Genomic DNA, 144179 nt, shown 5'->3' on the forward strand with positions numbered 1-144179 from the left:
TTACTATTCCCACTCCATCATAACCACAGTGGGAAAAGTACAGGACTTAGGAGGGGTTATATTTATTATTGGCATCCCAACTTCAAGAACTGTAGATAAAGTTGTAGTCCTAGTAGGGGGTCATATTTCTTTAGAGAAAGTGCTGGACCCTTAAGGGGTTAGATTTACTATTCCCACTTTGACGTAAGCAGCAGAAGGGAAAGTGTTTGACTGTGGAGAGGTCAGATTTACTATTCCACTCCAACATAAGCAACAGTGGGTGAAGGTATTGGACTTTGGGGATGTCAGATTTACTATTTCCACTCCAACTTGAGCAACAGTGGAAAAAGTGTTGGACTTCGAAGGGGTCAGATTTACTATTCCCTCTCCAACATAAGCCACAGCAGGGACAATAATGGACTTTGGCAGGGTAGGTTTACTATCAAATTCAAAGTGAGCAGTAACAGTAAGGACATTTTTTAAATTTGGAGGGGTCAGATTTAATTTTTCCTGTCCTAAATTAATAGAAAATAAATGGCACATACATATCTAATATGTAAACATAAAATACATTTCTATGACTATATAAAAATGTTTTAGCCATGCCTAATTTATATAACTTATTTAAAATTAAAAACACAAAATTAACATATAAAATGATCTAGATAATTATATCTAAAATATGTTAATTACTTTTTGTTCAAAAATAGAAGTAAAATACTTGCCACCCTATTCCACGTATTACCCTAAAATTCCAACGAACACAAAACAAATTAAATTAAGAACAGAAAAAATAACAATTCACGTTAGTTAGAAAATACCATTATAAAATGCATTGTTGGACAATAATTTTCTATATATTATAATTAAATAATTTCCAAATTAATAAAAATAATTAAATAATTTACACAACCAAATTCAATCAACCTATTAACAAATACAACATAATATCACATTTGTAAAGTCATCTATTACATAACGAAAAAAGTACATCATTGCCAATCTAATCAACAAATTAAAATGTATAAAATAAAATAAAATCAATTACAAATCAGTATTTAAAAAAAAGACGCCCCATTCTCTTACAAACTCAACAACCTGGAAAACACTGATATAAATGAAAAGGAAACATCACTAAAATATATGAGCAAGTAAAACAAAACACACTGAAAATAATTAGACATACTTAACTATAAAATAATATCTTAAAATGCTAAAACTAAAGTCTTACTCTGTATATAGGATATTAGGTAAACCTTTATTTTAAAAAAAGATATAAAACACTTAGAAAAACTATATTCTTAACTTCTATATTTTGTCCCTCGACATTTTTGACATGCATTATTTTTGACACAATATGTGTGTCTCATGATATTTTTGAAATTATATTTTGGCTGACTGCCCATTTTCCACATCTTAAAACAATACTCTATCCTCAAGCTTCCTATTAATCTAGAGAAATGTAATGCTAACCTGGGATGTTCCTTATAAATACCAATCAAAAAATACTACTTCATCTTTTGGACATCCTACTTGTACAAAATATCACCCCACTTATATGTAAAGTGATCTACTGAAGTATGTGTGCAGCACCCAAATACCCTTTGGCTTAGGAGCACCACAATACCACTAAATACGTTATTTTTTATTTTTGTTTTTGGAGACATTTTTAAAGGAATTCGTTTATGTTGACAACAGTTTGTTCTGCTTGCTTTTGCCACTTATCTCGGTGGGTGGTCACCCCATAGGAGCAATGCTGAAGCGCACATCTAAAGTGTTTGTCCTCCCAGCTGGTCATCGTGTTTTTGAGAGGCCATCCAGAAAATGACAGGAGGGCAGCTGTATTGCAAAATGCCCCCAGCTCGTTATCCCACATGAAATAGCTTTCATCATTCAATCCTGTTAGCAAAGCTTAAAATAGACACATTTTCATCTTTTGGTATTGATCAGTGAAGTGGAAATAACTGAATATTTACTCATTCAGCATCTCTCCTAAAACTTTCAAGGTGATTCCTGCTTTACTTTGGATAAGTACTTAAGGAAGATGACCTCTTACAACAGAAAAGACATTAACAATGGATTTGGGGCCAAATGTACAATGCTTTTTAGCGTGCGCAAACAGGTCTTAGATCTGTTTGCGCACGCTAAAAAGCATGGGCCTATGTACAAACAGTATTTTGCGAGTCGCAAATAAATTGTGACTCGCAAAATACTGTTTTGCGACTCGCTATTAGGAAGGGCCGTTCCCTTCCTAATAGCGACTGCAAAGCTATGTAGCAATGTTTTGCGACCGCAATTATGGTCACAAAACACTTGCAAATTACCACCTACTTCAAGTAGTTGGTAATGCATTCGCAAATGGGAAGGGGTCCCCAGGGGACCCCTTCCCCTTTGCAAATGCATGCAATTTATTTTTTAAGGGCAGGCAGTGGCCCCAACCACTGCCTGCCCTCAAAAAATGAAACGAAAATGTTTCATTGTTTTTTTAAATGCATTCTGTTTTCCTTAAAGGAAAACGGGCTACATTTAAAAAAAAAAAACAGCTGCTTTATTGAAAAGCAGTCCCAGACATGGTGGTCTGCTGAGCCCAGCAGGCCACCATCCCTGGGAGGGCCTGTGATTCCCAATGCGCTGGCAAATTGCGAGAGGCTCATTAATATTCATGATCCTTGCAATTTGCGACCCCATTGGGAATCGCAAACAGTGTTTAACACACTGTTGTACATGCCAAATAGTGCCTCGCAAATTGTGAGTCGCAAATGCAACGCAATTTGCGAGGCGCTATCTGGCATGTCGTACATCTGGCCCTTGGCTTCCGCCTTACGTTTTCTTCATGCAACAAATTGTTCATTTTACTGCCACTTTTTAAAGCTATAGATAACCAGGCTCACTGTCACAAATCATGAATTGGATGGAAATTGAACAATGTAATAGACAATGCTACACAAATATCATTTTTGTGAACACATGTGTTGCAGAAGCTGTAAGGTGATTTGAGTACCAATATTTATCCTATGGATATGCCTCACTCTTTTGCCAAGGGAAGGAAAGGATGGCTGGTGCTGCCAGGCCACGAAAAGCAAAGCCCAAATCGGGAAGCAACAGGCACAGTGGAAAAGTAAAGTTGAGGAGTGGTCAAATATCACATGATAGTAAGTGTTGTCTCCAGTCCTTTAGCAGCTGGTGAGCCGGGTGGAGAATTAATATTAAGATCATGCTTGTCTTCTTACCGCTTGTGCAATGGGCGCTGACCAACTGTAAGGAAGATGTTAGAGAGGATAAATAACAACTTTCAGGATGCTCTCTCTTCTGTCCTGCTTGTGCCCCCAATGGTTTGGCATCTGTGGGATGATGCCAATTGTCTTAGTCAGTGTTTATTTAGGTGGTTCTTCACAGTGAGTGTAGCATTGTATCTTCCTTATTATGTCATGAAGGGAGTGTCCTTTCTCTCACACTTGGCCTGTGCTTGAGCCAGTGGCATAGCAAGGTCAGATGGTACCCGGTGCAGAACATTTCTTGTCACCCCCAACTTGACAAAATGGCAAAAATATGTATTTAAAACACATATTTTTGCCATTACATCACCCCCTCAATGATTTCTTGTCACCCCCAACTTGACAAAATGGCAAAAATATGTATTTAAAACACATATTTTTGCCATTATGTCACCCCCCTCAATGATTTCTTGTCACCCCCCTGCTTGACAAAATGGCAAAAATATGTATTTAAAACATATTTTTGCCATTTCGTCACTCCCTCAATGATGACACCTGGGACTGCCCACACCCACACCCACCGCACCCCCCTTTCTACGTCACTGACTCTAGCCTGTCAGCTTGTTATTTTCGTCTCAAACTGTTCAACTATAGATACCAAATGGTAAGTGGAAAAGGTCTTGTTGCAGCGCGGAACGTCAAATTCCCCCTTCGGCACAGACCAACTACCTCGGCATTCCAATTCACTCAAATACATTCATTGGCGGGGTCCATAACACCAATATACTTACACTCCGTTGATCTGTTTTCTGAGGGAAAATACGCTTCCCAACGCTGACCTGAGAGGAATACCTTTACCTTACCCTTAAACACATTGCCCTCAGACTCCTAAGATATCCCTCTCATAAGGAGATGGATCATTTTGTTGATATTTATGATTTTAATGAATAATGCTCGTCTATCTACATATGACTTCTTTACCACATTTCTCTTATTCGAATAATAGACACCACATTTGTCAATTAATCAGATATTCTTTATCTAAATTAATTGCAAGAAAATTAGAAATCATCATCAGCATTTCAGAGCATCATATTTACCTATTCTGGCTAAAGTTGTCCTCTAAGTCAGTCAGTCAAGAAGAATTTTATTCTGCAAAGTTAGGCCGCAATTCAGTCTCTCAAAGATTCAGGATAACAGCTGTCCAGCAGTGTCACTGTCCTCTCCGTCAGCATAATGTCAGGAAATCGAGTTTGTCAAAGAAGAGCAAGACCGGTGACAGTTAATTTCCCTACCTACTTTTATAATGAAAATAATATAAAAAAGTATCAAGATCGGGGTTTAGAGAGTCCGGATTGGTCAACTTGGGGTCGCGAGGTGAAGTTCTCACATAGTCCGCAATATGAAGTCATCGCACTTGCTGGTTCCGGTTTTTAAATCAAGCATTGTCTTTTGTCTCCCGGGGTCAGGTCCAGGCCACTGCTGCTGGCGGTGACGCCTGCGCACTTCATCCAGAACCTCGTGTTGTCAGGGCAGTCACGTTTAACGTCTCGTTCAGCCATCTTGTTTAGGTCGAAATGGTCAACTTAAGCAGAAGAAACACAAAAACGTAATTAAAACATAGAAATGACTAATAAAATGTTATCCCCTTGCTAATACCCATATGTGTGTGTATTTATCTAGCAGAAGCAACACTCAGAGCGGTTTATACTCACTGAATAAAGCACAAATCACAAAAACATCACCAAAGCAACATATAACATGCAATATTCTTGTTTTTGTACTATTAATATGCGTACTCAAGTTAATTCACAATTAATATAGCCATGCTAAGTGCAATTCTCACGTGTAATTCTTTTGTTAATATAGTTGGTGAGTTATCACTTCAAACAAATTAATAATATTACAATTAATTGATTATTCAGATTAATATAAACATGCAGAATGGGGGGTATACAAAATGTTGTACTACCCGCTCCAGCAATCCCCCCTTTAGTGATTATATCACCACACTAATTTAAAATTTTGTATCCCTTTTACGGAAATTTCTAATTGATTTCTTGTTTCGTTCATATTTCAGTTTCCCATGTTTCTTCTCTTTTTGCTGTTTTATACATGTTATCTTTTAACTCTTCTAGTTCTATTTCTTCAAATTCTCTTTCTTGTTTCTTATCTCTTCTCCTTAAGTTTTCTCTTTTTATTCTTTTCTGATTTTTATTCTTTCTACAACAAATACACCCTAGTCTAAGTATTAATACTAACGAAATCACACAAGTTAATGGAAATAATATCTTACCTATAAATGTACTACCTAGTTTTACTACAAAGCCTTTAATAGCTGATATTTTCTTACCAATCTTCTCCCAAACACCTTCAACCTCCAGTGGTACAATTTCGTCATGCAATTCTGTAATATTCTTAATATAAATTTTCAAATCTCTACTTTCGTCAGGAATGTAAGTACAACAATGTTGAACTTTCAACATTCTACAGACTCCACCCTCTTTTGCCAATAAAATATCAAGGGTGAGTCGATTTTGCATTACCATAGCACGCATGGCAACCATTTCAGTAAGAATCCTCGAGCGGTGCTTGTTGACAAGCGATCCACTACTGTTGAAAGTTTTCTAATTTTGTTTGCATTCAGAGATATTCCCACTGCGGGTATAAGTGCTCCAAAAATGTCACCCACAATTTCAGTCCAAGATTCTCTCTTACTACGTGCTAAATAACTACCTAAACTATGTACACCATCTTCTCCTCTCTCCATGTGAAAAATCTTTGGAAAAACCAGGCCAACATAACATGTGCCATACCAATGGTCTGGCAAACGATAATATGCCTGTTCCCACAGATAAAATACTGTCCTGGAAAGACTGGATCTCTTCCACCTTTAAATCCCCATCCTCCCATGATTCGGTATGTATCATGGCACTCACTATTCCCTAGAAAATGATTGTCATACGCCGTCTGATTCCTTCTTATACACAATTTCCCTTTCTGAGGCCAATCTAAAGCCATAGTTGGACTCGTTTCTCCCCTTAAATGTTTCTCCGTTTCTACATCCCAAACCGTTTCCTCCACTTTCCCTTCTGAAACCTTCCTTTGCATTTTCAACCTCCTTTCTTTAACCATATGCAAAAATGTCTTCTCCTCTTTCTTTAACCTGCAAGTCAGGTTATTTTTAAATAAATATTCTAAGGTTAGTTCATTTGTCTCTAAATAAAATTCACCTAATACCTTTGCAGGTTTTACCTTGTTTAGATTGTTAATTGCTGGTACTTGTGAAAATATAGTATCTACATCTGAAAAATAATACTCTAATTTACCTGTTTGATAAAATAAACTAGCTATTACACTACATGTTATTCCATATGTTACAGGAAGGTGATGATAAGTCACTCCTTCAGATACAGATGCAGGTAATTGCATACATACGTAGCAATCTCTTACGTCCATCGTTTTTACATATTCATACAACAATTTTGAAAACACATTGTTAGAAAAATCTGTTATTGACCTGTCTTTATGTAAACAGTTTTTATCTATTCTAGTTGGAACTACCTTTTGAACTTTCCCTATATTAGTTATGTTATCACTATGTCCTTCTAATGTATCTACAGTAACTTTAAATGAAATTAGTAGAGCAAGAATACTCCAAAGAAGCATTAATAATCCTGTACAACAACAACACATGTTGCACCATCTTCTAAGGAAGGTACATCTACTTTTGCTACTTTCTATTTTGCCATCTTTCTAAAATGAGCCATGTCTTTTGACTTAGCCTCTTCTACTTCACAACTAGTTTCTACCCCAATGCTTCTAAGCACCTACGTTGTTCTACCTATTTTTGTCTTTTTCACTATTTTATTGTTTTTCCATCAGTAACTTCCTTGTCTCGTTCAGTTTGGCATCTCATCATATTTCACCTTCCCTTCGTTTTCAACATACAGGTTGACCTGAATATCCGCTTCTTCTCAAATATTGGACAAGATAACTCTCAGGATTTCCTATTCTTCATCTTCCTCAACCACTTCCGGTACAACCACCTCTGGATTTCCTTGGCTATCCGCCTCTTCCTTCACTTCATGCAGGGCCACCTATGTCCATTCCGGTGATTTATACTTCTGGTTAGGTTTCCTTGTTCTTTTGCTTTCTTTGACTACTATTTGTTCTTCTTCCTTCGATTTTTCCTGACTCGTTACTTTATTCACCTGTTCAGCTCTTGGCAAATTTACACGTGCCAGTCGATATCTCAGTCTCTGTATTTTGTTTGGCCACACCTCGTCTTTGGCCGCTCTTTTCAGTTTACTCCCTTTATCGTGCTTTTCAGTTCTCCAAGCTCTCTTTCTCAGAACTCGTCCTTCTAGTATTTCATCTTCGCTTTCCTCAGATTCTGTTTCAACTTGCTTTTTACCTTCAATGAGTTCTTTTTCCACCTCTTTTGTTTTCCCTACTTCTGTCCCTCCTTGAATCTCCGTCACGCAATCTTCCTGCTGACTACTTGTCCCTGCTTCTAAGTGGACGTTGGAGTTCCCTACACCTCCTCGGGGTCTTCCGCAATAATCTTTCCCTCTCTCTGTATCTGGCACCTGTCCATCTAAAGGTGTTGTTTCAGGTGGAATTTCTCTCAATCTTTCATCTGGCACTTTCTTCTCACTGATTTCTTTTATTGTCTCTCCACTGTCCTTTTCTTTGTTCTTCCTCTCTTCTTTCTTGGACGAATGGGCTCTTGGTTCTGTCTCTGAGTCTGAACTGGATTCAGAAATCTGTAATCTTTTCCTCAGGGAGTTACTTCAGGGGACCAAAGTTAACCTTGGATCTGTCTCCCCCTTTCAGAGTTTTCTCCTTCTTTATCGTTTGGCTCTCCGTCATCTGACTCAGTACTGGTTTCTGACTCATCAAAATACTCCTTTTCTTTACAATCAACTGGATTTGGAATTCTCAAAGTATGACTTGCATGGATCTAGTTCTTCAATCCAGCACACTTCACAGCTGTTGTTGTAGTCAAGATGACTTGCCTTGGTTTTCCCCACCTGGGAACCAAACAGTTTCTTCTTCTGTGTACTTTTATCCTTACCCAGTCCCCTGGGCTCAGATCATGAGCTGGCTTCTTTTCAAGAGTGGTGGCATCCGCTCCAACCTGATGAAACACAGAATGAACTGCGTCAGCCAGGCTTTTACAGTATTCCAATACCATGTCATCAGTTATTGTCATCAGCTTGTTGACTGGTATATATAAATGTCTCATTGCGCGTCCCATGAGGATCTCATTAGGACTCAAACCAGTAGTTCTGTCTGGTATTGATCTAATAGTCATGAGTATCAGAGGCAAGACATTGGGCCATTTCATACCTGTGGCTAAACACATTTTCCCTATTCTGTTTTTGATAGTACCATTGATTTGTTCTACTACACCAGAAGCCTCTGGTCAGTAGGCACAATGCAGTTTTTGTCGTACATTCAATGCTTCACAAATCAGTTTTATGATCTCATTATGAAAATGTCCTCCTCTGTCTGATTCAATTGTTACTGGGAACCCAAACCTAGGTATAAATTCCCTCAACAATAATTTTGCCACTGTCATTCCATCATTTCTTCTTGTTGGGAACGCCTCTACCCACCTGGAGAATAGGCACACCATCACCACAACATACCTCAACCTGTTACAAGGAGGCATCTCAATGAAATCTACTTGCATTCTGGTGAAAGGCCCTCCCTCTCGACCTATTGTTCCTAGGCTCACCACTGTCTTTCTTCCTGGATTGTATTGTTGACAAATTAGACATCTTGGACAAATACTTTCCGCTACAAGTCTGAACTTGGCATTACACCAAGTTTGTTTAAAGGACCTAATCATGGCGTCTCTCCCTATATGTCCCTGTCCATGATACATCCGTGCCATGGCAGACATCATGCTATCAGGCATAACTGGTCTTCCATCTCGATAGACCCACACATGATCTTTCTCTCTTGGTGCACATCCTGCTTTTACCCACTGTTTTACTTCTTCCTCTCCTGCTTCTTCCTGCAATTGTCTTACCTCATCCCATGTTCCCACAGTGTTAGTAAACATTGGGAAACAAGAAACCAATTCTTTTTCCTTTGCCCGATTGATTGAATTCTGATTTCGTGCACAATACTGTGCCATGTCATTGCCGAATTTATTTCCAGTGGCAATGTAATCACCACTGCGACTATGAGCAGCACATTTTACCACAGCCAATTACCTAGGCAGCTGTATTGCCTCAAGCAACTTTCCCACCACTTCAGAATTCTTAATGGGAGTCCCACTTGAGGTCAGGAAACCTCTTTGCAGCCAAATTTGGCTGAAATCATGGACTACCCCGTAGCCATACTGGCTATAAGTTATTACAGTCACTCTCACACTTTTCCCGATCTTACAGGCTCTGGTCAGGGCAATAAGTTCAGCTACTTGGGCCGACCTTACTCCTTTCAAATATGATGCTTCCATCACAGCTGCAACTGTACATACCGCATATGCTGCACTCAGCACTCCATCATCTGTTCTCAAACAAGATCCATCAACAAACAGGACATAATCACTTTCTGGCAAAGGGTCATCTCTTATGTCAGGTCTTGGTTTTGTACAAAAATCAAGTATATCCAAACAATCATGATCTGCTTCATCTCTTACTTCCACATGCTCTACATCAGGCAACAATGTTGAAGGATTCACATTCATGCATCTCACAAGACTCACATTTGTTGCACCCAAAATGACCTTTTCATACTTAGTCAGTCTGCTGTGCGTCATATACTGTATACGACTCCTTGTTAACCCCTTCGGTGCTCATGACGGAATGGTTCCGTCATGACCCACGGTTGAGCTGTGCTCATGACGGAACCATTCCGTCATGACCACACCCGCGCAAGATTCCGTCAGCACAGCGGCGGAATCTGCGCAGCATCGAAGGGGTTAAAAGAATTGCCACATCATGAGGCACAAACACTTTCACAGGGTATCCCATCAAAATTCCTTCACTCTGTTCCAAACTTCGACATGTAGCAGCTACTGCTTTCAGACACCCAGGAAGGGCTGCAGCTACTGATTCCAACATGGATGAAAAGTAAGCAATTGGTTTCCTCAGTTTTCCATGCTTCTGTACTAGAACAGAGAGTGCACATCCATTCCTCTAAATGCAATGCAACTCGAACTCCTTATCATAGTCAGGCATTCCTAATGCTGGCACTTCACACAATCCTTCTCTCAACTTTTTGAATGCTGCCAACTCCTCTTTGTTCAAATCAATTGGATCTCTCACATCACTTCTTGTCAGTCGTACCAAAGGTTTTGCAATCAATGAAAAATTGCCTATCCACTGGCGACAATATCCAACCATTCCCAAAAACATTCTCACTTCTCTTTGGGTCATTGGTGTACTCATTCTTTTTATGATCCTGATTATGTCTATGGTTATTTTCCTGTGTCCTTTCTCAATGCTGTGTCCTAAATATTGGACTTCTTTCTTACAAAATTGTAATTTTGATGGTGACACTTTTAGTCCTCAATCTGCCAAATGATTCAACAAAGCTACCGTGTCTACCTCACAAGCTTCACGAGTTTTCGATGCCACAAGTAGGTCATCGATATACTGGACCAGTACTACATTTTCAGGCATTTCCACACTCTCCAAAGACTTTTTCAATAGGTGATTAAATATTGAGGGGCTTTCTGTATACCCTTGTGGAATTCGGCCCCACGCCAAAGTACGCTCACCGAAACGAAATGCTATAATTTGCTGACTGTCATGATGCAATGGGATGGAAAAGAAAGCATGGCACAAATCAATCACTGTGTACCATTCTGCGTCATGAGGGATCTGATATAAAATCACAGATGGATTTGGTACAATGGGACAACAGGGTACAACAATTTTGTTTATCTTTCTCAGATCTTGCACTATTCTGAACTTCCCACTAGGCTTTTTCAGTCCCATTATTGGTGAATTACATGGGCTACTCATTATTTCTCTCAAAATTCCTTGTTTTATCATTTTCTCAATCACAGGAGTAACTCCTTCGATTATTTCAGGGGTCAATTTATATTGTGGGACATTTGGATAACATACTCCTTCTTTTACAGTTATCTGTACTGGATCTACATTCCTCATAAATCCTACATCTTCTCCTGAGAAGTCCCAAACTTCTGCTTTTACTGATTGTTTCAATTCTTTTGTTAATTCGTCAGGGTTTAATACAGCATAGGTTCCTGTAACCTCTTTCTCTCTATTTGCCAATGTCATTTTATACAACACATCATCATCTGGTGTTTCAAAGGCTATTTCTTCCGGAGTACAGAATATAGTGCAATTCATCTTGCACAATAAATCTCTACCTAACAAGTTTACAGGACTGGTATCGCACACTAGGAATCTGTGCATTTCAGAAAATGTCCCTATACTAACTTTCACTGGTTCTGTAAGGTAAGTTTTAATCTGTCTGTTGAAGACCCCAACTACTTGGATCATTTCATCCGAAAGAGGAAGATTCTTAACATCAGCTGATCTAACAGTTGATCGAGTAGCACCAGTATCATCTAGGAAAGTAATATTTTCATTATTAACTTTTCCATCTACAAATGGGCCTGTCTGGTCTACTTCTAGAGTTGCGCCAAGTACGCACTCTTCTTCCTCTCTTCGGCACCGTCAATAACCCTCTTCTGAATCGCTTTCATCGCGTTGCAGCCAATACTGCGAAGCAGCGCTAGCGCGTTGCGACTTATTTACCTGTTCTTTGTTGTAGAATCCATTCTCCTTACTATACTTCTGGCCATATTTGTTCTGTGGAAAAGGTGGTTTTAGCACCTGATTCTGTTGTGTTACACCCTGCTGTTGTCGTTGCTGTTGACCACTCACCTCATTCTGCACCTGTGGAGTCAAGGATGAATTTTCATTATTAGTACTTGGTGGATTCTTACACTCGGATTTCCAATGCCCTATCCTACCGCAATTATGACACGGAAATTTCTTTTTAGCTTCCTCAATATTCCCTTTATTTTTCCCAGGATTAAATCTTTGTTTTGACCCAGCTTGTTCATCTAATTGTGCTTCCTGTATCTCTGCTACTTTTACCTGTGCCCACATTGTCTTCTCTTTTAGTTTTCGCTGTTTTGCCTCAATTTCATCCGTGAAATATTTAGCATGTCTCAATACTTCGTCTGTTTTCTTATTTTGCCAATCTACCGTGTGCTGTTTTATCATTTCACTTATTTCTGGACAAAGACCATATACAAATCTGTATACGAAATGACTCAAATCCTTGTCACTCAAATTTTCATCTCCACTAAATTGTTTAATGGCTAAGATTAACCTCTCATAATAGGCATGAACTGATTCTTTGCTTTCCTGACGTGTTCTGTCAATTTTCACCCAATCTGTCTCTTTAGGGGGTACCATGTTCTTCAGGAATGCCATAACCTGTTCGTATTTCTTCATTACCTCAGGGTCTGGAGCTCCTGTCTTAGGATCCCTTGGGTATTCCTGTCTTGGCCAATCTTTTACTATTTTACATTCTGTCCATAGATCTGCTGGTACAATTATGTCAAACAGGCTATTCAGATCAATCCACAATACTTTGGATAATTTCACAAATCTGTGCACCTGTTTATACCACTCGACGGGTTTTTCACGCAGTCGAGGGAAGTCATTCATAAATGACAAAATATCCTGTCTAGTCCATGGGACATGCACATATCCTCCTCCTGGAATCTCTCTCATAGGGTATTCTGTCACAACCTTCTCTTTCTCTCTCACAGGATAAGCTGAAAATGTTTTGTCTGAAACTTCGTCTCGCTTACGATACCATCTGCTCTTCCATTTGTCTACATCTCCCCATTTTCTCAATAAAATAATTATGTCCTTAATCTGACCTATTCGTCCTGTGGTATTCATGTTTTCAATGTCTTTTTTGGTGAAATCTACTCGATAGGGTTTCTGTAAGGCTTTTACCTTTTCTATATCAATACCCATCTCATTTGCCACTTCCTCTAATCTTTCATGAAGACTTTTCGCTCTCCATGTTACGCTTTTGCACAGAAATAACAACTCTTCATCTTGGTAGGTTTTTAACTTCTCTGTCGGGATAGTTCCTACTTTTAATTCTTCCAGTACCATTTGTAATTTAGCTACATCTATTGACTGAGATTCCTTGTCTTTCTTTTGCAAGCTTCTCAACCATTCACTCAACTCCTCTGTAGATGGTCCCACTGGCTTCTCTACATTTCCTTGTCCAACATCTTTTTGTGTTTCTGACATCGTCTCTATCATTGACATACGTTTATCTGCACAGTTCTGACCTACAAATGGGTTATTTAAAAAATTTGGTTCAATCATACTCATAGTCTGTCTCCATGGATTCTCACTCTGACTCATTCTTGGTTGTTCAACCGTTTTATTACTTTTATAAGGGACTGTCAAACAATGTTCGCTATCTTTCTGTTTGTCAAAAATAGGTATTACTGGACCTATTGTTACTGGTACAGTTACCGCTTCCAAATTTTAAGTCAATTCTCTTATTTTCTCCGTTAATTCTAGGGTTGTTTTTGCTAATTCTGCTGAATTTTCTCCATCCAATTTTCCTCCAGACTTCTTTTCTACCTCTCTAATGGGATTGTTTCTTCCTAAATCTTGGAACTCTGGTTCCGATTTTATAATTCGTACTGTTTCTTTTATTGGGGCACTTGGAGTTATTATTTCTGGTTCTGGTCGGTTTGGTGGTGGATTCTTATAGAACATCATCAAGAACATCATCCTCGGACTCATTCACTCCATACCCTCTGGACTCCACATTATGCCTCTTTTCTACACATTTTCGTCCTTCATTCTCTCCTGCAGTTCTTATGGGAAACAAACCCTCAGTCATACTCGCATTCCGACACCTTCTCATTCGGTCATCATGCGTCTCATGTCCGTACGATCTGCCAAACAGGTACCTATATCCTCTACCATTTCCCTGTCTTTCTCGGTCATGCTTTTCGTCTTCCCACTCCGTCAAATCCTCAAATTGAGTCGGTGTAGGTCTCGGTTCTAAATTCATCATTTTCTCTCTCAAATTTCTCAAAACAGCCAAGTTAAATGAACCATGTTCTGGAAAAGCTAACACTCCGTCCTTCTCAGAGTATTTAACCCAGTTGTCTAACCAAATACAGGTATGATACCCATATTTCGCAATCATTAAGGATGCAGGGGTTTTCGGTGGAGGAAGTAACTGTCCTTCCCTAGTTATGATCGGTTTGTCCTTCTTAAACCACTTCTTAATTTTACCAAACCATGACTTTTTCTCCTTTTCTGGTGGATCGTAATACATTTTCCTTTCTTTCGTGTCTCACTAGTTTCTCCTTCGACTGTACCACTACTCTGTCCTATCGCAGCGCTACTCACACTTACGCACCAATCCGGAGCATCTACGTCACTGTCACAATCCTCAAATCCCAGCGCGACTCACACTAACGCACCAATCCGAAGCGTTTTACGTTTCTGACCGACTGTCAAATCCCAGCGCGGTCGATCTGACGTCAGCAGCCGCAGCGGCAGCTCCTGCTCCTGTCTACCCCTCCTTTACAAATCTGCTCAGTAACTTTTTGTTTGAATTGCTACAATTCTGTTAGTAACAACATAAAAACATCTCCATTGTCCGCTTCGCTAACCAAAGAATAGCAATAGACCTTTCTCACGAGAATTCCATCTTTCCCGAGAGTAGCGCTTACCTCTGCCCTACTACGGAATCGTTACTTCCGTTGATAAAGTAGCACATCCCCCTACTTCACCCTTCTAACAAGCATTAGCTAACCGTTTCTCTAGTATTTAAGACACATAGTTGGAGACCCAATGCTCCTGGGAAATTAACCCAGAGTTTCACAATTAACCTGAATGCTATTTCGTTCACGCACTTTCACACTAGAAAATGTGGTACATTCACACAGAATCCTGTCTTTCCCGAGAACAGCGAACAATCTGTTCTACTACAGAATTATAACACATGTTAACAAAGCAGCGCTTACCTCTCCTTTGTCCTTCTAACAAGCTCAGAGAGTACCTATTACCTTTCCAGTGATAAGCGTTATCAGAATGCCAGTTGGATCCCTGGTAACTAAGACCAGAATTTCACAGGTAACCTTTGCTATCATACACACTTCTCTCACACAGAAAATGTCTCTAATGGCAACACACGGAGATGTCACCGAATCGAACACAGACAATGCGTCGTGCAACTTCAATCGTCACACGTTTTCTCCTGTGTACCTACAGGATAACAACAATTCCGTCTTTCCCGAGAACCGCGCTTACCTCTGCTCTACTACGGAACCGTTACAAATTTCCGACTTCCTACATCCCAGAAGCCGTGCAAACAACATAAAACTCAACACAACTCAAAATAGAATGTTAGTACATAAACCAATATCAATAACCAATAGTCAATAAGCTATTTACAAGCAATAATCACCAAACCAAAACAATAAAAACCATCGTCTTGCTACCAGAAAACTGTTGCAGCACGGAACGTCAAATTCCCCCTTCGGCACAGACCAACTACCTCGGCATTCCAATTCACTCAAATACATTCATTGGGGGGGCCCATAACACCAATATACTTACACTCCGTTGATCTGTTTTCTGAGGGAAAATATGCTTCCCAACGCTGACCTGAGAGGAATACCTTTACCTTACCCTTAAACACATTGCCCTCAGACTCCCAAGATATCCCTCTCATAAGGAGATGGATCATTTAGTTGTTATTTATGATTTTAATGAATAATGCTCGTCTATCTACATATTACTTCTTTACCACATTTCTCTTATTCAAATAATCGACACAACACAATTGTCAATTAATCAAATATTCTTTATCTAAATTAATTGCAAGAAAATTAGAAATCATTATCAGCATTTCAGAGCATCATATTTACCTATTCTGGATAAAGTCGTCCTCTAAGTCAGTCAGTCAAGAAGAATTTTATTCTGCAAAGTTAGGCCACAATTCAGTCTCTCAAAGATTCAGGATAACAGCTGTCCAGCAGTGTCACTGTCCTCTCCGTCAGCATAATGTCAGGAAATCGAGTTCGTCAAAGAAGAGCAAGACCGGTGACAGTTCATTTCCCTACCTACTTTTATAATGAAAAGAATATCAAAAAGTATCAAGATCAGGGTTTAGAGAGTCCGGATTGGTCAACTTGGGGTCGCGAGGTGAAGTTCTCATATAGTCCGCAATATGAAGTCATCCCGACTTGCTGGTTCTGGTTTTTAAATCAAGCATTGTCTTTTGTCTTGGATGGGTTCCCTAAGCATCCTTGGAGGGTACATGTTCTCCCGGGGTCAGGTCCAGGCCTCTGCTGCTGGTGGTGACGCCTGCGCACTTCACCCAGAACCTCGTGTTGCTAGGGCAGTCACGTTTGACGTCTCGTTCAGCCATCTTTTTTAGGCCGAAATGGTCAACTTAAGCAAAAGAAAAACAAAAACGTAATTAAAACATAGAAATGACTAATAAAATGGTATCCCCTTGCTAATACCCATATGTGTGTGTATTTATCTAGCAGAAGCAACACTCAGAGTGGTTTATACTCATTGAATAAAGCACAAATCACAAATACATCACCAAAGCAACATATAACATGCAATATTCTTGCTTTTCTACTATTAATATGCGTACTCAAGTTAATTCACAATTAATATAGCCATGCAAAGTGCAATTCCCACGTGTAATTTTTTTGTTAATATAGTTGGTGAGTTATCACTTCAAACAAATTAATAATATTACAATTAATTGATTATTCAGATTAATATAAACATGCAGAATGGGGGGTATACAAAATGTTGTACTACCCGCTCCAGCAGTCTCACTCACTGAACAGGAGGAGGGTCAGCATTCTAATTTCCGGAAGGACCACTTTTTCTATGTCAGCAATGTCTGTATTCATAGAAATTACCCAAAAAATACTTCTCACCAATTCTAACTACCTCATGTTGAACAATGATCCTTCATAGTTGTCAATGAGGTCTCTTCTAAGAACTTCTCAACCTTAGATTCCTCATAACTTTCATGAGAGAGCTATAGTGCACTGTGAAAGCAACACATCTGTTTCCTACTTCAGGTGTATGTGTTACTGATTTAAGACACTGGTTTCAGGCTCCAGACAAACATTGCAGAGGAGATTAAGCATATACTTCCTCTTATTTACATTGCATTGTCGTTTTTCATTCACTTTGGCGGGCTACAGAAGAAACTGTAGGATGTTTCTATTGATTTGGGTTTGTGCATATAACCATGCAACCCACGTACATTTTTATTTCTCTGGACCTACTCTCAGCGTCTCAGGGAGAAATACACTGATGGCCTAATTTAAATAGAGGCTGGCGGACTGCTTCTCTGCCAAGACAACAGAGTAAATTACTATGTCGCCCTGATGTAGTTGCTGTCCCCAAATTTATAAATGACTGCCAAGCTGGCGGTCATTTCTAAAGCTTTGGCAAGAACCAATGGCAGTTCCTCTGAAGGCTTATCGCAGTTTGGAGTAGCATTCCATCATCATGACAGACCCCTGTAGCAAACTGTTTTGTTTTTGAAAAAAAACAGAAAATGCTCCCCTTGGGAATCCTCTCCAATGGCGAGGGGGGCGTATAGCAGTTTTCAGTGCCCCTTACCGCCAGGATTTTCCTGACGGTAACAGGCAGTGAGAAATGATCTCTAATTTCGACAATCTAAATTTGGTAGGTGGAATTACAGGTCAACCTCTGTCGGCCCTTACACCGCAGGGCCATCGGAGGGGTTTAATCACGGTGGAAGTGGAATAGTCTGCGTCATGATAAACCTATGGTCCTCCGTCATTTGATTAGGGCGGGCAGACCACTATGTTGACAGGGAGGGAACACCACTCCTGTTGAGACAGAGTTCTCTATTTGCCAACACATAAATTAGGCCCTGCGTTTTGTACAGTGCAACCTTTTGTGATCAAAGGGTCTGTTTTGTACAGTGCAACCTTTTGTGCATAAAGGCTCTGTCTTCTTCTGTTTGTCACAGTGCTCCCTTGTGCAGGTAAATTATTTGATGGTGTCTATGTACAGGATCGTCTCTTTCTGTATGCCTTTATGCAGGTATGTATTCTCAAACTCTACTAAACCATTTGATCTTCTATATATGCAAACGTGGCTATGTTTGTGCTGGAGTATCATTTGTCACACTTCCCCCAACACTAGCTGCTGGCTCAAGCATGCACACTACGCTAAACAGCTAGATTAAGTGTCACCCCCACAGACTCCTTCACTTCACTGTCCTGAGTTGAATGTAACTAATAGACAGGTTGTTGAGTGTCAGGGTTTTTTTCAGAAATTGAACTAACCAAGACTTTTCTTAAAACAGCTTTTAAAATGGGGAGGTTTGTGAATCCCCCTAAAAGTTGTAATTGTATGTACTTTGAAAATGTCCATACGCACACCTGCTCCCCTACACTCACTCTTGCACAGAGTCCATTTCATGTCCCAGTGCTGGATTGTTGCTCATCTACATGACATCTGCGTCATTTTAGAGGTGGCGTAGTATTCGGCTAGGTGTTTGATGTGTTCGGCCTGTTGGTCTATGCACACTTGGTGGGTGAGCTCTTTCCGTTATGGATAGAAAAGGGCTGGTCTGCAATCAGCTTATGTAGTGGAAGGTTTTGGTAAAATAATTATTTAACACTATCTTGAATCTGTGATTGTTTGGGATCTGAGTCCCTTTTTATGTTTCGCCTGAGCCAGCGCTTTAGCGCTGCTCTCGCGAGAGCTTTTGTAAATGGGGGATCTGGAAGTGCAAACGAGTGCTTTCAGGCCTCCAAATACAGTGCATTAGCGCCGGGCACGCGCACCATTTGGCAGCCTGCACACCATTTGCTTTCACTTTCGCGGCCGCTTTGATGTTTGATCGTGATTGCGTTCACTTTCACTTTCGCACGGCCGCTTGTTTGTATTGTCCACTCTCCCAGGCAAAATCTGGAATTCACTCTGCACCTTATGCATCAATGCAACGCATATTACAGTGTGACAGCACAAGCATCTTTGGCCCCTTGATTATGGAAGTGCGCCCAAAGCACAGAAAGCAGGAGCAAACCCCAGAGGCACTAGACGACACTTCTGTAATACGGCGAATACTGTCTTGTCTACATCACCATTGCAGCCATTACAGCCCAATACAGCCATTTGAAGAAAATTCCCAGTGTCATTAGAGACGCTGCCATCTCCAGCATCACTTGAAACTCTAAACCTCTCCCTTTCACTTTACAACAATGTTTACCCTGCGACTAGCCTTGTATTCTGATCCCTTAAATAATGCACTGTCGTCACTGTGCTGGCATTAACTTGACCCCGTGTTTAGCGGGCCGGGCCAGGTTTCACCGGCGCGCGCCGCCTCACGTTGCATTCTGGTAACTTGGAGGCTAGCAGCATCCTCGGGGAGTCAGACCGCAAGCCAGCTTGTCTCTTCCTACCTCACTATGGTTCTCCCGCAGCCACTCCTTCACGACGTCCAAGGCTATTTTTTTGCTGCTGGCTCATTTGGGAGACCTAAGTTGAAAGAGAAAAACAAGCATTTGCAATGCAATAGGTCTCGCATTTATACGAGTTTGAGCTATTGGCATTGTAAATGCCAATGCTTTTTATTTAAGTTTGGTTTTTAAAAACATAAATAAAAGGCACTGTCATTTACAATGCCAATAGCTCAAACTCGTATAACTGCGAGACCTATTGCATTGCAAATGCTTGTTAGTTTTGTTTTCTATGTGATCTCCATGGGTTCTGAATGGCCTTGCACGATGTTTACTTTGAAGCGTGTTCTGTTTATGGATCAAAGACAAATGTGGTAAAACATTAGGCTCTAGCAAGGGCAAACTGGGCCATCACCTTCTGGTGGCAGTTGGGCCTATGGGCCCCAGAAGATCTTGAACAGATGCATTTTGGTTTACAGGGTCACCAGGCATGTCACAAAAAATAAATCCACAATCATTACAATTTGGAGACTTGTAATATGGGGCCTGGATAGCTCATTGTTTAACCACAAGCACTTTTCTACCTCTGACTACAATTGACAGCCAATGGGAGTAGTGCATAAGGCATAGTTGCCCGTCTGAGCAGTGAGTCCCTAAGTCATAAGGCTCTTCATGCAGGGCTTATGCATTCATGTGGTAAACTCATTTGCTAAATCAAGAGACTGGAAATAACTTACTTATTCCATGAAACCACACCATTCCTCATTTTACCTTCACCTATGTTCCCCATCTATCCAACTAGTATATATCCATCCATCATTCTATCTATATTTACGAGTCCATGCCTTCAAGCATTTCTCTCAACATCCACAGACATTCAGACCTCCCTCCCGCCCATATGCTAACACCCGTCGCTATGTGTTCATCATCATCCACCCTCATTTACGCATATATTCAACCAACCTCACCCATTCACTCATCCATCAAACCAAAACAATTCATCCAGCCACACACACCGTACCCATCCACCATTCTATGTGCAGGCAGCCCTACTCATTTCTATTCATCCTTGCATACCAGTAGACAGGCTTCAATCATCCATCCATGCATCCAAAGGCATCCACCTCTGTTTGCTTCTTGCTCATTTGTGTGTTGTAACCAGATGTCTATGTGCGCTGCATTTGTGTGCATAATTTTATACTGTCAGTGTGTAAATTGGCAGCTGTATGTACGTTATCTGTTTGTGTATCAATAGATATCAAACAACGACATACACATATCATAAAAAAGAACACATACGGAAAACAAGCCAGAAATAAAAATGTTACGCTACATAATGCAAATTAATATTACAATTATTTACATTACAAATACTTACAAAACCCAATATTATGTTTTTTATAAGCACAAATGATCAGAAGAAAATTTAAGAAGAGCTTTTTGGGAATAAATATGCATGAAATTGCACACACCATTTAGTTATATTTACAGCTCTGCAACATAAGATGTTTAAACTTCACATACTTTACTTCAAACAAGTTGATACTTCTGACCACACACTATATATATAAATAGAGTGCCCACGCTGCAAAGGTGCATTAGAAACCAGGCTACACAAGCAGAATAAATAGAGTAAGATGTTAGTAGTTCATATCAAGCATCAAAAATAGCCGCTCTGAACACCATGCTTTCAAATATTATGCCCTTTGATGAACAATGTTTATTCAGTCTAGTAACAACTTGCAAGATTCACATTATGGTGCTATTGATCAGAAAATATATCTATATCCTAGGGGAGGGAAGACTTGCAAAGCCATGCCGCATGAACAAACTGACCAATGTTACAATGGAAATGAGCATTCAGTTATTTTAATTGCATTTTAAGTGGCTTATTTATGAGGATCGGTAATAGCAGATAACTGCCCATTGGAATGAAGAGCTCCAGGGTAGCACTGAAAGATCTCTTCAGTTTCACCTAGAGATTTTAGGTTCTAAAAGAAGCCAAAATCTCTGGGCGAACCATTGTGGAAAATGAGGAATTACTGGACGAAGAATTACTGATTCCCTCAGTGATTCCTCATTTCTCACGGAAACCTCAGGGTACCATCTCTAAATTAGCCTGACATCCATGGTGTTGGTGATTTGAGAGTATGCAGGCTTACTGAGGTCCTAAGAATCTCACCTGCTTGACGTCTCATATTTCTTGATCAGTATCAGTACCAGTCCTCCATTGAACATATTTATTATTCATTTCTGTATTTTATCGCAGCCTGAAAAACGTGACTAACGTTGTAAATGATAGTTCTGCAAGATGACAGACAGGTTCTGCTCCTATCAAGAGGCCAACTTTTAACGAAGTGGAGGGCGCAGTTTCAACAAAGCAGATATCAGCACATTTTATTAGTTTGCTGGGCTATTTCAAGTCATTTATTAGTTTTGGCACATTTTATTACTGAGAGTGCTTTATTGGGGACTTGCACATTTAGTGCACACTGCTCACACCTGTTTTTAATACCACCGATGACAATTATGTATGGGCATAAAAGAGCTAAGCCCGGGCGTAGTGCTCCGCTCCGCCCACGGAGTGTACGTAGCACTGCCTGCTTCGCGGTTTACGAAGTAGGCGTAGCGTAGCAGGCAGCGCTACGCACACGCCAGGGTGAAGCAGAGCTGCCCGCCGCCCGCCCGCCCGCCCTCATTTTAAAATAATTTAAAGAATTTTAAACTAAGTAAAATGCCTTACCTGCGGTGCGGCATCCCAGGACACCCTCTTCATGGTTGACGGCAACTTCTTCTCACAAATGCGCATGCACGGATGCCCGCGCATGGGCATTTCTCGTGAGAAATGCGCATGCGCGGGTGTCCACGCATGCGCATTTGTGAGAAGAAGTTGCCGTCAACCAGGAAGAGGGAGCCCCGGGAAGCCGCACCGCAGGTAAGAAATTTTCTCTTATTTTTAAAATACTTTAACTTATTTTAAAATGAGGGCAGGCGGGAGGCGGGCGGCGAGTAGTGGGGCTACGCAGAGCGCGTGGGTGTGCGTAGATTTGGCCTCACTACGTGATGCTCCACATAGCCCCACTATGCCCACTACGCCCAGGGTTAAAAAAAGACCAGTCTTCTTTGCTGGTTCCCGCTGCTGTTGTTCATCTGCCCTTGATCCCCTAGTTAGGTGACTGCACAAGAGCCCCTGGAACCCTGGTTCAATCCTTCTGTGGGGACAAAGCCTTGCCGCAAAATAATTTTTTTTAACATTATTGCTTTGTTTTTGCCTTGCCCTTATATTCTATATACTTTTACTTTATTTGTTGTGTAGTGCTGTTGCTTCAGGCTCTCACATGGTTTTCAGGAGTTTCCCCATTGTTTTGAATTGGCCATCAATTTTCTCTCCAGATCTCCTGCTTCCCGCTCCCGCCTTCCCGCCTTCCTACCAGCAACTCCCAGTACTACTAATTGAGACTGCTGTGTGGCTGCGCTGCTGGTGCACTGAAGGCATGCCAAAGGCAAGCCCTTCTGTTCCCAGACTGCTCCCAGCGTCAGTTCCCCTGGCTCTTCCACCCTACAAAGCTACATCATGGCAGACCTCCGAGCCCTGAACTCCCGGTGCACCAACACCAACTGCTGCTGCACATCCCCCCGCACCACCAGAGGATCATTCTCCTGCCACCACTGCTGTCTCCCCTTCAGCACCAAGACAACCAACAACACCAGAGACACTGCAAATGTGACCAATCCACCACACTGTCCAAGACCACCACAACAGATATCCAGTGCATACTACTCAGCGCACAGTCACTCAACAAACATGCCACAGAGATCTGGGACACAATGTCATCCCTCACTTGGACATCCTCTTCCTCACAGATACCTGGCTGAACTCCACCTCTGCTCCTGACATTGTCACTCCGATCCCAGATGGCTGCAAAATAACCTACTGGGACCGAACCAACAAACAAGGAGGTGGAATCGGTATCATCTACAAGGACATTATCAGCTTCACCACATCCCAAGATGACCCAACCCTGACTATGGTACACCTCAACTCCCAACTCCACTCACACAGAAAAATGCACCCTTGTCTACAGACCACCAAGACCACACCCCATCTTCTGCAACGCCATTCTAGACTTCATCACCTCGATTGCAATTGAGTCCAAGTACTACATCTTCCTAAGAGACCTTAACTTCCGCCTAGATTAACCCAGTGACACAAACACCACTGACCTCTTGGAGAGCTTGAGTAACACCAGCCTCAAGCAGCTGGTCACAGATCCTACCGACTTTGCAGGTCGCATGCTCAACACCATCATTACCTCTAGCGACAGAGTCTAATACATCCACTCCACACAACTCACCTGGTCTGACAACTACAGCGTCCACTTCACCATTTCAGGACCGACCAGCTCTGGCTCCATGCCCTCCAGATTTGTGCGCAGAGACTGGAAAAAGATATCATAAGACTAGTGGAACAACGCTCTCCACTCACGCCTCCCAGACACTACACCCAACCCAGAAAATAGCAACAAAAATCTTCTCCTGGTGGATTACATAATATGTCTATATTATTGCTCCTGCAAAGACAGCCATGTCCAAAGGACCAACCAAGAGAGCCGGTTGGTTCACTGAGGAACTACAATCTACCAAGTGCAAGCGCCGGTAACTAGAAAAGAAGTGGCGAATCAGCAAAAAGACAGAAGACCATACTGCCTTCAGGACTGAAATAAACCACTACTACTGCCTGCGGAAAGAAACAAAGAAGAATGGCATAGCAGACTGCATCAATGCCAGCTAATACCACAGCAAGGAACTCTTCTGCATCTTTGGGAGTTCTCCAATCCCGCTGCCACTGAGAACAACATTACACACTCTGAGAAACTGTGCGACAACCTTGCTGCCTTCTTCCACGACAAGATCTCAACCATCTACGAAAACTTTAAACACCAACCCTCTGATGCCAACAGCATCAACCTGCTCACATTCACGAACACTAACCCTGAAGACCTGCTCACCCACTGGGACCTCCTCACCACGTAAGCCACCATTCCATCATGAACTCCGTGCACTCGGGAGCACCCATGGACCCCTGCTCCTACAACGTCTTCAACCTTAGAAGTAAAACAATCTGCGACAAGCTCAGGAAAGCCCTGAACACCTCCATCACTGCAGCCTCCTTCCGGGAGGACTGTAAACATTCAGAAGTGAAACCCCTCCTGAATAAAATATATGACAACCAAGCCAAACTGAAGAGCCTCTGGCCCATCTCTCATCCCCCATATGCAGCAAAGGTCATGGAGAAAGTGATCAAGCGCTGACTCACCCAACACCTGCAATGCCACAACCTCCTGGACCCCTCCCAATCTAGATTTTGAGCCAACCACAGCAGAGAGACAGTCCGGAGAGCAGCCACTGATGACATCAGGGCCGTCCTGGACTGCAGAAAAGCAGCAGTCCTCATACCCCTGACCCTGTCAGCAGCGTTCAACACCATTGACCACCACAAACTGATCAACAGACTCAAAAACATAGAGCGACATCATCAAATTGACCTTCTCATACCTCAATGTCAGAACCCAGAGGATCTGTCTCCGACATTCACCTCGGAGCCCAAGAAAATCATCTACGGTGTGCCCTAAGGATCATCCCTCAGCCCCACCCTCTTCAACACCTACATGACCCCCCAGCTGACACCGTCAGATCATCCTCCCATTGTCCAAAAACCTATCCACCACCAGGTCCAACTTCCACAGATGCTTGATGACCATCGCTGACTGGATAAGGATCGACTGCCTCAAAGTCAACACAAACAAGATGGAAGTCTGCATCTTCAAGAACAACATTTTACAATGGAATGATGCATGATGGCCCGTGTAACTCGGCCCGCCCCTACAGACCACGCCTGCAACCTTGGCATCATCCTGGAAAGCAAGCTATCTATGAAGAAACAACCCAACACAGTCTCAGCTGCCTGCTTCCATACCCTCGGCATGCTCCACAAGATCTTCCGGTGGCTCCCAGTCAATACTAGAAGGACTGTCACACAGGCCCTCATCACCAGCAGTCTGGATTATGAAAACACACCCTACGTAGGAACCACGACATGCCTACTGAAGAAACTCAAAACAATGAGGGACCAGCATACATCAACAAACACCTCACCTTCTATCAACCAACCAGACACCTTTGATCCGCTTCCCTCTGCCTCACCATCACCCCATGGATCCACCGAATGAACAGCTGCGAACGCTCCTTCTCACATCTGCCTGCCAAGATATGGAAGAACCCTCCCTTGCACCTCAGGACTGCACCACTGGTCCAACATTTCAGGAGAGACCTCAAGGCCTCGATGTTCAAATGAACAACCCACCATGCAGCAGTGTACTGCTCCAGTGCCTCGAGATCCTCACAGGTGATTTACTGCGCTCTAAAACATTGAGTGATTAAGACCATGATCAAAACTTTAAAGTTTTTTTGTTCAATATTTTTTGTGCACCCATGAAGAGTGGGGGTCTACAAGTAATTGTAAGTATTTGGCAGGCCTTTGACCTGAAGATGGAACTTACAACCTCTGAAAATGCTCTTTTGAATTGGATTTTAACCCATACTAGGTTTAGGGTTATGAGTGGTAAAAGAATGTAAAAGTTTCGCCGTGTGGGCAAGCACAATGTATGAAACACCCACAAACCAATTTGTTTGTGGGCATTCACAAAGATCTTGGGTTTGCATGTTTAGAATCTTGTAGGTAACAACACAAATGAATAGTCAATATGCAATATGAGTTACAAAATAAATTCCTTATAAAGGAGTGATACTATCCAAACCATAGTTACAAGATAGAGCAGGCTATCAATATAGATATACAAGGTGCTCAAAAGTCCATTTGTCTGTAAGATGTACGCTTGTGGTGTCAGCAGGAATAATGAAAAGAATCAATCAATGCATATTAATCAGGGCATCTAAGTAAGTTCATGGAGATCAATAAAAATGTAAGAAGTTTTCTAATTCAGGACAGGTAAATCAGATAATATTATTAAGAATTACTATAATACCAACTACCACGATAAGAATAATGCTAATACTAATATGCATCATTATCCCCGCACAGTCTACCCACTGGGTAGGTCCTACCAGATTGATGAGTGACAGGTAGGAGTCAAAGTGGTGCTTGATAAGGGACAGCTATACGTTTTGGTGCTCAGGTAAGGAAGGTACTCAGATATCATTGTATAACTGCACTTGATTATTCAGTCTATAAATCAGCTGTTCATGGGCTGACATTGTGGGCATGGCTTCCATCCAGTATGCATGTGTGGGAGGTGAGGGGAGGGAAACTTCTTAAGAGATACAGAATTTTGCAGCCGCCAGGGCTGAGTCTTCCCACTTTTGATTGTGGGTATTCAAAGTCAAACCAGGCATACTGCTGGTGTTGTGAACAATTGGCACTGCTGTTGAGCAGTGAAATGAGAGCCCACTTATGTCTTTAAGTGTTTGCCAAATATGCAACCAGTAGGTATGGATACTGGGGTGGAACTTCAAGGTGTGTGAAATAACACTGCCAGGCGTTTTGAAACACCAGCATTCATCAATGGCAGGCAGTCTGCCTTGATGGAGATCGTGTAGGGTCCATGCCAGTCATGCAGATTTTTTAAGAAGTTGCTTGTAGTGACCCCATTTTACTATAAATTTGTGGCATGTGGAGATGAGTTGATATATTGGCCCGTGGTATATTATGGTAATTATGCAATATACCGTGGAACATGTTAATAACAAAACACAAAATTATTGGTTGATGACAGCCCTTACAAAATAAAAAGGCAGTAATATTGCTTAGACCACACTAAGGGCCTGTGACGGTGCGGTGCCAGATCCGCCCCGCCACAACACTGCATGACCCATGATTGGACCACCCACCAGTTTACGAGTGTTTCTTGTGTCTGGTGGGCTTATTTTTGACATTCCCAATGAAGTATCTCAGATAATGGGCACTGCAAGGGGAACGCCAAAACAAGTTCCTGCATGGCATGACTATAAAGTCCATGCTGTACAGGAACTGGATTCATGCACACAGGGGGCACATATTGTTCCCTCCTGCATTCACCCCATGGCCCAGAGGCAACAGGGGGCCCTGTAGGGCCCCCTTTGTTTCCTCTCTGCACAGTTTTCATGGCGGAGGAACCGCCATGAAAACAGTTGCGGAGAGGAAACTCGTAATATGCTTGGCGGTACTATTGCAGCAATAGCGCATCAACAAGGTTTCAGAAGTAAAATCGGTGCATCGCATCGGAACCAGAGCTTTACCTATTGGAATTGAGCCATCAGACAGCGTATCACCACTGCTTCAGCTTGTAGAGATTGATGCATCCCCTTGACTGCATGGAGAATACCGGTGCATTGCTCTATGCCTGTCGACTCCAACACCTGTCTATGAAACACATTGCCATCAGCAGCATATGGAGAAAAGCGATGCATCCTTAACTTGCAGGTCTTTATTGTGCCACCCTAGGAACCTGAGTAAAAGTATGTCTGCAGGTCTGCCATTGCAGCCATACACGAACAGACTGTCAGCTTGAGACTGACTCTGCACTTACCATGTGCTGCAGAGCCATACCACTGCCTTTATAGAAGTAAGTCACTCTTAAGATTTCCCTCCACAGCCCAGGGGGGAGAGTGCATTATATTAAAGGTGTGGATATATATGTTTACACATATACATCTGTACAGTAACCCTGTAAAGCAAGGTTTTACTGTAAGTGACTGATTGTCCATAGAGTAACATATGCTGGCTACAGAGGAAACTCGAGATAGCAGGCTTCATTATGGAACAACTGAACTGTGGAGTGTTTGGTATTGAGCACTATGCTTTTTTGCCCCTAACTTGATTCTCATGTCAAGGTTGAGTTGGCATGCAGAGGAGTGCCACCCTATGTGGGTAACCCCCAAGATATAAAGCTCCAGTGTCTTTGCTGACTTCCCTGAGTCTTTGCCGCCAAGAGAAGAGTCTGCTTTCCTGGTGGGATGTTCTAGCACGTTCCCAGGATAGAGATAAAGTCCTGGGCAGGAAGGAGGTCACACCTCCTCTCTCTCAGGATGGCTAGTATTTACAGTAATCCAGGCAGTGAGCCTCAAATGCTTTCACAGTCCTTGATATGTAATCTCTTGTCCTCTACTTGATGACAAAGCCCTTCCCACCCTGTCTGGCATAACAGGCGGGAAAATTAGGTCCTGGAGGAATCACTTGACTCCACTCCTTGGGAGTATAGAACTACAAAGGAGTTCAATATTCAATGTGCCTCTCTGGCCTTAAAAAATAACTTTTTTGAATACCAGGGACGTCTCTATCTCCAATCCACAGGTACTTCCATGGGGAGTACCTTCGCTCCCAGTGTGGCTGGACTGTACGTGTATGCCTTTGAGCAAAAGTTTATCCTCCCTGCTTCTAATCCACATCGTTCTTCCATAGGCTTATGGAAGCGATATATAGACGATGTGCTACTGATCTGGCATGGCAACAACAACGCCCTCCAGACTTTCCTCACGTGGATAAATACCTTGAATCCAAACCTGAACTTCACACATACCTATGACCAGTCTGAAGTTGTATTCCTGGATGTAGTGATCACAAAGACACAAGGTTCACTTCAGACCAGGACTTATTACAAACCTACCTCGAGGAATAATCTCCTAGATTTCACCAGTTTCCATCCTCGCACACTGAGGGAGAATTTGCCCTACGGGCAATTTCTCCGCCTTCGACTGAACTGCACTGCCTTGAGTGATTTCAAGGACCAATCTCATGATCTGACTACTAAATTGATAGCCAGAGGGTATCCTTCCCCTCTCCTCTCCAGAAGCTATAAGCGTGCGAGAAATCAACCCAGGGAAGTACTCCTAACTGACTATGTGAAAGATACTGCTCCCATCCCACTAACATGTGTCACCACCTATAGCACCTTATCCAACCAACTGAAGAAAGCCATCACAAAACATTGGGGGATAATTAACAGTATCAATCGCAAGTGGGAAAAACCGCTCTTTTCATTTAAACGTGCTCAGAGCCTACGCAATAGTCTCGTACACACACGCCCTTTGGTGCATTCTGACACTTCACAAAGAACTATAACTGAAGTATGGGGCCTCCCCAAGGTAACTGGACATTTTCCTTGCTCTGATTGTAGCATATGCCATCTGACCTCACACACTAAAACCTTAAATCTTGAACCCAACAAAGTTTGGACCCAAAGAGGTCATACCAACTGCAATACACCTAATGTAATTTACTTAATTACATGTCCTTGCGGTCTACGATACGTAGGGATGACTACGAGGAAGGTCAAACTCCGGATATGCGAGCACCGGAACAATATCAGGTGTAAACGTGTTACCACAAAACTGAGCGAACATTTTCTATCTGTCAATCATACAACAAATGACTTAAAATGGACCATTATTGAAGAGATCTCAACAGGCAGAAACATCCCCAAGACCCTTTTTGAAAAAGAGCAGAGATAGGTTTACCGTCTGGGTACGAACCTTCATGGCTTGAATGATAATATTCCTTGGACCAATATCTTATAATCTACCAGTGGTCCACTGGGGGCGTAGCGTCTAATTATGTCCCTTGTCCTTTATTTACTCAGGTGATCACGTAGACTCCGTCAGGCATTATCGAAACACGCAATTTTGCCGAGTTAGTGTTTCCTGCAATTCTGATACATTGCTTGATAATATACCTCGGACTAATACCTTATATTCTACCTGTGACCTACTGGGGGCATAGCATCTCATTCTGTCCCCTGTCCTTTATTTACTTACTCAGTATACCACGTAGAATCCGTCAGGCACTACCAAAACACGCAATATTGCCGAATAAATGTCTCTAGCAGAGCTGAACATCAAAATACTCTGTAGGTGCACGCATGTACCGAACTTTGCCTTAATCATTACGTGCTCCTGTCTATAATAGCGAGTCCCCTTTGCACGCTCTCCGTGTGGTTTGTCTGGGTCTAATGATTGTTCCTCACGGAGCCTGTCAATAAAGTATTGTGCTCTCTTTTTTCTTTTTTCTATTTTCACGTGTCGCTCAGTACTGTGAACGACTCCTTTCTTTTTCACATTCCCATTGGATGTTCACTACATCCAATCAGAAACGGAGGTTGACGAATCTGCCCAATCCCGTTTGAGCTCTCTCTGTCAGCCCAACCGGCGACTTCTCGAATCTCTGCTTATACCAGCCTCCGGTCACGGATCTCTACTATCCGGACCCGGCAGCTAGAGGCTGTATAGGTGACATACGGGTGCTGAGCAGCAAGGGCGTAAGTTATTTACACTGCTCCCTGTCCCTGAAGGTAAGCGGGATCACATTTTTCTACTCGAGTTAGTGACCCGCCCTCTTTCCCTTTTTATCTCCCTTCTCTTTCATGCAGGGTGTGCCATATTGCTCCCACCCCCCTCCCGGGATCCTTGAGGCATCAAACGGATTGGCCTCTTTGTAAGATGTTTCTGAAATTCTTGGATATTAAGCATTGGGGTCTGCTTAGCCATTCCCTAGCCCTCCCCATTTCTCCGTACTTAGAGTGGCACTCTGTATAATTCCACGTGCGTTCCGTTATACGACTCTAGTCACATCCGATAGGATATTCAACAAAGGTTTTATTCTACACCGATATTTGGATACACCTAGGTGCACATTTGTTCACCATTTTAGCACCTGAGGTAGACCTAGTGGCACTCCTTCCTTCTTCGAGCACTATTGTTCTAAATCCTCGAGTATAACAGTACGAGTTTGTCACAAACACTTATGACTCCTCTTATGTTTTGTCTTTTGTTTGTGTGTCTTTCTCAATGTCAGAATAAACTCGTTCCTCTCCCCCATTATATATACCTTTTGGCGGATTTTTTCACTGTAAATAATTTTTCACACAGCAGTCCACGGTAGGGTGAACCTTAGCGCGTTCATACCACCGGGGCTCCGCACATCCACTCTGGTCCTGATGAAAGCCTGATGAACACTCTCAGAGGCAGAAACATGTTGACCGCCGTGGAGTGAAACAGGTCTTCTATTTTTTGACCTTCACTCCCTTTTAGTCTTTTCCAATTAGCAAAATTATTAAAGTTTTATTTTTGACTTAATTGGATATTTTAAATTCACTACCACCACACAAGAACCCCGCTCCGCAGTAACCTGGCGTTGTAGCACACTGGGATGACATTCGGTCATCCCAGTGGAGCCCGATGATGAAGCATGTCACCAACCAGGTTGGCGAGTGAGGGCTTTTATACCAACTGGGTAATATTCATTGAGGTCTGCATTCTTCTCAACAACATATCGGCTTGTTCGGAACTTGTGGACCAGTGCTCCTCTAATCAGTAGTGCCCCCTTTATTGACTTGATTTACACTGACTTTGTTGTTTTTGAATAAATCCCTGAGGGGACTAGTCGTGTTGATCCCTTCCTCTCTTGTTGGTTCTCTGTGGGAAAATTAGGTAGTCAAAAGGTGTACACCTACAGAAGGTTAGCCACACCTAAGGCTAAGAGATCTGTACTGCTGAGGAAGAATTCTGCCATGTTGACCCACCCTAAAATAGAGTATTCTGGGTCACACAGTGACGTACACCCACAGGATGTTGTCACTACGGGGGCGGGTTAGCCACAGGGACCATTAGCCCATTGGCCACTGTCCCTCACTTTCTTAACGCCCCCTAAATTAGGATTTAAGGGACTCCCCTGGTACCAGAACTTCAGATCTATTTTGGAATCTGAGAAGTGACACAAAGAAGATGCAATCACCAAATACATGTCTTTGGACCTTGCCGCAGTGCAAAGAGAGGACACTTAAGTGGCCTGAAGAGACCATATACTGAGCCCAAGTGTCGACATGTGCCCGAGGTGAAAGCTCATTGGTCCCAGCAAGATGGACTCCAGTGGACAGCAGAAATTCAAAGCAGACTCCTCTGACTGTTGGAACCAGTCACCTGCAACCTGCAGAAGAATTGACGTGCTGCAGTGCAATAATTGTGACCTGCTGGGACTGTCGAGAGTGAGCCAAAAGAGAAGTGGTGTCCTGTGTTGCCGGAGTGGTAGTCAAGCTCACGCCATGTGTCAAGCCCCCGGTCCTCTCCTGGCAACTTCCAGCTACCAAAATATCCAAAGACTACATTTACCAGAGCCAAGGCTTGGTGATCTCCAGTCGGGTGATCAACCACTTGAGTGACAACTCTAGCCCAAGAGCAACTCACAGCAACAGCGACTGGTGTTAGCAATGACCCCACTGCTGTGTCCCTGCATCCTGAAGTTGGTGTTTTTGGGTGTGTGGCAGAGCATCTTTGGCGTGACCAGCCCCTGGTGATTGACAGCTGCCAAATACCTCTGCACCCGGAGACAACGGCCAAGGTAGAACACATCCAGCTGTTCCACCCGGGTCCTGGGACCCCAAAGGCCTCTACTTTCCGAGGGTATAATGTAACTTCATCATAAAGTGTGGTTTTGCCGAGAGCTGCATTATTTTTACAACTATAGTGGATCATGTCAGCACCAAGGACAGCCAAGTACCCTCTACATCTGGACTCCCTGGGCAAGGTAATAACGTATTGACTGTTGAGTCTTGCTCTGGGGTCCTACAGAACCTTAACCACAAGAGGGTTTGGTAGAACTCACCCTACAACTGTTGTTTTTCTAAGAGAATTTTTCTCCTATTAAATATAATTGGGAACAAATGGCGGCTTTCATTGCATTTATCATTAATACTCTGAAAATCTGCAATGTATCAGGTTCATTTTGATGTCAACATTAACTTAAAAATACAATCTATTTTTGTACATTAGTGTCAAAGTTTCTTTTGAGTCGTGTCACTTACTTATTGTCACTGATGGTACTGTGAAATGCTGAACACATGGTCCTCTAAGTATGTCTGACTGCTCTGTGCCACTCTACCAGGACCGAGCTAGGGCTGCTATGGGTAAATCCAAGGTCCACTTTTCTGTATTGTGTTAATATTACCTGTTTAGGCCCACCAGCCATATCACAAACTACTTCCCCTTTGAAGAACTATATTGCAGAAACCCCCCCATATCCCATCCATGGGGTCAGGGTACATCCAACCTAACTCCTTATGTCACTTTCTATCCTTTCTGTGCTGCCTCAGGCATTTTGACAACAAACTAAAATGGCAGCCAATCACAATATTTTTGTTGGTGCACAGATTTGCGAATCATCGCAAAAGAATTGTGAATTACTCATGATCGTAGATATACAACTTTGGAATGCCTTTAATTTCTCGCAAACTACTGTACAGGTTTACACCAGATAACTGAAAGCATGATCTGCAAGTCTATTACGTTTCATATAGGTACCCCAATATAGGCTCAGGTAGCAAACTAACCTCTCACCCATATTTCCCCTGCCACTACACTACATAATGGTTCTTGGGACTGATATTTTACCTAGTTACCGTACTGTTAACAGGACGTGGGGTTCTCCCTGAAAACTAGCCTAATTCATTATATATGAGGATTCTTGGAAACTCAGCAGGACTATCATCTCCTGCATAATAACTATGCATAAGGGTCATTCTTTTCACCTTCCTAAAGCCAAGATGACACAGCAAGGTAGATCCCCTGAGGGTACCACTTTGGCTATATAAACACAATATCTTTGCTGTGGAAGGGAGAGGAGAAAAAGGACTTCCATTCTGACACACTGATGCAAGATGCCGAGGTTCCTGCACGCAGACACTCCAGCTCACAGTGGTCTGACATCCCTCGCGGGGTGTCCATCTCGAGACTAAGATGGGGTCCCACAGTCTCTCACTTCAGGTAATTGGGTTGACTTTATCCTAGAGGGATTCTTGGCTTTACACCTACATACATGCTAGTTACACGTAGGTAATTCTAGTTAGGGTCGCATTGTAGGAGTACACATTTTATTGTCATGTATTTTTATACCAGCCTGTATTCATCGTTTTAGCACTATGGTAGAAATGACCATCCTTTTACTCTGTTGGTGCTGATAATCATTTTTATCTGTTTCTGTCTTATGGTTGTTTCAGCACACCTATTTTACTTATGTTGTCTAAATGCGCAGATCATATATAGGTTTATATGAACTACACGACAAGCCAAAGGCAACCTTTCACCCAAATCTGTGTAATTCCTTAGAGCAATTCGATCTGTAGTCATTATCAAAGCTCCTGTGGAAAACACACTTTATTTACCATCTTGTTTCTTAGTCCTTCTTATTAGATCGCCCGAAACTTTCCATGCACAACTAGAATTACCGGCACACTTTATTTTTTGAAAGGTTTGTGAAGATTCATCAAACGGTGTGAAAGTTATAATGAAGTCAAACAATGCTTTTCCTATGGAAATATGGTCGTAACTACAACTACCTACTAGCAACCGCCAGTAGCTACTATATAATAACATGTATACAGACACATAATTACCAGAGAAGTAGCACAATTTAAGCCTGTATCTCGTGACGTACGGACAAAGATATCAGACCTGTAAGTACACCTATTTGATCTCGCAATGCAGAACTTGGGATCCTTATCGAATCGCATTTTCACTAGCGTCACACTTACAAAGAAGCAGATAAACTTAGTCAAATCACAATTGACACAGTGTTTGCTTAACAGGCTCTGTCATCCGACTGCTGTCAGAAAACTGTCTACATGTTGGCACAGTCGGTGCAACAGCAGAGGAGGTAAAGTCAAGTGGCAGGAGCCTTACAATTGAGCACTGTCAAAGTAAAAGGTGGCATTATCTGGATGGACATATTTAAGGCATATTCACCAGCAATACAGGTATGTGGATAGTATATTGTCTCAGCATTTACTTATACCAATCATTAATGGGAATGTTAAGTTGTTTGTGACATTCAAAGAGACACATGTCTTAAGAGTAGGTTTGTGACATGGTTACCAATTAGGCATACCTGGGTAAGTGATTTGGATGTGTTCAGATGCTGGGCCTGGATGTCATCCTGCCACAGAAGGGCTACCACCACTATGGGTATTGCAGGTGATGCGCTGAAAGTTACGGGAAATTTAAAGTCCAGGTTAATATTACACATGATCTACTTTATAGGAGTGAGGTGAACATGAGTTTCATGTGTGTGATGTGTGCCTGTCAGTGAAGAGAGAGATGTGAGCTGTTTGCTGACAGTGTGCCATTATTTAGGAGACATAAACATATTTTAAAATAGAGGTGTTTGGATCTCGTGTGACCTGTTGCTGGGAAACCCTGGAACAGTGGGATCCAGGTGTGCCTCCAAGAAAAGCTTTTTCCACCTGTAACCTGGAAAATGTCTTCTTCACCAGTCATGTTTCATTCTGCCATTAACATTTAAATCCCTCAGGAATGTGTGTCCTTTCCCAATGTCTTCACAGAGTCTGCAACCTTTTATCACATGGCCCCCATCTCTGCTCCACTGAGGGTGTGTAGACAGATATGTAGTTCACAGAAGTAATCTTCTAATCTACTACTGTCTCATTCTCAGTGAAATTCGTCCTCCTCTTGAGTGAGGTGGGTTGAATCCTTGAGGCTGGAGCTGGCATCTTATGTCCACAACATCATGCAGTGAAAGGAGAAGAGGGCAGAGACTAGGGGCCCGATTCACAGAACTAACTTAAGACAAAATCCTAAACTTACTACCATTTTGGTATTCACAGAATGCACTTACTCATTTTGGTATTCACAGAAGGCATTTACTCATTTCGGTATTCACAGAAGTTAGGAGTCCTAACTTTAGGACTCCTAAATGCCTTCTGTGAATACCGAAAGTCTTAAAGTTAGGATTTTTCTCAGTTTAGGAGTCCTAAAGTTAGGAGTCCTAACTTTACTACTCCTAATCTGAGAAAAATCCTAACCTTAAGACTTTCGGTATTCATAGAAGGCATTTAGGAGTCCTAAAGTTAGGACTCCTAACTTCTGTGAATACCGAAATGAGTAAGTGCCTTCTGTGAATACCAAAATGTGTAAGTGCCTTCTGTGAATACCAAAATGGTAGTAAGTTTAGGATTTTGTCTTAAGTTAGTTCTGTGAATCGGGCCCTAGGTTATGGGCTCTCTTTTTGTGCTTCCAGGATTAATGATTGTCAAGTTTTTGTGACTTTGCACTTATGGGTGTTGATCAAGCCTGGGCGTAGTGGGGCTACGTGGAGCAGTGCGTAGTGTGCCCAAATCTACGCACACTCGCGCGCTCCGCGTAGCCCCACTACGCGCCGCCCGCCTCCCGCCCGCCCTCCTTTTACGATTATGTAAACTATGATAAAAACATTAAATATAATGCCTTACCTGCAGCGCGGCGTCTCCGGGGCTCCCTCTTCCTAGTTGACAACTTCTTTACACAAATGCGCATTCGCGGACGCCCGCGCATGCGCATTTCTCGCAAGAAATGCGCAAGCGCGGGCGTCCGCGCATGCGCATTTGTGTAAAGAAGTTGTCAACTAGGAAGAGGGAGCCCCGGAGATGCCGCGCTGCAGGTAAGGCATTATTATTGAATGTTTCTATTATAGTTTACATAATTTTAAAAGGAGGGTGGGCGGGAGGCGGGTGGCGAGCGGCAGGCAGCTCTGCTTCGCCCTGGCGTGTGCGTAGCGCTGCCTGCTACGCCTACTTCGAAAACTGTGAAGCAGGCAGCACTACGTACACTCCGTGGGCGAAGCGGAGTACTACGCCCGGGGTTAGTGTTGATTGCCTATTCTCTTTCATTTATATGTCCATATAGCATAGGCTGCCTATGCTGCACAGAACTCAGCTTAAAGGTGTGTGTCTGAAATGCAAGTGTAAAGTGCCTTATAATAACTTTACAATTGCAAATAATGATATACCTGTCTCAATGTTCTTCTGTGAGAGCTGGAGACATACTCTTAGTGCTTGGTGGAAACCTCCAAATGGACTTATTAAGTGTCATCTCAGACATTTCGGCCCAGGTGTAGGCAGAAATCAACCAGTACAGAGATCTCTGCATATAGATATCACAACATGAATTGGGACTAAGGCTTATAATTTAATTGTGGGAGGTGAAGGTAAAGGCAAAGGGTAAATTCAGAGACTGGTGGGGATGGGTGGCATGGTACCAGAAAATATTCTATCAATATTTGGGCTCATACAGGATAGGTATCAGGTATAAAATGGGCCAGGGAGCTGAATTGGGTGAGGTCCTGCTTCTATCACTCCTTATGATTCCCCCACCAATTCACAGCTAATGAGAGTGAGGGAAGATGAACAGTGGAAGGTTATATGTAACAAAAAACTGTAGATTGATAACTGAATTAGAGAGATATTCTTTATCTCAACATCATGGACATCTTAAGAGTCACTCTTGTTGTCTGCTTGACTTTTACTTGCCTCAAGTAGTTCCCTCCAATGCTTTTCGTCCCACTCTCTTTTAGCTAATTTTTGTACTTGCTTGTAATATTTGTGAGCTAGTTTTATGCTGGCCATATCCTTAGCTAATATTGCTCGAGATAGTGATTTGTATGCGTCTTTACAGGCCGTGTTGTACCAGTGGTCAGATTTAACAATAGGCCTTTGTGAAGATTTAGCTGGTTTAACAAAAAACTGTCTGAGCCTAGTGAACATGACTTCGTGGGTTTGTGTTATAATATGGTTGATTTCATCCTGATTTGGGAGTTAATTTAGACTGTCTAAAGTGCTCTCCACCAGTTGCCTTATTTGAGATAAAGAGTTCTCGTTTTCGATAATCCTAGACCATTTAATCTTTCTCATATCGTTAGTTACAATTGCATTGGCTGTCTCGATTTCATTGACTGAGAGCACTCCTGCCATATAGTTGGGTGCCTTGGTTTTTAGTATCAAAGGATTATGGTCGCTTTCATTTCTAGGATAGACCTCCATGTCAATCACAGTGGGCCAATTTTCTAAATTAGTAAAGATATAATCAATTTGGCTACTTCTGGAGCCGTTACTGTATGTATGGGAACCTTGACGATCAGAAGCTGTCCTGCCATTCACTGCCCGTACACCCTTCTCTAGACTAAATGCTTTTAGCTGTAAAGCAGCTTCCATCCATTTCTTAATTGGAGGAATCTCCAATTGAGGAATGCCCCATTGGGAATCCTCATCTATACTAAGGTTGCTGTCCTCTCCATCAAGGGGCTCAAATGTTGTATTGAAATCTCCTTCAATAACTTGATTTGTCCCTTCACTCGTCGTGTCCAGAAAACTGATTAATGCAGGAATTATCGAGGATGCTTTACCTCCCACCTGCCCCCTAACATTCACACTAGCTAATAGTAGACTGGATGGATGTTTAAACCTGATAAGTAGAACTATAATATCAGGGCTGTCTATCACAAGTTCCTCAATTATATAGGCTGTGCTCTGTCTTATCCAAATGGTCAGCCCTCCAGATGGTCTGCCTTTGTGCCCTCCCTTTGCTGGTTTCGAGAAATTTAAATGCCCAGGGCGATAGACTGGGTTAAGAGACCATGTCTCTTGAAATGCAATGATGTTGTGTTTGTCAATGAAGTCTGACCAATCTGAAGACGATAACTTGTTGGACAATCCCGCAATGTTCCAGGATACTATTGTCGTCGTTGTCAAATCCACATTACTAATATAGTTGGTCGCGCTCTTCTTATTATCTGACCCTGTTACGCTTCTTACACTAGGAGTAGACTTGGAGACATGTTCTCCTAAGCTGGGACAGTGGTCAGCCTGTGAGGTTGATTTGGCTTTATTAGGAGATTTTGTGCACTTGGCACTGTCTATACTATGGTTATAGGATGTGCCTATACAGGATTTTGTGTCTGTCCCTTGATCTAGTACATCCTTCTGACAAGGTGACAATAACAAATTCATCTGGCTTCAATCTATATTTTCCAGAGACGAAACTCTGTTGTTATCCACTGGTAGAATATTGAAGCATTGCCTAGGTGGAAAATCAGGAGGGTGGAATTTCATCCTGATTTTTGTTGGTATTAGATGTGAAGTTCTTAATTCGAATTATACTAAATTCTGTATAACTACAGGGGAAGCAAATGTGAGACAGACGTAATCTAAGTTGTTACCAGGGAGCAAGTGGCGTGAAGCAGATAAAATATCTTCCCTGATTACTGATCTGCACTTGCGGGTATGTCTTAGCCACTGAGTGTTTTTGTTAATTAATGACTGCTCATCTTCTTTGTTTGGACTAGAGACTAATTTTGGGACATTTACCAAAAATATTTGGTGCTTTGGTGGCCACAAAACCTGTCCCTCATGGTGTCTGACTCTTGCTAATGGGGTGGGACCTTGATGGTAGCCTGACTGGGCTTGAGAGGGAAGTTCGATTCCTGCTGGCACTATATGCAGGTGTTGTGGCTTTCAACATTCTTCCTTGTTTCTTCTTATTACTTGCCCCTCATTTATTTCCCTTCCCTGTTGCTGGGTTACATTCCCACATTCTCCTTGACATATGCTGTCTAAGAATGTTTGTGGTGCTAAAGCTCTGATTCAGGCAGTTGATGTTTTGTCTCTGCCTGAGTTGGTGGTCCTTACCTTTCTGCTTGAATAAACCGAATTTTTGGAAGCTGTATCTGCATGAAGAGATTCTTTTACACTGGCGACGAGTGATCTGCGAGGAGACAGATCCTGCGACTGGACCACCAACTTCTCCTGTCAAGAACCCACTTGAATTTGCTTTGTTATCAAAAGAATCTTTGAGGTACTTTTGTTTATCTGATATTTCTCAGTCTACTCAGAGTGTCACTTATCCATTTTCCAACAACCTTGGCAACTCTGGCACAGTACCTCAGTCTGAGGAGAGCCCTATTTACACCGTGTGCTCTTGTGTTCCTTCTATGGAAAAGAGATGGAAAATGTATGACATAGTGTCTAAAGATCACTTTTGATCTTGACCGCACGGACTGTCTTACATCAAACATTTTTTATCATCAGAATTCTTACTGTTATATGTGCCAACGGTCATTCGCAGTGAGACAACGGTGAGAGATGTGCCAACGGTCATCGCTGTGATAACTCTTGGAGAGGTCTTTACTCGACGATACCGGTGCTGCAATGATGACGTATTTGAAATGTTAGAATGCAGAGTGAATAGCGCATGAGCAAGGAATTTACGTGCCACGCTTTACGTGAAGCTGCGTGATCTCTCTCAGAACATTCTCCTTTCTATCGGAGGTTTCCACAGCAACGTCGCTTCATATATTTTCAGCGCGTCTTCACGGAAGCAGACCGGAGCAGGGTAAAGGTCAGCGACATTCAAAGTGAGATTGTTTCAAAGGAAAGAGGAAACAAGACGACAATTTTTGGCAAGTTTACTGGAGAAATAGACCTATTTACCGTGGATGAATTTGATCTACACTAACAATCCCTTCTTGACTTCTTCAATAATTTGACACGGATTTGCACATAATTTCCACGCACTGAGTCAATTTTACAGCTAAATAAGACAACTGTCTGTGATTTTAGCATAACATCTTGTGACTATTATTATATCACAAAACGATCTATATTTAAGTAAACTTCCAGCGCCATCCTCTGGTATTACTTATCACTTAGTTTAGAGGTTAATAAGAACTTAATGCTGAAATCATTAGATATATGTATTTGCTTTGTTCTATAAGAAGTTTGTTATTCTCATACAAGATATATCTCTAGTATTATTATTTCCTATTATTGGTAAAGTAAGAATCTCCACTGTTAGATCTGGGGGTCTCTAGTTGGCAGAGGTATACACCTTAGACCAAATAGGGACCCTTGCTTCTAGTCAGGGTACAGGGACACACACAGTAGATAACCCCTGCTCACCCTCTAGGTAGCTTGGCTCGAGCAGACAGGCTTATCCCCAAGGCAATGTGTAAGGTATTTGCACATAGACACCACAATGATCCCCCCTCTGCACACCACAAACTTAGACCAAACAGGTGAGTTATATCAAAAATAATATATCTTTATCTAGTTTCCGCAGTTGAAATCAAGCATCACAGGTTTACACTATATTCGCTTTCTTGGTTGGTCGGGATCTCAAGACGATAGTCTCTAGTCTCTTGCGTGATTCGATACTCACTGAGAATGAATCAGTTTGTAGGCTCTTGTTGTTTAGGCAGCTACGTTGCTCCGACGGTGTCACTGCGCTCGTTGTAAAAGCGCTCCTCTGGCTGTTCGGTGCAAGGTTTCCACAACTCCCTCGACGAGCCCCCAGTGACGATGTCGACGTCACCGGAGTCAGCCACTCACAGTGCGGCTTCGTTGAGCAGGGAAGTATGACTCTCGATCTGCTCCAGGCCGTCGGTCTTCTTGATGCGGCAACCGGTGTCAGGCCCGGGTCAGTGTGGCACTCTCCAGCAAGACAGAGAGCAGCCAGCCCACTTCACAGGCAGATGTTGAGAAGCTTGGTAGAACAGTCCACGGTCCCTGCAGCACACAGCAGCGCAGGGGGGACACAGCAGAGTCTTGGGTTCGGGGCAACCTTTCTATCCCTGGGTTGCGAAACAGGAGGCCAGCTCTTCTCAGACCCTTGGAGATTCGGTTTAAGACACAGCACACAGCAAAGTCTTGTTTGGTCAAGTGGGTAGAGTCAGCACACAGCAAGACCCCTTCTCCTCCTCAGCTTCAGTTGTACAGCAGAACAGGTCAGCCCTTAGAGCACACAGCAAGGCAATCTTCCTTTAGTTCTTCAGCGGGCCGTCTTTCAGCAGAGGTTCCTCTTGATGGTAGAATCTAAAAATCTGTTGTCAGGGGTCCTTTACTTATACCCCTAAAAGTCTTTGAAGTATTTGTGCAAGTGGGTCCTGAGCCCGGTCTGATCCAGTTCTGGGTGTTGCTGGAGCACTTTGTTTTCCTGGCTTCTACTTTCTTTTCAGAGTGAGGGGCAGAGTCGTCAGCCGCCCAGCAGGAGGTGGAGCCAGCACCGTGGCAGGCAGGCACAGCCCTATTCACTCCCCGGTGCTATCTCCTCCCTCCACTCTCCTTGCAAATGTCACCATTCAGCAGAGTGCTGACTCAGCCAACCTCCCGGGGGATCCCCAGCCCCTGTCACTCTCAAGCCAGACAGTCAATCCACAAGCATGCCCAGGAACACAGAAGGGTCAGACAAGAGAACAGCTACTCTCTAAAAAGTACTATTCTCCAACTCAGGATTTAAAAACAACCTCTCCTAAAAGATGTGTTATTAAATGCTGAGCTCAGGGATATCAAACACTCATGTCTTATCTTGCTCCTATGAGAAGATAGGCGGATAGCCATTGGCACCAGCCTCCCCCATGATAGCATATGGAGCAAGATAACCTTGCAGCAGTGAACACACAAAATGGCCGTTATTCACTACCAGAACATGTTACCTGCACTAGTACATGCTCTACCTTTTGCATACACTGCACCCTGCCCAGGGGGGTACCTTGGGCCTTCCATAGGGATGACTGACGTGTATAAAAAGGGAAGGGTTAGGCCCGGTCAGTGTGGACACTGGCCAGGAGGACATGGCAGTCCGGGGACTGCAGGCAGGCCTGCGGTGGCAGGCCTGAGACACCGTTTTAGGGCTACACAGGTGGGTGGCGCAATCAGCGCTGCAGACCCACTAGTAGCATCTGTCATCACTAGCCCTGGCACACACAGTGCACTTTACTAGGGACTTCATGGTGATACAGATATGCCAATCAGGTATATCCAATCAATATGATATTTTACACAGGGAGCACTTACACTCTGGCACTGATTAGCAGTGGCAGAGTGTCCAAAGCATCTAAACCAGCAAAAACGAAATCCATCACAGCATCAAAAATCCAGGTAGCAGAGGCAAAAGATAGGGGAAAAACTCACGCCAAGGATGTCAGGTCTAACACGTGTCCCCTCCAGCTGAAAGTGGGGAGAACTACCCACCCTCTTGGGAGTTCTCATCGCTAAGGCGGAAAAACCAGGACAGACCATCAGCATTGGCGTGCTCTGTACCGGGACGGTGTTCCACCGTAAAGTCCATTCCCTGTAGGGAGATGGACCACCTCAACAGTTTTGGATTCTCACCCCTCATCTGCATTAACCATCTGAGGGGCCTGTGGTCGGTCTGAACATGGAAGTGAGTCCCAAACAGGTAGGGTCTCAGCTTCTTCAGGGCCCAGACCACAGCAAATGCTTCCCTTTCAATATGCTCCACCTCTGTTCCCTGGGGAGTAGCCTCCTACTAATGAAAGCTACAGGTTGGTCCCCGCCCTCGTCGTCCATCTGTGAGAGTACTGCTCCCACACCTTGCTCTGAAGCGTCTGTTTGCACTACGAACTCACTCGAAAAGTCAGGCGCCTTAAGCACCGGTGCTGTGCACATTGCAGTTTTCAGGGCATCAAAAGCAGTTTGACAGGCCTCGGACCAATTCACTTTCCTGGGCTGATTTCTAGAGGTTAGTTCTGTCAAGGGGGCAACAATGGTGCCGTATCCCTTGATGAACCGTCTGTAATACCCGGTGAGTCCTAGAAAGGCTCTCACCTCTGTCTGCGCCTTGGGGGGTTCCCAAGCCAGAATGGTATCAATCTTCGCCTGTAGGGGCGTCACCTGGCCGCTCCCTACCTGGTGTCCCAAATACACCACCGATCCCTGCCCTATCTGGCACTTACTGGCCTTGATAGTGAGGCCTGCCTTCTGCAGCGCCCTCAACACTTCACAGAGGTGTTGCAAGTGTTCCTCCCAAGTGGAGCTGAACACAGCAATGTCATCCAGGTACGCGGCGCTGAATTGCTCCAGCCCGGTCAGTACCCGGTTGACCAGTCTCTGGAAGGTGGCAGGGGCATTTTTCAATCCAAAGGGCATGACACGAAACTGGAAGTGCCCCTCTGGTGTGGAAAATGCAGACCTCTCCTTTGCCCCTTCAGTTAAGGCAATCTGCCAGTACCCCGAGGTCAAATCGAAGGTGCTGAGGTACCTGGCAGCTCCCAACCGATCCATGAGCTCATCAGCTCTGGGGATGGGGTGCGCGTCAGTCTTGGTGACCGCATTGAGCCCACGGTAGTCCACGCAAAACCGAAGTTCTGACGGGCCACCGGGTGTAGCAGATTTCTTGGGAACGAGGACCACTGGGCTAGCCCAGGGACTGCTAGAGGGCTCAATTACCCCTAACGCCAACATCTTGGAAACTTCTTCCTTGATGCTGGCCCTGACCTTGTCAGCTACTCTGTAAAACTTCTGTTTCACAGGCAGGCTATCTCCAGTGTCCACATCATGGACGCACCAATTGGTGACACCTGGTGTCAGGGAGAACAGGGAGGCAAACTGACCCAACACCTGGCGACAGTCTCTCTGCTGCTCTGGGGTCAGGGTGGGCGAGAGGACCACACCATCCACTGACCCGTCTTGCTCCTTGGTTGCCAGGAGGTCAGGGAGAGGATCACTATCCTCCTCCCCACCGTCATCTGTAGCCATGAGCATCGTCACTTCAGACCTCTCGAAGTGGGGTTTGAGGCGGTTCACATGCAAGACTCTAAGGGGCTGCCTAGGAGTCTTCATGTTGATCAGGTAGGTCACCTCACTCTTGCGGTCTACCACCTCGTATGGCCCGGTCCACTTGTCACGGAGCGCACAAGGCTCCACCGGCGCCATTACCCACACTTTCTGCCCAGGATGAAATTCTACCAGAGTGGTATTCTGGTCGTACCATTTTTTCATCTCCTCCTGGCTGGCTTCTAGGTTCTCCTGAGCGAGCTTCCTGAAGCGCTGCGTTTGGTTGCGGATGGCCAGCACATAGCTGAACACATCCTGGGGGGTTTTCCCACAGGATTTCTCCCACCCCTCCTTCACCAGTGTGAGAGGTCCTCTAACAGGGTGGCCATACAGCAGTTCAAAGGGGCTGAACCCTAAGGACTTCTGAGGCACCTCCCTGTAGGCAAACAACAGGCATGGTAACAAGACGTCCCACTTCCGTCTCATGGACTCCGCTAGGCCCATAATCATACCTTTCAGGGTGCGGTTGAACCTTTCAACCAACCCATTTCCTTGAGGGTGGTAAGGAGTGGTGAACTTATAAGTTACCCCACACTCCTCCCACCGAGACTTCATATACCTAGAGATGAAGTTGGTACCCCGGTCGGAGACCACCTCTCGGGGGAACCCCACACGTGAAAAGATCCCCATCAATGCACGGCCCACCACGGGTGCTGTGATTGTCCTGAGAGGGACTGCTTCCGGGTACCGAGTGGCGTGATCCACCAAGACCAGGATAAACCTGTTGCCTAAGGCGGTCTGGGGATCCAGGGGCCCTACGATATCAATGCCCACCCGCTCAAAAGGGGTGCTCACTACAGGAAACGGCTGGAGGGGCGCCACGCACTTCCCTCCGCTCTTACCACTGGCTTGACAGGTTTGGCAAGACTTACAAAAGGTACCGACGTGCTTCTTCATCTGGGGCCAGTAGAAGTGGGTGACAAGTCTGTGATAGGTCTTGTCTTGCCCCAGATGTCCTGCGAGAGGCACGTCCTGAGCCAGACCCAGTAAGAAGTTCCTGAAGCGCTCGGGTACCACCAGCAAACGGGCTGCACCGGGCTCAGCAAACTTAGGCTCACTATAAAGTAAGTCATCCTCCCAGTAAATCAAATGTTCCTTGGACCCTAGGCCCGCTGCCTGGTCTGCAGCCTGCTGCCGCACACCAATGAGAGAAGGGCACTCCTTCTGAGCCTGGCAGAATTCCTCCCTGGAGGGACCACCCTCTTACTGCCAATGGGTCAGCTCAGGCAATTCCCCCAGTTCGGCCACCTGTTCCCCTGTAGGTTCCAGGGCATCCCCCTCAGGTTCTGCTCCCTCCTGGACCGTGGGAACAGTGGGGGCCGGTTTCCCGCGCCCTCTGCCCCTTCCTCTCTTGACAGGTCCCTGGGCCATTGTTCCAGGCTCCGGTTCTACTAATCCACCCTTACTGGCTGTCATGGCACGTGTGGATACACAGATCCACGCTGGCAGTCCTAACATCTCCAAGTGAGTTCTGTGCTCTAGGTCCTTCCATGGAGAACTCTCCAGGTCGTTACCCAACAGACAATCTACTGGCAAGGCATCACTGACACAGACTTCCAAGGTACCAGAGACTCCCCCCCATGTAAAGGGAACACGCGCCATCTTGCAGAGGCGCACTGAAGTGTCAGCTGCCACTACTGGGCGGAGCACATTGGGAATGACTTGCTCTTCAGACACCCACTGACACCTGACAGATGTCACGCTAGCCCCGGTGTCTCTCAGAGCCTCTATCTCCCTCCCATTTATGGTCACCTTTTGCCCGTATTTCTTAGTGTTAGCGGGTATCAAGGTATCCTGGACCATCTCTTGGTCTCCTAAAAAGACAAGGGTCATCATAGCTAATCCCTCCTCCCCACTGGAAATCAAATCCCCTCCCAAAGCTACACTAGCTAACCCTGGGACGGGAGCAGCAGCTGGTGCTGGGGGTTTCTTGGGACAGTTAGGGGCTATGTGGCCCACTTCCCTACAAGCATAGCAAGTAGGCGGTGGTCTGTTGCCCTTAGAGGGCCAAGACCTCTTAGGCTTGGGGGCTTGGGACTCCTTCTCCTGGGAACTGTTTTAGGGCCCTTTAGAGAACTCCTTACTGTTACCCTTGTCCTCCCCACCTTTCTGCTGGGGACCCTGACCACCCTTGGCTGGCATACTTACCACCCCTTTGTTGACCCTGGTGCTAGTCCAGCGGTCTGCCTCTTTAGCAAGCTCACTGGGATCAGTTAACTTGCTGTCTAAAAGATGATGGCGCAGCTCTGGAACACATAGACTACTCAAGTGCTCCCAACTAATCAAGTGACACAACCCCACATAATCAGTAACTTTGCTGCCCTTTATCCAACCTTCCAGTGCACACGTGTACATACTCACACACTCCACCCAAGTACTCGAATCAAGTTTCTTGAAGTTCCTGAACTTCTGGCGGTACTGTTCTGGTGTAAGCCCATACCTGAGGCATAAGGCCTCCTTCATCGTGGGGTAGGTTAAGGTCCCTGCTGCTTCTAAGGGTGCTAAGACATCCCTCCCAGAGGCCTCAAAATGCTTCCACAACCCTGCTCCCCAACTCTTCTCAGCACTTCATTCATCTTCAAGGCAAGCTCATAGGATCTAAACCATGCATAGATATCCTCACCCCTTTGATAATTCTGTACCAAATCTTTCGGTATGTATACTTTACCCGCCTGTACTGGCTGTGCGCTGCCACCATTCGTACTGGACTCCACTTGTTTGGCTTTAATGTCCAGCTCCCTCATGCTCAACTCATGAGCCAACTGGAGTTTTCTCTCTTCCAAAGCAAGAGCATTCCTCCTCTTCTCCGCCTCTTTCTCGCTGTCAAGGCGCAGTTTTCTTTCTTCCGCTTGAGCTTTGAGCTTTGAGCTTAAAAAGTTCAATCTCATGGGCCCTAATCCTCTGATTCTCCTCCAGCTCCTCTGGAGAAAGGCTCCTACTGGAATGGGTGCTGCCAGCCCTAGACGCTGGCCTATTCACTGGCAGATCATCGGATCCGAATCCGTGCTCCGGTGTGCCATCCCCTTCAGTAGTTTCCTCGGTTGCGCCATTCTTGGCCTCCCACCAGGCCCTTAGAGCTTTCTGTAGCTCCGTCTTGTTGGCGCTGCCATTCACTGGGCATCCAAGCTGCTTGCAGAATTGCTTTAGTTGCTCCTTCTTATATTCGAGCAACTTTTTCACTTCGAATTGCAATTCCGACTCCTCACCTACTCCATTCAGAGACATGATGCTTCGTCGATCCTCCAAGAATAGTCTTCGCAAAAACTTTGTGCAATGCAACTGCTTACTAGATTAGTGATGTACGAAGAATCACTGCAGGTCAAGTGCAAATACTGGTTCTAATCCGCACCGCTGACCACCAATGTTAGATCTGGTGGTCTCTAGTTGGCAGAGGTATACACCTTAGACCAAATAGGGACCCTTGCTTCTAGTCAGGGTACAGGGACACACACGGTAGATAACCCCTGCTCACCCTCTAGGTAGCTTGGCTCGAGCAGACAGGCTTATCCCCAAGGCAATGTGTAAGGTATTTGCACGTAGACACCACAATGATCCCCCCTCCGCACACCACAAACTTAGACCACACAGGTGAGTTATATCAAAAATAATATATCTTTATCTAGTTTCCGCAGTTGAAATCAAGCATCACAGGTTTACACTATATTCGCTTTCTTGGTTGGTCGGGATCTCAAGACGATAGTCTCTAGTCTCTTGCGTGATTCGATACTCACTGAGAATGAATCAGTTCGTAGGCTCTTGTTGTTTAGGCAGCTACGTTGCTCCGACGGTGTCACTGCGCTCGTTGTAAAAGCGCTCCTCTGGCTGTTCGGTGCAAGGTTTCCACAACTCCCTCGACGAGCCCCCAGTGACGATGTCGACGTCACCGGAGTCAGCCACTCACAGTGCGGCTTCGTAGAGCAGGGAAGTACGACTCTCGATCTGCTTCAGGCCTCCGGGTCGCGGCAAGGCACGTGCCGATGAGCACGTCGGTCTTCTTGATGCGGCAACCGGTGTCAGGCCCTGGTCAGTGCGGCACTCTCCAGCAAGACAGAGAGCAGCCAGCCCACTTCACAGGCAGATGTTGAGAAGCTTGGTAGAACAGTCCACGGTCCCTGCAGCACACAGCAGCGCAGGGGGGACACAGCAGAGTCTTGGGTTCGGGGCAACCTTTCTATCCCTGGGTTGCGAAACAGGAGGCCAGCTCTTCTCAGGCCCTTGGAGATTCGGTTTAAGACACAGCACACAGCAAAGTCTTGTTTGGTCAAGTGGGTAGAGTCAGCACACAGCAAGACCCCTTCTCCTCCTCAGCTTCAGTTGTACAGCAGAACAGGTCAGCCCTTAGAGCACACAGCAAGGCAATCTTCCTTTAGTTCTTCAGCGGTCCGTCTTTCAGCAGAGGTTCCTCTTGATGGTAGAATCTAAAAATCTGTTGTCAGGGGTCCTTTACTTATACCCCTAAAAGTCTTTGAAGTCTTTGTGCAAGTGGGTCCTGAGCCCGGTCTGATCCAGTTCTGGGTGTTGCTGGAGCACTTTGTTTTCCTGGCTTCTTCTTTCTTTTCAGAGTGAGGGGCAGAGTCGTCAGCCGCCCAGCAGGAGGTGGAGCCAGCACCGTGGCAGGCAGGCACAGCCCTATTCACTCCCCGGTGCTATCTCCTCCCTCCACTCTCCTTGCAAATGTCACCATTCAGCAGAGGGCTGACTCAGCCAACCTCCCGGGGGATCCCCAGCCCCTGTCACTCTCAAGCCAGACAGTCAATCCACAAGCATGCCCAGGCACACAGAAGGGTCAGACAAGAGAACAGCTACTCTCTAAAAAGTACTATTCTCCAACTCAGGATTTAAAAACAACCTCTCCTAAAAGATGTGTTATTAAATGCTGAGCTCAGAGATATCAAACACTCATGTCTTATCTTGCTCCTATGAGAAGATAGGCGGATAGCCATTGGCACCAGCCTCCCCCATATTAGCCTATGGAGCAAGATAACCTTGCAGCAGTGAACACACAAAATGGCCGTTGTTCACTACCAGAACATGTTACCTGCACTAGTACATGCTCTACCTTTTGCATACACTGCACCCTGCCCAGGAGGGTACCTTGGGCCTTCCATAGGGATGACTGACGTGTATAAAAAGGGAAGGGTTAGGCCTGGTCAGTGTGGACACTGGCCAGGAGGACATGGCAGTCCGGGGACTGCAGGCAGGCCTGCGGTGGCAGGCCTGAGACACCGTTTTAGGGCTACACAGGTGGGTGGCGCAATCAGCGCTGCAGACCCACTAGTAGCATCTGTCATCACCAGCCCTGGCACACACAGTGCACTTTACTAGGGACTTCATGGTGATACAGATATGCCAATCAGGTATATCCAATCAATATGATATTTTACACAGGGAGCACTTACACTCTGGCACTGATTAGCAGTGGCAGAGTGTCCAAAGCATCTAAACCAGCAAAAACGAAATCCATCACAGCATCAAAAATCCAGGTAGCAGAGGCAAAAGATAGGGGAAAAACTCACGCCAAGGATGTCAGGTCTAACATCCACATATACATTTACAAATATGGCTGCTAGTAGTATGTCTCAACCTCCCCAATTTCTTTCAGAGGTTGGTGATCCCATTATAACATGGAAGAGATGGAAACCCTTATTTGATTCCTATCTATTAGCTATAGGAGGTGAGAAATTTTCAGCTATAAGAAAGCAAGCAACATTAGTACACAATCTTGGTGTTGAGGGCAGACACATTTATGATAGTTTAGACGAAATTGAACTAGGAAGAGGAGAAGGAGAGCCTGATAATGTGTTTGACATGTCTCTCATGATGCTAGAGAAACATTTTGGTAAAAAAATTAATATTGTTTTAGAACGTCACAAGTTTTTCTCAAGGGTTCAAGGTAAGCATGAAAAAATCAACAACTATGTAGCATCACTTAAAACCCTAGCTAGGACATGTGAGTTTTAACAGTTGTCAGATTCACTTATTAGGGATCAGATTGTGAGATGTACAAATGATTCAAGAGTACAAAAAAAGTTATTAGCGAAAAACCCAAATCTTGTGGAAACTGTAGATATTGTGGAGAGTATGGAAAATACCAACATGTGGGTACAAGAAATGGATGTTGGGAAAAATACTGAAGCTTCGCTACAAGATAAAACTATTCATGAGATTAAGAAATCTGATACTAAAAAAGATGAAAGTAAAGTCTTTGGTAAAGACAATTCTAGTGATAGAGAAAAGAAATTTAATCCTGACCAAAGTTCTTCCATTAAAAAATATGTTGAACCTAATCGCCCTATTTTCAGCAGGCCTAACTTAAAATGTTTTCGTTGTGGCAGCACCAATCACTTATCCAACAGTCCAAGTTGTTTTGGGAGGACTATTGTATGCAATAAGTGTGGAAAACGTGGACACTATGCACGTGTATGTCAAAGTTTTAGAAGTCAGCCTATACAGTCAATTTAGGAGGAGAAAAAATGTATTTGTAACGTAAAAGATTTTAGCAATGTTGATGCTGACAGCTTAGATATGCCAGAATGTGAAATGACAATAGGAGAGAAATCTTTTACTGTACTTGTTGACTCAGGTTCACCATACACTATGGTGGGGGACAGAAATTGGGATACAGTTTTTGGATTGGGTAATACTGAACTTATTCCATCTGACATTAATGCTGTTGGTTATGGGGGAACTAAAATTGATGTTTTAGGCTATGTGGTTAAGGAAATTCAATTTAAAGACAGAGTAACACTTGGAAAAGTATACATTGCAAAGAGAGGTGACAACCTTTTAGGGTGGAGACATCAACGGGATATGGGTATCATTTTAGATCCCAATTCTCCGGATAAAGTGTTACTGGTCTCTCCTATGGATAATTCTCATGATATTTTTTCTGAATTTCCATTAGTTTTTAGTGATAAATTGGGACTACTTAAGGATTTTGAACATAAAATTATTCTTAAAAGTAATGCTCAGCCTTATGTTAGTAAAGTCAGGAAAGTTCCCAACATGATGATGGAACCTTTGGACCAAGAACTCAAGAAATTGTTGAGTTCTGGAGTTATTGAAAGCATTGAATGCTCTGAGTGGTTGGCCCCAGTAGTTTTGGCGGCCAAGGACAATGGGAAGGCAATTCGTATGTGTGTGGACTTGCGTGGTTTGAATAAACATATATGGGTAGACAGACAACCCCTACCCAATATCACGGAGACCTTGACATTAATTAAAGATGCTAAATGGTTTAGTGTAATGGACCTCTCTTCAGCTTATCATCAAATACTACTACACCCTGATTCAAGACATCTCACATCTTTTGTAACTCCCTTGGGAGCATTCAGATTTGTTAGAATGCCTTTTGGATTGGCATCGGCAGCTGCCTGTTTTCAGAGAGTAATGAGCAAGGTACTAAGTGGGTTGGAGAAGGTCCTAGTTTTTCAGGATGACATTCTTGTTTATGGTAGAGATCAATCTGAACATGATAGTCAATTATTCAAAGTATTAGAACGACTTCAGAATTCTGGTTTAGTCATTAAGAAAGAAAAATGCAAATTCAGAGTATAAACAGTGGATTATCTAGGACACACCATATCTGACAATGGTATTAGTCCCAATGTTAGCTTAGCTGAAAGTATCATGAAAGCACCTACTCCTAACAATAAAGATCAGGTCCGCTCATTTTTAGGATTAGCGGAATTCTGTTCCAGATTTATACCCAATTTTGCTTCAATCACTTTCCCACTTAGAACTTTACTCAAAAAAGGGACACAATTTTTGTGGTCATCTGATTGCCAATCCTCATTCCTCCATATTCAGAAAACAATTGGTTGCATTCCTACTCTTGGGCTGTTTGATGCTTGCAAGAAGACCTATTTGTCTACAGATGCTAGCATGGTTGGTCTGGGTGCAGTTTTATCCCAAATGGATAGAGGTGAGAGTAAAGTGGTTGCCTTTGCCTCTCGCTCTCTCAGAGGTGCTGAGGAGCGATATTCAGTTATAGAAAGAGAGGAATTGGCTGTATTTTGGGCAGTTCGACATTTTAAGTTTTACCTGTGGTCAGGACAGATCATCGTCCTCTCTGTCAGATCTTCACCAACAGAGATGTGGATGATGTGTCCCCCAGAATCAAACGATGGATAGAAGGCCTAATGGATTATAATTTTGTTGTGGAAAGAAAAATGTGGTGGCAGACTGTCTCTCGAGGTTACCTTTAGATCAACCAGGGGAAGAAGTTACTGGTTCTCTTGTAGCATGGGTACATCAAACTGCAGTTGACTCTCAGGAATGGTACTTAGCAGCGAGTAATGATCAACTTTTAACAAAGGTTATTGATTTCACCATTAAGGGGTGGCCTGATGTTGAAGATATTCCTGTTGACATGAAACCTTTCTTCCAGATTAGAGATGATTTGTGTACCTATGATGAGAAGTTGCTGAGAGGAAACAGAGTTATACCGCCTAGCGGTATTAGGAGTAAATTGATTCAATTAGCACATGAAGGACATTTAGGAAGGAATTTAACAAAGGCAAGAGTTAGAGAGTGGTATTGGTGGCCCTGCATGGATAGAGAGGTTGAAGATATTGTTAAAGACTGTATGGAGTGCAGCATCAGTGACAAGAGTAAGAAAACTCGTGCTATACCTTTGTCACCTGTTGACATTCCAGTTCAACCTTGGACCAAACTAGGTCTTGACATTTCTGGGCCATTTGAACTCTTCCCTCACAATGAACGTTATGTTCTTTTACTTGTTGATTATACTTCCAAATGGGTTGTGACAAAATGTGTTTCCACAAACAATTCCAAGGCTGTTATTGATTTCCTTTCTGAGGAATTTTCTAGAGAAGGTGTTCCAAAATTTCTTATCACGGATAATGGTGTCCAATTTGTATCTCAAGAAATGAAGTCATTCTTGAAAGAACTTTCTATTATTCATTTGAAAACAGCTTTGTACTCTCCACAGGCCAATGGTCTTGCCGAGAGCATGAACAAATTGGTTAAACATTGTGCTCAAAGAGCTCTCCAAAGTAGAATTTCTCTTAAAGATGCACTTAGGGAAACATGGTGGGCTCACCGGAACACTCCTAATTGTTTAACATCTGCTTCTCCATTTTCTATTCTCAGGGGAAGGAAGACACATGATAAGTTGAGCCCTGCATGTTTAAAACTAAATGTTTCTAATATGCATACCAATCATGAAGTTGTTGAAAGGCAAAAGTCTAATCAAATGAAATACAAAGAAAGGTTTGATCAAAAGAATTCTTCCCTATATGTTGATTGGTGTGTTGGAGACCAAGTTTTGATTAGAAATCCTGGTTTCCTTAAGAAAGGTCGTTCACGTTTTATGGGTCCATTTGTCATTCGTGAAGTAAGGAAAAATGTTGTGGTTTTGGACTCAGGTGATGTTTGGAGTATGTCTAGGTTGGTAAAGTGGAAACCTGGTGGTAACACATCTCACAATGAGAGTGACCAACAACCTAATGATTCTTTTTCTTCACAGGAAAACTCACATGCTTCTGTTTTTCTCAATCGTAGACTGAGATTAAGACCATATTGGCAGAGGGACTATCAAATGTTTTAATGTTGATTTCTAAGTGGATAGACATAATTTATCCATGTTAGAGTTGTTGTAAATCTTTTTTATTTCTATAGTAATGTGAATGTGTTATTTCTAATTTTCTTTTGTGTCTCTCCAATTTTCTTCCATTGTAAGGAGGGAGATGTGTTGTGGCTTTCAACATTCTTCCTTGTTTCTTCTTGTTACTTGCCCCTCATTTATTTCCCTTCCCTGTTGCTGGGTTACATTCCCACATTCTCCTTGACATATGCTGTCTAAGAATGTTTGTGGTGCTAAAGCTCTGATTCAGGCAGTTGATGTTTTGTCTCTGCCTGAGTTGGTGGTCCTTACCTTTCTGCTTGAATAAACCGAATTTTTGGAAGCTGTATCTGCATGAAGAGATTCTTTTACAGCAGGTTTTTGCCTTTTGGCCCTAATCCTATTTTTGGAATAGAATAATGCGTTTTACTTGTGCCAGCATGGGAGGTATTAATAGCTTCAACGATTTGGCGTGTGTTATTATTTCCCTTGCTTGTATTGACTGCGGTCGAGGTGTTTGGGATTCTTGTGCTTAATGCCCTTTGCTCCGGCTCTTTAACTAAATGACCTTGGCTAGTGACTGAACTTAGTGCCAACAACAGAGTATCGATCATGCCCTTAAGTAATGTGACCTCCTTGGTGAGTTGCTTAGTCTCGGACCTCAGGTCCGCTATCTGATCTATGAATATGACAGTGCATGTATTCGTACATTTAGTTGGTAGGTTGACCTGAGCTTCACTGTCATGCTCCTTGCCAGTGGCGTTTATGCCTGTCTCAATGATTTCCATTAAAGGTAGAAATCTGTTGGTACATTCTATGGGGGACTCTATTACCCGGTTGTCATCTGGGCTTGGGTTTAACAAAGGAGAATTAATATTCAATGGTTGGGTTGGCCTTCCACTGTCGGATTTCTGTTTGCTTTTTGGAATAGATTTTTTAAACATGTCAGCGATTGATAATGTAACTTTAGGTTAACTCGAGGCAGTGGAAGGAGATGGTTGGAGCATATTTGAATCATTAACACTCACATCTTTCGTGGCCAGTAAAATCTCCTCACAATCACAGACCAGATTGTCAATCCTGTCCATAACATGAACGTTTCTACATTTTTTCGATGACTTTCTGGTTTTCTTTCCTTTTGCCTGTATCCCCCCACCCACATTGCCAACTGCTTTTCTTTTCCCCATTTTTGTCACAACAAGAAATAGGGAAATAAGAGAACGTGCAACAGTCAATTAATCGAGCACTAAAAAGGAATGTGGGTAGCCGGGATGCAATGGTGACATACGTATCAAGTCAGACAGTAAATAAGTGCTGCAGACACTATAGTAAATACCTGGGGACAAACAGTACCTTCTTACAGCAAAGTAGTAGCAAAGAACAAATGACAGGGATGGAGCCCTGACCTGTCCCGATCTAACACGAACGAGCGCGGACAGGCCCACAGACTATTTTATCAGTACCTCCTTACATGAAGACCGAAAGTTGGCGGCAGTGGCAACTGCCGCTAAGACACCTGAACCTTGGAATCCCTCAGCACACACGAGAGGCAGGTGAATATGCGTCCTCGTATGGTCACTGTCACAATACCTTTACATACGTGCTAATGGGCCGTGGCCCAGCCCGGCCTCCTCCCGTCTATGACGGGCCAAGACGGGCCCGTCTTGGCCCGGTCTTCGCCCGGGGCCGCCCGCACGTGTCCCATGCGGGGGTTGAGGCTGCACTTTGTAGCATGCTGGTGCTGCCTCTCCCTCACCTGCGGCAGCGGTGACGCAATGGGAAGGGCGGAAGGGTGTCGCGATGCACCCTGGGACTGGAAGTACCACCAGGGTGAGTGACAGTGAAAGCTGATGTCCTTGGGTCCGAATAATAGCAAATCCCGTGGCTACAGGGAGTGTAGATTGCAGCGCCCTGGACTTTAAGCTCCTGCCAGGGTATTCAGAATGGCGGTGTTATTTGGCTGATCCCCGCTCACACAGAAGCGTTCCATGCCGTGGGGGGTGAGGCTGCGCTTTGTAGCACGCTGGTGCCGCCTCCCCCTCACCTGCGGCAGGGGTGACGCGATGGGAAGGGCGGGAGGGCCTCGTGATGCACCCTGGGACTGGAAGTCCCACCAGGGTGAGTGACAGTTAAAGCTGATGTCCTTGGGTCCGAATAATAGCAAATCCCGCGTTTACAGGGGGTGTAGATTTCAGCACCCTGGGCTTTAAGCTCCTGCCAGGGTATTCAAGGCGGCGGTGTTATTTGGCTGATCCCTGCTCACACAGAAGCGTCCCCATGTATGCTGATGTCAAAGAAACTTGTGATCAAGGGCCTAGATGTCATCAATATTATATGGGCTAGTGGTACATATTTCTAATATATTTGACAGTGAACAGCTTTAGTATAGCAAAAACTCTATTACGCCATTGAGAAAAGCATAAAGCACATAGATGGGTTTGGACTGATGCTTTACTTCATAGGTTATATGTTGATTCCACTTTAGCAACAACTCCATCAAAGAGCAAGGCCGATAGAAGCCTCTCAACCAAAGATGTCCTGTGACTAATTTCTTTGAACTGCGTGTCTGATGCCTCATGCACCAATAAAACTAATTCAAACTCTTGGCAGCCCTGATAATGTATTTACTCCCATCTTGTCGTATTAATCTTTCTTCAAGACCAAGACAAACAGCACCGCCGTGGCATCTGCTTGATGTCACTATTAGGCCCTCTGTGAAAACATGTTTATCACAGTTACCCATTTCTAATTTTAAGTACTCATGGAAGAATATGGTGCCGATTCCGATCCTGTAAAACCCGGGTACGAATGGTCGTACGGAGCGTTTTCTCCGTATGACTCATACCCGGGAATTCCACCATTCAAACCAGCAAGTACGATTCGTACAGAAATACCATTTCCGTACGAATCGTAAAAAACACCGTACGGCTAAAAAATACATACAATTCTGATCCTGGACAGCTCGTACTCGACGTCCGCACGGAGTCAAGCAGCGTTTTACGGACCAGCAAGTACGATTCGTACCTACAGCACTCCGCACGGCTATATTTTTACGGGAGCCAAAAACTGCCGGAAAAGCTAAGTACGCTGTGATGCACGACGAAAAGGGGACCCGGTACGTGACATACACACCATCACCCACATCGTACGTTTCATCATGTACGGTGCGTACCCCAACATTGCATACGTACGGTGCGTAGATATGCGCTGTTGGGGTACGCACCGTACATAGGCCAAGAGTGCATATGTACGGTGAGTATGTCCGCACCGTACCCCCCACCCCCATATGTACAGACCGTACCCCCCACCCCCGTATGTATGGACCATGCCCCCGAACACGCGTATGTCCGCACCATACCCCCCGCCCCCGTATGTTCGGACTGTACCCCCCCACCCACGTATGTCCGCACCGTACCCCAGGCGTACCCCAATCCTCGCGTATGTATGGACCGTACATATGCGAGGATCGGAGTACGCCTGGGGTACGGTGCGGACATACGCAGGTGGGGGTACTGTGTGGACATACGGGGTGGGGGGTACGGTCCGTACATACGGGGGGTGGGGGTACGGTGCGGACATACGTGTGGGGGAGGAGGCTGGGGGGGCCGTACGGCTCGTACCCCGGGCACAAGTGTACTTGGGGTAGGGGTCGTACAAAGTTCGTTCCATACGGGGCCTTTTCCATGCGCTCGTGTTTTCGGACGGGTGGTACGGATCGTACTTGCGCGCTCGGACTTCAGTTTTACGATTTGTATGTAAAACTGTCCGGGGACGTCACGTAGTCTTTTCCCGAAGCGATTCGTATGTATTTTTCACGTACGAGTCGTACTTCGCCGTTTGTATGGGACTTGTACGATCCTTACATAAAAAAATACGGATACGAGTCGTACGGTAATTTTTTTTAATGGATCGGAATCGGCCCCTATGTCTTCACCGAATTCACATTCTAAATACGTTTGGTTTTTAACAATCCTTATGATTTAGAATTTTTTTTGACATACTATCATCATCTTATAACTTTATTCGGAGTCATAAAAACATCCATAAAAGCATTTTGGAGTCATAAAAACATCCATAAAAGCATGTTGTCATAATTACATTTCAAAAGATTAAGATTTTGCATTCAAAATTTTTTATGATTTAGTGAGGTGCACTCTGGTTGAAATGTACTCCAGCCATTCAAGATTGATCACTAAATTTCCTAAACAGATGTGCAATGGTCTGAACATAAAATCATATTTTTTTCTGTAATTATGCGAAATTGCTTTGCTAAATGATATCACAAAGTTTGATGTTATGCTATGTTATTTCGTGGTGACTGGAATAATATGTTCCAACATATGTCAGAGCAAAAGATCAAGCATAACCAGAAAAGATAGGGCTGAGGTGGCTCATCAAATGCCTGAAAGAGGAGGAAAGGGAACGAGAGATGGTTGCCACTAATGAATGATTGTTTGAATCTCCTAATATTCAGTAAAGTGGGAAAAGTCAGTTGTAAAGGTTTTCTACTGTGAATATAGAAGATTTCACTTGCCCATGAAGGCTAGGAAAAAGCCGATGACTACATAAAGGGGACTAATTATGAGTCTGGCGGTTCACGGACCACCAGACCCGTGGGGTTGTGGATGTGGCAGTCTTCAATCCGCCCTGTGACAATTAGGGTGGTCAGATTACCATTGCCCCACAGCAGCTGCCAGGGAACTGCTGCTCTCAGGCTGTGTTGCGGCAGTCAGAAGACAACAAAATGATTGGCGGGACCTCTGTGGTCCCGCCAAGCATATTATGAATTTCGTTTCCACCAAGGTTTTCATAGAGGTTCTTCTTCCATGAAAACAATGGCGTCCCCCTTGTGCCTCTGCGCCATGGTGTGCATGCAGTGGGGCACAGAATGTGCCCCCTGTGTGCATGCACTCCAATTCCTGCTGGCATGGACTTTACAGCTGATGCTATACAGGAACTGTTTTTGCCTTTCACATTGCAGTACCCATTTTTTGGGCACCGCCAGGGAACGTAAAAAGAAGCCCAGCAGACATGAGAAATACTCGTAGTTCTGACCACGGGTTGGGTGGTGGGGTGGCGGGGTGGACCCGATGCCGCACCACCAAGCTCGTAATCAGGCCCAAAGTAAACAATACACATTTCTTTATCGAAAAACATTTTCTTGAGAGAAAGCCTATTAAGGGGATCAGCAATGGTTTATCATTATTAAAATTTGGAGGGGGAGTGGTATTCGTGTGTGCAGCTTGATTCTGAACTACCCTGGAGTCTCTAGTCAGTATTTTAGCAGGCCAACGTGTAAAGAATCTGAATAATCCAAATAAAGCACTAATATGACAGAGATTGCTATCCTGGATAAGGAAAGGGAGAACTTAATTAAACCAAGGATAAATGGCACACATGGACACAACTGAGAAAATGTGAGATGACAATTTAGCGTCATTAATAATTTCAACAAATAAATTGAGCACATTAGTAGCTGGAGAAAACAAGAACAAATTTCACGAGGTCAGACACAGTCCAAGAAATGAAGGGTGAATTTCCATCAATAAGTACTTCAGTCCTGCTTTGTCCCAGTCTTTGCAACAACACTTTGAGGTGGACAGTGCAAATAGTTTGAGGAATATTGAGTGCTGTCTTTTTTCCTTGCCCATGGTGAGGTACTCACTCATGTTCATTAGGGCCTTCATCAGAGGCTAGGTTATATGACTTGACTATTTAGCCTGTGCGGCGTTTGCAATTTTGTCTTTATTTATATGTTATCTATAAGTACCATGGATATTTCTATATTGAAATTACACACTCTTCTGCAAAATACAGATTCATCATTTTGCACTATATTACGGCATGAAATTAATCCCTGCATAGAAGTATTTGCATTGAAAACAATTGTGCGCAAAACAAAACGCACCACAAGCAACAGCCACGCGCTTTCTAGTGTTGCTGTGTGTTCGCTGTATTTTTTATTTTACCATGAATGGCGCATTCACTGTAAATATTTACCCTGAGTAGAGCATTTGTGATTACTTTTTACCAGAACTGGGCCATAATTATTGGAAGTAGCGTTACAGCATTTTTTCTTGAATTTCATGTAAGAAGCGTAACGTAAAATGCCCTAAACGTGATTTATGCTAGAATAATGTAAATTCACCTAGACCTAATTTCCTCTACCCAAGTGCAAGAGTAACTACTTCCTGGATGGGAAGTGAACTAGAACACATTTGATGAGGGCATACAGGAAGAACTTAAAAAAGAAAAAAAGACAGAAATTGCACATTATGCCCCATTCACGAATATGCGATGTTACATCGCATGCTTTACAATGCATGCGATTACAAAGCGGTCGTTACAACGACTACATTGTTACAACGCATACCATTACATCGCAAGTAGTTTCTATGACTTGCTGTAGGGGGCGCGCTGGATTTAGGAATAGTATAATTTACTATTTCAACTCCAGCTTGTGTAACAGTAGGGTAGGTGTTGGAATAGTAAATTATACTATTCCTTAATTTATAGCACCCCCTACAACAAGTCGTAGAAACAACTTGCGTTGTAATGGTTAGCGTTGTAACAACGCGGTCGTTGTAATGACCGCATTGTAATTGCATGCATAGTACCAACAGAAAGCAGGAGGGAGTGTATGTTAAATTTTGTCTGTGTGTGTAAATATTCCTGTTGAAATCCGACAGACACCTTAACCATAAACAACTGAAAGCATCCGTGCCCAACTATTTAACACAAACTACATTTATTAAAGGGGTGTAGCACCATCTTCCACACGATCTGCTCCTAGCTGTGATATCAACTATAGAACAGGTCTTCTTGGCTAGATTAACAGCCATGCCTCCTCTGTTCCTTGTTTCTAGTAAGTCCTTATCACAGTCCTATGGTTGAAATTGTGTTATGCTGAGTGATATAAATGTTATTCTTTCTCCCATTTCCACAAGTTTCTAACAACAAAAGAAAATATTGTGACCCTATCCATGTCTCAGTAATGATCAATGTGAGTACTTGAGTACTTAGCTATTGGGCACTGACCCACAGATGTTAAGGATACATTTAATCACTAAAAAGATTTCATGGCTCCAGCAATCCACATTTGTGTTTTGCAATTAGATATCTCTATTACCAACATAGTGCTCAACTTGATTCTGCAGCAAGACTTGCCTAGCCTACACTGCAAAGTACTTTGCTGCTCTCTTTTAAAGGCCCTGCTGTCTCGCAGCACAATAACATGGTAATTCCATTGGTGGGACAGCAAACTACAAGACTGGAGTGGTACTGAGTTGGTTGATTCAGGTGCAATCTTATCCCGCCCTGCTTGCCCTTGAGTCTCATGTAATTTAGGAAAAGCAGAATTTACACACATAACACATATTTATTTATTGTTGTTTTTTATAGTGCAAGCTTGACCCGAAGGTATCAGAGCCAGTGGCGGCTGGTGAAGTTTGAAATTGGTGTGACGTAAGACCAAGGCCTGAGTTATACTGTGCGAGGAAGCGCACTAAGTGAGCATGACTGCTTCAAGGGAGGTTCATGATAAATCTTCTGCTGAGAATATATATATATATTTTAAATGGAGTAAAATAGTGCATATTTTAGCACAGTGTCTAAAAGAAATTGATCACAAATACCCACAATTACCTTTCTTTGTGAGGGGCCATGTCTGGGTCATGAGTGCAGTGCAAATATTGTTACCCTTGTGTAGTGCAGTGACCCTCCCTCTGCGATACTACTCAGTAGCTGGTTGGTATTAGCAGATTGGTACAAACGGACATGGGGTATATAAAGAGAAAGAAGGCATGTATTTGATGCTGGTGGGATTGAAAAGGGTTTTTGAGACAGGGCCACCTTCCCTCTTCTGTGACCTTTACACTCTTCTCTTTTGTTCCTTCCCTTCCTCTATACTTCTCGTTCTCTATATGTCCACACCTCAACCTACTAGTTAATGCCATTCTTTTTCGTCTCCATCAACATGCCTCTCTCTTAACTCCATTTTCCTTGTCCAGCATGTTCTCTCTCGCACCGAGTCCCTATTTCTTGCCTTTACCAGTTGTTCTTCCAATCGTCTTTTCTCAAAATTTCAAGTTGCTCCATGTCAGCAGTGAATTTAAGTTCAGAATGCAAAACTACAAACGCCAAAATGCAAAGAAAAAAAAGTTTGCATTTAAACTCCTCTCACCAGATCTGACAAAACTTCAGACCCCTGCCACTGCCTCCCTTCTTTCTGACCTTCAGTAGATCCTCTCTATTCCCTTATCCTCCTTGCCCCACTTCATCTCCAGCCTGCTCTCCCTCCTTCTCACTGTCTCTTCCACTCAGTTACTTACCATTGTCTCCAACCTTCTGCCTCTTTTCCATTGGATCTCTCACTTTAGGGATTTCAAATGGCCACAAGTGAGTTGTAAGCAGTTAATCTATTCCTGTTTTCTTTACATTTCCATACTTTTTGTTTTCTGTTTTTAAATGAAAAATGTATACTACAGATACCAGAATGCAAAGGAAGAGCAGCTGGATTACTTGTACTTGTCACTTGGTACAACTTCAGCTCATTGCCCCTCATCTGTCTACAACGTCCTTCTGGTTCTTTCTTTGGATCCCTTATCACCTTACCTCCATTTCTTTCTCACCCTTCTCTTTTTGCTGTATATGTTTCCTTCTTAAGGCAACTGCCTTATGCCTCTATCACTCACACAGTCTACTTCTCCCACTCCTTAACTACTTCCATCAATTTCTCTCTCTCACTGTGATTTTCCTCCTACTTCAGAGGGAATCCAGCTGCCAGAATTCAGCTAGAAAATAAACTGCAGAGCGAACTGGGGATATCTAGTCTTCCTTCTGTAAATCGTGTAGACTCAAATCTTCATGGGTTTTGTTTAGTGATCGATTATCAGAATACCATAATTTAGCATAAAAAATGAAGACTTTCTGTGGCAGGCAGCAGGCCATGGACCGCAAACATTGCTTTATAAAATATAAGGCTGTCATAGATATTGGCTTGTTCAAAACACCATTCATTGCCCTGAGGCCTCACTGCAAGGCCCCACCAGCCCCCAGCCACTCAGAATTAAGTTATCAGGGCAATCGCAGAGGAGTACTCTATTTTTTGTTTTATTAATATAGCGCTAAATTGACCTGAAGGAATTGGAGCACTTTACATGAAAACCAGCAACATTACTCACCGAAGAAGGAATGGTTTTGGGGATCTTCTTGACCAGTAAATCCAGGCCAGCGAAACAGCATGACAAACACCAGAATTCTAATCTGTTTAAAATGTGCGGCCAGGAGTTATTAATGACGCTTGTTGCACGCACCATGGTTTCCCCTCCTGACTTCTCTCCTTCCCTCTTTCCCCCTTTCTCAACTCGTCACAGGCTGGGGTGGGATCAGAAGATCCCACCCCAGCATGTGATGAGTTGGAGGGTGCACCCTCGCTGAGTAACATACAGCCTCTGGCATCACAGGGCTTAAACCTAGTAGCATGCAGGGCTGGGTTGGATAGTAGCTAGATGAGAAGGCAGCCTGGGAGGGCAAGTGGTGTTCTGCATCCTACTTCTGCCATGGATATCCGGGATCTTGTGGTGCAGGGTTGGCTAACAGCATTGTCATAAGTGTTGTTCAGCAGTTCAGCTTCCCACTGTGACATTCGAGTCATTGTGCATCTAGGTTTGAGGCGCTGATGAATGTAGGGTATAGTTTCCCTTGTGGTGAAGGATAAGGGGTCATAGAGATTGTTTGTGGCAGGATTAATGTTCGCCATAGATGCGTGAAGTTAGAGCGGGATGTAGTTAGTCTTTGCTTCCTTGCGTAGTGATGAGATTTCATTCAGAATAGTGTTAATTTTGAGTTGCTGATGGACTATTGTAGTAATCAGTTGAGAGGCGGTTGGATCTGTGGTGGGGAGTGGAGTATGATGGAGCTCATCGGATTCTGAGAGGTAAGCCAAGGTAAAATCCAGTCTGCTGAGCTTGATGGACTGAGAAGATTTGGGCACAATAGATGAATCAAGCTAGGCATTGGAGGTGTGCCATGGAGAGGAGGAAAGTAATTCTGGTAACACAACCAAAGCAACAGGGTATCTGGTAATGGAGGAGTCTGCAGGGGGTGGAGGTTGAGACAGTGCAAGGGGTATTGGAAGTAGAGGTTTCAGCTAGTAGATGAGGGTACATGGGTGAATTTTCTGGGAGAGGGAGGAGTGGTGGTGGGAGTGGATGGCATGGAGGCACAGAGCTCAGGAAAATAACATTAACAAATGGATGGGTTTTGCTCAGAGACTTGGATTAGGATCTTTCCATTTCTGTAAATGTTTATGGACAGTTCTCCGCTAAAATTCTGGGATGGGAATATAGTGAGCTTAGATGCATAAGGGACAGTGGTAGTGTTAGTTAGTTACATGAAGTTGTTGTAGGAAGTTCTCTCCATTTGGTGGGTTTCTTAGTGCAGAAGATAACGTCCACTTTAAGGCCTCCATGTGTTAGATTGTAGAAGATGTCTGTTATTCGTGTCTCTGGATGTTCTTTGATTATTTTGTGTTTGAAGTTTAAGGCAGCATGTTTGAAGAGGATTCATGGAAATTTAATGCAATATGAGTTGGGGCTGTATCTTTCCATGACAGTGTTGCATTGGGAAATTGGTGTGTAGTCCTACTGCAGTTTCCGCAGTCTAGAGCCCTTCCTAGGGGAGGGGATCCTCCGAGATGGTTGCCTGTTGCAACAGTGGGGAAGTCAGTGGAGTAGTTGTGGGCATTTCTTTGGAAAAGTAGGGTGCCAGAGGCATGTTAAAGGGAGGGCACCAGAAGAACTGGTAGGACTCTTGTGAGGTAGAGGGGGGTCCTGGATGCTAAAGAGCATCGGTGAGCCTGCTCAGCTTTTTGAGTTCTTAGTTAATACAGTATCTAGGCGTTGTGATGAGGCTTGTAGGCTAGCCTGCTGCAGAGGCCTACGTAATTTGAGCATCGTATATATACAATACACACACACAGCATTAGTAAAGTATCAGAGTAAAAATGGACTAGTAAACAGCAGAAAAGCATGGTCACTACTGCATGCGCGAGGTAGGATAGGCAAAAATAGCAGTGTAGGCAAAAGGTAACAGCATCAGCATAGAATCACAGTGTATGAAATATTGGCATAAGGTAGGTAAAAATCATCTTACAGGCACATAGAACAGGATGTGCATAGAAACTAAATAGACACGCAACATAACAATGTTGGCGTAAAATACCCAAGTACTGATGTGAATATGTTCAAGCAACAAATTATTCTTGTTTGACATAAGATAGGCAAAATATCTACCCACATCATAGAGTAGTAGTACAAGCATAGAAACACAGTATACGTGCAAGAAAACAATAAAGGCGTACAATCCCAAGTTCTGAAGCAGATATGTTTAAACACTGAATTAATCTAGTTTAAAGCATGATAAAGTGTTCAAGCTCTTGTTGACTGTCATATAAATTGTCAGCTGCTTTTCCTGTTATGTTTACGAGGCCCAGATGCAGTTATCAAAATCTAAACAGAACTTGTCAAACTAAGGCTGCATATTCTTTGAACAATGTTTTGCAGTGCATTGAAACAATAATCAGGACTCTCCTAATGCTGATAATCATCAAGGGAGCCTCTCATGTGGAGAAGTGAGGGGGGTCTATAATAGGCGGGCAGTGCACACTGCAATGAGGACCACGTGTTGGAGTTCGAGGGCCTCAGCTGAGGTAGGTTACCTGTGGCTCCCCTGAGAGTCTTTTGAGGTTGTGGGTTGGGCTTTCTGTGAAGGAATGGTGGTGTAAATAGCATGTTTGATGTTGCGCTGGGCCGGCCATCTCCAAGATGACCACCTTGTCTAGAGGTCGAAAAGGAGCTTGGATTTTTGGTAGTCCTCTTTCAGCTTCTATTGTGAGGGGAAGGTAAAAGAGGAACTTCAGACAATATCGGTGCAAACTTTGACTGTGGAATCCAGGGGCAACATGGTAAGGGTTTTTTTTTTATGATTGTGCAGGATGGAACATATCCTGAGATGATGGGGGAGACCAGAGGTATCGACTATGGTGGCTCTTGATTAAGTGTAGTGAGTCACACAAGAGACAGAACACCAACACTTAGTAGGAGAGAGCAGTCATGAGGGAGGTGGGCTCTTCTATGTGGGGGTACTGAGCATTCATGCTAACTCAGGCTGTATTTATTAATCAAGTGGGGGGGCGACAGCAGGTCCACCTACCAGAGAAACAAAAAGGCAGCAACCCCTCATTGCATCACATGGTGCTATTTCGTAATGCCTTTGGGTATTGAACTGCAGTTAGGCAGCCGCTGCTCCGAAAACTAGCTTGGTCAAGGCATGTCACTCAGCAGGGCCGGACTGGGAACCAAAACCAGCAAAAACAAGGGCTTGGGGGTGACGCCGAGCTCTTTGCCAGTGCAGTTTTCAGCCGATTTTGTTACAGGGCCGATTTTGCAGCTATGCTGCAAAAACGGCCCTGTAACAAAAACGGCCCCCAGGGGCACAAAACCGGCCCCCACCCGTATGACGCACCGGGGGATTGCCCGTTGCCCGCTATGGCCAGTCTGGCTCTGTCACACAGGACTGGGGTGCACACTCAAGCCAGTAGAATTGTGCTGGCCGTGAGATGAGATGAGCTGTGGGGAATCAGTGGGACGGCAAACTGGGGACCGGCTTTGGTTGGTATGGAAGTGCAGTGGGCCAGTGTGCCACCGCTCCAGTGACCAGCCTTGTCAGAATGTGTCACCTGAGTCTCAGGTGCACACTGCAGCCAGTAGAGCAGTGCTGGCAATGAGGTGAGGCGAGTTGCTGGGAATCAGCAGGACGGCAGTCTGGGGACCAGCTCTGGGTGAACTCTGCCAGGTTCCATTAATTTTACCCCTAGTTAATCGAAAGTGTGTACCATCTCAAGTACTTCACCACCAACGGGGATGATTGAGTTCTTAACCCCTTCTGTTCCAAAACCATGTAATTGGTTATATTTACATTAAGCTCCAGACCCCTGGACCGTTAGAATCCCAGAAACTTGTTTATCAAAAGCAGGAGTCTCGTGGATGTTTTGGAGATGAAGAGCAAATCATCTGCAAACAAAAGAATGGGAACCTTTCTTTTTGTTCAGAACAGGCAAGTCATTTCTGCAGTCCAGCAATACTTCCACTAAGTCATTTATTTAACGGGTAAATAATGTCGGGGCTAAAATGCGCCCTTGATGCACGCCCCATTCTATAGGGATGCGTTCCGTTAATTTCCCCTTACGCCACAGTGAACTTGGGCAAAGTTCTTTAGAGGGAGTTTTACCAAGTTATTATGTGCCAAAAGATCAAAAGTGGCCCTAAGGTCACCAAAAGCCACAAGGACTTTTTTTAGATAATATACCTTATTTCTAGTAAATGGTAGCAATTTTAAAGATCTGGTCAGAGGTGAAAGTCTTTGGGTGAAAAGCAGCCTGAAGTGGGGACAAAACTTTCTCATCTTCCACTCGATCCAGAAGTTCGTCCAGGACTTGCCTTGTAAAAAACATTTGTAGGTTGTCAATAAGACTAATTGGGATGTAATTGGAGGGGGCACAAGCATCTCCCTCCTATATATATTAATAATTTTGACGGCTCTCCAAGAATCTGGGATCTCGCCACCAGCCGAGATGGCATTGGACAATATGTTTATATAGCTTGTCCAAACTAGGAGCTCTGTTTTATATGGGTCACCAGGAATTTTATCAGTCCTTGGGGCTTTTGCTGTTTTGGCAAGTCAATGGCTCTATGTGTATCTTCAAGGCTAAAAGATACTGAGCCGGCAACCTCTGCACAGACACCTCAATAGGAGCCATCTGCTACAAACTTAAGGAAGAGTCATTAGGATTGTCATCCGCGTATATCTTGGAGAAGTGGGAAATCCAACTATCTGGTTCAATATGTTGAGGATCAGTTTTCAAATTTTCAGTGTTAAACTGTGCTGCTATACACCAAAACGACCTGCTGTCTTTCATTTTAGCAGCTATAAGTATATCTTGCCAGATGTTATCATCCCAGTTCTTTTTAGCTTTACTCAAAGTTAAGTTATAGTTAAGGCTGGTTTGTACAATTGCAGCCCTATTACATCCCTTTACAGCTGACCTCAGAGAGTGCTTAGCAGGTTTGCACTCATTGTCATTCCACGTAACTACTTTGCCCTGATAGGATTTCTTGTGACCGACATCTTTATAAAACATCTTCTACATCTTATTAAAAAATTAGATGGGGATATTGAGTATAGGAATGTCTGGTCCACTGCATCCTACATAGTGAGATAGAAAAGTTACAAACAATCCATATATCTCTGAATACAATCTTTGGTTAGACATCCCATTAGACCACGTAACATAACAACAGGGACTGTGGTATAACAAACCTCCCAAGAACTTCTTAAGGCTTCCCCAGCTAAAACTAGATCCAAAGAATTCTGGTCACTGTCCAAACACAGATCTACACTCATATCAACCATTAAAGGCCACAATTTCATGTCGAGGAGGACAAAATTATTGACAGTAGACTTAGAAGTGGCTGCCCTCTCTGGATCTGAGATAGTATGACTATTGCATGCTCTTAATCCTCTGCTAGACATAATAGATGCTAATTTAAAAGCGGCGGCAGAGAAAGTACTTTCAGGTTTTCCTGTCAGGGAATGAATACTCCGCATCTTATCCTCCATATCTGTTAACATCATTGATATATGAAGAGGGTTCATAGGAGGTGTTAAGATCTCCTGCTAGAACTAGCTTTAAATTTGAATTGATAGATTCTAGGGCCTCGTCCAGGAGAAATAAAGTGGGAGACTTTATGATGTCCAGGATTGATACTACATAGACATTTATAAATGCCGGCTGAAAATCTGCTAGAAGTTTAACAATAATCCCCAAAACATCAGGGTAATCTACCAGCATTAGGGTGTGGGAATTAAAAAGGCAATTCTTAATCAGAGTCAGAAGCTCACTGATGGCCCGCCTGGAGTTCTCTGGGGATTTAACTTCCACACTGAAAGAAGTGCACCCGTTTCTGTACACATTATCGGTGGCCCAGGTCTCTTGGAACAGGCATTGTAATCACCTGACAAGCCTCCAAACAACAAACTGGGTAAGTGCTTCTTTCCTCACAGGTCCCTAACCCCGACAGCCTATCTCTTTTTCTCCCATAGGGTCATCCCCTTACCGCTTCCCTCCAGGAAGCCTTGGCTAATAACCCAAAGCGTAAGAACAATTTTCTTGCGCCCTGCCACACTAAGTCAACTCCTTTCAGTGTGATTTCCGTGTTTTAGCCACACCACACTCCTAATTAGTCGCGTATTTTCACTCTGATGGCACCACCAGTACCATCACACCTAGCCGACTATAGTCCTCTCTCCTTGCACTATAGATCCGGCCACCTAAGCATTGTTGACCATATGTCTAAATTGACTACTGACTCTCTCTGTAAATGTTTTGTCCATGTTCTTAATGTTTGTTTGTACAGATATGCATGAGAAGGGAATCCCCCTCTCACATATAGAAAAACACCTTAGTGAGTGTATCACATAGTCTGTACCACAACACTAAGTCTGTTTTATTTCACCACACCTTTTTTTAAAAAAACGGTCCTGAGGAAAGCCAGAACACTCCAAGGCACTGGCTGAAACATGTCGACCATCTGAAGGACGCAAGGGGCAGTAACTCGCCACCCTCACGCGTCCTGTAGCCTTACTTTTAACCGCTGGTGACGGCCCAGTTATTAAAATTTAATTTACCCTCGGGTACTGGGACCACCACCAAGCCGTTTTAAATCACAACTCACCCAACCTCACTGCACTCTCAGCAATATACCAGCTCCGCTGTAATCAGGCGTCGCAGCACACCCGGGACATACTAGGTGTCACTGGGTGGGCCCGATGATGAAGCATGCCACCAACTAGGTTGATGGGTGAGGGCTTCATGAATACACCAACAAGGTGCCCGTGACAGAACTAATTTGAGTACTGTAACACTTTGGTCAACTTAAGCTAGTCCTCTTTGTTTAATCACATAATCACCAATATATGCCATGTACTCAGGGTCTACCAGCTTTGACTTAATACTAGCAAAGTTCCAAGTTGGCATACTAATGCTACCTTGAGGAACCCCACCCCCCTTGGAAACAGCTGTAATTGGGAAACAAGGAATTTTTTCATCAGGTATATTACCAGGGGTAATGTCTACAACCTGCAGGTTAACCTTAGAGCTACCACAGGTAGAACTCTTGGCAACACTACTAATATCAATAGGGTATGTGTTTTCTAGGGCACGAAAGATCTGACTACCAACCTTGAGATCTAATGTGTTCCGGATAAATGGAGCTCTCTCCCGTGGTATGGCAGCAATACTGCCACCTGAACCAAAGTTGATCAGAGGGCTAACAGGAATAAAGGTTACATCAGTTACAATACAAGACCTCAGTCATTTGAGTGGTTTAAGGTTAGAAGTGTCAAAAAGCTCGGCAGAATTTGTTCCCTGCCAAATTGGATTAGAATGGAACTTATTGGGATTCTCAGTTGGACAAGTGGGAGGGGGTAACCCTTTAGCCTTATTCCAGACATGTGTCCCCCTTTAAGATGGCAGGTTTGCAATTCAAAATTAATACATTTTTCGGCCAGCAAATTTTAACACAACATAACCAGAAAGTAGTCATTAACAGATGAATTAGACAAGCATCTCTTCACATGAGTAATGTCTGATCTGATTATAGATAAACAGCTACAGTTTCATCCGAAAACAGTGTATTCATTTATTTGTTAGAGCACCATTGTCCTCTAAGGATCCTGGTTTTAATTTTGGCACGTGAGTCATATAAAGTGTTCTCCCAGAGTTAGCCTCAGGGATAACTGGTAATGTTTGAGCTGGAATGTTCAAAGGGCACTGAATCAACAGGTGACCATGGCCCGAGGCATAACCAGAGAGCGATGTCTTATTACTTTGGGAGTGGTGTTTGATCTGTGGACCAAATAAATTTACTGATTGATGGACGCAGAGAGTGGGTCCTCAGGGGAGATGTCAAGTTAATTACATTTCTAGGAGAGTTGGCTATCTATCTATCTATCTATCTATCTATCTATCTATCTATCTATCTATCTATCTATCTATCTATCTATCTATCTATCTATCTATCTATCTATCTATCTATCTATCTATCTATCTATCTATCTATCTATCTATCTATCTATCTATCTATCTATCTGTCTGTCTGTCTGTCTGTCTGTCTGTCTGTCTGTCTGTCTGTCTGTCTGTCTGTCTGTCTGTCTGTCTGTCTATCTATCTATCTATCTATCTATCTATCTATCTATCTATCTATCTATTTATCTATCTCTCTCTCTCTATCTCTCTATCTATCTATCTATCTATCTATCTATCTATCTATCTATCTATCTATCTATCTATCTATCTATCTATCTATCTATCTATCTATCTATCTATCTATCTATCTATCTATCTATCTATCTATCTATCTATCTATCTATCTATCTATCTATCTATCTATCTATCTATCTATCTATCTATCTATCTATCTGCCAAGGTGTATTAAAGAATGAGTGGGTGTATGACTTATTTTAGTAGGTGCGTGACTGACTATATAAGTGAGTGATTAAATGTGTCTTACTGAATGCATGGGTTAGTGACTAAACTATGTGAATGTCTGTATCAGTCTGTCTGTTGGTGTTCAAGCGGCTGCATGGGTTGGTGAGTAGCTACTTGAGTGTCTATGTGGGTTATTGATTGGTTGTCTGTGTATCTGTATGGGTGCCTGAGTGTCAGTGTGGGTGGGTAGGGTGTGTGTGACTTTGTGCATAGATGTGTGAGTAGATGATTCACTGGGTGTATGGATTCAAGAGTGCATCTGTGAAGGGCTGTATGGGTGGATGAGTGTGTGCACGGGTGTGTTGGTGAGTATTTAGATGTCTCAGTGGTACATGTGTGAGTAGCTACATATGTGAAAGGCAGTATATGTGAGCGTTGGAGTACATAAATGAATATATGTGAGAGTGAGTGGTTGTGAGAGTGCCTGTATGGATGAGTGTGTGCTTGTGTCATTGATTATATAAGTATGTGTTAGTATCTGTATGAATAAGTGAGGTGGTGTGTGTATAATTGTATAGGTGAGGAAATGGGAGCATGATTTATTCTTCGCATGACTGACTATGTGTGGGAGTAACTCTAGGGGTGAGTGGTGGTGTGTGAGTGTCTGTATAGGTGTATGAGTGTATATGATAGTATTGTATTGATGAGTGACTGCATGTATGAGTGACTGTGTGGGTGAATGAGTAGATGTGTGTGTAGACCTAGGATCAGTGAGTGGGTATGTAGTAACTGGTATTGGTGTGTCTGGTTTCGTAAATGGTAGCCTGTATTTTAGAGTAGGTGTATCAAAGGTTCTGTTAGGGTGTGAGGAGGTGCATCAGATTATCATGTGGATGATGTCATCAGTGATGTCATTAGTGATGTCATTTAAGACATCATCAGTGATGTCATCAGTGATGTCACTGACCATGTCTTGAGTGATGTAATATGTGCATTGCTGGGGCGCAAGTTATATTTACCTCAACTAACTATTACGGCCGAATTTCTCTGGTTTTGTACGAGTCAAATGTCCAAGTATAACGTCCCTGAAACCTGTGTTTTTTTTCAGTGAATTTCTATGTTTTTTTAAATGCTAATTTCTAACTATAGCATCCCTGAAACCTATGGTTTTTCAGTGAATTTCAAAGGTGTTTTAAATGCTAATTTCTATCTATAACGTCCCTGAAACCTAATGTTTTTTCAGTACATTTCAAAGGTTTTTTAAATGCTAATTTCTAACTATAACGTCCCTGAAACCTATGGTTTTTTCAGTGAATTTCAGAGATTTTTAAATGCTAATTTCTAACTATGCCTACAGAGGTAGGACATTTGTAGAAAGAGGAAGAAAGGCGCAGAAAGAAGCAAGAGGAATGCAGAAAGAGGCAAAAGAAGTCCAGAAAGATGAAGAAAGGTGCAGAAAGAAGCAATAGATATGCAGAAAGAACCAACAGATATGTAGAAAGAGGCAAGAGAGGTACAGACACAGGCAAGAAAGGTACAGAAAGAGGGAATAGGGGTGCAGAAAGAGGTAAGGGGTGAACATAGAGGCAAGAGGGGTACAGAAAGAGGCAAGAGGGGTGCAGAAAGAAGGAAGAGAAGTGCAGAAAGAAGCAACAGAGTTGCAAGAAGAGGCAATAGAGGTGCAGACAGAGGCAAGAGGGATGCAGAAAGAAGCAAGTGAGGTACATAAAGAGGCAAGAGAGGTGCAGAAAGAAGAGAGTGAGGTTCAGAAAGAGGCAAGAGAAGAGCAGAAAGTGGCAAGTGATATTCAGAAAGAGGCAAGACAGGTATAAAAAGAGGCAAAATAAGTGTAGAAAAAGGCACTTGATGTGCAGAAAGAGGCAAGGGAGGTAAAGAAAGAGGCTCAAGAAGTACAGAAAGAGGCAAGAGAGGGGCAGAAGGAAGAGAGTGAGGTGCATAAAGAGGCAAGTGAGAAGCAGAAAGAGGCAAGACAGGTACAGTAACTGGCAAGGGAAGTACAGAATTAGGCAAGAGAAATGCACAAAGAGGCAAGAGAGGCGCATAAAGAGGCAAGAGAGGTGTAGAAAGAAGCAAGAGAAGTGCAGAAAGAGTTAAGTGAGGTGCAGAAAGAGGCAAGAGATCTGCAGAAAAAAGCTACAGAGGTGTTGAAAGAGGCAATGGAGGTGCAGAAAGGGGCAAGAGAAGTGCAGAAAGAGGTAAGTGAAGAGCAGAAAGAAGACAGTGAGGTGCAGAAAGAAGAAGAAAGGTGCAGAAAGATGCAAGAGAAATGGAGAAAGAGGCAGGAGAGGTACAGAAAGAAGAGAGGTTTGTGCACCATTAGTACCAATTTAACACCCACATTTAGCTATAAGTAACACGTGACCATTCCAGCTTTTCAATGGGGCATTCCACCACGCTGTAACACGTGAAGCTGCATTTTTGGGAACATTTGAGCCGTTTGAGCTAGAAACAAGGCTTTTTTTGTGTCTACATCTGCAGATTAGGCAGCAGATGATGAAATGTTTGACAAATGCAAAAAATGTTTAATTATGTGAAAATTGGTGCAGCCGAACAGTCACATAATTCCATTGGCCCTGCTCACACCTCTGACTAGGTTCTAAAGTGCTCATCAGTGGTTTCTTCTTTTTTGTGTGTCTCATTGAGTTTATAGTTTAGCTTCTATGGAAATGAGGAAGACTAAACCTGAGATTACCACTATACAACACAGACCACAATACCACATAATTACGCTCCAAAACGCATAATCCCACTCCACATAATTCCTATACAGTAAATACCACATACCTTTTATTCACATAATTTCACTGCACAACATACCACATAATTCCACTACACACAACGTATATCCACTCTACACCAAAAACATTAGTTAAAAATGTTTACGTTTACAAAGCCAATAGCTCCAACCCTCGCAATTGCAAAACCTATTACATTGCAAATGCTTCTTTAACTAGTAGTTGCATTTGCAGAGTGGGGGAGAAAGGGTGCTGGACCTCCGAACAGCGCCCAGGAATTCCGCTGCGTAGGACTTACAAGTGGTACCAGGAGGGCTTCTTGGCCCCCCAAATACCTCAGGAGTAAAGCAGACTTCATCCCCCCATCCCGTAGTCTGCCAGGAGGCGCGTTTGCAGATTTGGAGAAAAAGGGGGCGTGGCCTCTGAAGATGTTTTAGCAATCCCACTGTGTTGGACTTACTGGAGGTAACAAGAGGGGTAGTTGACCCCCAAGGACATCCTTTGAGGCCATCTACGCCTCCTATTACCTCCAGTAAGTCCCACACAGCAGGATTGCTAAATTCTCATAGCAGGCCACGCCCCCTTTGCCCACCACCCTGCAAACACGCTCCCTGGTGCGCTCTTGGATGGGGATTGAAGTCCTCTTCGATGCTGGGGGTCCTTCGGAGCCAACTAGCCTACCTCTTACCTCCAGTATGCTCCACACAGTGGGATTGCTGAAAGGTGAACAAAGGCCATGCTCCCTTTCTCTACCACTCTGCAAACGTGCCTCCTGGCGCACTCTTGGTTGGGTGATGACGTTCCCTTTCCTCCTGAGGGTCCCTGGGGGCCAACTAGCCCTCCTGTTACCTCCAGTAAACCCCATACAGCTGGTTCGCTGAGAGTGCTCAAAGCACACACCCTTTTTATACCACTCTGCTACCGCAGCTCCTGGCGCACTGCTGCTCGGGGGAAGTCCACTTGTGTCCTGAGGTCATCAGGACACAAGAGGACCTCATCGCCCCACCAGCACTGTGCCAAGAGGTGCGTTTGCAGAGTGGTGTAAAAATGGGCATGGCCTCGGACCTCATCTCAGCAATCCCACTGTGTGGGGCTTACTGGGGGTACCTGGTGGGCTCATTGGCCCCCAGGGGCCCTCAGGGATAAGGGGAACTTAATCTCCCAAATTAGAACACACCGGTGGCACGTTTGCAGAGTGGTGCACGGAGGGGGCGGGGCCTCTGGTGAAATGACAACTTTTCTTTTTTTGGTTTTGTTAGAAGGGGGCTGTGTGGCCCCTTTCTCTCACTATCTTTGTGGCCCTGGGGACCCCATCCACAGGGCCTGGCCAGCCTTTTCTTTTTTTTGCGGGGTGCAAATGCGGCCCCCTCCTGAGGTCCTTATCGGCCCTGGGAACCACATCCCCCAGGGCATTCCCTCATTTTGTTTAAAAAAAAAAAATATTAGATTGGGGAGGAGGCCACGTGGCCCCCCTTCCCTGGGGCACTTCTGGCCCTGGGGACCCCATTCGCTGGGGCATGGCCAGCCTTCACTTTTTTTTATTTAGGAGGGGGGCTGCATGGCTCCCGATCCGAGGCCAATTGTACCCCAGGGGACACCATCCCCTGGGACCTGGCCAGCCTTGTTTTATTTTTTTAATTTTATTGGAGGGGGCTGCTTGCCCCCCCAATCCAATTATGGCCCCTTCCGGGCCATTTCTGGCCTGGGGACCCCATCCCCAGGGGCCGACCCTCAACGTTGGGGACCGCGGGGGGAGCCGCAATGCCCCCATGGTCCCAGGCGACTCCTCGCCTCCTGCAGGAGCAAGCATTGCTTTTGGGGCAAGGGGAGCTGCTAACATGCAGCTCCCCTTGCCCAAAAGCAATTCTGCTTTGCTTTGTGAAAGAGAGAGCAGGATTCCAGCTCTTGCTTCCAAGAAGCAAAACAGTGTTTGCTATGGCAGGGTGGGAGCCGTGCTCCCACCCTGCCATAGCAAATGGCATTGTTCCAGTGGTGGGCACCCCGTGACATTGCAGGAGCCGGGTCTGGGGGCTGGTGGTCCCCAGGGCCATTGAGGGTTCCAGGAGAGGGGGTTGCGTGGCCCCCCTTCCAACTGTTTAAAGCACAAGGGAGGTGGTGGTCCCCGGGGTCTGGGGGTCCGTTGCAAAATTCAAATGTTTTTTAAAAGCTAATTTCTAACCATAACGTCCCTGAAACCTATGGATTATTTAAGTGTGTATATATATATATATATATTCACTTAAAAAACCATAGGTTTCACACATGTTATAGTTAGCTGGACATTTCACTAATAAAAAAACCAATGAAATTCCCCCGTTATAGTTAGTTCAGATAACTATAACTCGCACGCCCGCAATCCACTGCTCATGACGTCACATATTACATCACTCATGACCTGGTCAGTGGCATCACTCATGACATCACTGATGACATCATCCTTGTGATAGAGTGGCGGTCGCGTGAGTTATAGTTATCTGAACTAACTATAACGGGGGAATTTCATTGGTTTTTTATGAGTGAAATATCCAGCTAACTATAACATGTGTAAAACCTATGGTTTTTTAAGTGAATTTCAAAGGTTTTTTAAATGCTAAGTTATGTATGTATTATTATTTTTTTTATATATTTATTTTACAATAAACTACGTATTAAAAAAAAAAGTTGAATTATTTTTTTTTTTTAGGGGGGGGGTTTCACCGTGCGCGCACGGTCCGCGCACTCCCGCGATTTAAAAAAAAAAATTCAAATGTTTTTTTCTGCCTTCGGGGTCCTTCAGGGACCCCCTGACAAAGGCTAGGGGGTCAGGAACTCTCTACCCTGCCCCCTTTTCACGTTCGCCACCTTCCTTTTTCACCCTCGCACTGAAAACAAACAAAATGGCGGCCGACACTTCCTGATTTCGACCGATTCGAACGTTGACTAACATGTAACCACCAATCAGAATTACGCTCGCGCACGTTAGGGTGCTCGCACGGTGCGTGCACGGTGCTCGCAAGGTGCGCGCACGGTGCGCGGCAATAGATATGTATGTGCTTTTAACTGCAATTTTCTCAGGAACTACTGAACAGATTGACTCCATATATGCAAAATGCACATCCCTGAGCTGAGGACTACCTCTCTGCCAAATTTCAAGTAATTCTGTTCAGCCGTTCGGGCTGTACCTTGGACTAAAGGTCCCTATGGAAAATTGCATGGGGAAAATGCGTTTTGGGACCCCCCTTTTTTCTCAGCCCCCGCTTGACAAATCCCCCCGAGACATTCAGGGTAGGAGTGGAGCGGAGCGCCCCACCTATTTTGAAAATTTTGCGAGGATTCGTCAACCGGCGCCAAAGTTATTCCAAATAGAATGTTGCGGATTTCCTATGGAAACACGGTCCTAACTATAACTATCTACTGGCGACCGCCAGTAGATAATATATATATATATATATATATGTATATATATATATTATATACTAGGCTAAAAGATGCAGCACAAGGTTCTCTCCTGATAACAGGTGAGTAAATCGCATTTCGTTGTTTGGAGGATTTTAGGTGAATATTTTAAAGTTCCAAAACTCCACACTTAGAAGAATTTCCATGTGAAACCAGTCAATGTTAGCCTATGGAAGAAAATTCAAGTTACTGGTGAGTACGGTTAGAATTACTTTTCAGGATCAGTACTGGGCTCAAAGATGCAGCACTGAGGTCTCTCCTAATAAGAGGTGAGTAAATTGGAATTCGTAGTTCGGCTGATTTTAGAGGAATATTTGCACAATAGTGAAGGAAGGGGGCGGGGCCTGAGGTAACATGTGTGCAAACACGCCCTGTGGCATGTTGTAAGTTGGGGAAATAATTCCGCTTCAATACTGAGGTCCCCTGGGGGCCAACTAATCCACTAGGTACCTCCAGTATGCGCCAGGGACCTGCGTTGCAGAGAGGTGTTCAGAGGCCACGCCCCCTTTTACAACACTCTCCAACGCAGCTCCGTGGTGCTTAGTGGAGGTACCTGGTGGGCTAGTTGGCCCCCAGGGGACCTCTGGATTGAAGAAGAATTAATTCCCCAACTTAAAACGCGCCACAGGGCGTGTTTACACACATATCACCTCAGGCCCCGCCCCCTCCCTTCACCACTGTGCAAACAAGCCCCGTGGCGCATTTTAAGTTGGGGGATTAACTTCCCTTGAATACTGAGGGTCCCTGGTGTGCAACTAGCCCACCAGCTACCTCCAGTAAGTGCCACAGAGCTGCGTTGCTGAGAGGTGTAAAAAGGGGTGTATTGGTGTATGATAGATAGTAAGGCCTGGGAAGAGAAATCTTGGCAAGGATGTGAAGAACTAGTAGGCAGAACAGGCATCCTATTTATCACGTAGAGGAAGATACTCAAGGTTACAGAAACTGCCCAAGTTCGTGGGATGAGAAAGTCAAAGGATGTTGCTGATATCTACTGTGTGGAGGAGAAATAATGGATTTCAGTTAACGTGGGGAAGCAGATGTTTGTTCTTTGATTTGATTAGTCTTACACCGTTAGAGTTCAGATCAGATCCTTCCAGACTCTGAAGGGACAGATCTCTCTAGTTCCCTTGCAAGTGTGTAGATTTATGCTAAACAATTATTCTCTTTAGAAAACTTCTACTGGAGTTTTTACTATGCAGACACCTTCCCATAATTCTAAATTCTTTTGAGGCCTTTACCCAATGATTCATTTGAATCTAAGATTTAGAACTTGGGTTAGATGACTCTAGAATCTATTTATGTTTAGGTAGGAGGATCGGAGTGTCTTTATGGAATGCCAATTTCTATTTTACAGTATATGTATTGCTGCGACTGCATTCATTGCATGTTATATGCTATTGAATCTGAATCTCTTCTGATGTTTCAGTTTGGCAGTTATAATTCTGTACCTTTTTAATATGTTTTTGATTTACATATATATTGGATTAATCTTGTAATAAACCCACTTAACTTCATTTACCAATTTGTGGTCTTCTTTGTATGGCCACATGGGCTACAAGGAGGGTACATTGTTTAATTAAAGCTGGCTCCCTCAGCCTTTCATTCAACTAAAAGATCCATGGATGAGAAATGGTAATCCCCTTCTCCACACTTGCAAGATGGTAGCAGAGGGTGGTTAGTTACTGAAGCAAGAGGGAGTTAGAGTATCCCATTCTGGATTTGCCTGAACCCAGTCCAAACCCCTAAAGCCCATGTTTCAATTTGGAGGACTGACGGACTTTCAGAAATTCAGGAAAGAATTGTGACAGCAGAGGAGTGAATATTAATAAGGTGGCACATTGCAATTGGTTATGTCTAGCCTGCAGTGTTTTGCCGAGGTTGTGTGGTGCAATGGGGTGATGGTTTGAGTTGTTGTGTGAGTGTGGCACTTAATGCTGAGAAGTTTATGTTGTTATTGGAGCTGGACGTAGCCCAAGATCCCGGGATAGTAATAAGTTACCAGTGTAGCAAATACTGGGTTGTAATTGTCTGCTGAGTTTAGTGGTGTTAGTCCTGAGATGTCAATGGCTGCACAAGTGAGATATAGGTACATACTTTGTGTGAGTGTGAGATGTGGTTTGTATAGTAGATCCTAGTGCACAGGGAGAAGCTGTACCAATCCAGGTGATCCCTCGCTGGTTGAGGTTCAATCAAGTGTGAGTCAGAGAAGACCGAAAAGTGTCATCTGGAATGTTTCTTGTGTGGTTGAATACTATCAATTCTTTAGTGGAGCAGACAATACTTGCAAGGGTATGCGGAGAGCCCATCCATCTTTAATCAGATTCTCAAAAATAATTTTGAACCCTTAAATATTTTGGTTTTAGTGCAGCACATTGACAACCTAATGGTCATCTCGAACTCACAGGAGACTTGCAAACAAGATGCCATTGCACTGTTGAACCTCTTCGCTGAGTAAGGGCATAAAGTGTCCCCGAGTAAGTTACAGTATTGTCAAAAAGAAGTTCTGTATCTTGGGCATCACATTGAGAAGGGAGCAAGGAAGATGTCACAAGAGAGAATCTCGGCAATTCTGAAAATAAATCTGCCAACCACCCAGAGAGAAGTCAGGATGTTTTTGGGAATGGTGGGCTACTGTTGTCAGTGGATGCCCAGCTTTTCCCTAGTGGCCAAGCCTTTACAGAGACTGAAACACAAGGATGCATCTGATCCGGTACCATGGGATAACGATTGCTTGATTGCCTTCCTAGAGCTGAGAGAAAGTCTCTGCTGTGCCCCCACACTGGGAATGCCTGATTACAATAACGGATTTGTGCTGTTCTGTCAGTGCTTGCACAATTGAATGGAAATGCCCGGAGGCCATTGGCCTTTTATTCTGCTATACTTGACCCTGTAACTGCAGGACTGCCTGGATGCCTTAAAGATGTGGCAGCCCTATGTATAAGCATAGAACGGTGTGAAAGCATTGTGATGGGTCATCCCTTATTGTGTTTGTGCCCCACTCCATTGAGATATTGTTGGCCTGTACCTGTACTCAGCACTTGACAAACTGCCAGCTGACCAGATATGAGCAGATCAAATTGGCAGATGAGAATGTTACTATGAAAAGATGTGCTACTTTGAAACCTGCTACACTTTTACCTTTACCTGAAGTTGAAGGGAGGAAGGGTAAGTAGAGCATGACTATCACAATGTTACTGAACTGTGCAACACCCCAAGACCATATATACAAGATGTGCCTATGTCTGAGTCTGATTACATATTGCTGTTTGATGGCTCCTGCTTATGAAACAATGAAGTAAATCTGAGAGCTGCATATCATATCAAGTTTCCACAGTCTTAGGCATAATCAATGCTTCCTGGCTTCAAACAGTGTTTTCTGCACAAGTGGCTGAATTGATCGCTCTTACTAAGGTGTGCTATGTTTCTGAACAGCTAAAGGTGATGACTTTCTCTGATAATTAATATGACTTTGGTGTTGTTCATGATTTCGGACAGTTATGGTAACAAAGGGGATTTATGAATTTCTTTTTGTCCCCTATCTGTAATGGTTAAATTGTCATGAGGTTACTTGACGCATTACAGGTGCCTGCCCAGTTTGCAGTTGTGAAGTGTTCTGCCCACCACAGCAGAAATGACTATGTGATAGTCGATAACAGATACCCTGACCAAGTCAAACAATATTGTGTGCATGAGGCTTGCACAACCAATGGTGAATATTCTAATTAGACTGCAGATGAGATCAATTGCAACCCTTTGTTAACAATATCGGATACATGGGAGGAAGTTAAGAGGTTACAGGAAGAGGTGTGAGAGACAGAAAATCAAGGTTGGTTTCAGAGCAGGTTGTGTCAAAAGAGATGATGGCATGTGGGTTTCAGCAGATGGAAGACCCCTGTTGCCAGACAGATTGTTTCCCCCAATGGCTAGACATTATCATGGTCCTGCTCTTTTATGGAGGGATGCCATGGTCAGACTGTTTTGACAGACTTTGTTCAAACCTAGACTCAGTTTGATGGCTGAAGCATTGTGTCACAGATGTGTTGTGTGTCAACAAATGAATGTAGGGAAAATAACTGCAGTGAAGCAGAGCCACATGGGAAGATCGGGTGGTCCATTTAACAGGATGCAGTTGGAATTTATTGAGATGCGTGTATGTCACAGGCAGAGACACATCCTGGTGGATGTGGATGGTGGTGTCTTGCATTGGGTTGAGGCTTACCTGAACAGTAGAAATTACAGTCTCACAGTAACCAAATTGTTGTTGTGGGAATTAATCCCCAAGTTTGGGTTTCCGACTTTTCTGGTGTTTGACTGAGGGACTCATTTTAATAATGAGATCCTTAAATGGTTGTGTGCAACATAACAAGTGGAGCACAGACTACATTGCAGTTATCGTCCAGACTAGCCAAAGTGTGTGTTTCAATGTTCTTGAAGTCGCCTGATGAGTTGTCTCTTGAATTGATGAGTCTTTACAATACCTTTGATCGGAGGACAGGACTGTCCGCACATGAGATAATCATGGGCAGAGTGATGAGATTGTCTATTGTAACATTACAGATGACATGATTCTGGATTACAGCAAAGGACTCTCTGACCTGTTGCAAGTCTCACCAGGTTGGAGCCACCACTGCCTCACCACATCACGAGCAGCGCCATGACCACAGTCCCAGTGACTGGCTTCTAGTAAAGATACATGTCTGGAAAAATGCTGGGAACCTTAATGGCATGGCCCTTACCAAGTGATTCTGGTGACAACCGTGGCTGTCAGATATGGGAGGTCTGAATCTATTCTGCCCATTCTCGTAGAGTTGAGTGACCCATTGACAACGTGGCAGCACCTCTCCCAGAAGTGTTATCTCCTGTGACTGAGAGACAGCTGTAGCTGGTTAGACAAGCTGTAAGGGAACAGCGAGAGTCTGAACAGCACATGTTCAGCCTTGATGAGTCAACTATTGAATATGAGGCAAGAGAACGTCGTCCAAATGTTAACATAGATAACAACAATGCTAATGTTTATAATGATACACATGCATTTATACAAGCAAAATCGCATCACTATTAACAAACTCACCTGTCATGAACCCTCCATGAACCCCTACTCAGAAATACGTGGCCCCCATTGTGTCCATGCAAGGCCGAGTCCCACCTGCATTTGTTATCAGGGGCCTTATTTTTGACTCCACAGGCAAGGACTGTATTCTTTTTACCAAAAATGGATCATCAGAAGCACTTTACGACACTCAAAAACTGTATAAATACTCGTTCCGATTGATTGTACTTTGAGACAGACCTCAGACCCGCTTCTGTAACTGTGCTCCCTGCCGAAGTGTTTAATTAAACCAACTGTTCCTGTTTTGGCAAACACCTCCTGTCTTTTGTTTTTTCAAGTTAAGTACCTTTTCGAGTAACACTGTGGTCTTGACTGAGCCAGTTAAGACCCTGACAAAGATAACTAGTTCTGTAGTGACATGAGCAGTGGGTGGAGATCGCTGGCCAAGAAGACAAGAGAGAGAGTGGCCAAGTTTTCCGGGGGGACACTTGTGCCTCACATAATTCTGGAGGATACAGAGGATTCTGACTTGAGTGAGAGTGAAGGCAGAGGGCCGGAACTCTAAAGACCGAAAATAGCAAGTGTACCTTGTTAAAGGGGCTCTTCTCCTGAATGCACGCACATTGTTGCTGATCACAGATAGAGGGAATTTGGGGATTTTGAGGTTAATAATAGAAATCCAACTGAACCTCACTGAACTAAATATTGTTGCTGAACCACGTTTGAATTTACCTTGCCACTGAATAGACTGACATGATTTATCACTTAAATGATCGCTAATTCAGTTTTGGACTATGCAGTCACAAGAGACAATTAAATAGACTTTGTTGAAAGAATTAAGAAGATTACCTAGGCCCGAGACTGCTGAAGGAGTGTAAAGGTGACATTTAAAAGAACACAGAGCAGGACTAGGGTAGACTGACAAAGACTTAATGAAAATCTTCATTAGACATCATTTAAATTTTGTTTTCCCACTTGTACAGGTGGAAATCAACAGAGAAGACTGCTGCTGCTACATTGCGTTGAACGACCTGATTTTATAGAAGTTATGTATACTGATAATTGTAGTAGACGTAGGTACATACAAGCAGGTATATTAACAGCTGTAGTTGCAGTATTGAATATTTTGCTTGTAGGGCTGTATTTATCCACATCCTCTAGTTCAACAGAGACTAAATATAGAAAGACTACTACCACACCAAGCCCCACAAACAAGTTTGCATTCACAAGAATTCAAGGCTTTGCATGTAGATTAATCTAGAAGAGATTATACATCAAATGAATATTTTAAATCACTTTATGAGTATGTTGATACTATGGATGCCAGAGACGGCTATGTTTGCACTCAGTTACCTGTGTCAGCTGCAGAGGGAATTACCTGTAACCATATTCCTCTTACATATGGTGTTACGTGTAGCCTTCAGATGAGTTTGTTTTATGGGACAAGACATAGTGAGTATTCTTATTCCAGACATGATTCGATGCTCTCTGAAGTTCCTTTGCTGAAACATCTGAATAGACATTTTCTATACTGTCTATGGAGACAGTTTATAGTGTCCTTAGATCAAAGGTGACTGTAGGAGAGTAGGATCTGCACTTATGTTGCCCCCACTTTTTTTCTGATGTATACACTGTTTTCTGGCTATAGTCTGGCTGGGTCCCTGCTAATCAGGGCCCCAGTCTCTCTGTTCCCTCTAAACAACTTGGAGTGCATACTAGATGCACTAGTGATTGGATACTGTGGTACCTTATGAGCCCCTAGTATATGGCACCCTAGGTACCAAGGGCATAGGTCCTTCACAGGCCTACCAGGGGCTGAAGCATGTATTATGCCACCCCTGGGAAGCAGACTTAATCTGACACCACAGGCCTGCTACTGCAGCCTGGGTGAGGTAGTGTTAGCACTCCTCACAGAGGTATAGGTTCCTATATCTCACCATACACACACATATAAACCTATCAGTCACCCCTAAGTCAGGCCCTATCAATCCTGAGGGCAGGGTGCTTGGTTTACAATGTGAGGGGGTACCTCTGCCTGAGCAGGGCCCCTCTGCAGCTGGCAGGGTCTATATCTTGTGGCTGTTTGTGGATGCGGTTAAACCATATACTCTTAAGTGCATTATAACCTCCCGGTTAATGCTAACTTTGGAATGACTGCATCAAAACATGTTGTGTTTGGTGTCAAACAACTTGGAATCATACCCCCACGCCAGTAACTGGTGTGGGAGTATGATCCCACCCTTCTAGAGGGGATGACATATACCTACTGTGGTAACACGGTAGAAATCTGAACGAGCCCTGCCATCACAAAATGGATGCCACCAGCACAGACACTGGGCTGCCCTCCTGCTGCTGACTGAAACTCGCAGTGGAGGAGGCCCAACAATAGGCATCCTGTCACAGGGAGGTGTCACCACCTTCCAGGCAGGATTTAGTGTATTGGGGCTGGGTGGGTGCATTCCTAGAGTGCTTTGAAGTCTTGCACTAGGGGAGCAGTAGGCTCCTCTGTGCATATGCCAGCTCAAACCGGTTCAGGGGCTATCTGCCCCTGCTCTGGCACGAAACTGGACAAAGGGAAGAGGGTGTAACCACCCCCTACCCTGACCCTCTCAGAGGAGTGGTCATAGAGCTAGTCCCTCCCCTATCTTCAGTATAAGATAGCCAACCTTGCCATTGCAAAGTAGATAACCCTGGACGACGCTCTACAAAGAAGAATCCTGGCCCTTCGATGTTCCACTACCTTTGGAAGACAGAAGAATCTCCCTTGGAGTCAAGGAGTGACTCCCCTGCTTTACAGGCACTGAGGTTCTGGACTTTTAAGAGTCCAGAGGTGTCAGGGAAACAACACCCAAAGACCCCTGAGTTCCTCCTGTCTCGGTGCACCAATAAACAGAGACACAGGCTTCTCGATGGTGGCGTCAAAAACCAAGGTTTATTTACTGCAGGGACACAGAAGTCATAGGAACCACACAGAGGCAGAATCTACGAGACTGTTCAAATTGTATTAAGTGGGTTGTTCCTTAAATACACGGAAAATGTCTTTAGGCAACATTACACGAATATTTTCTCATGCCCAACCCGGTATCCCAAATAAACAGTAAATAGACATCAAACAATAATTAGTCGTAGGTTTTCGGTATTCGATCAGGTCCCCTTGTCAGTTTTCCATTCTTTACTCGATCCTCCCCATCATAAAAATCGTAACCTCCCCATTGTAAAAGCCCAGAAGGAGAGGAGCAGAGCCTGATGCAAAGGATTGAAAAGTAGGATAAGGGTTGTTTATGGATCATAAACGGGCATGGCTACCGTCTTCGGCCTTTCAGTCAGGACAACGGACACGAGAACCAGTATAACAGGACTGGCCTCAGGCAAGGGAGGCAGCTTGATTCTGCCTAGTCATGCAGCGTCAGCCTTTCTCGGGGCTCGAGCTTACGTGTCCTTAACAAGGTGACTCTGTCGGGGTCATTGCCCGTTCATTGACTATGTGAGGGCAAGAAACAAAATGGATGCCGTATCTAAAATGGATGCCATGACTTTACAACAGAATGCCCTATTTCTCAGTGAATTCATGCTAGTTGCGTAGCGAAAACACTGTCATGTATGTAATGGATCATTTGCGGTTCATTGGTACCAAAATCGTGTCAGTACTACGATACCGATTTCACGGGTTCGGATCGCTACAGAACCTCAGACCGTCCTTTTGCCCTTACATAGGCAATAACTTACTCTATGTCGGAGTCCATTTCTATGTTCATCAGGTCACTGATATGTTGTTGAAGCATTACTCTATCCCGTGGCGTATCTCTAGAAACAGGTGGTCCTCTTACGCATGTTGAAATGCAGAGGTTACATAAGGCAGGACCACACTGAACAATGAGACAGCACGAAAATAAAAATACCAACGCAACACCAGTGACTATCAGAACCTTCCATCCCCACGCAGACAACAGGCTCCAGAACCATCCCATTAATGACCAGTTACCTTCCTCTACATGAATAGAGTCAGAGATTTTGTGTAACTTAGAGATGGCCTTGTATACCGTTGGCGCATTATCTGGGATAAAAACACAACAACTCGATTGGATCATTTTACATACTCCACCTCGATCTGCAAGTAACACATCAAGAACCATACGGTTCTGTAACGTCATGAGGCGATCCGCTTGAAGCTCAGCTGTCAGGTTACTAAGGGCACCCGCAGTTTCGGTGATAGTGGATTCAACTACCCGTGTTAGTTGACGTAAGTTTCTACTGTTGGCCATAGGCCCCCAGAACGGAAGGAAACCTTTGAAGAAGTCTCCTGCTTCCTGGCCAGCAGTATCTTCTTTACAGAAAACACCTCTCACAAATCTAGTTTTGTGATAGTCCGGTGCAGCAGTGTATGTCGGAGGTAGCAGTTGAGCGATATAACATGAGCCTGAGAAGTCAGCAGGCAGCCATGTGTATGCTCTGTCTTGGCAAACAAAATAGGTACCCTTAGCAGCTAAGAATGCAGGGGAAGACTGTGACGGGAAAACATATGTTTCGATACAGTCACTCTTCCCTAGTCGAGCTTTCGGATTCCTCCCATTTTGAAGTACTGGGTATTTTAGTCCCAGCGGTGCAGGGGCACACACCCTATGACTTCTGGGTTCACCCTGTTCCAGACCTACAGAAACACAGAGTCTTCTAGGTGAAGTCAAAGATTCATTTATTGGCTGCAGACCAATTACAGATATCCTAGAAGTACAACAGCGTGTATGTTCTCAGGAGACTGCTGAAAATCATAGAAACGGACTTCATCTTAAATACAGTTTTCCCTGCCTCAGGCATACATTCCTAGGTTTATGATACGGCAATATACATGTGTACATTACAAACGAAAAGGCAGAGTCATGATGACCATCCCACATTCCAGCTAAACCAGCCCACCATTATTTACACAGCAAGGTTCAGATCCCACATTAGATAATCGATAGGCCCCAATAAACATGAGCATCTCCTGTTTTGGGAAACAAGCCATAAAGCAGGAACAAGCAGGTGCGAAAGTGATTAGCCGGAGGCTTGTGTGTGATGAAAGGACTTTATGGTGCACTGAGCCCTGATGCTAATCACAGGTGGCCGGAGGAAGGGGAGCTCGTGAGACCAGTTTGACCTGGGGCAGTAGAACCGAGCCGCCCAGGTCACAGAAGAGTCATGGAAAGGCACATGGATTGCAAGGCCCGTAGTTGCTTCATTATAGCCTATGTGAGGGCAATCACAAGATGGCCACTGCCTCCAAAATGGAACCCGCGTAGTGAAGCAGAATAACGTGTACACAGTGCATTCATAGCTAGAACGATATATAAAGCACTCGTACATACCGCATTAACCATTTGCTAATACCAGGATAGACAGGGGTGGGGCCCTGTCCCCTACGCGGTCACAGAGATTAAAGTATGACAGACCCTCCTTTTGCCCTTACATAGGCAATCACTATACTCATCTTAATCTGAGTCTAGGTCAATGTTCACAAAGTCATGGAGATGTTGCTGTAGCATCATCCTATTACTTAGCTCGTCCCTCGATACAGGTTTCCTTACACATAAGGTAGCACAGAGGCCACACATCGCAGGAGCACACTGTATGCATAGACAGAACAGGAAAAGAGTGGCTAAGATCATTCCAATGACCATTAGAACTTTCCAACCCCAGGCAGATATCAGTTCCCAGAACCACCCCACCAGTGACGAGTCTCCCTTATCCACGTGTATGGATTCAGATATTTTATGGAGTTTGGAGATGGCTTGATAGACTGTTGGAGCGTTATCTGGTATGAAAATGCAACAACTGGATTGGATGACCTTACATACCCCACCGCGGTCTGCAAGAATAACGTCTAGAACCATGCGGTTCTGCAAAGTCATAAGGCGATCCGCTTGGAGCTCAGCGGTCAGATTACCAAGGGCACCAGCCGTTACATTGACAGTGGATTCAACCACACGAGTCAGTTGTCTCAGGTTCCTACTATTTACCATAGGTCCCCAAAACGGCAGGAAACCCAAGAAGAAGTCTCCTGCTTCCTGACCGGCAGTATCCTCCTTACTAATCACGCCCCTCACAACTCTGGTCTTGTGATAGTCAGCGGCAGCAGTAAATGTTGGCGGTAGCAAGTTCGCAATATAACATGTGCCCGAGAAATCAGGGGGCAACCATGTGTATGCTCGGTCATTGCAGATGAAATATGTACCCTTGGCAGCCAAAAACGCAGGGGAAAACTGTGACGGGAAAGTGTACGTTTCAGTACAGTCACTTCTTCCCAGTTGGGCTCTAGGATTCTGACCATTACCCTGTAAGCAGAACCGACCTATGTGGGGTACGACCCAGATTGGAGATGAGATTTTTCGCTGTCTTTCACCCAGACTAATACTATACCCCGTCGCGTTCCACCCTACATAAGCTCTCAGCTCTTCTTTGGGAATGGATGAGTATGCATCAATATCCCTACTCATATCGGCAATTCCTCTCACTAAGGCTTTATTATTTGTACTAGGTCTGATGGAACGCGGTTGTCGCGGGGAGTAGGCATCTAGAGCGTAGAGGAACATGGTCTGGAATGCCCATGACGATCCATTGTAACTAAAGGGCAGCACCAAATAGGGAATACCCTTGTTAATGGTATGTGGCATTAACCCACAGACCCAGCAATTGGTTGTATTCATTACTAGTTGGTGTTGGTGCAAGAGCTGAATAAACGAGTTATTTACAAATTCTGATCGTCTGGTTTGTTCATGTTCAGGCAGAGGGTGAAAAGAGTGTGAGGAGGCAGTAGAAAGAGGTATAGGCTGTACAGTGGGTGCAATGGGCTCCTGGGAGGAGAAAAACACAAATCCCACAGTAAACATTATCATACAACACAGTATAAATAGGCACAGAAATACAAAACATTTACTTCTCATAATTTTACATATCTTTGCTTTAAATTTCATTTCCTCAACGGGTCTCTCCATCTTAAAAAACTCCATCCTCTAATCGGGCCGCTCGCGGCGGATGAGTTTCTTCTGCTAAGGAGTACGCCTGTCAGTCCAGGGAAACACCCTAGACCAACCAGAACCGTTGACCTAACGTCTTCGGCCTGTACCCCAAAGTCTTGGCACCGCGACCCTGCGGCTGAACCCGGATGGTGGTTCGAAAAACAAAAAATCAAGAAAGTCCTTCAGATGGGAGAGCTAAAATGTCAAAAAGGAAATAGTAAGGAAATCTTTATTTGTCCATAGGCCTTGGTCTCAAATTATAGCGGAGACGGCCAGGTGCTGTTTGGTCTTGGAACAAAAGTTCAGGCTCTGTGGTGTCCAATCGATTCGACAGTGGCACAACCTCTTGCAGAATATTGTCACTCTCTTGGTCTGAAACTGTGCCTTTTATGCGTGCATCACTGAATGATACAAAACGAGGTACAGTGTCTGTCTCAGAGTCGGCGATACCCTCCTGGACCCACCGGTCATATGGCAGGGGCAAGGGAACTACCTTGCAGTGGGTGCCGTGGATCCAGTGTTTCTTTCCCTTCACTCGCACCGCTGATCTTGTTGACAAAAGGACAAGGTGAGGGCCGATCCAGCGAGGCTCGTCGTTGCTCTTGCGCTGGAAGTTTCTAATCAGCACCCATGTGCCAGGGTCGATAGGGTGTCCAGGAGTTTCAGAAGCTTGAGGAAGAGTATCATGCACCTGTTGATGTAAAACACGCAGTTTAACAGTCAAATCATACAAGTAATCGAGTAGTACTGGATGCTCGATCTCACTGAATTTCGCCGGTCTTGGCACGCCCCATACATTAGCCGGGCGGCCAAAGACGACCTCATAGGGACTAAGTCCCCCTCGTGAGTGTATGGTCATTCTGGTGGACAGGAGTGCTAAAGGCAGAGCATCAGGCCATTTAAGACCGGTGCTCGCCTGGATTTTGGCCAGCTTAAGTTTTAGAGCACCGTTGTAGCGCTCTACTAATCCAGCTGATTGGGGGTGATTTGCGGCGTGGAACTTTTGCTTTATACCTAGCCCTTCACACACATTCTTCATCACTTTACCCACAAACTCACTTCCATTATCACACCACACCATTCTTGGCATTCCAAACCTGGGAAAAAACTCCTTCACAAGAGCTTTGGCTGTGGACAGGGCAGTGTTATCTTTCAGAGGATAAGCCTCTATCCACTTCGAGAAAGCACAAACAACCACCAGTACATATTTCAGGTTGTTGCACCTTTCCATGTGGATAAAGTCCAGCTGCAAAACTTCAAATGGGTATGATGGGGGTGCAAAATGACCAGCTGGAGTTGGGGTTCCCCTACCAGGGTTGTATTTCAAGCATACCATGCAATTCTTGACCACATTCTCTGCACACTTGGGAATCCCAGCATTCTGCCATACTGGAGCCAACAACTTACAAATTCCTTTCGTACTGATATGTGCCATCCCATGTGCCATTGTAACTACTGGAAGCACATATGCATCGGGCAACAACCATCGCCTATGTTCTGTCAGATCAATCCAACAACCATTCTCATCTAACTTACCCACACTTTCTCTCCACTTGCTTAATTCTTTCTCTGTAGCTTCAGCTTGAAGCGACTTCACACTCTCTATTGTGTTTTCACACATCCCAACATCATCAACCCATCTTGCGGGGCCTGCAATATACATTCTAGTCTTTCCATTCTGTGCTGTTTCTTTCGCGATCTCATCAGCAAACGCATTCCCACGTCCAACATCATCTGTGATTTTCCTGTGCGCACTGCATTTCATAATCGCAACTTGTAATGGTAGGGTCAGTGATTCAAGGAGATCATTCACCAACTTGCCATTCTGAATTTTAGCTCCATGCGACGTCAGGAACCCACGTTCTTTCCACAGTCGTCCAAAATTGTGAGCCACGCCAAAGGCGTACTGGCTATCCGTGTATATATTCACTCTCATTCCTTCAGACAACACGCACGCTCTCGTGAGGGCGATTAATTCTGCTGCTTGGGCCGAATTATGTGGCACTCGTGCAGTTTCCACGACCGTGTGTAACGTCGTGATAGCATATGCAGCAGTCATATCACCATTAGGGAGCTTGAAACACGAACCATCCACCCATAAAGTACCATCACACTCAGTCAGGGGAGTATCTTTTAGATCTACTCTCCCTTTCGTCTCTTCTTCTGTTCTGAACAGACAGTCATGTTGCTCATTCTCATCTAGGTCTGCTGGATTTGGCAATAACGTAGCTGGATTCAGCGTGTTGCATCTCTTTATGTGTATGTGATTTGCTAACAGTGTGAGCTCATAGCCTGATAATCGCGCACTAGTCAAGTGTTGTGTCTTGGTTCTGTTTAATAATGTGTCTACAGCATGTGGAACCATAACGATCAATGTGTTGTCCATTACCAAACCAGCAGATTGTCGGATAGACATAGCTGCAGCAGCTGTCGCTCTCAGACAGCTTGGCAATGCCCTCGCTACAGGGTCCAAGGTTGATGAAAAATATGCGCATGGGCGCGGTCTGTCACCAAAAGGCTGTGTTAACACTGATAATGCGCAACCATCTTTCTCGTGAACATACAATGTAAAAGGCTTGCTGTAGTCAGGAGTACCCAACACAGGTGCTGAACACAATGCATTGCGCAATTCCACAAAACTTTTCTGGCACTCTTCCGACCATGGGATAGGATTCGGTGTGTCTTTGCATGTTAAGGCTAACAAAGGTTTTGCCAACAAGGAAAAATTTGGGATCCAGTGCCTACAGTATGAGGTAATGCCCAAGAAAGCACGCACTTCTCTTTGTGTTCTTGGCACACTCAACTGCGCAATGGCTTGAATTCTTTCTGGGGTCAGTTTCCTTCCCTCCTTCGATAAGAGATGACCTAAGTAGGTCACTTCTTGTCGACAATATTGCAGCTTGGAGAGAGACACTTTATGATGGAAAGCAGATAAATGGCGTAACAATGACAATGTGGCTTCTTTGCAGATCTTTTCAGTATCCGCGGCGATTAGTAAATCGTCCACGTACTGAATCAGAATAGCGCCACTAGGTAAAACAAGTGCATCAAGCTGCGCTTTCAAAGCTTGACTGTATATGGATGGACTCTCACAGTAGCCCTGGGGAGCGCGTTTGAAGCGGAAGCTTCGGCCTCCCAAACTAAAGCCAAAAATGTCTCTGCTCTCTTCTGCAATTGGGATGCTAAAGAAAGCATTCTTTAAATCGATCACTGAAAACCATGCAGCAGAGGCTGGAATCATCGTTAACAAGGCAGTTATATCAGGGACAACTGGAAACTGTGGCACAACAATCTTATTAACCTCTCTAAGATCAATCACAAATCTGTAAACAGGTGGCTGTGAAGGGTCCGTTCGTTTTAAAACAGGTAAAATCGGGCTGTTGCAAACGTTGCCTCTTGTCTCTTCAATTACACCCTTATTAATCAAATCGCTGACAATGTCTAACAATGCTTTCTGGCCTTCATTAGAGATCTTGTACTGGGGAATATGTGGCAGTCTGACATTAGCCTTTAAAGTTACCACGTATGGCGGTATCTCCAAGAGGCCCACATCATTGGGACCAGTAGCCCAAAGGACATCCGGAAGGGATGACAATTCAGGCGGCATTGTATTTTTAGACAAGTACATCGGGGAAATCACTTTCCTGCCTAATGTAAGTTGTACCCCTGACGGTGAACAATACAGTGTAGCATGTAATCTTTTCAACAAATCTAACCCTAGCAAATTCTCACCACAACCTGTTGTTAGAATCAGGTGTGTTTTCAGCTCGCAAGGTCCAATAGAAAGTGACATGGGACTAGAAATCGGGTTTCTAACTGGGGCGCCAGAAAAACCTACTGAAACATTTATATCGCCAGACAAAGGTGCGCCAGGGAGTTTTGAATGCATAATTGAACTCTTTGCAGCACCAGTGTCTAGCAGAAAGGGCTCCGTTACATTTGCTGTAGTCACCTCAACATACGGTCCGCTCTGTTCCACTGGCACTGAAACAACTCCCTCTCTCTGTCTACGGCTGTCCTAGTAACCGTTATTTTCTGCATCGCCGTCCTCTACATAATAATCATTTTTGTAGTACTGAGCTGTATTACTAGTCGCGTTAGCTTGCTGGTCAAAACTATTGATGGTGTTTTGAGGCGGCAGAGGACGCGCGTTCTGGGGAGCATTTCCACGCCCTCTGCCTCTAGGAGCTTGCTGACCACCCCTCCCTCTTGCGCCATAAGCATTACCGTTCCGCTGCATTAATTTAGGGCAACTATATTTAAAATGACCTTCCTCTTTGCAGTATGAACATTGGTTGGGACCTACAGGGACACGTGGTTGATAATACCCATTCATTTGCTGATTGTTCTAAAATTGTTGGGGTTGGTGATAGACACCTTGGGGTTGCCTATAATTATTCTGACCTCCACGTTGCGGATAGGCCTGCTGCAAAAGGACCTTTGTCTTTAGTTCCTTCGTTTTCTTATCTGTTCTATCTTTTTCATCTTTATCTCTGTTCTCGTAATACTGTGCAGTAGCCAGTATTTGCGCTGAAGAGGAAACAGCCCATGAACTTTCTGAATCTTTTAACTTTTTACACAGGTCAGGAAGTAAATTCTGCACAAATTTATCCACAAATAACCGTTGGCCACCCTCAGTACTCATATCTTGCCCACTGTGATCAATAAACGTTTCTTCAAACCTGGTAAAGAAGTCTGACACTGTTTCATCTTTCTTCTGCTTGCATGCAGATAGCTTGTCCCAATTTACGCGCATCGCGGGCATTATGGTCTTCATATACGTGATGATTCTACCAGGGATTTCTGCTATTAGTGGCTAAGGTTTCGCGCCACCAGTTTGTCTAGCGTCAGCGGCAATAATGTCAGCCCATGTAGCACCTAGTTCTGCATTGTGATCTGCATTACGAATTCATCCCCATAGGGGCTGTGGAACAACATTACCAAACAACATGTCTATGTCGGCCAGATTCATAACGCATGACCCTGCCGTCTGTGACAACTCTTTATAATATCCTGCAGGGTTTTTACGGGGATCAGGCAATGTCTGCTTAAGCGCTAGCACCTCAGAACGCTTCCATGGAACATGCACCCAAACACGCTGGAAATGCGCTGGCACAGCAGCGATACCGGCACCGGCATCAGCTGCAACTGCTTCCTTCCATACCGGGGGAACTTCTCTCATGGGGTATTGTCGCGCTTTTACCTTTTTCCCCACAAGGACATCTTGTTCAAACAATGACTGTTGACAATCATCATTCCTGAAGGACAATACAACCGCAACTGCTTTATCTACCTCGCGATCCACAATTGTACCAGTTCCAAAATCAAACCTCACTCCTGCGGGCTCGGGTCTTTACCACTATCCTCCAATTCTTCACAGAGAATTTCGCACATTTTCTCAAACACATATCTCTGTTTTGGGGCATCCCATTGATGGAAAACGTTGACAACTGATTCCACATCATACAGTGAAGGGAAAACAATCCATCTACGCGCCATGCGATCTATTACCTTTTTCTCATCGGGGTTAGGCAATTGACTGCGCAATTGCTTACGCTGTAAACCAGGAGTCGCACCAGATGACTCAAAGAGAGGAGACATTAATGTAGTAACGACATTAGCTAAGCACTGTCGCGCTGAAGGAGAAGCTGAGGCGAAAACAGGGGGATAAACAGAGGGGAGAAAAGAGGATGCAGAAACAGGTACTGGAGTGGTGCAAGGAAGAGTGTCAGGGGAGGAAGTCAATATGCTAGGCAAGTCGCAGGAAGCGCGGGGGCAGTTGGAAACACAACTGGCGACCCTTGAGAAGGCTGCGCTATAGGGATAGGAGCCGGCTGCAAAGCAGCTGGCGGTAGCGGCAAGGCTTGCAGTATATTGACTGGAGGTGGCATATTCACAAGCTGGGGAGGCGCCGTGGCATTCTGAGCATACGGGGGTGGCGAACTCAACAAATGCGACATCAGGGGATCTTTCTCCTTTTCTTCTAACTCATTCTGCTTAGAGTGTGGTAAAGCTGGGTAACATTTGTTGATCCCTAACTTACGCTGCCTGTGCAATTGCTCATTCATCTGCTCCTCCTCATTGTCTTTGAATTGTACAGCTGCTTGCATTACTGTCATACCTCTCTCCCTTTTATTCTTTTTCGCTAGCTTAATTTCCTTCTGTTTGGCTTCCTTTCGCCACAAGCGGAAAGAATCAAACATCGCCGGCCGGGCTTTCTTTTTAAAATATTTACTTTCCAAATTATCTAAAATATCGGTATCGAAACTACCATTTTGGGGCCATTTTAAAACACCGTCTTTTCTGGTGTAGTGGATCCACACTTCGTTATATGCAATAGGGCCTACGCCATGTTTTACATAGAGCTCATAGGTTGGAGTTCCAACCGGAGGAACCGGACATGATTCCTCCAGCTGGAAATCTCTTCCACAACCCAAACAAAATATCCTACCAAATATTCTAGAACCAGGCATCTTCGCTCACTAGTCTAGATCTAAACGTCAGAGGATTATCGATTACGATAGTCTCGTGAATACACGAGTCCTCTGGCTTTGGCGTTTGCAAACTCCAAATTTCCAAATCAAAACGATCCCGAGGGATACCAAACAAATGGGAGACGCTCCACTTATACTTAACTGAATATTGCTGATCGATGGCGTCACCAGAAGACTCTCTCGATTGTTTCGCTCTCTCAAAACTCGTCAAGGGTCCAAAACAGGTCGATTAATCAGGGCAGCAGTCCTTCGTAGCCGTCGGGACGCGGAGAACCTCGCAGAAAAGACTTTCGGACCACGTCGACATGCAGGGGTCGATGAAGTGGCGGCCTTCCTCCAGAATTTCCACACGAAGCTCCTCACGAACCTCTGGCTTGGACTGGTACCGCTGAAATCGTCCCGAGTTGGGCGCCAAACTGAAGTACTGGGTATTTTAGTCCCAGCGGTGCAGGGGCACACACCCTATGACTTCTGGGTTCACCCTGTTCCAGACCTACAGAAACACAGAGTCTTCTAGGTGAAGTCAAAGATTCATTTATTGGCTGCAGACCAATTACAGATATCCTAGAAGTACAACAGCGTGTATGTTCTCAGGAGACTGCTGAAAATCATAGAAACGGACTTCATCTTAAATACAGTTTTCCCTGCCTCAGGCATACATTCCTAGGTTTATGATACGGCAATATACACGTGTACATTACAAACGAAAAGGCAGAGTCATGATGACCATCCCACATTCCAGCTAAACCAGCCCACCATTATTTACACAGCAAGGTTCAGATCCCACATTAGATAATCGATAGGCCCCAATAAACATGAGCATCTCCTGTTTTGGGAAACAAGCCATAAAGCAGGAACAAGCAGGTGCGAAAGTGATTAGCCGGAGGCTTGTGTGTGATGAAAGGACTTTATGGTGCGCTGAGCCCTGATGCTAATCACAGGTGGCCGAAGGAAGGGGAGCTCGTGAGACCAGTTTGACCTGGGGCAGTAGAACCGAGCCGCCCAGGTCACAGAAGAGTCATGGAAAGGCACATGGATTGCAAGGCCCGTAGTTGCTTCATTATAGCCTATGTGATTAGCAGAGTTATACCGAGTGGAACGCGGAGGTCGTGGAGGATAGGTCTCTAGGGCATAAGCGAACATGGTCTGAAATGCCCAGAATGATCCATTATAACTAAAGGGCAGAACCAGATAAGGGATGCCCTTGTCCATGGTATGTGGTATCAAGCCACACACCCAGCAGTTTGTTGTGTTAACTACTAGTTGATGTTGGTGCAAGAGCTGAATGAAAGTGTTATTTATAAACTCAGAGCGTCGAGCTTGCTCGTGGGCAGGAAAAGGATGGAAAGAATGAAGAGAAACAACAGTCGGAGAAACAGGAACATGGGGAGACACTGTAGATGTAACAGGTGTAAAGATCAACTGAATACTAAAAATAATTCCGCCTACCAAAGTTATTAAAACAATCAAAAGTGTCAAAGTACATTGCATTAGAAAACATTTGCTATATAATATGTCATATAGCTTTGTCTTGTGCACATTTATGACATTAACCCGTCGCAGTTCAGGAAGCTCCATCTTCTACAACCGTTCGCAACGGATGGTTTGTACCTGTTAAAAACTTGCCTCTGTTTACCCTGGGAGTTCCCAAGATAGACAGAAGAAACCGACCTTATGTCTGATTCCCTGCAAATTAAAACAAGGCACACGTTACGACCCTACGGTAACCCAGACGGCAAGGTGAGAGAAACAATAAAAACAAAAAGATAAAAAATTTTGAGCAAACTTCCTGACTGAATGGAATGCAGTAAGATCAAAACAGTTTTCAAACAGAAAGGTAATTATGCAATGTCATTAGTTCATAACATGAGAACGTAGATTATATCTGTACTTTCCGGATCTTGTCTGATCTTGAAATAGCTGGTCTACAGGTGCGGAAATGTTCGACTCCACAGGTGACAAATGTTCACTTTGTACAATACTCGGTTCAAGATTCAAAGGAGCGGTTCCTGCTGAGGTGTCAAAGTTCTGTGTTTCAGTTCGTGGGTGGTCCGTTATATACTCTGCATCACTGAAAGGGATGTGCCTCGGAACAGGTTCTGTCTCGGATACACCAAATCCGTGTCTAACCCAGTTGTCATAGGGAAGTGGGCAAGGGACACGTTTCGTATGGCTAGCGTGCACCCAATTCTTCCTTCCAGCTAGGCGTACAGCAGTTCTTGTTGCGAGGAGTACCTGGAACGGACCCACGAATCTTGGCTGGAGGTTCCGAGTTCGTTCAAAGTTCCGTACTACAACTTGGTCGCCTGGTTTCAACGTGTGGCCTGGACTCTCTGGCAGTTTAGGCAAGGATTCGAATACCTGTTGATGAATAAGGCTTAATTTAGCAGTCAGATCATAAAGATAATCAATCAACATTGGGTATTCAATCTGTTTGAATTCCTTTGGCCTAGGGACTCCCCAAACATTAGCAGGACGACCGAACACAATCTCATATGGGCTAAGCCCTACTCGAGAGTGTACAGTCGCTCTGGTGGACAATAGAGCTAAAGGCAGTGCATCTGGCCAAGATAGACCAGTGGAAGCTTGAATTTTAGCAAGTTTCAGTTTCAGGGTGCCATTGTACCCTTCAACCAAACCCGCTGACTGTGGGTGATTCGCACTGTGAAATTTTTGGTTAATACCCAGACCCGTACACACACTCTTCATAACTTTCCCTACAAACTCACTGCCATTGTCCGACCAAACAATCCGTGGCATACCATACCTGGGGAAGTACTCTTTGAGGAGGATTTTGGCAGTAGACATAGCAGTGTTATCCTTTAACGGATATGCCTCAATCCATCTTGAAAAGGCACAGACTACCACTAGGACGTATTTAAGATTGTTATACCTATCCATGTGGATGAAATCCAACTGAATCACTTCAAAGGGACAAGAAGGGGGAGCAAAATGACCAGTTGGGGTTGGGGTTCCCTTGTCAGGATTATGCATCAGGCATATCATGCAGTTTTTCACCACTCTTTCCGCACACTTAGTAATTCCATCGTTCTTCCATACTGGAGCTAACATTTTACAGATCCCTTTCGAACTGATGTGCGCCGCTCCATGCGCCATCGTGACTACTGCGAGCACATACGCATCAGGTAACATCCAACGCTGCTGCTCAGACAAATCAACCCAACATCCATTTGGATCCATTTTACCCGTTTTCTCCTTCCATTCATTCTTCTCATTTTCAGTTGCTTCATTCTGGATTGCTTTCACACTTTCAATCGTATTCTCACACATTCCTGATTCAGCAATCCATCTTGCAGACGTTGCAACGTACATTCGGCTCGTCACGTTCTTGGCCCTTTCTCTAGCGACCTCATCAGCAAACGCATTCCCACGGCCAACATCATCCGTAATCTTTCGATGTGCACTGCACTTCACAATCGCAACTTCATTCGGTAGGGTCAGGGATTCCAATAGATCGCTGACTAACTGTCCATGTTGGATCTTAGTTCCATGGGACGTGAGAAAACCTCTTTCTCTCCAGAGACGTCCGAAACTATGTGCTACGCCGAAGGCGTATTGGCTATCAGTAAACACATTCACTCTCTTTCCCTCAGCTAAAACACACGCTCTTGTTAGTGCAATTAATTCTGCAGCTTGGGCAGAATTCTGACTTACTCTTGCAGTCTCAACAATCGTACTCAAAGTCGTAACTGCATATGCGGCCGTCACATCACCATTCTGTAGTTTAAAACACGACCCATCGACATATAAAGTGCCGTCTGGATCTAGTAACGGAGTATCTTTCAAATCAATCCGACCTTTTGTCTCTTCCTCAGTTCTAAAACAGCAATCATGGGGCTCTGAATCACTCGACTCTAGAGTAGTCGGCAACAGCGTTGCTGGATTCAATATGTTGCATCGCTTAATCTGAATGTGGTTTGCCAGAAGCATCAGCTCATAGCCTGATAGTCTAGCACTGGTGAGTTGCTGAGTTTTCGTTCGATTCATGAGTGTATCCACAGCATGTGGAACCATGACTACTAACATGTTGTTCATGACTAGTCCAGCAGACTGTCGAATAGACACTGCAGCTACTGCTGTAGCTCTCAAACAACTTGGCAATGCTCTGGCTACCGGATCTAATGTGGATGAGAAATATGCACAAGGCCACTGTTTGTCACCAAATTGTTGCGTTAATACACTCAACGCACAACCTTCTCTTTCATGGACATATAAAGTAAACGGCTTACTGTAGTCAGGAGTACCCAACACAGGAGCTGAACACAGCGCATCACGTAAGTCGGAGAAGCTCTGTTGACATTCGTCAGACCATGGCAAAGGGCTCGGAACACCTTTTCCAGTCAGGGCTACCAATGGTTTTGCCATGAGAGAAAAATTTGGGATCCATTGCCTACAGTATGACGTAATACCCAAAAACGCACGCACTTCTCTCTGTGTGCTTGGTACAGTCATCTGCGAAATTGCATTGATTCTCTCTGGGGTCAACCTTCTTCCCTCCTTTGACAAAAGATGACCTAAGTAGGTCACTTCTTGGCAACAATATTGCAGTTTAGAAGGTGACACCTTGTGATGTAAGTCTGACAAATGACGTAATAAAGAAATTGTAGCTGTTTTGCAAGTTTCCTTGTCATCAGCAGCCAGTAAAAGATCATCTACGTATTGGATCAGGGCAACACCAGGAGGAAGTACAAGAGCATCTAATTGACTTTTTAATGCTTGGCTGTAAATTGAAGGGCTCTCACAATAACCTTGTGGAGCGCGCTTGAACCTGAAACTGCGACCACCTAAGGAGAAACCAAAAATGTCTCTACTTTCCTCGGCTATCGGGATGCTGAAAAAGGCATTCTTCAAGTCTATCACTGTAAACCATGAGGCTGAGGCAGGAATCAACGTCAATAATGCAGTGATATCTGATACCACAGGAAACTGTGGAATCACTATTTTGTTAACCTCTCTGAGGTCAATCACAAACCGGTAGATTGGAGGTTTGGAAGGGTCAGTACGTTTCAAAATCGGTAGAACAGGACTATTGCAGACATTTCCTCTAGTTTCCTCAATCACATCTTTCTGTATCAAGTCTTTCACAATCAGCAAGAGTGCACGTTCCCCTTCATTCGAAATCCGATACTGTGGGATTCGTGGGAATTTAACATTCGCTTTCAGACTTACCACATAAGGGGGAATTTCCAAGAGGCCTACATCGTTAGGACCAGTTGCCCAAAGAGTATCAGGGAGAGAACGCAGCTCCGGTGGGAGCTTATCCATTGACATGTACATTGGAGAAATGACTTTCTTACCCAATGTGAGCTGTACTCCCGAAGGAGAACAGTACAGTGTCGCATGCAGGCGTTTCAACAGATCTAAACCAAGCAGATTCTCATTACAACCGGTTGTTAGAATAAGGGGTGCTTCTAGTTCGCATGGCCCAACAGAAATTGACAAAGGACTAGAAACAGGATTGTGAACAGGGGCGCCTGAGAAACCTACTGAAGTGTTCGTTAAGCCAGACAAAGGTGCGCCAGGGAGTTTCGCATGCATAATTGAACTTTTTGCCGCACCAGTATCCAACAGAAACGGTTCGACCACGCCTGATGTAACCACTGCGACATAAGGTCCACTCTGATCAACTGGAACTGATACTACTCCCTCTCTTTGCCTGTGGCTGTCCTAGTACTCGCTTCTCTGAATCTCTTCATTATGATCATAATAATCTTCAACATGATACTGTGGAGATCTACCTGGTTGCGCAGATTGTGCATTTCGCTGATCGAAATAATTCGATTGGCGATCAGCCTGTGGTGTCATTGTACCACGTCCTCTACCCCTAGGAGTTTGCATAAACCCAACATTACCAACATTACCTCTCTGAGCTGGGACACCACTGGTCTGTGCGTGCAGTACCGGACACTCATTCTTATAATGACCCTCCTTTTTACAATAGGCACACTGATTCCATGCTAACTGTTGTCGGGAAAAACCATAATTAAATCTTTGGGACTTCCCTTGCTGGAATTGTGGCTGTTGCTGAAACTGGGGTCGCTGCTGTGAATCTGACTGATTCGAGCGAGGCGGATACGCCTGTTGCAAAAGAACTTTAGTCTTTAAATCTTTTGTTTTCTTTTCTGACTTTTCCTTCTCTTCTTTTTCTCTATTCTCGTAATACTGAGCAGTTGCAAGTATCTGTGCTGTCGTCGACACTGCCCATGCACTTTCAGAATCCTTTAACTTGTTACTAAGCTCAGGTAGTAAATTAAACACGAACTTGTCGACAAACAATCTCTGGCCTCCCTCAGTACTCATATCTTGTCCACTGTGGTCTACGATGGTCTCTTCAAATCTAGTGAAAAAGTCAGAGACGCTTTCGTCCTTATTTTGCTTGCATGCCGATAGTTTATCCCAATTAACTCGTAACGCTGGCATCAGCGTTTTCATCAGATTAATTATTCTGCCAGGTAGGGCAGCAATCAGAGGTTCAGGTTTAGCACCGCCAACTTGTTGCGCATCTGCTGCTACAATAGCTGGCCAATCACCTCCTAAGGCGACTGGGTGGTTCTCTTGCCGAATCTTGGCCCATATAGGCTGTGGTACTACATTACCAAATAACATTTCAATGTCTGCCAAATTCATGACGCACGCTTGAACTGTCTGCGTTAACTCTTTGTAGTAACCAGCAGGATTTTTACGTGGGTCTGGCAACGCTTGTGTTACTGCTAATACTTCAGCCCGTTTCCAAGAGATGTGTATTCACACTCTCTGGAATTTTGCCGGGGCAGCTGCAATACCATTAGCCGCATCAGCTTGAACTGCATCACGCCATATCGGTGGAACTTCCCTCATCGGATATTGACCTCGTTTTTTCCTAGTAGTAATCGGTGAACCATCAGGGTCCCTTGTCGCTCGAAGAGGGGAATCATCCCTATAAGCTAAAATCAGTTCTATCGCTCCCCTTACTCCTGAACCTATCACCATTCCTGCGGCGAACTTCTGTTGAATATTTATCAGATCAGAGGGGACGGAATCTAAGTCATCATCTTCCCATTCTTCACGCACAAGAGAACACATCACGTCAAAGACATAACGTTAAGTTGGTTCATTCCATTGCATAAAAGTATCTAACACTCTTTGTGCATCATACTTCACAGCTTTCGACATCCACCTAAGAGCTGTCGAATCTAACATGTCTCGTTCCTGAGGACCAGGAAGCTGGCTACGTCTCTGTATAGAGTCAGAAACGGGGGTCCCAATTAAAGACCTGTAGAGAGGAGTTAAGATATTAGTTACAGAGTCGGTTATTTTCCGACGAACGGAAAGCGGAGTCAGAATATTAACAGGGTTCGGGGATAGGGCAGCTGGAGCAGATGAAATAGTAAGGGTGGGAGTAGCAGGTAAAGCAGTTTGCGTAATGACAGGCAAAGGCGGAACAGGCGACCCAGGAAGAGGGGGTGCCAAAGGAACATTAACTACGGGAAGGACAGGAGCTGGAATCAAAGGAAGTGGAGCAACTATTCCAGGCTGACCAGCAGCTGGCTGTACAACAGGTAGTAACTGTGGTACTGTAATACCCTGTGCATACGGTGGAGGTGAATTCAACAGGTAAGACAACAGAGGATCCTTTTCATGATCCTCCATCGGCTTAGTAGGACAAGATGGCAATACAGGGTAACATTTATCAATTGCCAAATTATATTTTCTATTCGCCATCTCCATTGCTTTCTCAGTCTCGTTGACATGCAGCTGCCTAGCAGACTCCATTAAAGTCAACCCTTTCTCTTTCTGTTCTTTCTTCGTCTTCCTAATTTCTCTCTGTTTGGCTTCTTTGCGCCATACACGAAAAGAATCAAACATTGCCGGCCGGGCTTTTCTCTTAAACAACTTCATTTCTAGATTGTCTAGAATTTCGGTTTCGAAGCTACCATGCGGTGGCCAACTAAGGACACCATCTTTTCTGGTATAACGGACCCATACTTCATTATACGTAATAGGACCCACACCATGTTTACAATAGAGCTCATATGTAGGAGTTCCAATCGGAGGAACCGAACACGAATCCTCCAACCGGGAATCCCCGTTGCAACGTAACCAGGACAGGAAACAATTACTACTGGTAGTCATGACAAACAAAGACAAATTCCAACCAAAATGCGCAAAGAACTTAGGCCTACCAAAATGAACTATTACCAAAACAAAGATTATCTAAACAAGAGCAACCAATGATAATCTACGAATTAAACCAGAGCAACAAAGATCAACCAAACTGAGCGTAACCCACTTAATACTTAACTGAAATGTGGAAGACGTCACCAAGGAGAACCCGTCTACGTCTCGCCGTACTAAGGTCTGCACCTCGGGTCCAAGACAGGGCGACAGTCAGGGCAGCGGTCCTCTGTAGCCGTCTGGGAACGGGAACCCTCGTGGAAGTGATTGTCGGGCCACTTTTACGACATGCAGGGATTGATGAAGCGGGGTACCTCCCTCCGGAATCTTCACACGAAACTTCTCGAACTTTTCAGGCTTTGGACCGGTACCGGATGACGTCGCCCACGTTGGGCGCCAATTTGAGGTTCTGGACTTTTAAGAGTCCAGAGGTGTCAGGGAAACAACACCCAAAGACCCCTGAGATCCTCCTGTCTCGGTGCACAAATAAACAGAGACACGGGCTTCTCGATGGTGGCGTCAAAAACCAAGGTTTATTTAGTGCAGGGACACAGAAGTCATAGGAACCACACAGAGGCAGAATCTACGAGACTGTTCGAATTGTATTAAGTGGGTTGTTCCTTAAATACACGGAAAATGTCTTTAGGCAACATTACACGAATATTTTCTCATGCCCAACCCGGTATCCCAAATAAACAGTAAATAGACATCAAACAATAATTAGTCGTAGGTTTTCGGTATTCGATCAGGTCCCCTTGTCAGTTTTCCATTCTTTACTCGATCCTCCCCATCATAAAAATCGTAACCTCCCCATTGTAAAAGCCCAGAAGGAGAGGAGCAGAGCCAGATGCAAAGGATTGAAAAGTAGGATAAGGGTTGTTTATGGATCATAAACGGGCATGGCTACCGTCTTCGGCCTTTCAGTCAGGACAACGGACACGAGAACCAGTATAACAGGACTGGCCTCAGGCAAGGGAGGCAGCTTGATTCTGCCTAGTCATGCAGCGTCAGCCTTTCTCGGGGCTCGAGCTTACGTGTCCTTAACAAGGTGACTCTGTCGGGGTCATTGCCCGTTCATTGACTATGTGAGGGCAAGAAACAAAATGGATGCCGTATCTAAAATGGATGCCATGACTTTACAACAGAATGCCCTATTTCTCAGTGAATTCATGCTAGTTGCGTAGCGAAAACACTGTCATGTATGTAATGGATCATTTGCGGTTCATTGGTACCAAAATCGTGTCAGTACTACGATACCGATTTCACGGGTTCGGATCGCTACAGAACCTCAGCACCAAAAACTTGAATCAACGGTCGCAAACTTTCCCGCTCCCGCCAGAGTCCGAAGTCCCTGCAGCCCCAGAAGTGGATTTCCTGACTTCCCGATGGCCATTGTGAGTCCCCAGCAGAGCTGAGGTGAGTGGACCCCACGAGTGATGAGGAACAGCAATACCCAGGTACCATGCACTATTGTCAAGTGCAACCCCTTCATGACATTGTACAAACTTGTGCTTGGGACCACTTATGGCCCCAGCCTCCAGCAGGTTTTGCAGCGAAAATCAGAGGTCTACCCCATCCCGAGTGACCGTGGGCTCCTGTGAAGCATTTCCTCAAGAGGCGCCTTTGCGATCCCTTGCCCGTTGGCTTGTGGGTCCCCCAAAGACTTTCTTACCAACAAAAAGGGCTCCCCTGATTGCTCCAGGCCTGCTCTCATGCACCCTTGCTGTGTGACTCCCTCAGACCTTGCTGGTCTGCACCATCAACTTTCTTCACTCTACACAAGACTTGCTGTTGCCAAGGCTTGTTGGCTCTAATCTGGTTGCCGATACCGCCATCAGCTGCAGACATTGTGGGTCCATTGGAATCCAGCTGCTGGTCATCATCGATCTCTCCTGGACCTCGTGAGCAAAGAGTCAAAACACCCTTGATCACCTGAAATCACCCGACATCCGTGGGCATCTATCTTCCTGGCCTCGGGTCACTGGCAAGTGACTGTGAACACTGTCCCTTCAATTTTCAGGTCTTCAGCATCTCGAATCCACCCTTGGATTCCACCGGACACTTCTTCAGTCGCCGCAAGCAGCAAGTCTTCTTTGGTCTCCATAGAAAACAGCACCCGACACCAAACGACCCCTATGCACCCGGCTTCCCTCGGTGAGGTAACTCGTGCACTCCGGTGCCCTAGTGTGTGTTGGCCCTCGAATTACTTACCTTGTAAGTGGCTTGCTTTTAGACTTCCTCGAAGTACCCTAAAACTTTAAAAATCAAACTGCGACGTGCTCCATTATAATCAATAGGGAACCCGCGGCTGTGTTCACACACTGCATGCGTCTACCATGGGTCTGTTACTTACCTGCTTTCACTGCAGTAGTGAAGCCCCAGCGATTCTACAGGCCCTAGGCCTGGTCATTCTGCAAGTCAACTTTCCTGAACCTCTTTTTTAGTATATGGTCTGGTACGCCCCCTAGGGCCCCAGCCATAATTGTGATTAACTTATTGTGAAATGTTGATATTTGAATGTGTTCCTGGCTTCGAGTGTGTCTAGAAATAAATACATATATATTTGATATATATATACCTGTGTGGTGTCCTTTTATTTGGTAATTCAAGAGATTATAAGGTAAAACAAGCTGCTTTACATTCCACAGAGACTTAGCCTGAAGGCTGCTTTCACAGCTACCACTAGGATAGCTTTATTTAAAAGGTTGTCTTAAACCTATCTACCATAAGAGTCGAATTGGACTGGTGCAAGGTGGCCACTATAACTAGTGACCAGCATATGCCAGGCCAACTTCTGACAGTGACATTGAACACGACTTATGTTCATAGAAACAATGTGACTTACTCCTTATCTGATGTTGAGAAGAAGTTTTCGAAACTAAATGTAAGACTCCATTTCCTTTATAAGGATGTTGAAGCAATCTTTATATTTGCGTGCAAATTGCAAAATAAGCCATTAAATGTAAAGCCTTTACAAAAGTAAATGCATCTCGGATGAAACCTATGGCGCTGGTCTGTGGCGGTACAACAAAGCTGGGACCCTCCAAAGAGCATAAAACAGTTTTACCCGTAAACTGTTGTCAGACCTGGTTAGCACATCCACTTTAGTAAGTCACGAAGATTTGGGGTTGACATATCAGGAAGACGTGGTGGTCTGGGCCCCACTATTGTTTTGGGTAAAAGGTTGGGTCACACCTTAGACTACAGTAACCAGAACCTGTATTGCCGATTGGCTGTCAGACAAGCCAAATCGGATTGCCTGGTTGTTGTACATAATAAATACTTTCAATGCACTCAGTTTCACAGATCTATATGATAACTCCTCCATGATTAGGTGTGGTGTCAAACTGTGTGTTAAGCAGTGTTATTTGGACAATTGAACAAACATATGCCAATTTATCTGCCCAGGCCAAAACCTCCATTGTCAGGTATGTCTCGATATCTACAACACATAGTATGGAGTCATACATAGACTGAATAAAGAATTCAACCCACCTGTATTGGCTAACAATCCTCAGGCTGAAAACATTGCACATTAAATTTGCTTTCCCCATAGCAAAGGTTTTGAGTAGAGATATCCCACCTTGTGGCTGCGACACGACTTCAATACAGAGCACTAGTCACTTTATCCTATTTTGTACATTATACGTGGAGCCCAGACGCTCCTTTTTGGTCCCCCTTCTTCGCAACTCAAATCTGAGACTCCATAAAGAAGGGATAATATTGTTACAGTCTCTAGGCTAGCAGGAGTTGTGCTCTTCTGTATTACATTTTATTAAAACTACATTTTACATTCAGAATAGGTATGCAACCTAATATACTGCTCCTTGATGTTGACTTTGACTTTTAAATGTATCTTTTTTAGGTCCAGCATTCAAGACCGCTTGTATATACTTTAGTATATACTTAAATACTTTATATGTGTATGTACTTTGTGGGCTCTGGAGATCATCCCTAGGACTTGTCTGCTTCCTCTTAGGGACTTTTTTCCTGTTCAGCAGCCTCTATTTAACCGTCTTGATAGAAAATGACCGGCAGAGGTCAGTAAAATGCCAGAATTGCTTTCTGCTGAGGGACATTCTTTTTTTTTATTTTTCTGGTAACTGTTTCTATTTAACTTTCTCGATAGAAAACGACCAGCAGAGGTCAGTAAAATACCAGAACCACTTTAGCATTCTCTAGATTCCAGTCCAAAGAAATTGTCTTCCCCAAGCACCCGTAGACAATCATTTTTTTTTTTTCAAATCTTGTATTTTCAGGGATATGACCTCTGAAGGCCCTGATTTTATATTAAAAACAGAGCTTGGACTATACCATTTCCCGCTGAAAGGCAATATTTCTCTGCATGTGTTCCCATATCCTGGCGTGTCATGCAGTTTGGTGCTTACTTTCCCTCCACGTTAAAGAACAGTAGATGTTTCAGCACCCAGGCAAATATGCTGCATAGCTAAATACATGTAAGGTCCCAAAGGCAAGACCGATTGCATTGCAAAACCTTGTTATTGTGTTTAAGACAATTTTAAAGATATTTTTCATTGGTTTTCCTTTTAAAAGAAAATGGATGGTATGTTTTTATGGACTTTGGCCAAATAAAGTGTAATTGATGACTTAATTTCTAAAATTAAATTTAAAAATATTTACATTTCTTATTGAAAAACTGGCATATTTTACCCATATTCATGAAATTAGCAACCTAGGCCTATGAAAACAGCTTTTGGTGCCTTTTTTAGTGAACTCAATTAACTTGGCTATTCTTCGGACAGTCATAAATTATGGCTGCTCGGAGAAGGAAGATAAGTGAATACCCCAAAATGGCTTAATTTTGGAACAGACCAAGGTATGACTTAAGAAATTCATAGTTTAGACCTTTTTTTGTGACTCAGGCGCATTGATCATAAAGCGAACGTGTACGTTCTCCGGGGCTGGTATATGAATTGCTTTGGTAAGTGAAAAGGTAGCCTTAATTTTGTACAGGCAGAGTTACTATGAATTTTTGTTGGGGTTGAATCACTTTTGTGGCACGTCCCTGGCGCATAATCATTTTTGGCCTTTACGAATCATGCAAAGCCACGATTTGTGGCTTTGCATGGTTTAGTAACACAGAGCAGCATATAGTGCTGCTATGTGTTAGTTTACCTCAGGAAGCATCTTGGGTAGAATATAGGTATGATGATAGTTTGAGTACAGGAAGGTATTCCTTCCTGCATAAAAACAATCCTGCCCGTAATTCAGGCACCGTTGCACCATAGTGTGAGGGTGCCAGTGTTGGCAATAGGGGGCACACTGTGCACCAGCATTGGGACAGAAGAGAAGTGTGCAATTTCTTAGTAGATATGGCACATTTCTACTCTCTCCCTTTCACGCAATGCAGCAAACCAACTTGCTGTTCCTTGCTTCATTATTATTACATCTGCCCCTGAGTGCGCAAAATGTCAGTTGGACATTTTACCTTGTGCTGAATACTGATTAAGGCCATTGTCTCATTGTATTAAAATAGGTAGGATCTCAGGAGATTTGCTTAACAGGTATGAGGGGTTCTCCTGTTCTTCTGCTGTTAGAATTTTATGGCATATTTCTTTTTTGGGGCAGGATTTAATTCGTCTAGGAAAAACGGTGTTGCAGGGCTGACTGACTATAGCCCATGCTTTTCTTTTAAAATGCTTCCTTCTTTCCATGTTCTTTGTTTTACAAGCCATGTACTACTCCACTGAGAAATAAAAGCGAAAGAATGCCTCTAAATCTTGACTCAAAGCAATCAATCTTCTTTTTTTCTGAGCACAACATTGCGAAGCTTTTGTCCATGGAGTTTTTTCACTTCTTTCCAAACATTATTTCTCCTGTCAAGGATCTAAAGGAGTATTGATAGCTCTGCACTTTCTCTCTTCCTTTGAGCAATTTGTACCAAAAATACTTTTTCCACTTCAACTTTGTAAATTATTGATTCGAACCAAACATTGGTGGCACCCTGTTTAATTTTGTACATTTGTTTTGCTGTGCACATTTAAGTGCTGCTTTGGCGTGCCACTTGAATCAAACATTTGGTCATTTAAACATTATATTTTTTAATTTGAAAATCATTTATCGGCACCTATAGAGGCGAAACGCATAGGAGAACATACCTGCTCACGTTCCACTGCGCTACTCCATCATTGCTCTATGCCTGCACGGTTGAAAGACAATATTTCTCTGCATGTGTTCCCATATCCTGGCGTGTCATGCAGTTTGGTGCTTACTTTCCCTCCATGTTAAAGAACGGTAGATGTTTCAGCACCCAGGCAAATATGCTGCATAGCTAAATACATATAAGGTCCCAAAGGCAAGACTGATTGCATTGCAAAAGCTTGTTATTGCGTTTAAGACAATTTTAAAGATATTTTTCATTGGATTTCCTTTTAAAAGAAAATGCAGGAAGGGAAACCATCCTGCACAAAAACAATCACAAGAGGCTTTTTTCTCTTTCTATTATCTTACCTATTTCTCCTCGCTGTGCCTCCCTTACGCCTCCCCGGGGGAGGTGTACATTTTTGGAGCTGCCTCAAACTTCCAATTTCTTATAAATCTGGGGCATTGTCAAAAAGCCATGGATGTTGCTCGGAACGCCCCAGCAACATCCATGGAATGCCTGGCAAATATTTATAAGGTCATGAAAAGCCACGTAACATGGCTTTATTTGGCCCTATAAATATGCCAGTGGCACATTCGTTACCAGAATGTCAAAAAAAGGACATTTCAGTGGCACAATAGGGCCACTAGGGGGCTTATTTGCAAGTCCCTTTGCTCCACAGGTACGTCACTTTTTCCCATATTAAAAGTGATGCACCGGCGGCGCAAGGGGCTTGTAAATAAGCCACAAGGTATTTACTGAGATGCTCATTACAGCGCCAGAGGAATCAGTATTTACTGAGATGCTCATTACAGCGCCAGAGGAATCAGTATTTACTGAGATGCTCATTACATCGCCAGAGGAATCAGTATTTACTGGCTGTTGCAAGTAACACCCCATTCAGGCGAACTCATATTCAGTGTCAAACTGTTTGTTAAGCTACCTATGTGCTAGAGAATGATACGTTTCCATATCTGGATGGCCTTTATTTTTCTGATGTTCTACATGCAATGGTCCTTAAATGTAAAATAATAATAATAATAATAATAACAACAATAATAATAATAATAATAATTATTATTATTATTATTATTAATAATAATTTATTTTTATATATATGATTTTGCATAGTCCAATTTAATGCTTATAGGGTGTAAGTCTTAGCATCCATTTCTAAAACTATGTACATGTCAACATGTTAATCTATTGAGCTATCCAGCCCTCTTTTGCAAACCCTTTTTTCAATTTGTAGTTTGCATTCGTGAAAGGGTGAATGTTTCCCAATTCCTTCCTGTTGATGCTACTGTGTGTGTGTTTTTTTGTTGCTTCATTTCTTTCTGTATTAGTTTTGGCATCACATTATAACATAATACAACATTATGCTCAAGTTGACAAAAAGTCTGGTGGAGTACAATCTCCATGGGGAAAACAAATCCATCCTGACTGGGTGCCAACTTGCTCCCACCAAATCCACTTTTTCTTTGGCGTGGAAATTCCTCTAGGGACAAAATATGATGGAACGGGCCTGCAAATAGAGACCCGCATGTAAGTTAGAATATAGTTGTAAAAATATCATTTAACACAGAAACACTGTTTCCTAAATATCATCTAAAAAATATCTTCACTGGAGTTAATGATACAAAATCTGCACCCAATGGAGCAATACTTTTTGGAAACGTTATTTAGAACATGATATTTATGCCAGAATATTTTTCTGCATATGAAATTCTGATATACAGCCCATAGAGATGATCTCACTAGCCCAAAAAGTTCATTCTGACCCTGGAATTCCTGTGCTGTTGTAATGGAGCCATTAAAAGTAACAAGTAAGTATGTTTATTGTACAGTTAATTAAAACAGTTACAAAGAGTACAAAATAGATGAGCCAATTAAAAGAACAGAATCATGATAAACAAAAAAACTCATTCCAATTTTAAAATTTATCAACCCTAAAAAAGCTGAATATACAGTAAAAAAAATTAAAATATGTTCTCGTTATTCAGGATTATGTATAGATGGTACAACATGTTATTACTAAAAACAATTATACGTGATTCTGATTTGGAGATCAAAGTCTTACAGTGATTTAGACGTTGGGTACAGTTACACAGCAAAAACCTGTGGCAGAAACTCTAATATGATTGCACTTACCTGGTTTACTGGATACAGTTTGAGCGATGCTAATCTCCTCACTGCCAAAAACCAACTGATAACCATAGAAAGGATACTATGCTGGCCAGCCATACAATTGGGGAAGAGGGCATGGGAAAACAGAGAGAAGCAGACACTGAGGGTCAGATTTGCTAACATTTTGCATCATGGTTGCACCACTTTTGTGCCGCATCCAAAATGCTAGTAGATATTTACAAAGGCATGCTAGAGCTGACTTTTGCTACCTTGCGTGGCTTTGTAAAAAGATTTAACAGAATGCAGTGGCTTGCACTGCATTACTATTCATTCTGGGAGGCATTCCATGGGTGGAACATTATGTTTTCATGCATCCAATCATGAATTTAACACAATCACAGATTTACAAAGATTTGTATTGCTGGGATTGCATGAAATTGCTGCACCACCCAGAGGATGGTGTAACGAGGAAAATTGTTTTTTTTCTCATTGCTATTTCCCCTTTCTAAAGGGGGTCTTTAGACACCAACTCTTCTGTTCACTATCTGACCTGAAGAAGGACTCTCAGAGGACTGCCTGCTGCTGTGACCTGCTGTGCACTCTGCAAGACTGCTACTGCACCTGTAAGGACTGCTTTGCTGTTTGGAACCTGCCTCAAACCCTCAGACGCCATCTCTGCTGTTGAGTCTTGCATCTTCACCTGAACCCAGGACTACCCAGGTGGCTCCAAGGGTTACATTGCTCACCTCCTGTTCAGACCCACACGGACACAAAAGGCTCCCACCATCTCAAACCTACACCTGGACCCAGTCTGGGTGAATCCTGAACCATCAGAATGTGTCCCACCAGTCCTGGACCCTTTGTTGTGGTGTTAAAGGTGCCCAGATACCCAAATCCCAAACCAGAGTACTTTTGTGCAAAAACTGCTTTGAGAACCAGGAGGAGACTGGAACCAATTTTTACCTATCGCCGGACGTGTATCGGGGGTCTTATTGACTTTGCAGGTTCTCTCACTATAATTTATTAAAATGCACTCTATTGGTGTAAATTAGTTTGGAATTTTTCTTGTGTTGTATTTTCACTCTACTTCTGTTTGTGTGTTGCATAAACATTTTACATATTGCCTCTAAGTTAAGCCTAACTGCTTTTTGCGCCAAGCTTCCGAGGGTTCAGCACAGGTTAATTTAGCAACTTTTCATGGTACACCCTGCACGGTATTGTGACTGTTGATTGACCAGGGTTCACAGCCCAGTCAACCAACAACCCCTTTTCTCACAGGGAGTTAGTTTCCAGGGGCAAACTTTAAAAAAAATATTTCAGTTTGAAAGTAGCCCTTAAATAACGCAAACTAATGCTAGCACTCCTTTGTAGTGCTTTGTGTCAAGGGGGTGTACCATAGGTGGTACAAGGGCATTCACATGCAACCACCCATCGTTTTGACACAAAGCAATATCTATTAACATTTGTAGACAGGACTTTCTGCCAAAAAATACCATCTCTTTGAAGTTAGTGGACACTTGAAGAAATGTTTTATATCTCCAAATTGTCCCAACAATGCATGTGTGTTTTGCATGTGTGCAGCACACAGAAAACTTAGAAACGTTTTAAACTATGTTTAAGCATAGTATTTTGTACTGGAAGGGTATCCTTACAGTACACAACCTATGCTTGACACCACATACACACACATATACACACAAACAAACACACTCATACATGTATGCACACACATACATACACACACACTCCCTTGAACTGTACTGAAAGGGATTGTAGTTGGCACATGGCAAACTAACTTGGGTCATCTCAGGGAGAGAGTAAAACATCATCATGTATTAGTAGAAATGTCTCTGTTCTGTTCTCCTTTCACTCAATGCAGCATAGCAACTTTGGTTCCTGAGCTGCATTGCATGAAACGTTAGTAAATCTGCCCTTCAGTATTTCACCACTGAAGATGTGAGTCACTATACCTATAATGACAAATGATCTAACTTATGACAATATCTGTATATTCAAGTCTCTGTAGGTGGTTGGAACTCTGGGAGTTTCTAGAGCAGAAATGCAAATTAAACCTCCATAATGAATTCAATTAGATACCTGAACTTCAATACCAATATCTCTATTGATAACTGCCTTCAGTGATTCATAAGTTTAAAATTATGCTAGGAATGACTCTTAATGTAACATGTGGATCACCTGTAACATAATGAAAACACATGAGTATTGTACGTTTTTCTTTGCAATAAGCATCCACGTCTTCAACACTGTCAATAATTTAGTACAATGTGGGATTCAAAAGAAAATGTGAACAACTATGAACAATCAAAACAAGAGGGTATCAGAGCGCTTTACAAATGAACAGGGTGAGGGAAAACAAGCAAAGTAGACAATAATATGTAATAATCACAGTCAACATAATAGTACAGGAAGTTTAGACTTATTCTTGTTCCCCTTGGAGAATGACAATCCATAATTATTGAAAAGACTAAATTCTTAATTTCAAGTAGTATCCAGAATACACCTCTGTGTCCAGCATTTTTGTTTATTACTCCAGGTGTATCTCTTTAAATTTCAAATGTATCTAGGGTATGCCTGCAGCAACAAAATAGCTTTATTCCTAGCAAATAATACTCTGAAACTTTAGGAAAATACACTCCATGGATCTAATGTGGCCATAACCATTGCAAGTCTGGTAATAGTCCCATGTGCTCTGGGAATTGTAGACTGTCTTGACCCCACATACTGTTTGCATACCCAGAGATGACCAACTAAATTTGTGACAATGATGGGAAATGCATATGTCGGATTGGATTTCAATTGAATATTTCCCATGTTTTATTGGATTGCTTATTTTTTTTATAAAAAATAAGGGTAACGTTTCTAAAAACAAGTTTACAATAGCATGAAATAAGAAACAGTAATGAGACAGGTAAATTCTTGTCTAGGAGGGACACTTTAGATATGACTTGTGCAGTGGGTAGCATTCTCAGAGCAAATAATGAAATTATGTTTTTAAACTTTTTATGTACCGAATGTTTATTTAAGAGAATATTTTTAAACTGGAATACTAATTTTATATATATATATATATATATATATATTCACTGAAAAAACCATAGGTTTCACACACGTTATAGTTAGGAATTAGCATTTAAAAAATCTTGCAAATTCACTTAAAAAACCATAGGTTTCACACATGTTATAGTTAGCTGTACATTTCACTCGTAAAAAACCAATGAAATTCCACGTTATAGTTAGATCAGGTAACTATAACTTGCGCGCCCACAATAAACTGCTGATGACGTCACATATTACATCACTCATGACATGGTCAGTGACATCACTCATCACATCAATGATGACATCTGAAATGATACATTGTGGATTGCGGTCGCGCAAGTTATAGTTACCTGATCTAACTATAACGTGGAATTTCATTGGTTTTTTACGAGTGAAATGTACAGCTAACTATAACATGTGTGAAACCTATGGTTTTTTAAGTGAATTTGCAAGGTTTTTTAAATGCTAATTCCTAACTATAACGTGTGTGAAACCTATGGTTTTTTCAGTGAATTTGTACGGTTTTTTAAATGCTAAGTTATGTATTTATTTTGTAATTTTTTTTCTGGTTTTTCACCGTGTGCACACCGTGCGCGCACCGTGCGCGCGCTGTGGGCACTCGGTGCGCTTCGCGCACCGAGCGCCCACGTTGCGCAGTTCATACCGTGCGCGCCTCGCCTTTATTTACACAGTAACAATTTTTTTTTTCCCTTGCGGGTCCTTCAATTTATTTAATAAATGTGATTGTTATTTCGTTTTTTTTTTTTTTAATTTTTTTTTTGCCGTGCGCGTACGGTAAGCTTACCGTACGCGCACTCGGCGATTTTTTTTAAAAATTATTAAATGTATTTTTCGTACTTTTTGGTCCTTCGTGGACGCCCTGACAAACGCTAGGGGGTCTGCAACTCTCTCCGTTGCCCCCTTTTCACGTTATCCACCTTTGTTTTCCAGTGCGAGAGACAGAAAATGGTGGCCGACACTTACTGATTTCGACCGATTCGAATGTTTACAGTCATGTAACCACCAATCAGAATTGAGCTCGCACACGGCACCGTATGCGTACGGTAAGCTTACCGTAAGCGCACGGAGCGCGCTTACAGATATATATATTGATTTAAATGCTATTTTCTCAGGACCTACTGAACAGATTTACACCAGACCTGCAAAAGGCACATCTCTGACATGAGGACTACCTCTCTGCCAAATTTCAAGTAATTCTGTTCAGCCGTTCGGGCTGTAGCTCGGACTAAAGGTCCTATGGGAAAATGCATGGGGAAAACGCGTTTTGGGACCCCCCTTTTTTCTCAGCTTGACAAATCCCCCCGAGACTTTCAGGGTAGGAGCGGAGCGGAGCGCCCCACCTATTTTGAAAATTTCGCGAGGATTCGTCAACCGGCGCCAAAGTTATTCCAAATAGAATGTTGCGGATTTCCTATGGAAACACGGTCCTAACTATAACTATCTACTGGCGACCGCCAGTAGATAATAAATATATATATATACATATATATATATATATATATATATATATATATATATACACGTGTATATGTATATATGTATGTATGTGTGCATCGGTAAAGTGTACCGGCAAGAAAATTCCACACACTCAAACCCAAACGGGAATAACTCCCTCTCAACGCATTACGTGAAGCTGAGTTAGCTTGATTACTGAAATAAATATATATATAGTGGACCTTTATTGTGGCTCAGATAGGTGCGTGTTTCAAATGTCTATGCAGTCTTTTTCACAACAAATACAAGCATGTTTATACCCATGTGATTGAAATTTTAAAGTGACAGTACAAGTTAATTCTAACAAGCTACAATGCAAACTCATAGGGCCCGATTCACAAAGGTAAAGTGAGACGAAAGACTAACTTTACAACTTCTAGGATTCACAAAGGGCATTTACTACTGGTAAATGCCCTTTGTGAATACCAAAAGTTGAACTTTACGACTTTCTGTATTTACAAAGGACATTCACGAGAAGCAAATGCTCTTTGTGAATACCAAAAGTTGTAAAGCTAGACTTTCGTCTCACTTTACCTTTGTGATTCGGGCCCATAATGTTCATCATAGCGATAGAAGGCTCTACCTCCAAATAATGATGCAGTGTGCTACAAAGTACATTGTGTTTTAAAACAAATTGGGGCCGATTACGATCCTGGAAAAACCCGGTACAAACCGTGGGTCGGAGCTTTTTCTCCGTCCGACTCGTACCGGGTTGTAAAACTTTACAAACATGCAATTACGATTCGTACGGAAACACCATTTCCGTACGAATCGGAAAAAAGACCAACCGACAGAAAAATACATACAAATGTGATCCGGGACACAGCGGACGTGACGTCCGGACGGAGTTAGGCATGTTTTTACGTACCAGCAATTACGATTCGCACCGACTGCAGTCCGGATGGGAAAATTTTTACGGCACCTAAAAAGTGGCGGAAAAGCTAAGTACGCAGCGATGCGAGCTGATTAGGGGGCCCGGTACGCGCCGTACCCCCCCCCCGCCCCCCGTATGTACGGAGCATACCCCCGTACCCCCCAGCCCCCACGTATGTACGGAGCCTACCCCCGTACCCCCCAGCCCCCCGTATGTACGGAGCGTACCCCCCAAGCCCCCCGTATGTACGGAGCGTACCCCCCAGCCCCCCGTATGGACGGAGCGTACCCCCCAGCCCCCCGTATGTACGGAGCGTACCCCCGTACCCCCCAGCCCCCCGTATGTACATCTCCATGGTTGCTATGGGAGTTCGCTCCGGACGGTCTTTTTTCCATACAGTTGTACAATCGGATGGATGGGACGGATCGTACTTGCGCATTTGGACTTCAGTTTTCCCATTTGTACGTAAAAATGTCCGGGGACGTGTCAGAGACTTTTCCCGACCCGAGGACGTGTGGGGGAATTTTCCCAATGCGATTTGTATGGACTTTTTCCCATACGAATCGTACATGGCAGTTTGTACGGCGCTTTTACCATTTGTACGGAAAAAAGTCCAGATTCAATTCGGTTGGGGAAATTTTTTCCAGGATCCTAATCGGCATGTGTTTTGAAAGAAAAATAAATTGCATAGTTAGCGTTAAGTCGAAATATTCATCAGTCTTCACATGACATCTTTAAATGCAAAAACTTAGTGTTGACAATTGTATCTGTGGATGGTACTCCGCACTGTGATGCCAGTGAAAGACATTGTATGTGCAGATATGCTTAGTGTGCAACAGATTATGTTACAATGTGCAAACGTATGTACTAATGTAAACATGTGCAAAATGCTGCAGAATTTCATTCCAATTTCATTAACTAAAATTGTAAATAGATTTAATTGAGACGTAATTATTCTGTAAAATTATTCCATAAAATGCAGACACACAAAAAGACAAATGTTGTTTTGGGGGCCATGGTGCAACTAAATTAGCTAATGCCTGACTAACACACAAATACACTTAACATCAAACAACCGACCAGAGAACTCTCCTACCATCACCTGTTGCTTGGATCATGGGCTCAATTGGACAAAAAAAAGGTTATTTTACATGAATAGAGAAAATATGTAGGAACATACGTGACTGGTTGCCTGACTTCCATCAACCTCCCTTGAAGTCAAGAACTTATGTCTACATGTCAACTCGAATCTTATTTTCCACAACAAAGTCAATGCTGTTTTTTAAGTTATCAGTCTACACCTCTCTCTTCTCACAAAAATGATCCCACTTCTTCACATTAACTATTGTTTAAAGCTGACTAGAGTCTTCATCATGTGATTCCTTGTCTATTGCAACAATGTCTACACTGGCCTTTCTAAGAAACTTGGGTCAAGTCTCCAAAGAATATAGAGCTACTCAATCAGAATGTGCTTAAACCTCTGTAAGTGGGAACACATCAAACTCACACTAAAGCACTTCATTCATGACCAGCAACTGCCAGGATCAAATTTATAGTTCACTGTGAGCATGAAAGGTGCAAAGAATTGCCATTTTGACATCAACTGGTGTGCTTTAGGGATGACTTTTATCACCTTGTTGGAAATGGCATTCTTTACAATGGCTGTCAAATAAACAATACTACATAAGTTGTGATTGAAGAATATTTGACAGAGTCCTCAGCCTCTGTGATTGTCCACTAATGTGTGCTTCACCTCACTAATTATTTTTCATAAGCTCACTGTGAGAACTCTTGGATCTCTGAAGTAACACTAAATCAAGACACAAATCTTTTTGAAACACTAAAGAAATTGCAAGTTCTGATTTGTGAATGGGTCTTTTTACCTTGGGGCCATTCACTGAACCAGTGATCTCTGTAATTAGACAAAGATCAACTCAAAATGAGTTGTATATACGTAAAGGCCAAAAACCTCCTTATTGTATGAAGTGGTCTATTGAACTTGTCAGGAAAGTGCTCAAATTGCTGAATGTCCCAATGGTCTACAAAATCCTCTTGATGCAATCATATATAATATACCCACAAAAATGTTGATTTACTTTGTGCTTATTTTGCTGAGAAGGTTTTGCAAACTATGCATTCCTTACCCCTATCTTATCTGTCATTACATTGATTAGGAGATTCAAGATGTGCCTGTCAGTTGTCAGTATTTACTACTTAGTAAATCATATGCAAACCATCAACCATACTACTTTCGCTGGAGAAATCATAAATGGCAATGAAGGATCAGTAAATTTGATAATACCAGTGGCAGACACACAAAGAGCACAAAGCTACACAAAACAACAAGCCACGATGTAACGTACAAATCAATGTGTACACCTGGCGTAAAATGCAATTTTTGCTTGTGACACAATGCAAATTCTCAGAAAACTGTGTTCAACAGCCATGGCTGAAGAAGAGAACGACCAAGCAGAGGCAAGCACAAGCCAGATGAGGGTTAGAAATCTTAAGTTTAAATTTACATTGTAAGAGGAGGAAATATTGGTGTCAGGAATCAGGAGTCAACACGATCATTTGTTTATGACATCCAGGCTCCTACCTGCAAAAAACCCTGTCTTGTGGGCAAGGATCTGAGTCAAGTTAAATTCTTTTACCCCAACCACAAGGACTGTGGATGGGATACCTAAGAGGAAATTAGCCTGGAAGCACATGGCTGTCATGACCAATATAGGTAGACCATAGCAATCGGTGCAGCTCCATGACCAGGAAAAGCATGTAACAGTGGCTATAGCTCCAGAGTTTGGGTACTGAAAGCATTGAAACCACTATCCTACAAGACATCCCAATTCATGGTAAGTCACATAGCATTTTACAAAATATAATGAAGGGGAAAAACTATCATATCCTGCCATGTTCACAATTATGTACCTCATACTTGGTTACAACTACTTATGTAACTCCGGAAAGCAGACATATGACAGATGGCAGGCAAATACTCATATTGAAATTTGGAATCTGTAAGCATGTGTTGCCTCCATGAAGCTCTGTGAGCTAGCCATTCACTTCCACTGGTCTACAGTCATTCTTGGAATAAGTGGCAAATATATTTCATAGGGAATGGTCAACATTAACATTTATTTGAGTATAGGCTGAAGCTTGTTCTTGATCATTCATATAGTCTAGGTCTGCTAAGGCCCTCATTATTGGTGGCTAAGAAAAAGGGCTGGGTTTTCCTCACCCCCTAAGTGAATGATTAAAGGTCTACAGCTATCTGGGGGTAGGGACTAAAAGTTAGACCCTAATGCCTCATTGACTGACCTGTGAGCGCGAGCTCTGTCCTGCGAGGTCCTTCCTGTTGGGCTGTTTGTTCTGCGGCTGCACCTCGCGGAACCCGCTCCGCGGGTCCCGCTTCGCCCGTGTGCCTGGGCGCATCGTTGCTGATTCCTGACAGGGGAGCTGCCTGAATCTCGGGGAGCAGGGCTGCGAGCGCCAGGTGAGGATCAGGGACTCCATTGCCCAGGAGTCCCTGTGCTGCCATCATTTCCTGCACCTGGACGCTCTCCCTGCTGGCCACGCCCCCTAAGCACAGCTGAAAAGAGCCTGCTTGTCCCTAGCTCTTTGGGAGACATTGACTGACCTGTGAGCGCGAGCTCTGTCCTGCGAGGTCCTTCCTGTTGGGCTGTTTGTTCTGCGGCTGCACCTCGCGGAACCCGCTCCGCGGGTCCCGCTTCGCCCGTGTGCCTGGGCGCATCGTTGCTGATTCCTGACAGGGGAGCTGCCTGAATCTCGGGGAGCAGGGCTGCGAGCGCCAGGTGAGGATCAGGGACTCCATTGCCCAGGAGTCCCTGTGCTGCCATCATTTCCTGCACCTGGACGCTCTCCCTGCTGGCCACGCCCCCTAAGCACAGCTGAAAAGAGCCTGCTTGTCCCTAGCTCTTTGGGAGACATTGACTGACCTGTGAGCGCGAGCTCTGTCCTGCGAGGTCCTTCCTGTTGGGCTGTTTGTTCTGCGGCTGCACCTCGCGGAACCCGCTCCGCGGGTCCCGCTTCGCCCGTGTGCCTGGGCGCATCGTTGCTGATTCCTGACAGGGGAGCTGCCTGAATCTCGGGGAGCAGGGCTGCGAGCGCCAGGTGAGGATCAGGGACTCCATTGCCCAGGAGTCCCTGTGCTGCCATCATTTCCTGCACCTGGACGCTCTCCCTGCTGGCCACGCCCCCTAAGCACAGCTGAAAAGAGCCTGCTTGTCCCTAGCTCTTTGGGAGACATTGACTGACCTGTGAGCGCGAGCTCTGTCCTGCGAGGTCCTTCCTGTTGGGCTGTTTGTTCTGCGGCTGCACCTCGCGGAACCCGCTCCGCGGGTCCCGCTTCGCCCGTGTGCCTGGGCGCATCGTTGCTGATTCCTGACAGGGGAGCTGCCTGAATCTCGGGGAGCAGGGCTGCGAGCGCCAGGTGAGGATCAGGGACTCCATTGCCCAGGAGTCCCTGTGCTGCCATCATTTCCTGCACCTGGACGCTCTCCCTGCTGGCCACGCCCCCTAAGCACCCTCCCCCTATATCGGGTGCAGCTTCTTCCGCGGCGCGGGAGCGCGCGGGAGGGCGCCGGGAGAAGCCCGGGACAAGGGCGGGACCGTCTGTGGCCGTCCGGGGCCGAAGGTGGCCGGGCTGGGCCTACCCTCTTGGATTGTGCTTCCGACCCCTGGTCTCTTACACTCGGTGGAGCCGCCCGCCGAGTTTCATTTATTGTGAACATTATGCCGTCCCCTGCAAGGGAGAGCACCCCACTAAAACCGGGTGGAGCAAAGAATAGGACTCTAGAGAATTATTTCTCCCGGGCAGTGGGGGAGGGGGACAAAGAGTGTAATCTGTCCAGGTTAAGGGCAGAACGGAGACGCTCAATAGATAATATGAAAAACACGCCCCTCGGAGACCAACTTATTTTACCAAGGGAGGAGTTGTCCCGAATTGATGATGTCCCACTATTGCTGAGGGATTGCACTAACATGTCACCAGTTGAAGCCTTGAGTATAGCCCCAGAAATTAGTTCTAGCCCCCCAAGGGTGACCATTGATTTAGTGTCCCAACCCCCTCCGGCCCATCCAGCCTCGAAGATTAGGAAAACTAAATCTAAGCCAACTAACACACAAGTAGCCTTTGGACCTCCTCCAAATAAACGCAGGAGGAAATCGAGGGGAGTTCAAGGAACGAGCAAACCCAAGGTTCCACACTCGGATTTTGGGAAGTTTTTAAAAACCCCCACATTAGTAGAGAAACCATTGGTCGATTTACACCCTAAACCCATTGCTCATGAGGATCCAGCTCCTACTATGATAAAAGACACAGGAGTTGGTATTGCTAATATTCCCTTGTCTGTTGTCCCGCTGGGAAACCTAGAATTTTTGCTAAGGTCCCTGTTATTACCGATCAGCGAGAGTATTAAAAAGATTGAGATCAGACTAACCATTTTAGAGGCCACATTGGGCAGTCTGAAAACTCCAGCTGGCAGACAGGGAAGGCAATCAGAGTCCACTCCCTCCACTGTAGCCCCTAAGCAGTCGGCAAATAGTGTCGCCAATCCAGTCCCTCCACAAGCTGTGAATGTGGCACCCTCGCAACAACCCACAAGGCCAAAGCCTGCAACAGCTAAGCCCCCTAACACCAATATGCCCAACCCTCCTCTAGGATCTGTACCCCCGGCACAGCCGGTAGACAAGAGCACCCCGACCCCTTTAATGAAGCTCACCCTGAGACCACGCAGACCCAATTTACCTCCAGAGACCAATGCTTTTACTGTCGTTATGGCAGGTGTCCCCCCACTTGAGGAAGGTGAAACGGAGGACTTTTGTGCCCTAAAAAGTAGGGTAATCAAGTGGTTAAACATAAATAGACCCCTCCCGACACACTTTAATAACGAAATTATAATGGTAAGAAGGGTACCATGGGTGGGAAGAACACAAAAATCCATTAAAGGGGACTGCATACTGGTGAGTTTTAGGGACACAGGAACGGTGTCCCATATATGTCAAGGGAAAAACAGATCTAGGGAATCCACCATCCAAACCCTCCATGTGTCGTTCTTTTTTCCCATCATCCCAGTCCTATCTCAGCAACCCCAAACTCATGACAACTGGGAGAGGGTTGGCAGGAGGGGGAGTCACCAGGCCTTTAACCCTAGGCCGTTTTTTGGCCGACCTGAACAACCCTTTTTTTCCTATAACCGGTTCCATTGCCTAAATGGCCTTGAAGGGGTCGATTGACAGACAGACAATGCCCCCCAGGGTTGTATAGAAATTGGAGGTACGGTAGAAAGACTGGAGGAGCAAAGATCCAAGGCTCAGCAAACCCAGGTGGTTGGTGAGGGGGAACCAAACTGCGTTGTGCCAAAGGAAATAGTTGTAGACAAGACAGGAGGGGGACATGGGCAGGGAATGCAAAGATCAATGTGGGAAAGTAGACCAAGGGCCCAGGGGGGTGCTGAATGGAGTGGAGAGGGTGTGAGACTTATCTCATGGAATATAGCGGGTATAGCGGGCAAATTCAACAATAAGGAATGGGTGGACTTCATTAGAACATTTCACATTATATGTGTACAGGAGACATGGGCTGTGGAGAATAACTACCATCTGCAGGGGTACAAGTGTTTTTTTGTTCCCGCCCGAAAATCTAGCTCAGGGAGAGCAATGGGCGGTTTGTCCATCTATGTAGATTTAGACCTGCCAGGCACCTGGTCCTTTCCAGACTGGTTCTCATATGGGATACAGGCGGTTCGGTTCCAGGGAAAGGGGTTACGTTTCTCTGTTTTTAACATATATAGCACCGAGTTAGAAAATAGCCACACCCCGGTATTAACTGAACTCGACCAAAGGTTAGGAAAAGAAATCATATCCCAGAATAAGGGACTGTCTGGTGGACTGCTTGTGGTGGGGGATTTTAATTGTCACCTTTGTCCGGCACTGGTCAAAAAGAACACAGATTGGGCGCAATGCCCAATTGAGAAGGGACCGCATTTTTCTCATTCGCCTACTGGGTCGGCTCTTATGTTGCTTCGGCTTAAGTACGACCTAGAGCACACCATTAATATGGTAGACCCACAGTCGGATGGTACACTCCCACCAACTTTTAAGGGCAGGGGCTGCTCGTCTATTATAGATTATATTCTGGTCTCGAGATCCCTGGTTAATAAAGTAGTCAGTGTAGGGATAGACTGGAACACTTTCAGCGACCATAACCCGCTTGTTTTAATGCTCGCATATAGGGCGGGTATTGGCTCCAATGCCCATCGTTCAATCGTGGAGAGGGTCACCGATCAAGGCAGGAGACTGAAATGGTCCAAAATAGATGGGGCAAAGTTCTATAAAAACCTGAGCGATAAGGGTCTGCTGGCCATAAATGAATGTTTGGATCTGGAAGTCCAGGGACCAAGGTTATTAGAAGCATTTAACCATATTGCCAACCTGATAGACGGATTACTAAGGTCCAGTGCGCCCACGCGTAATCTGGTCAATCCCCGGTGGTTTGATAAAGATTGTTCCAAGGCACTGAGGGAACTGAAATGCTCCCTTAAGTCAAAACCACGAGATCCACAAGTAATCAGGGCATACAGAGAAAAATATAAAAAAGAGACCAAAAGGAGGAAACTCACCCTGCAGGCAGAAGCTTGGGCAGATCTGAGAGAGGCAGGGGAAAGAAGGGATCTAGCGGGGTTCTGGAGAATCATCAATAAACCGACCTTTCAAGAAAATGATTCTCCGGAGATAGGGGCTAACATCCTCCCGGAGCAGTGGGTCACACACTTTAGGAGCCTGTATAACCATGAATCGGGTCCCCACGTAGAGTCATCAGTAACCCCAAGTCAGGCTCCTCCGGTAGTATTTACCCTTAAGGAGATCACGGCAGGGATGGAGAGTCTAACTAAGAATAAAGCCCCGGGCCCAGATGGAATTCCCCCTGACCTTTTTCTTAGTAATATAGATCTTTGGGCCCCACTGATGACCAGGGTCCTAAACACTGCTATCACCTGCGGTCTCCCTCCATCATGGTCTAAAGCGATCATTGTGCCAATCTTTAAAAAGGGCAACAAGGACGACCCCAAGTGTTATCGGCCTATTTCCCTGATTGACGTCTCGGCTAAACTTCTGGGAAGGGCACTCCTGAACAGATTGTCCGAGTGGACCGAAGAGAACAACATCTTCTCGGACACTCAATATGGGTTCAGGTCAGGGAGGTCCACCAGCGACCAATGCCTGAACCTATATATGCTGACTGCCAAATATACTCTGGCCAGTAAGGAACCCATTTATATGGGATTCATGGACCTGGCAGCAGCATTCGATCACGTCAACAGAGGGAAGTTGTGGGACATGATGGCAGGGATGGGGATCGAGAGCGGCCTAATTACCATACTAAGAGAGCTGCATAGCGACACCACGGCTAGAGTTAGATTTAACAGGGAGGGAGGTTTGACGGACCCCTTTCCATGCAAAAGTGGAGTCAGACAAGGTTGTATTCTTGCCCCTTTTTTGTTCTCCCTTTACATTAATAATTTGGAACAGTTTCTTTTGGGCTTAAAGGCAGATTCCCCAAGGGTTGGGACGCGGCAAATCCCTGTCCTGCTTTACGCAGACGACGCGGTCTTGCTGGCGCGTACACCACGAAGCCTACAGATTCTGATAGATGGGTTCGTCAAGTTTATGAGCGATCTGGACTTATCTGTCAACCTAAGCAAATCTTACGTGCTCCTGGCAGGCAAAAAACCTTCCTCAAAATTTTCTTACACAATAGGCTCCCATTGTTTAGAGGAGGTTAAAACGTTCTCCTATCTCGGAGTAACCTTTGATGGTGCTCTTCAATTTAACTCCTTGGTGGAAGAGCGCTGTAACAAAATGATTGCCTCTAATGGGGCAATAGCCGGATATGGCAGGAGGTTGGGCAGATGGAGTCCGGAACAGGTGATGAACCTGTACGGCTCCATAACATGCGCTAAAGTAAGCTATGGGGCAGAAGTTTGGGGCTTCGTGAATACCTCTAGAATTGACCAGGAAGAGAACAAACATCTGAAATCTATCCTGAGGGTACCACCCAGCACTGCTGGACTCATAGCTCACAGGGAGCTAGGGAGGCCATATCTGGTCGATTTGTTAAAACTTAGGCCAATTGTGGCGTGGCTAAAAATCTGGGTAAATCCAGACGCGCATCTAAGTAGAAAAATCTTACTGGACTGCCTAGGTAGGACCCACTGCATGCGCATCCCATGGCTCAAATATGTGAGAAACACTCTTGAGGAACTAGGGTTTGGAAACCTCTTCAAGAACCCCACCACCATTTCAGCACAGCACAAGAAACAAGTAGGGGAAATTTTCCTAGAGCGGAAAACCCAATGCCGTGCTCTGGCTGAAGGGGAAAAAAAGTCAATAAGGGCTCATACTTTGGTGAAGAGTGTGGAGGGTATGGAGCCCTACCTGTATCTTGTACACAATACACAGGACAGATTTCTTATGTGCCGTTTCAGACTGAGCCTACTTCCTTTTATGTTGGCCTCGCCAGCAGGTTTTACCATGTCAATCGAGCAGAAGGGACCCTGCGGCTGCGACAATCGGTCTCCGCAGGACTCCCTTCATTTTACTTTGCTCTGTCCCTATTATTCAATGCCCAGGCGTAGATTCCTAGTAGACATCCTAAAAAAGGCCCACCTGGTACATGCCAGAGATGCACTAATCTACTTGCAAAAAGCTTCTGACCCGCTAACCTTGTGTTGTGTTATGAATTTTATCAAGGTTGCGGTCCGACTAAGGAAGACGAGGGGAGAGGATTAAAAGACTTGTGACTCCCTGTTTTAAATTTACAGCCTTGTATGTTAGTATTTTATTGTTATTTATGCACAAGGATCTTGACTAATATTTAATGCCGTTTTATCTATGTATATGTATGTGTGCTTTTATGGTGTTTTTTAATCACCGAATAAAGATTCTTGAATTGAATTGAATTGAGTATAGGCTGAAGCTTGTTCTTGATCATTCATATAGTCTAGGTCTGCTAAGGCCCTCATTATTGGTGGCTAAGAAAAAGGGCTGGATTTTCCTCACCCCCTAAGTGAATGATTAAAGGTCTACAGCTATCTGGGGGTAGGGACTAAAAGTTAGACCCTAATGCCTCATTTTTTCCCATGCTTCCATACAAAGATTTTGTCTGTTTTCGGTAGCCACAATATCCAGAAAAAAAGAAAAGAGATCTGCAGTATCCGTAGCTGTTAGTAGTTTTATCAGAATTATGAAGCCACATTTCTTGAGGGCCAAATTCTTCAACTTACTTATATTTCCCGTTAGACCATGTCCTCTCCACTCTTGGGGAGAGGATGTGGTCTAACGGGCTAGGGCAGTCAATCTCAAATCTGGGGAACAGGGTTCAAGTCTCATCAATGACACTCAACATCCTGTGATTCTGGGCAAATCACTTAATCTGTCCATGCCCAACAAAAATTATTATGTCTTGTGTAACGTAACTTGTGCTCATGTAAAGCGCTCTGATACCTGATACCCTTGGGTCAAGTTTGCGCTATATAAAACTCTGGACATAAATAAATAAATAAAGACACAGAATGTGAGATTGTGAATGCAGTACATTACCTTTTTAATCATTTACCACAAAGGCTACAGGTAATGGGTATTAAACAGTCACAGTCATTCATATAAGTATAATGCAATTGGCTATAAAATGTTTAATCAATAGCCCCATTTTCTTCCCTATATTCCATATGCTGGTACATATACAGCCAGGAAAGGGCAAAATCTAAAAATATAGACTGAAAATGTACTAAATATTATTCTAATGCATTCCACAGGAGGGCAACCACAAAATATGTTGTAATTCATGTAAGAGAGCACAACCACCCCCCAAAATTGACAGGAATAGAAGTAAGGAAGATATTGCAGGATATTAGAGAGGCAAGCACTAGCTCCCAGAAACCCACAAATAAAACCCTTAAATATATACTACTTTTTTAAAAAATTCTTTTTATTGGAAAGCTTACAGCAAGGATACACAAAAGTCCAGATGGAAGGGACAGTCACTATCATAAAAGCAACTAGCAGTGTAAGCGTTATTTTACATTGCAAAAGGAAAAAGTTAGCAAATAGCAAACCCACAGGAACTTAACATCCACTCACCTCCCTCCCAGAACAAGTCCAACCCCCTCCCCATTCCCAGGCAGAGCAGATCATAAGGCATTACACATTTTGATATATCCTGTACATTGTAAATAGACACATATGTGGCAGAGAAAAAAGACAAGTTCAGTGGTGGAGCTCTCATAGTATATCAGCTGTTACATACAGAGTAAGAGGCATATTTTTCCACAAATTACATCAAATCTGCATGGGACAAGTAAGCGGGGCCCAGAAATCTTTGGGGTGCGAGGCTTCGGGCAGTTCTTCCGCATAGACCCCCAGCTGACACCTACAGTAAAGTAGATCACGGATCCAATTTTTCACCGTAGGAATGGTTTTAGCTCCCCAGCACTGTGCGACAGACCTTTTTGCAAACAATGTGGATATTGCAACTATGCGTCCATTGCAAGGCTTAAGACGTTTCGTATACCCTAGGAGGCAAATCTCGGTAGTGCAATCCACTGGTTCTAGCACAACATCTGTGAGCACCTTTGTCACCTTGGATCAAAATACAAATACACCTGCACACATCCATGCCGCATGCAGAAAATCAGCATCAGCCTGCAATCACCGCATACAGCTCGCTGACTCACGCAGACCATATCTACAGAGTTGCAGAGTGGTATAATATAATTGGTGTAGATATTTAAAGTGAATTATGCAAAGGTTACAATTTGCCATGAGGCGGCCAGTAAGTTTGCAGCACGCCTTCCAAATGTCGAGCTTAAGGGTGGGACCCAACACCATCCGCCATCGGAGATAAGAGGGGGAATTTTTAAGGTCTCGTTCTTACAAGGAGGCGTTATAGAGCCTGGTAATTAAAACATTACGCTCCTCTCCTGCTAGCATCGCCTGCAATGCTTGCAGAGTCGTGGGTTCTTCCGGGTAGTTTGGGGAGATAGTCCTGACAGCTTGCCGGACTCAGACGTAGGTAAATCCCAACATGAATCCACATTCAGCACCCCCTTGTACTGCTTGCAATGTCCTAAACCGGCCTTGTGTGTACAGGTCCCCCATTCGAGAGATACTGTCCTTTGACAGCACTTGGAGGGCAGACTTCTCCCACGCCACAGAGATGTCAGAGTGTGAGGCCAAAGGCAGCAGAGGAGCATACAAGTATGGAAGCTGCGCTCTTTTTGCTAACATTTTCCAGGCCCAAGCTGTGCATTGCACCGGATTTATCTCTGTCCAGGGACCCCCCGATCCTCCAGAGAGGGTCGCTGCCTGTAATGGCATTGGTAAAACAGCATCCTCTTCAATAGCCGTGTGAGGTTGAAACCGTTGCGTGAAATCCAGTAGTGCACAAATTGTGCCTGCGCACATAGATATTATAGCCGAAAGTCAGGAGCCTCAAACCCCCCCCGGTCGAGGGGCTGAACCAGAGTATCCCAGCTGCATCTAGGCTTCTTCCCACCCCATACAAATGTAAGTAGTGCCAATTGGATTGTAAACGTTACCACATTCAACTTAATAGGTATATTAACAAAGAGATAGAGCAATTTGGGGAGAAAGGGCAATTTTAGAACTGCTATCCTATCCGCAAGGGAGAGGGGCAGGCGCACCCATCACTCAGCCAGTTCAATGATACACGTAACAGCACGTCCATAGTTCTCTGAGATTACCTTATCTGGATCTCTATGCAACCAAACCCCCAAATATTTCACCGGATCTGATGTTCAGGTTAGTGGGAAGTCCAGCTCCACCTCCCTAGTGCCAGTTGTTAGCGGGAACACTACCGACTTAGCCCAATTGATCCCAAGGCCCGAATACTGCTCAAATTTGACATATTCCCGGACAATTCAGGCAGAAATGTGGTGGGCTCACTCACATACAATAACATATCGTCTGCATACAATGAGACCGAAAGTGGTCTCTGCCAAAAAAGTAGTGCAGCTGCTGCATGCTTCTGATGGAGCTTGCAGGCTAGTGGCTCCAATGCGAGCGAAAAGAGCATAGGCGACAAATGGCAGCCCTGCCGAGTACCCCTTTCTATAGGAGCCACCGAAGACACCCAGCCGTTAACTCGCACACGGGCAGCCGGTTCCACATAAAGCACTTTAATCCATCTCATAAAAAATGGAGGAAGGCCCATTCTGGTTAAAACCCTAAACATTTAGTCTCATTTGAGGGAGTCAAAAGCTTTTGCTGCGTCAAGCAGCTCCGTGACACCTTGGAAATCCACCTCAAAGTAGTGCAACATGGAGAAGACAGTGCGCAAATGATGGGTCATCGAGCGAGCAGATACAAATCTCGACTGGTCAGGCAAGACCAGGAGAGGAACCAGCGGCTGGAGCCTGGTGGCAATCATTTTTGCCAGGATGTTAGCATCTATATTAATAATGGAGAGAGGACTGTAGGAATCACACAGGTTAGGAAACTTGTTCGGTTTCAACAAAGTCACCAGCAATGCCTCTTTAAGAATAGGCGGAAGCCGTCCCTTCTCATAAGCTTCCGCACAGGCGTCAAGAAGCCTGGGGGCAAGATCGGACACATATGCCTTATAAAACTCACTGGGCAGCCTGTCCATCCCAGCGGTCTTACAGGTAGGCAATGACATTATGACGAGTTTAACATCTTTGGCATTGAACGGCTGCATAAGATATTCCCGATGGGAATTAGAAAGCCACCCCAGCGCAACGTCATCTAGATATGAATCCATCTCGTCAGATGGCGGAGAATCCCTAGCGGCGTAAAGTTTGGTGTAAAATTGTATAACTATATTACACAGCTCTGGAGTCGAATAATGTGCAACCCCATCCTTATCTAATAATTCCTTAATATACACCTGGCTGCGAGGCGCTGCCAACTTCTGCGCTAAGGAGCGGTTCTGGCGACCCCCTTCCCCATAATATCAAGCAGAGCTACAGCGGGAATGGTGCAATATCTCCTGATCTTCCGTTTCGTTATGTTCCATGACTAAATCCCTTATTGCAGCCAATTTATCAGGATGGATTGAGCTCAAATGCACGCTCAAGTGTCGAGATGTCAGATGCCAATTTTTAAATTCTGCGGTGGAGATCCCGCAGCACACCAGATTGCACTCTCATGCAAGCCCCTCTGATAGTTACCTTAAATGATTCCCACAGCACTCCGGCACTATCAACAGACCCCTCATTTTCTCTAAAAAAAGTTTTGGGTGGCTTCTGCTATCGTATGCCTAAAAAGCGGGTCAGTTAACTCAGTAAGTTGTAATCTCCATGTAAAAGGCGGGCGTTCACATGTGGGTATCTGCAACTCAAGAACTACTGGGGAACGATCAGATAGCGTGCAAGCCATATGCCCAACTTTCACATCCCAAGTACACACAACTTCTGAGACAAGCCAGAAATCTATGCGGGACCATGTCCCATGTACAGATGATACAAACATGCCCTCCCGACCAGCAGGGTGCCGAGGACGCCAAACGTCATGTAGGTAGCCAGCATCTAGAAGCCCCAATAGCACTTCCACTGCTTGTTTAGGCCTCGCAATTCCACTGCCAGCCCTGTCTAAGGTAGCCTCAAGACAAACATTAAAATTGCCTCCCCAAATCACTGCAGCTGTAGGAAACATAGAGATTCTGCGTCAAACATTTGAAAAAAAGGATGGTTGTTCTGTGTTTGGTCCATAGATGTTAACCAGCAGCACACTCATGCCACCCAGTTGCCCATATACGATTGCCACTCGTCCATACTCATCTATGTCAGTCCGATCCACAGTAAAGGGGACACCCTTTTTAACGAGAGTCAGCACGCCGCTAGAATATGTGTAATATGAGGAAGCAAACCTTGCAGTCGCCCAGCGTGCGCCCACTCTGTGCTATGATTCCTTGGTGAGGTTGGTCTCTTGCAGGAAGGCTACTTGTATCTCCATCCTATCCACATACGCCAGCACCAATCTTATCTTTTTTGGATTATTGAGCCCACGCACATTCCAGGTGAGGAAGTTAACCTTACCACTCATACCGTTGAGTCATTGTTAAGGAGTCACATGCTCCATATAGCACACCATACATGCCTGAGGAATCATATTGTTTCTGTACAGGAAGTTCAGAACATACTTGCAATGCCAGTCTGCCTTTTCCTGAGAAGAACACCCCACCCCCCACCCACTTCAGCGACCCAAACCCGCCAAAGCCATCCCAGCCCAAATAACCCCCCTCCCAACAAAACAAAACAAGTGTAATGTACATTCGGGGACACCCAAGAAGGGGGCGCAGAGTGCTACTAGCCTCCCAACTAGTAGGAGGTGGCCGAGCAGAGCTAGAGAAGTGCAAAACCATCAAGCTTCAGTTAACACAGCATGCAACATTATAGCGTATGTCGCCTCTAGGGAGACGCAGGCACCCAAATGGAACTCAAGCACTAATTAGACATGTAACATCATGATAAGAGTACATTCCTGAGAGTAAAAGCAAGGTGAATGGGTAAACAATATTAACACAGAATCAACAAGTATATCAGTCAGTCTTCTTCTTCTTGAGGCGAGCCAGATCTGTGATGCCTGCGCTTGAGCTGCTTTGCATGTTCGAGGGCTGCTTTAGGGCTGGAGAAAGTTTTTGAGTGCACCTCTGGTCCTATGTGCAATCGTGCAGGATAAAGCATTGCATAGGGAACCCCCTCAGATCGCAATTTGTTTTTAACTGCGTTGAATTCTCATCTGGCAGATTGCACAGCCACAGTAAAGTCGGGCAAAAAAGCCAAAGTGTTGCCCTGGTTTTCGATAGTCCCTTTATCCCGAGCCAGACGTAGAATTGTGTCCCGGTCTCTATAGTTTAATAGCCTGGCTATTATGGGACAAGGTGGGGCGCCAGGCACAGGATGCGCCACCAGTGAGCGGTGAGCGTGCTCAATAACAAACATATTGGAGAGGTGTTCAGTGCCAAACAGCTCCTTTATCAAGTTCTCCAGAAAGTGCTAGATTTTCCCCACATTTGTAGACTCTAGCAGCCCTGTGAGTCTAATCTAGTTGCGCCAGGACTGCGCCTCCAAGTCCTCATTCTAAGCCTGGATGAGGGACAACAACTTCTCCATATTGAGTGCTTTGCCAGCAACTTCCCTCAGACCATCCTCGGTTGTCGATACAGGCTGTTCGACCTCAGCCATGCAGGGATTTTGTTTCTCCAACTGTGACGATGGGTGGTCTAGGCGGTGATTCACTGTGGCCATGGTGCCCTCAATAGATTGAAGGCTACCTTGCATTGCCAGAAGAGTGGTATCTAACGTGGGGGGTTGTCACCATGGGCACCTGCCTCCGAATCCGAGGCCGCCTTCTGTGAGGATTTAGCAGGCTTGCGAGCCTCAAAGGTGAGACGAGGCTGCGATTTGTCTGTTCTCCCCATGGTAGGTCGGTCAGAATTCACCCCGAGGCAAGCAAGCAGCAACCAAGACACGATATAAAGAGCGTAAACTAAGCTGAAGGTGAAGCAGGGGCTAGCGTAGCAGGAATCTGTAAGGTCAATCGTCACAGCCCCAAGAGCCACGGAGGAGCCCCCAAGCTAGCGCCGGATGGTGAAGGCCCAGCCCAGGCCAAAGGCGCCCAGTGATGGAAGCCACTAGTTACACAGATAATGAGGGGGCCAGTGGCAGGGAAGCAAGAGCAGGGTAGCGTTCACAGACTCAGGCAGCTCAAAGAGGCACGGAGGATCCACAAAGCTAGCACCAGATGGTGAAAGCCCAGCCCAGGCCAAAGGCACCAGTGGTTACCCAGTCCAGCAAAACCACAGGAGATACACAGAACACTAGGCAACCTTGTAGTGTGTAGAGCACTGGGTAGGCCTGCCACTCGGTCCAATCAGTGTAGATGCCCAGGGGCAGCTCTCAATTCTGTGGTGGCCTCTTGAGCGATGCAGCAGTGCAAACCCCTCACCCGCTGTCCAGTCTCGGCCAGTGCACCCAGTGATGACAGCCACCAGCTTCACAGACAATGAGGGGGCCAGTGGCAGGGCAGCAAGAATAGGGTAGCGTTCACAGACTCAGCGATCCAGGGGGGGACCCAGCGCCCCAGCCAGGACACAGGCCCAGCGAAATAAACGATGATCCACAGTTATGGACAGCCCAGCTGCCCAGGCCTTCGCTCCTCACAGAGCCACGGCACCACCAGAAGCGCGCTCGCACCGGACCCAGCAGCAGCAATCAGAGCATCGCACCCGCCAGGACCTCTGCAGCTGCAGGCCCTGCAGGCGCTGCACCCCACTCACCACCGCTAGCCCCAGGAGTGATATGGTCTCGAGAGATCGCAGGTAGGCGGCCTCTCTCCTCAGTTCGTCTCTCCACTCTCAGCGGCGGCGTCGATCGGCCAGGCGCCCTCGCTCCCTTCGCATGCACTGGCCCGGAGAAGGCCCAGGCAGCTAGTGCACAGCGGCGACTCCTATATTGGGTCTGCGGGATCGCCCGGGAGCCACCATTTTGGGAGCGCAGGTCGGGTGGGCCGGCGAGGCAAATATAGAGCGCTGCGATGAACCAAAGTGGGATTTTTTAATCCCAGCGCCGGCAGACAGGCACCCCAGCACTGCCCGGTCCTGTCAGGGGCTGAGATGGCGCGATTGCAGGCAGATATTTGGCGGATGATGGCTCGGACGGGCGGAGCAGGACTAAGGTGTGGGCATTTTGACGTGCGCCCTCTAGCGCCCCTGCAAATATATACTACTTCATGTCCCCAACCCATAACATTGCAACTACCACCTAACCCCACCTTGAAACATTTAATTGCACAAACTAAAATAGACACCAGCAATATCCCACCTTCCCTTAGAATATAACAAGATATACACATACCTGAACATTTAGCAATTACACATATTGAAGAACCTTTCTTTTTACATGCCAACCTAAATAATGAGAAACAAATCCTAGTATTCTTTACACCAGATAACTTGGCAAAACGTAGCCAATGTCAAACATTGATAAGGGATAGTACCTTCAAAATGTGTCACAAATCATTCACTCTGATATATACGATACAATGTGAATACTAAAACACAAATATCATTTTATATATGCCCTATTGCCAAATAAACAAGGCAGCACTCACCACGATGTTTAGAGCCTGCTCCTTTTGTATGGTCTGATCACCATCTCGTCCTATTTACTTGGCCACAATCATCAAAAGGGCATTCCATCAGGAAGAATACAGGGTTTCATTCCCATGCCTTTCAAAAAGTTCAGCAAAATTATCTAATTCAAGCGCTGGTAGCAAACACTCCAGTCCTTTCTGGTTCTTTTCAATCAAATGCCGTGTGCCTGGATGACTGGATTCAAGGGATAAAATAATGAGTTAGCCCCTATTACAGCATGTCATTCTCATAGAACTAAACCAACAGCCCCTTTGTTTACTGAGTTCCTCAAATTTAGTAAATAGCAATGAGTAAAAATCTTGAAAGGAAATGGAGGCTTAGAGGATAAAATGACCTTAGAGCTAGCACTGAAGGACAATCACTCAAAGGTGCATTTAGCAAAAAAAGTATTCTTTGGAAAGAAGATCGCCAAAGCTGGTAACAAATCCAAGGAGATCACTAAAATTGTGAATTTCTTTCTTAGCCCTGAAGTCATCTCTAGAGACTGCCAACCCTCAGCAGATTGGTGCGATGTTGGAATTATCTTTTCATGATAAAATCTCCACCATTTGGGCAAACTTCTGATAGACGTTCAATCTGATTTAATCCATTCTGAGATAAAAGAAGCTTCTAATCCTACCAAGGGGAGTCCCACTTTTTTAAATGTCTGCTCCTTACCTCTTGAGGATTCCTTGGCAGCCATTAAGAGCCTGAAGTTGGGTTCTGTTTCTGACCCATGCCCTCCAGCAATGTGGGCTAAATTAACCCAGGTTATTAACCCGATTGTAAATAGAGTAGAAAATGCCTCTCTATTATCTAGCAAAGTCACAGCACACTGGAAAAGCACAACAGTCATAAAAACCCAAGCAGACCCAAAATTGCCAGCCAAAATACCTACCTCCCTTCTCCCTGCTTTTTCCCAAATTTTGAAAAAATCAGTTAATGCACAATTGTCTCAATTTCTGGAGGAGAACAAGCTTCTACACCCGAGCCAGTCAGGTTTTCAGCACCAATTCAGCACAGAAACTGTCCTTTTAGAAGTTTTGGAGTATGTAAGAGGCGCCCTGAACATAGGAGGCAAGGTCATCCTAATTAAGCTGGAATTGACAGCAGCCTTTGATACTGTTCCCCATCGAAGGCCGCTTGAGTGTCTTCAGGCAGTTAGGGTTAAGAATGCGGTACTTAACTGCCTTTCCTCTTTTTTGAATGACAAACGCCAAGAGGTCTGGATGTATTCTTTTTCTTCCAAAGCATGCAGATTGACGATTGGTGCACCTCAGGGTTTGGCTTTAGGCACTACCCTGTTTAATGTATAACTTACACCACTGGCGGTAATAGCGGAGTCTTTGGGTGTTGAAATTATCTTTTATGCAGATGACACCCGGCTTCTCCTATCTTGTGGCAAAGGAGAGAAGTTAGCTGGGGAGGCTATTACAATCTGCCTCTCTAGGGTGTTCCAATTAGTCAACTAAAATACAATCCAGACAAGTCTGAGATTATGATCTGCAGTTCATCCCCCCTAACATATGGAGATTTTCCTAGCTGAAGGACGCTCTCTTTCCTGTCCCCCAACAGAGCTCTAGAAGTAATTTAGGTATTACATTTGATAACCCCCTTTCCTTTCCACCTCAGATTCAGGCTCTGATTGGTTCCTGCTTTGAGATTCTTTGGACACTGAAAACATTCCTGCCCCTCCTGTCAGAGTCTTCTAGAAGAACGGTCATCCAAGTGTTAATAACCCTCTAAACTATATTACAGGAATACTCACTACTTTGGCCTCTTGGAGTATCTCCTAAGCAGACTTCAGTTGTTTCAGAATTCAGCAGCTCAGCTGCTTCTCAATCTCCCTCTGAGAACACAAATGAGTCCCTTAATTGACTTCCGATAAAAAAAAAAGGATATGCTGCAACATCTCTGGGGAATGGCATTTCACCGGCAGTTGAAGCGGGCCTGCTGTAGTCTGACTGCCACTTCAAAATAGGGCGGTCGGACCACTGTGTGGTGGTAGCTGCCATGTCACCATGGGTTTTGCAGTCCTATGGATGGCCAAACTCGTAATCTCCCCTTTAATCATCAAAATATATATAACATAACATAATTTAACATAACATAGCAATACATAACTAAAATAGTTTACAAAAAGCCAAAAGGACAAACTAGTTAAAAACAGTAACACTAATACATATAAATATATTCCCCCTAAACCCCCAACTCTCAAAACCCTTAGAAAATCCCTTAAAAAGGTCTTACCTTACCTGATGAACAGCAGCACCTTACCGCAACCTGGTTCCGGGAAAAGAGTAGGCCTGGGCGGAGTTCCAGGTTTTATACTGTGGAATTCCGTGGAGGTAAAGTAAATCTCCATCAAATTCCGCAGAGTTTCGCAAGCCAATGGAGTACTGAGTCGGAATATTAATACGCTCATTTAGTTCCACTTGGAAAGCATAAGTAATGTTTTAATTACATTTGTACATGTTTCTCAACAAAGTATCGTGAAACATGACTTATCTACCAGGCAGCAGGAGCATTGCTTTGACTCTTAATCCCCAAAGGGCTGACCCTTACTGAGGTATGTCCGGTTCAAGCATGTTGGAGCTTGGCCGGAGGGATCACAGGCAGCGTCATCGAGGTGGAACAAATACAAGAGGCAAGAGCATTTGGGCATAGGTGAGGTTGGTGGAAAACAATTGGTTGGGAAGGGGGGTAAATCGGTAACACTGTAGGAATTGTGCAAGGGTCAAACAGTAAGCATGGGGTTCAAGACAGCAGGGGTGGAGGATGGGTTTTAAAGTAAAGTGCATGGGCAGAGCGTCTGTAGAAACACACGGGGTGTGCACTCACCAGTCAGTTCCTCTCTTCTTGTTCAGTACAAGCTGTCTGCAGGGCCACATCATTCTTGTTGCCTTTATATCCATGCTTGCGGGTTGTTGATAGTACCTCACTGCCAAGTGTACCTCACTGCCTCTCTCTTATGCTGGCCTCCTTTACTTTCCTTGCACACTCACTCACAGTCGTAGCTCACAAGCACAGCCCTCTGCTGACCAGAGGGTGAATTGTGCTGGTCTAGTAGTACTACTTGCAACTGAGAGCTTCTCATGCCTGGTGTAGAACCAGTCCTTCTGTTTCATAGAGCAGGACCGGCGCTCGGAGATAAAAGGAGATTATATTTATCTTTTGAAGAGTAGTGGCCTCCACAGACAGTATTTATAATCTCTTGGTGGCGAATGAACGAATGGTGGGTGACACCAGCCTGACTTCCAAGGCCGGAAGGTGTTGGGTGTAGGACACTGCATCACCCTCGGGCCGTACGTGCCCTTCTGAGTTCTGCCTCCCTGTCCAAGACTTAGAACCAAGGCACAGAGTTTGTTGACAATTAAGTGATTTTGGGACACTTTGAAACCGGCATTAGAAATCCGCTCTCTCTGTCCAAGAGTAAATTTGTCCCTCTCAAGACTATTCCCGAGGCTGGTGGTCAATATTACACCAATTCAATCAATTTTGCTGTTTGTGTAGCCACACTTAATCTGAATGATAAGATTATAGTAGGGGTGTGCAGCTAAGCATGCAGGTAACTCTGCTGCCCCAACAGTTAGTGGAGTTTTTGCCGAACACCTCACTCCAAGAGCAGAGGGGAGTTGATAAAACTCTGCGAACTTCGCCAGCGTAGCTGAGTTTATCACCCAGGCCTAGAAAATAGACTGAAAATAAAACAAATAGGTTACATCATAAAAAGTAGCCATAAAAAAGGGCTGCTAAATGAAACTAAAAATGACTACCTCTTCATTGAAAAGAATGGTAAATAATTTAAAAATGTTTTTGTAAAAATTTAAACATATAAAACAGGTCAAAAATTGTTGAGATTAAATGGAAAAAAAATTAAAGAATAAATTAAATAATAGTTTACAATATATACAATTATTTAATATATATATACCCCAAAAACATAGGTTGAAATTATGTTGAAAAATGTATATAAAGACAGATAAGAGATGTTAAAAATCTGTTAAAGCAATGAAAAATGAAAGTTGAAAATATACAATAGTATTGACATATAATTTACATGTTTTCTATTAATAAGAATAACAAATATTGTTTTAATGAACTGTATATAAACGTTTATTTCCAACTTGAAGTATATATGATAAAAAGGTTACAATAAACAATAAATGAACTTTGGAGAAACATAAATACAATTATAAAAATGCACAAGTCTTTATTATACTAAAGAATGTAATGAATAATATGATTGTTTACAAATATACAACCAAATATTTTTATTATATTTCTTATAACCAACAATGCTACTAAAATAACACAAAGGAGTTCTACTACATAGAAATAAAAGTGCAAACGAATATTTCAGAATAAAAATCTAAACACTCCAACATAAATCATTATAATAAAGACACTAAAGACGTGGAATTTACTATTCCCAATCCAAACTAACCGTATTGGGAGAAGATGTTGAACTCTAAAGGGGTAACATTTATAATTCCTACTCAAATCTAAACCAATTTGGGAAAACATTGGACAGTAAAGGGTTGATATTTACCATTCCTACTCCAATCTAAACCAATTAGGAGACGGTGTTGGACACCCTTCACTAATCTCATTCCAACTTAAACCAATTTAAGAGCGGTGTTGGACACTAAAGGTGTGACATTTACTATTCCCAATCCACTCGAAACCAATTTGGGGAAGGTGCTGGACACTAAGGGGGTGATTAGGATGGTGGAGGGACAGCCACCCCGGCCCGGCGGTGGCAGTCCCTCTGCCATCTTCATGCCCATTTTCCCCCCCAGATCAGGATGGCAGGGGGAATCGTACAAAGCCCACCCGCTACGTATCCACAACAGGCAATCGTAACGATTGCCTGGTAGAGCAGAAAAGGCCGTGGATATGGGGCAGTGCCTCGAAAGCACCGCCCGCCCGATCACGATGCTGGCATCAGCCAGCCTTTCCATGGTGGTGGAACCGCCATGGATAGGCTGGCGGAAGCTGGCTTCGGGGGGTCGTTACGGGCCCCCTCTGCGGGGGCAGTGGTGCACTCGGGGGTAACCATGGTACCCCCCTCCATATCCATGCACAAGGTGATAGACACCATGCGGTGCCTGCCACGTTGTGCAGGGAAATGTACAACATGGCAATTCAACATTGCCGCAGGTGCTGCAGCCAGCAGCACTCACTGCAATGTTAAATTGCCAGATGCAACCGCCGCGGTGGCGGTCGCATCATGATTAAGGGTGCGGGACTGCTGCATGACAGGCGGGCAGTCCTGTTACCGTTAGAATGGCGGGCGGACCCAAGTCTGCTAGCCATCCTAATGACCCCCTAAGAGCCCAATTACGACGTTGGTGGTGAGGTACCGGGCCCGCCCACCACTGCACCGCCAAAGATGTGGTCAGACCACCCGCCAGATTAGGAGTTTTCTTCTGTCTTGGGGGCTGGTTTGGGCGTTCTCAAAGCAGTGCCTTTAAAACTGGACATTGCAATGGGAACACCAAAACCAGTTTCTGCATGGCATTGACTGAAAAACCCATACCGTGCAGGAACTGGGGCATGTTGTGCCCCCCCCACATGCATCCTCATGCAGGGTAAGCACAAGGGGCCCTGCAGGACCCCCTTTGTTTACTCACTGCCACGGTGTTCAAGGAGTAGGAACATCCATGACACCGCCGGTGATGAGGAAACTCATAATGTGCTTGGCAGGACTGCAGTAGTCCCCTGGCAGCTGCGACAGGGCTGTGGCGTACAGACCGCTGGGATCTTAATAGGGTGGTTGGGAGACCGCCACCACCGCACCCCAAGTCTGGCACTCCGTGGACCTCCAGACTCATAACTGGGCCCTAAAAAGTTGACATTTACTATTCCCACTCCAATCTAAACTAATTTAGGGAAGGTTCTGGAAACTAAAGGGGTGACATTAACAATTTCCACACCAATCAAAACCAACTTAAGGAAGGTGTTGGACACTAAGGGCCTGATTATGAGTCTGGCGGTCCACGGACTGCCAGAATCATGGGGGCGCGGCAGTGTCAGTCTCCCGACCGCACTATTACAATCCGGGTGGTTGGACAACCAGAGCTCTGCTGCAGCTGTCGGGAAACTGACGTTCCCTGGTGGAGCTGCAGTGGTTCAGGAGGCTGCAATATGCTTGGTGGGGTCAAGGTCCCGCCAAGCATATTACGAGCTTCCTCTCTGCCGGCGGTGTCATGGAGGTTCCTCCTCTATGAATACTGTGGCAGAGAGGAAACAAAAGCGGCCCTGCAGGGCTCCCTGTACCTCCTCTGCAGGAGAATGCATACAGGAGGGCACAACATGTGCCCCCTGTGTGCATGCGCCCCAATTTCTGCATGGCATGTATTTTTAGTCCATGCGATTCAGGAACTGTTTTTTGGCATTCCTCTTGCGGTACCCATATTTAGAGGCACCGCCGTGGGTACACTGAAACCCAGCCCACCAGACAAGAGGAAACTCCTGATCTGGCAGGCAGTTTGACCAAGGCTTTGGCGCCACCCCGCTAATGTTGTAATCAGTTACATTTAATTTACCCTCTCCAATCTAAACTAATCTGGGAAAGGTGTTGGCCCCTTCTACATTTACTTTCCGACTCAAGGTTAAACATATTTGGGGAATACGTTGGATACTGAAGGGGTGAAATGTACTATTCCCACTCAAATCAAAACCTATTTCAGGAAGGTGATGGACACTAAAGGGTTGACATTTACTATTCCCGGTACAATCTAAACCAAGTTGGGAAAGGTGTTGGACTCTGAAGGGGTAACATTTTCAATTCCCACTCCAACCTAAGGGCCTTCTGTACAACGAAGTGTCTCAGCGCAGTGCCGCAAGTCATTTGGCTGTGCTGCACTGAGTCACTCACATAGCACAAGGATGCATCATATTTACAAAGATATGATGGATCCCTGTGCTCCCCCCTGCGCTGCTGCACAATTGGATGCCATGCACCTATGCAGGTACCCTTGCACCATGGTGCAAGGGTGCCTGCATTGCAGGGAGATTGTTTTTGTGCAGGAAGGGAAGCATAGCATTGTTGACGATTTCTCGTAAATCTGGAAATGCAGCAGAAGCCATGGATGTTGTGAAGGAACACCCGCACACAGCATCACCCATGGCATTCCATTTCACATAAAGTGCTGT

Source organism: Triturus cristatus, chromosome 5_2 (assembly GCF_964204655.1).
Source record: "Triturus cristatus chromosome 5_2, aTriCri1.1, whole genome shotgun sequence".
In the NCBI taxonomy this organism is placed as follows: Eukaryota; Metazoa; Chordata; class Amphibia; order Caudata; family Salamandridae; genus Triturus; species Triturus cristatus.